Below are 144,179 nucleotides of genomic sequence, written 5' to 3'. Positions count from 1 at the left end.
CAGACCGCCACACAATTACACCATCCTAACTTTTAAATTTATGTCAGCAGAAATATCAACACGGCGCCATGGAAATTTATGAAATGAAAACAGAACTTCTATCATTCAGTGTAGGAACTGCAGTGTCTGCATTGTGATGCATAATTCAAATAGACACCATTTCTACTAAAGTAATCTATTTAAGGAAATGGAATGTTTTCAGTCTACTCCTATCACATTTTGTAGTCAGTACCCACTGAATTATTTGTTTTGGTCATCTATTATCTTTCATTATATGTGTATACCTACGTATAGGTAAAAAAGAAAACTTTTGTGGATTTATTTTTCTCACGAAAATATTACAACCTGAACGTTAATTCTCCTGAAGACTTTTCGTTACGATGCTCATAATTCCAAGGTTAGAGCGTTAATCTTTACCTCCTTGTCCCATGTACAATCTGAAGTCGTGGCTTTTAGGCTCATAGACAACTTTACATTTTATACCTTCCTTTAATATCAGAATATAGTTTTAAATGTTTAGTCTGACGGGCTTGTGAAAAACAAATGTTCCGATAGACAGAAAAGGGACAGTGACACCGAGTTATTACGGCGGAGAGACCATGTACATGGAAGCACAAACTACGTCACGAAAATACAAACTGTCGCCATCACTTAATAACAGGCCTATAAAATGCTGCTCCGGGGAAAAGTCTTTCCTCTTGATGTCATTATGGTACGGCAATATGAATTAAAATGAAAGACTTGTTACCGTGAAATAGAGTATGATGTGGGCCTATTTTATACGTAATGAGCTCCAGGGATATTTTCGAAGCCCGTTAGTGTCACAAGTATGAAAGCAAGCCGCAACTTCTCCTTATCATCCTACAATTCAAGGGGAAAGAAGACGTGTCGTGCGTAAGAGCTTTCAAATAAGTGCCAAAATTTTTACAAAACTTTCCAAAGAAGCTCGAACAAGTATCCCAACCTAAAGGAAGAGAGCCGATTGAAGGTGTTTGAAAACAGAATGCTGATGAGTAATCAGACTATGTATGGAGCCATGAAACAGGATGGTGGAAAATGGATCATCACAAGATTAATAATTAATTAATAACTCTTCACCAAATCGTCGTATTTTTCGGGTAGTGACATCAAGGAAGATAAAATGGGTGGGACATGTAGCACAAATGAGAAGATAAGTGCAAAAATAATTTTAGTGGGAAGAGTGAAGGGAAGAGGCCATTTATGAGATACAGACGAAGAAGAAAGTATAATATTTAAATGCATCCTAAAGGAAATTGGGAGAGGATGTCGACTGGATTCAACTGACTCACTTTAGGAACCAGTAGCGGGCTCCTGTGAATGTGGTACAGGTGGCAACTTTCTGGCTACCATAGACAACGAAGTGTCAAGACCAGCTGAACTACCTTTGAATTGGGACAGACGGCAGCAAATGAGGGTACGACATGAAGGGCAGTCATTAACAATGTAACAAAATCGGACTACAAGGAACAGGCCACCCTCCTTCCTCTCCCAGCCACCCGGCCTGTGGCGTCTTCACGGTAGGTCGATTGCACATATGCGTAATTGTAGTACCTTCCAACGCTTGGCGAGCCCCATTGTTCAAGTAATACAGGAGACAGCAACCAAGAAGTTGCGATGTCACTGGGGAGGTAACAGTTTTTTGTCAAGTGCTAACGACACTCATACATTGTGAAGTGCTCTGCAATATGACCTCGATCATAAACACGTGCGCTATGTTAGCTCTCAACAACGCCTTACTTCTTCATGATACACTTTAATATTATCCTTCATCTGTACCTTGATCCCACAGAGTAGTCTCTTACCTTCCGTTGTAGGCGCGTTCGCAACGCTACGAAGTGCCAATCACTCCATCCTCTGTACGAACGTGACAATTCGGCAACAACCTAAATAAGAGCCGTGATAGGCCGATATAATAGTTATGGCTTTCGACATGAACATCAGGCAATTTACACAGAGACTTACTTACATGCGTTTCTGCGAGTACAAATCAGTACGTGGGAATCTCCACGTGAGGAACACCAAGTCGGGGAATTACGTGTGGGAGATGCCCAGGCAGACTCCACGGACGCCACTAACCCCAGAAAACGTCATCACTGATGACATTCAAAAGTTTAACGGTCAAATCTTGGCACAATGCCAGAATTGATATCACCTGCGTTAGTTTCCTAACTTGTTAATTTACAAAATTAAATTTTATTGCGTAAGAATTCATTTCTGATATGCTACAGCTCAGGATACACTGAGTTTCATGATTTTGTCATTAAATCATGGCGGATTGCGGTACAGTATCTGTTACCCCTGCCACTTTTGCGGTATAAATCCGGACTTTCAACAAACCTGATCCTGCACAACCTCAGCAGTTGATACACACGTACGTAATAGCCAAAGGAAATGGTTTAAATAACTTCAATCATTGTATTGTTATTTTGGTGCAACCTGTACACTATGGCGCAATGAAGGAGATTTGAATGTGACGTGAGATGTGAACAAATGGAAGAAATTGGGATAGAAACTAATTCAGCTCCACGGCCTTACTGAGAACTGAGCACGCCATTTGTTTACAAATAATGTCAACGGAATGTTTAAACAGGGAAGGAAAACGAATTATTTAAGCCACTCGAGAAATCGGAAATGCGTAAAATATGACGCCCTGAGATGTGACAGCCAGAATATGAATATTAAGCAAACTTATTCAATATTTACGTACCAACGGCCTCATGATTTTCCTTCGCTTTCTACTTCTACAGTTAATTTGATGGTCTAAAATTTCCGGAACAAAACCACGTACCTCCTCTTGTTTATTCTGATGTGGGGTTCTGTCAGAAAGTTTAGCGAACAAACGTTTATGGACTCCAAAGATGCTTCGACACTGTTACCCCGGACATTAAAACATAACCTAATAATCATTGATTTCTTTAGTTCGCTTATAATGACACATTCATTACGAGTTTAAAAACAGGTTTCGACCTGCTGTCTCCACTTCACTGGGATCATAATATTGGAGAAATTCTCTAGACCATTTTAACCAAAATTTACAGAATGTGTAAGTGATTTAAATGCTTTTAATTGTTTACCATAACCCATAGACATATGGCAGATGCAAGAAATTCTGAGATCGGAAACAAATTAAATGTCAGGTTCTGAAATTTTGTAAGCATCATATATTCCACAGTTCGAAAAAAAATTACAACCAATTTTTCTTAATTTAAATAAATAACAAATCTAATTAATATATACATATGTTTATATGTATAATTAAAATAATTATAAATCTAATCAACACGCTCTACGTAACTGTCATAATATAAAAATACGGAAACATAATCTGTTGTTAAAATTACACCATTATCTTGAAACACCTACAACTGAGTGATTTCGGTACCAAGATAATAATCTGAACAAAACAAACAGTCGGTACAAAAATACAGCGTACTATGTGTGGTTGTGAAAATCAACATCGCCGTTTACGTTACATAAGTTGAAAGCTGCATAAAAATCTTGCGATAGCTGTACCATATTTATAACTATTTATGCAGGACCAAATGTAACTATAATGTAAAAACTAATAATCTCTTTGAAAATGTAGCCATGTTCAGAAACGATAATCGAAAATTAAGACGGCTGTGTTCTGGGTTCCTACGCCGTGTAGTCTGGTAACGTTGGTATAATTATATCGGCCTACAAGACAAAACAACCCAAAAGACAGCCATCTTCATACCCTCCGCAGGAAGAATCTGAAATCTCACGACAGTAACAAAAGTTTGATCCATATAGAATAGAAGAGCAAATTAAATTCGCTGAAGTTTACTACAATTCACTGCACAATAATTTATTTTTTTATCTTTTACCTAAACATCTGAAGGATAAAATATTCAAGGCTGTAATTTTGTTCGGTACCCAGTGTTGAATCTGATATCACGTATGGAGGGAAATATCACTGACTGAGGGTGCCAAGACTGAGGAAGTGACTAGAGCAGGACGACTGTATAATGAGGTGTTCCATAATTATACTTTTCACGAAACAGTAATTAGGAGGAATAAAATGGTGCATGAGGTGGGTTGTGTGATGGTGTGGACTGAATTCAACCGTCGTGAAATTTTGGGCTCTCACTGCTGCGAGTATAAAGATGACTGTCTTCTGTGATGTTGCGCCGTGTAGTCAGGCGGAAGTCTAGAGTCGTTAAGGATGTGCTTGCTGCGTCCACCATCAAGACAGCAAGCATCTCTGAACGTTTGTAAAAGTCTACCAGACGACACGGTGCATTATCCCAGAAGACAGTCATCAAAGATTCATCTGGTTCAGAGAAGGGCCTTCTGGCAGAATCTTGTAAAAACGGTAATGCGTATATGGCTGTCTTCTGGGTTGTAGTGACATACAGCCTGATAGAAGTTTACGGACGTTTCAGAGGTCCTTGTTGCCTCTATCATCAGAGTGATGAGTCACCGCTTTGCATCGCCTTTAAGATGGAGGCAGCAAGAACCTCAGGAACGTTGGTAAACTTCTATAAGACAACATGGCGCTACAACCCAGAAGACAGCCAACTTCGGACTCACCGCCATGTACACCTCAAATCGTACGGTAAGGCGTCTTCGGGTTTTAACTAGGCTACTCCCAACTCATAAAGAAGGACCACCATTCATTAGGTATTCCCACAAAGTTCAACTATCTTTCAGTTAACAGGAGTAATGAGGGAAGAAAATTAATCTACTAATTGTTTAAAGCTACTGTAAAGATAGTATCAGGTGCAGGCGTCTGCTGTATTTTCATGCGCCGAGATGCTGTATGTAATCTGTTGCCCGTATTCAGCAACACACCGTATTTTTGGTTAATAAACACCTGATAACGAAACCATAAAGTGATGTAACCGAACTTACAGACCAAGCGTAGCAATAAATAAACGTCGAGACAAATGCTGTACGAAATATGGCAAATAATGAATTTACAAATTACAGTATCATCTTATGCTAATGTTATTTACTGCATTAGCACACTCAAAAATATTGAAATAAGAAAAGTATAAATTTTAAGGGAATTAATATTAATAGAATAATAAATTAGCTCAAGGAGCTGATAAAACAGCTCAGAAAATCAAGAAACTCTCCATCTTTTATGGGACCGTAAGGTTCACCGATTTACGTATTCACAAAAGGCAATCACTGGATCCTATTCTAAATCCGTTAAATGCAGTCCACACACTCAAATCAAATTTAAGATCTTTACTTGAACCTAATAAGGTAATTTAATAGTATCCTCTGTCAAATTATCTCTTCCTTTCAGGTTTGCCAACTAAATCTTTGTAAGGGTTTCTCATCTCTCCAAGTCCGCTCATCTCATTCTACTTGATTACATGATTACAAAGCTTCTCATTACGTAATTTTTATTATCAGAAGATTGCTGTCTTCTGGGTTGTTACGCCGTGTAGTCTGGTAGATGTTTACCGACGTTTCAGAGGTCATGTTACGTCCGTTATCAGGACGATGATTCAGACTACACGGCACAACAACCCAGAAGACAGAAATCTTCAGACTCACAGCCGTGAAAACCTAAAATCTTACAATTTGTATTATCCTTTTGTTACTTCTCTCATAGAAACAAACAACCTGCTTATCACTCCTTCCTCACACATCCTCAATTTACGTTCCCTTAGGATGACGTATTCACACAAAGAAACATGTAAAATAACAACAGACGAGCATCAATGATCATTGTGACAACGCCTACGCTATGCAAGTGTGGACATCATAACAGTGTTTACACATAGATTCATTCATTTTAAAGTAAACAAAGAGACAAATTATTTAAATGAAACATTTTATATTTTGTTCTTGTACTGACTTAGTTAAGTATATTTAAATGCAAGTTCCTTTCTTGTAACAAAACTTTCAAAGGACTAATTTAATCTCTGCGGAGGCAACGGGGTTATTTTTACTATGCGATTTTCTATAGGTCGGCGTCTTACATGAATGCAACTATCGCGTAACAGCAGAGATGACTGTACACATCGATCACATGAAAGAATCGCAGTCAATCGTGGGGACCAATGAATTGCCGATTGTTTTTTCATCAATGGCGTAACAGCCCTCTGAGAGCCAAGGCCGACTAGCTAGCGTTCACATGCCTAAGCAGAGGTAAACGATCATCCAACCAGATATAGGGTGACGTGTGGTCAGCACGACGAACCCACAGCCATTGCTAGCTTTCCTGACCGGATTACGCTACTCATTGTAGCTCCCCAATTTCCTCACGACGCTGGGTTGGCACCGCTCCCATACACTGGTCGAAAACTCATGAGAAAATTTCTTCTCCCCCGAGACTCAAACCAGCGCGCATTCCGTATCGCCGGTCCGAAGCATGATGCCTCGGACCGCGCGGCTACGGCACGGGACATTGCATCCCCGGCGTAAATCGAGGGCTATCTGTAATGCATACACATTTTCGTATGACCATCTGAAGCGAAATTACCACCACTTCGAAGAATTAGAAACGTATGGTAGGATAATATTAAAAGGTAATATTTAAAATAAATGCCAAATAAAGTGAATAGCATGGTGTGAATGGTATTAATGTGGCACAGGAAAGGGACGGGTAGTGGGCTCTTGTGTATATTGTAATGAACTTTTGGGATCCACAAATGGAGAGAATATCTTGGCAAGCTGGACGATTATTAGCTTCTCATGAAGGACTCTGACACACGGAGTTATATATAAGTTTCACAGCTTTCAGTGTTTTAATCTGTATAAGAAATATACAGATTTTAGAGTTGGCCTATCTCTTCGGAACCCTAGTAGTAAGTCCTGTAACAACACAGCATATTTACAATACTTTAATTAACAGTATATATTTCATGTACGAAAATGAACACAAGACAAGGAAGGTTCGTTTGTGTAGACTTAATAATTGGTTACAACCTTCGCTAATATTCACGAGCGCATGAATAATGAAAGGGATCCTTGAAATAAAGCGGGACATGTAATACTTCGTGTCGGAAATTATAAATTTTTAGAATAATTAAAAGTAGCAATAACATTAATCACGTCTAAACATATATATAATTAAATTATTGTACTTGGTAACGATGGGTGAAGTAAAAGTAAAGTTTGTCCCACTATACGCCATGTAGGCGCTTGGGGGGAGAGGAGGTATAGCTCCTCTCTTCCTTGATCTCGGCACTAGATGGGGGGGTGAGTGGTCAGCATCACGCCCCGGCCAGCTTTACCCCTGGGAAAGGATCCCGGTACCCATTGTAGAGGAGGCTGGGTGGGCCCCAGAGCCGGTCTGGACGCAGAGGCTAGGGGAAAAAAATTCTCTGCCCCCGTCGGGGATCGAACCCCGGTCGTCCAGCACGTACCTAGTCACTATACTGACTGAGCTATCCTGGCTCATGGTAACGATGGGTTAACTAAGTAATTATATAAAAATTCACGAAACTGAGATTGTCTTAAACAAAATAAATAACATAAGTAACAAATAATATAAATTAAATGACAGATTCTTGGTAATTAATAATAATCAATAATTACACAATTGATTCCGAACATGTTAATATATATAACATAATAAAATATAATTATTTTAATAATATAAGAAGACGTAATATATTTTATATATTAAAGGAAGTCCCATGAGTCAGTCACAGAGATCAATATTGTAGACTCTTTATAACTGGCATTTGTTGTTGGAGATCACCCTACATAGGTACTTTTATTCTTTAGTCTACTTGTATTAAGAACTAAGTAAAAATATTTTGAACGGAGCTGTGTAAAAATCAGGACACGCTTGACATGAAAATGCATATGAAAATAAATACGTTATTTCCTTACGATTTCTTATTTAATTTAACTACTTCTCATGTCTGTCAAATATTTTTTACAGGTTCATACACAAATACTCTATTAATAAGAATTAAAAATGGCAGCTTTCGAGGGGTGACCAGTTTATCCTCACGCTTCCACCAGCTTGCATGATATCCTGTGTTAAAAGTCACGTGGAGAAATTTATGTAAACCAAGAGAAACACAAACAGTATAGCCACTAACTTGTTAAAAATTCGATGACATGTTCGTTACACAAATCGAGCGTTTTCTCTGCATAAGCGTGATACAACTAGCGGTCCGTGGGCCACATCCGGCCCGAGACCACTTGTAACAGAATAAATTTATTCACTCATTCATTACTTCGACATATTTCAATGGTAGGCCTAACGTACAAATTCTGCTGTTGAAATTACACGAATAATTAGCTTTAATTAATGACAGATGGCGAATGGGTTTTTCATTGATCGTATTTAACAACAAACACGTATAAATACATACCAGAGAAGTTAATATTGCCCTACTATCCAGAGTGCAGCACATACAGGGTTAAGAGCTAGATGTCATATGCGTTTACTCATTAATGATGATCAACACTTCATGCTCATTAATGCGGTGGTGTTACATATCAATGTTGAACAATAAAAACCACAATGAGATATTTCTGCAACCATTTAGATATGCCGAAGGCATCTTTAGTGGATGTAGGCTGTATTGTAATGTCGCTGAGTATAAGCACGTTTTATCATCAACGTCGCATCGCAAGCGCTTCATTTCATATTCTGATTCGATATGAGATAGCACAAAAGCACATTACATCAACTCTTCATACACTTCTTTATCTTAATACCACTCAACACACAGCAAGCAGAGTCTGAGGGGTCTAAGGCATAGGCACTATGCCTAGCTTATATCACAGTTAACAGCGATGTTTCTCATGCTTTTTAATTTCTTTAAAGGCGATCTCAAAAAAAACTGCACACATTATATAACGTCTCAAACCCTGAACTAGCTCCGGCTAAAGACCCCAAAAAAAATTGATAGGCAGTGTCGGACACTGCCGCAGTTATTTTCGTGAGAACGTCAATCGTGTATAGTATATTGAAATTAAACATTTTTGTAATTCTGGTTGTACTTTGCCCTCATATATCACGATATTTTAAGAAAATCGGGAAATTGTCAAACTTTTTTCAAATTCACAACCTCGTATCTTTTATGAGTTTTTGAGATACGCACTTGGAGGCCACGATGAGTTGTAACATATACACTCCTCTTCAAAACAACACTTGGTTCACTCGGATCGGATAATTAGTCTCTGAGATATGATCCCGTTTATGGACACGTGTCGAATCCGGAAAGTCGAAAATCGTGGGTTCAATTTGAGCGTGCGTAGTTCGCGACGTCCGGCCGCCACGAATGTCGGAGCGCTACTGGCACAAACTTTCATCCTTCCTCTTTAAAACGAGACGAAGATGGCGGCGCTATGTCTATTTTCAGCCGAGTTATTTAAGTTTGAAATTACTTCGACAGAAACGGTCGCTCATTTGGGCGCTACTGCCTCCCCACACCCGGCATCGATTTTAAAGACGTTTTCACGTCAAAAAGTAGAAATTTTATCGTATCTTCTGATGAGGGAAATAGAGTTACGTAATTTCCAGACAGATAATGGTTAAAAATCTGGAAAGAAGGACAAACTCTAAAAGATTAGTAATAAACACTATAAATATTGAAGCAATGAAACAAAATAATATTTTTATTTGCACGTGATGTGGCAAAACAACCTTCACCCTCGCTCACGTAACATTTCTGCATCTCGTCAAGTAGACTGAGCAAAGGCGTTAGGTCTACATTGAAATTAACCCCGTTATGTCGACGATCGCACGGAAGCGAAACGCGGACCGCGTAGCAAGAATGTCTGGTGTGATGGTATTTTGTTCGAAATGCGTCATTAAAGATAGAACTAAAATAAAAGAGGAAGCCACGGACAGAATGATGGCACCAAGCGTTGTAATTACTCCTATGAATCAGCACTGCAGCGGTGCCCTCAGTCATCCGTGATTCTCTAGTAGAGACTAATTATTTAAAATGTAGAGTTTCACAGTCCATAATGTTTTAGACAGGAACATAGAATGTGGAGTGTAAATTAGTCTACAGTGATTAGAGAATTTTATTTTCATTGTAACTGAACCGAACAATTATGAAGTTTAGATCTACAGCTAACAAAAGTAACAATTACTAACATGTTTATTAATTAAGTAACTTCCTAAGTATCTATGCTACTAAGCATCTAAATAAACGAGAAACAAATTACTAACTTATGAATTAAGAAACTATGTTACTAAGTTACTAACCAAATAATTAACTAAAATCATGACAGTTCTACCTTAACTAGTTGGTATTACAGCACTATGTTTAAAACTAACTAACTGAATAACAAAGTAAATAAGTAACTCAGTATTAAAGTCACCAGTGCATAGTTGTTTATATGATCAAGAAATTCTACGAGGCGCGTCCCAAAAGTAAGTTTCCCACTCGTCCCACAGCTAGCAAACCTTATATTGCGCGAAGCGACTGTGCGTACGTGATAGAGCAATGACGTAGCATGGCGCATGCACTAACGGTACTTCCCGCGTTCTCACAGTAGCATCGTTGCAGCTGTTGAAGATGGAGGTTCTTATTCCAGCTCCCGCTGACTGTGAAGTGCGGTCAGTGATAACGCTAGGCCGCACACGGCTCGACGGACAGCAAGTCTCCTGCAGGAGTTCAGCTGGGAGGTGTTTAATCATTCACCCTACAGCCCGGACCTCGCTCCCAGTGATTTCCATCTTTTCCTACACCTCAAGAAATTCCTGTCCGGTCAGCGTCAGCGTTTTGAGAATGACAGAGAGGCGGAGATGGTTGTCACACAGTGGTTCCAATCCCAGGCGGCAGACTTCTACGACACAGGTATTCAAAAGTTGGTCCCACGGTATGACAAATGTCTCAATTCCGGTGGCGAATATGTTGAAAAATAGCTGGACACTTGCTGTATCTGTTGCAATAAATATTTCCATGAAATTGTGTTTTGTTTCTGTAAACGGCCCCAGGGAAACTTACTTTCGGGACGCGCCTCGTATCTTGGCTTCTCTCAAAATATTAAGCTCTTCATCTCTCTTTCCTGTAGCCTCCCATTCCAAACCCCTCCTGCAGTTCCCTCGCCTCAAAAAAATACAGGGCGATCCGACAGAATTAGAGCTAAGGAGAATCAATAAACTCGAGGAACTCATGAACACTCGGAGGCTATGTTGCGCCCATGTTGATTTTATTCAATAGGTAATTATGAATAGTTAATTTTGCTCTGAGCGGTAAGTGATCCTGACTTTACAGGCTATTCAAAACACAGGTATGAAGCCGGAACCAGCTTCAGCCTACCCAGTTCGAGCAGGAGCAAATGTGAACGCATCGAGGACGTTACAGGCTACCACTCGACTAGCTGAGCTTCTAAAAAAAGTCTGTGCTCCATGGAGTCAGTTCGGTTCCGCCGAAACACCAGGAAAATTAAATTCTGGAAAATATTGATCAGGTATATTCGACGGCTCACGCTGTATAGCCCACCTAATGCTTCACGTCACAAAGCACGCCTCTCGTTCGAGATGCGAACTCTTGCCCGAAGCACAGGCGTGCGTAGATGAAGTCAGCGTACAAAGGCACAGAAGAAATGCACTGGGACCCGGGGTTAGTCCTACAATAAACAGACATCGAGGTCCACGTTGCGTAAACCTTCTTTTCTATTGAGACTTTTAAACGCCACACGTCAATCATATTAGCTTCTTCCTATATTTAAACTAACTATTCATCTGCACATTTCGTAGCGTGTGAGAGGTCCCCGCGTTTAACTGAAGCGTGTTTAAGATTCGGCTGCCTGGAAGCCGTCCTTGTCATCCGAGCCCGATAATGAATGGACATTGGCTATTCTGGTCCTTCATACTCTCGGCCGGCGAAATGAATCCCCCGCTACCAACGCCACATTAATCAGCATTCAAGATGTCTGCACAAAACTCCATAAGAACCTTCACCATATATATTATATTTTTCCAGGGCAAATGAAGAAATGAAGAAGGAGAACTTACTAAAAACCTCGACACACACAAAAAGACGCTACAGAAATATGATAAAGGAGGAGAAAAGAGGAGAGAGAAGTTAATGAAAAGAAAGACGCATTCTGCCACAGCAGAAGAACAGATATGTCATATAATGAGAGTGGGTGCCTCCACCTTACACTCCCAAAGGAGGAATCAGTCTCGTGCGACTCCATTTTCTTGGGATACCCAACAACCGCCACGGTGGTCTAGTGGTCAGATCACTAGCCTTGTAATCCTGGGGTCCCAGGTTCAATTCCCGGCGGTGCCCGAATTTATAACTTGTGTTGGGCAAGGCCGTGGTCTAGGCAACACGGAGTTTTCCTCCGTGGCATCCCAACAATTACTCCATTCACACACAGAAGAAGGCAATGGCAAACCACTTCTGGATCATCTGCCAAGAACGTATATGAACAGGTCCCAGTCCGAGAAAAGAAAAGGATAGAAGGATCCTGTTCATATGGACCTGTCGTCAGACAGAACACTAAATAATAATAAGATGAGGTGATCTAGCGGTTAGAACGCTGGCCTTGTAATCCTGGGGTCTCGGGTTCGAATTTATAACTTGTGTTGGGCAAGGCCGTGGTCTAGGCAACACGGAGTTTTCCTCCGTGGCATCCCAACAATTACTCCATTCACACACAGAAGAAGGCAATGGCAAACCACTTCTGGATCATCTGCCAAGAACGTATATGAACAGGTCCCAGTCCGAGAAGAGAAAAGGATGGAAGGATCCTGTTCATATGGACCTGTCGTCAGACAGAACACTAAATAATAATAAGATGAGGTGGTCTAGCGGTTAGAACGCTGGCCTTGTAATCCTGGGGTCTCGGGTTCGAATTTATAACTTGTGTTGGGCAAGGCTGTGGTCTAGGCAACACGGAGTTTTCCTCCGTGGCATCCCAACAATTACTCCACTCACACACAGAAGAAGGCAATGGCAAACCACTTCTGGATCATCTGCCAAGAACGTATATGAACAGGTCCCAGTCCGAGAAGAGAAAAGGATGGAAGGATCCTGTTCATATGGACCTGTCGTCAGACAGAACACTAAATAAATAAATACCCAACAACGGCTCCAACCTATCAAATTAAGTCACTCACATGACGTCACGGCCGAAATTCTTAGAATTCTTAGAAAAACTAAACAAATATTTCGCCACCTAAAAGGGAGAGACGCCTTGGTGAGCAAAATGAGTCTTAAAGAAATACAGTTGATGTGTCCTCAACTAAACCGACTCAAGATGAGGTCTGGTGACAGCATTTTGTGGACACGGTACGGAACCATCAGGTTCCAGAAAAGTCTGAAAATATCTTGACTAGCTGAGTGACTATCAGATCATCAAGAAGGACCTCATTTAAGTATAAATTCGAAGATCTGTTACTGACAGCGACGCCTGTCTCTATCTGTCCGCTGTGACACCCCTGAAGGCCTTGTCTTGCGTAAGGCGGGTTATCGACCAGGCACGGCGCAATTATATTTTTCGAGTCGGTAACTTAACTCTCATTCTTTTTGTATTGAGACTCGTTTTTTGTTACAATTTGTTTTTAAGTCGCCACCATGAAACTTGGTTTGTGTCGTTTGTCTGCAAGCATGTAACGAGTCCGGTATCCTTTATTCTTGCTCTGCGCAGAGGTCAGCTTCTCTCTGCCACGAAGCAGCCTCCTGCTTTATCCTGAAGTGACAAACAAAACGTCGACTGCATGTCCTCCGTCGTGGCAACTGCCAATCGGCCCTCAGTGTATTATTTAAACAGCAAATATAGAACTTCTGAGAAAGCTGGGTACATTTAGCGATAGGCTGACGCACATTGTCCTCCAGGGTAATTACTCTTTTAATTATTTCACCTTACCGGGTGGGCGATTGCAGACTTCAAAAAATATAAAACAACAACAGGTCTGCATAAGAAATTCACTTGTTCGTCTGTCAGGTAGATGAACCCACACTAAGAACGTAGTGGAGGCGTCTGAACGAAGTGTGCTCAGATTCGCATATTCCAAACTTGGACGTATTAAGCGACATTGGGATGGTAAAATGAACAGCACGAGAAACTTCGCAAGGCAAAGACCCGATCTGTGCGTAACTGATATGGAGGCACATTCACGTGGTCCCAGAGTCAAATCGTGGTCTAGAGACCGGATGCACTGATTGAGCATTTTCGAAGTCCTTTTTTAAGTTCTTCCACAAAAATGCTGGGACAGTACCTCGAATTCGGCCACGACGGGGTATGAGAGATGGAGTCCCAGACAGCCAAAGTCAATGCACACATTCAGCGTCAGAGTCTACATAATATATGTGCACCTGCGATCCTTAAGATAGCGACTTCCAAGAAGACGCACACCACGAGCTTTCTGTTTCCCAGAGCGCCGACAAATGTGTGTCTTCGGTCGGCATCGCATCGAGCGGACAAGGACTGTGACAAGCAGCACTGACATTCGATATCTTCGGGCCAGTGGATTAAGGTGGCATCGGCCTCAACAGAATTTCACGTTGGCTGTTGCTTACCGTGCTCGTGATGGGAAGACAGGGCGAGGCACGTCCCAGCAATGTCCTAACATCTGAAGGGACACAATAAGAGACATTTCTGGTCCGAAATTAGTATGGATCTCAATAAGATCGTCTCTGAAAATGCCGTGTTAGTTCATTGAACGTCGTCGATTCCCAACCAAGTGACACGGCTGATGGTCCGACAAGACTTTGTTTACGTCAGTCGCCGTAAAAGTTTTTTATGACATGACAAAAAGCAGAATGGATCTTGTTCTGAAAAGCGCGCACAAAACGTGTCTGCAGGCAGTTCGCTGACTAAGCCTGTGACTGTCCGTAGACATTTTTTCGCGTCCAGACAGCCCGCTGACCAGCGAGGTCCTGTGGCTGGAATTTGCGTTCGACATACGCACATTTCTGAAGGTGATGAAGAAATCGTAGACATTGATGGACTAAGTAAGTACTTTCTCGAAGAAGAAAAGAAGAGGAAAGATTTATTCCTATAATTGTTGTTGTTGTTATTATTGTTTCGAGTTTATTATTATTATTATTATTATTATTATCCAATCTATTCACCACTTTATGGGGTATGTACTCCCATGTACCCGAGACAGACCTTGTCCCTAAGGTACATAGGGCAGCAGCTATTTCCGGGATACATTTTGTTTTTAGTATGTATTACATGTATTATAAAATGTTTTACAATACATGTGACACCAAACTACTACCTTCATTTCTTCTCTTGTCCAAGCCACTCTTGTTTTTCTTGATTGATTTTCTCGTGAGTCTTGGCTTGTTGGCTGTGCGTGTCCATGGTTGGCCTGCGTTGCCGTAACCAACCTCAGCCCTTGGAGTACCTAGACGACCTGTACTCCAGATCTTTGTCTTTCCATTCTTCGGTAGTAACTGCACGGTTGTCCACACTTTGAACCAAGGGATTATTTATCGAGGTTTACTCCTCTAGATCCGCCGTGTTCTGTTATATAACAGGGTCACCTCTAGTCTTCACCACGCACCGACGGTCTTGAGCGAGGAGAGGCTCTTGGATCTGTATTGCGCTTCACTTACTCCTGGCTGGGTGAGGACCAGTGTCCAGCATAGTCAGACTATGATGGTGAAAGGTACTACCTCTCCCCATTACCTTAACCCCTTATTATTATTATTATTATTATTACAACTACAATCAGAGGTTAACAGATGTTGGTTCAGTTCACCAGTCGGACACAAAAGAAAATTCCGCTCTCCAGACAATTGTTCCACAAGACACCGCTCTTACAGACGCCACGGCAAAGAGTCAAAACATAACACCCCCCTCCCCACACCAAATGGCGCCACACGACTGACCCGCAAAGAGGAGAGGTGAGACACTAGCATCAACTGCTCTCAGCATCTTACAGGTGTCGAAACAGTCGGAACAGCTGGCAAATTCTAGTTCTAACTTAAGTGCGTCATTCAAGTGTCGTGTTAACAAACGTCCTCATACCAACGTAAGCTAAATTTTTGTCGTTCGACATCTACAAAATTATGGGGGTAGAAAATACGTCAAATATAATTTCCATCCCTAGCAAACGGACCGACGAGTGAGTTCGCAGAGTTCTGTATCATTAAAATAATCGATCAGTTACAGTGAATACGAGTGAGAAAATGTGAACCACTTCAGTCGGATTATCGCCGACTCGGGAGTTCCTTACGATGCCGACAGACAGAGCTACTTGCACACATTGCTTCGTTACAATTCTTGTTATTTGGCATAATCGCCTATTGGCATATTCGTAAACTACATAAAATTATTTAATATCGTTTAAGAAACATTTCTGTTTTGGCACAAGTTACTTTCCATAACATTATAATTATTTCACGAAAACGCTAGAGTAACTATAAATAACAACCAGAAGATACGACATTATAAAACAACAGAGTGCACGTAATAATACGTCCATTGTGAAGTTATACAATTTTCCATAACGCCGAACTTAATTCCCAGCCTCAGTTGTTACTGTCTTTGCTTCTTTTATTTTACGAAAGGCTTCGACGCAATAAATTGGCTTCAAATAGGTTCCACGTATAAAACAAGGAACAGTAAGTACACTGCCTTGAATATGTAATTATCTGCAGCGTGATGTATTATGAAGCAACGAGGCGTGCAAGGAGGCGCGCTACAAGGGACTAAGTACCACGTGCAGAAATGATTCCAGTGCAACCTAGCCGCATTTCGCGACACGTTCTTGGCATTTCTGCCTGGACCGTGGAGTTCCTCCATCGCAGAAACAGATCTGTTGCTTGCTACAGACATCGCCTTGCACGGACAAAGATACTATTTGCCCTTGTACTTAGTTTGTTTCTGACAGCGTCAAGTCATGTTTGAAATCAAAGTTGTACATCGTAATGAAATTTACATTTCATACAACGGAGACCCGCCTGTCTCCGAAAACACCGAGAACGCTCAGTAAATTTTGGGTTATACTGGACTAAAAGGAACCAAAATCAAGTTCGCGCAACAGTTTTCAGCGTAGACTCCCAACTCCTAATTCACCGAAATCTGTTCTGGAAGTCCGAAACGAAACATGGCGACCAAAGAACACCACTACAGCCTTCCGCTCATGCGATCGTTTGGATCGGGGAAGGATTTCCTGCTTTGCCCCTCGTTTAGGCTGCCTGCAAGCCAGGGCACTCACGCAATTCTCGTCCTCCGTGCTCATCTCTGATATTATTATTAATGTGGTGATTTGTTATTTTTGTTCCAGTGCTTGCCTGTGGCACGTTTCGGCTTCCAGAAGGCAGAGTCCCAGCGAAATGAAATTTTACGCCGCCTGACGGGGTTGGCAGCCAGAGTCCAACGCTGCCCATCACCTCATTACATGGCGGCATTTGAACCTGATGGAATGGTAAGTTGACATCTTCTTCAAGGTGTGTGCTGTTCCCGGAATCAAAGTTTCTGTAGCTCAACGCTGCAGTGTTTACCACCGTCAGTAAAATCTTACGACTGTCCGAGGATGGAAACGGTAAGTGTCTCAGAATCGTCGGTATCAAACTCCGCATCCAGAAGGATATCTTCAGCATCTTCCGACTCTTCTGTCCACGTACTTATTCGCAAAGACCGCAAACCCGAATACAGATAGCAGTTGTTTGCAGTAACCAGCGCTGATCGCCATTCCATACTCGTCATCTGTCACCGACCCACGAGGTGTGCGATAGCGGCACATCGGTCTTAGATCAGGGGCTTCGCCTCTGACCGACACTGGGCTGGTCTTCGAGCGAAGGCACTTTCGTTACTTTCACTCCGAGTAGACGGACATCCGACCGCTGGCTGATGGACGACACGCAGTGCTTCCTTGCTGTCGAGACTGACGCAGTTAGAATTACTCGTTAGTGCTGTCATACGTATCCACCAGAGGGCAACAAACTAGCGGCTGTGAAATAATGGCTAATTAAACAAGGATGACAATAAATAATGTCCTCCAATTAAGAATGGAATGTTTTTCATAACATGCAAAGATTCATCTTAATTGCAAAATATAGTGTTAAGAGAGTTGATTAAAAACTTTAATTATATTTAAACTTATTTCTGTTTTAAAACATTATTACTTCTTGGAATTCTAAGAAACGATTTTAAATTCAAAAGCGACTGCTGTAATTTATTTAAAACTGGAAGTGCCGAAGATAAATTTTTGTCAATTCCTGGCTTACATAAAATAACTCATTCCTGTCCTTTCGCCATTTTATATTTAGTTATCGACAGTTCATAATCACTGATCACTTGGTGCTACTTCCTTTCTTTTCCTTCGACTGAACTGCATTCTTCAGCATCCTGGTCTCAAACAGCCTCGACTTCCGTTCATAATTTCATTTATTGTTTACTTTAATATTTTCATTTCATATATTTGGGGGTGGGGGTGGGAGGCAAACTGAATGGCCGCAAACATTCCTTAAACTTAATCTGCTTTAACTTCTTTCTAACAAAATTAGCACAAAACTTTCCGCGTGAGAGTACAAAACGAAAATTTTCGTGATTATAACAGCATCAACTACGACCGTCTTTGCTTTGAACGCTAATCCTCTAAGCTTCCAAGAACAGACTCACGTGAACGAGTGTCAGTAGACAAGAAACCAAGACGAAGTAGAAATTAGGTGACCTCAACTTTTACGAAAACAAACATGGCGAATCAAATGTCATCTCGCTTTTATCGAAGTGAAAGTTATTTACAATTTACATGTAAGATAATTACACTAAATTAATTTCGGGGCAATTAAGGATGCAGATTACAGTCACATCTCATGGACTCATCGCTACCGTCGCTACTGGGGTCATTTCTAATTTGGTGTTAAAGACAACGAGATCTGGTCAGTACTTTTCAATGATAGTGCAAGAGTGCAACGGGTAAAGTACATATATATATATATATATATATATATATATATTTAAATTATCTCAGATACTCCTTTGAAACCACGCACGGATAACTTCAAGAAGCCTCACACAACCCCTACCTGGATGACAACTGCGCTCTCAAAGCAATGGCAACCCGAATAAGGAGGTCCATCAATCCTTAACGGTTCGAAGTGACGAAGGTTGCTGCGAGTTCGGAGCTCGGCCAGGGACAACGTAATGAAGGAACTGAAGGCAGATTCAGAGCATCGACATTTTCAGCAACAGAGAAGGAATATTGAACAAAAAGAAAGCTGCTTGAAGAAAATAAATACAGCGGAAAGACCTCAGAAGATATTTTAACACAGAAAATAAATGTTTTGGTTCAAATACAACATACACAAAACGTGTTGATATTTGTACGTCAGTCAACAACATTCGACTCGATTCACTGTGACAGACCTATTTACAAAGTTGGTAACAGCGGAGTCCTTGTGTCTGAAATAAGTGAACACCAACGCAAAGTCTACAACATTGCATAGACAAAACAAGCTAGTAAACGTACGCATTGCGTAACATCTCAGACACGTTCCCTCTGTGATTACTTCCAATCTTCATTTCATTAGTGCCAGCTTTCCATAGAGAATAAACACGGTCGTTGGCTTGGCGTTGTCTTATATGATTCGGTTCTTACCTCAAAGTAAACACAACATCGAGTAGTTGGTCTGACGTCACAGACGGACGGACCTTACGCAAAGGACAAGTCTCTCAGCCGATCCGATGTTATAGCGGTCCCAGGGCAGAGACACGCCGGAAACTTATCCAACTACGGTTAGCGTTGAACAAGTCCCGGGTTCGATCAAATCCGCTGCCACGTATTTCAAACTGGCGTCTGAACACGCAGGAGGACATGATAATGAGTCCAGGGGGATATCCTTAACTTCCTGATCTTGCTGTTAGCTCCTTATCCCTTTGAAGCCGAAGATCGTCTGAATATTATTTATGAATTCAGTCCGTACCGCGAAGAAAACACTACACCTCACCATTACGAAAATCAGCTGGTTAACCCTTTGAAGCCGAAGTTCGTCTTCATAATATTTACGAATCCAGACCGTACCGCGAAGAAAACACTTCACTTAACCATTAGAAGTCGAATCAGGCGGTACCACATAAGATTTAACAAAAGAACATCCCGGTCAAAGCCTTAAAATATTTTAACATTTAATAATAATAGTTTATTGTGATTTGACTGATAAAATTGAGCAAGTATCTTATCAATGTGATTAACAACGCACAGGGAAGTTTTATAGAAAATGGGGCAACATAACACAGCACCTTCCTATTAACAGGAATCTATGAACTCATTTAAATAATAAAGTTAGAAATTAACGTCTTCGTATGAAAGTCTGACAACGCTGAACTCAACCTCTTCAAGCACGCTGTTGTCTGAGCACAGACGTGGCTGTATTTGGTATCCAAGCCACTACGTAAAAACACTTATCGATGTAATTAGTATAAATTATGACTTACTTCTAGAATCTTCACTGGATCTCGGTTTCAGTAAACTGATCACTGCCAATGTTGATAAACTGCAGACGTAAAACAGTAAGAGAAACGCGAGGAAACACTTTCCCACACAAACTCTGTCAAGACGCCATTACGCACTGCAGACGCGTACCAACATGACAGTCCAAATGACGCGAGATTTATACATTCGCTTAGTAAACAGGTCACGTTATTTTACTCTATTTTCCTTAACACATATTTTAACGTTTATAAAATCGATATTTAAACGACAGACAGAATTTAGGTAGTTCATTCGATTCTCAATAAACCAGCTTTTTATTCCAATTTTTTGTGATATAAATAAGCTGAACATTCTTGGAGGCAGGAACCGAATTTTCTGTATTTTCGAACTCAAAAAAAAAAAAAAAAAATTCAAGTGCAATTTCAAAACTGATATTAGTGGTACTGGTGTTTCATTACAATTTAACTTTAAACACGACTGTTCACGATTCTTAGTCTCATAACAGATAAAATATATTTTCGTTAAATCCATCTTTGTTTTCATCAAATACTATGAGGGTGGTGGAATCGATAAATACTGAGATGGACAGGACTTGTAGCACGTATATAGAATTTTAGTCACAAAACCTGATGGAAATAGATCACTTGAGAGATATTGGTGTAGATGGGAGGACAATGCCACGAAAATGTTGGGGTGTACGTGTGTGAAATATTTTCATTACTATTGGATAACATCTGATGATAATAATATTTATATTGTGAGTAGCGTTTGGTCTTTACGTACTCCACACTCGTCAGAGGATCTCAGACGCTCTCCCTGTCAGCTACATAATCCATGTCGTACTAGCTGATGACAGTTTGTATTGCAGAATGTGGCAACACTTCGTAAACTTCCGTTCCCACAGACTGCTACGGACGCCTAGTGGTAGTTCGCGTTACTAATTTCAGTTTCTCACGGATCGAACAGCAGGTGGACTTGCGAAAACTGAAGAATGTTTTCCTTCGAATTTCTATGTCATTCTTAAACAATCTTTGAGAAGAGACGCACATTTTCTGGCATCGTACGAATCCAAGGCCCCTGTTGATGGGAATTAAACTCTTTTATGTTTAACTGTAATACAGTTTATCGCAGCATCAACTTTTAAAATCGCATTGAAAGTAAGAACTTCATAAGGAAGTTTTTTTTACAAAACTCGATTTAAACCTGGAAACATCCGTCGTCCTTTCGTGTGCGAAGAGCTTAAGGCTTTGACCGGGATGTTCTTTTGTTAAATCTTACGTGGTACCGCCTGATTCGACTTCTAATGGTTAAGTGAAGTGTTTTCTTCGCGGTACGGTCTGAATCCATAAATAATATTCAGACGATCTTCGTCTTCAAAGGGTTAACCAGCTGATTTTCGTAATGGTGAGGTGTAGTGTTTTCTTCGCGGTACGGACTGAATTCATAAATAATATTCAGACGAGCTTTATAAATGGAATAAATATAGTAAGAGCCACTTACAGACGAGTGCGTCTTTGTGAACACTAACGGAGGCATAAGACACAGCACGAAGTCTCAAAAGAAGGAAACGAGGAGGACTGGTTAGCATCCCTGATCCGTATTCGGGACGCTCCGGCTTTAAATCTCGACTCAAGGCCGGCAATCATAAAAACGTTTAAGCGTGTTTCCTCAGTTCCTCCAGGCACGGAGAAGCACTCAGTTAATCATATTTCCTTTCTAGTTCATTATTCATTAATAAACGTAACATTAGAAGATCTTAGCTACTAACAGCGTCATTTAATAAACCACAAATAGATAAACTGCTCACATAACCGACAAACCAGTCAAATTCGTTTATTTTCTTTTATGGAATTTTCAATGTTCATCGCCGTGCTCACAACAATAACGAGCCACATAAATCCGGTCCACCCACACAATCGCGTTCTATTTATTTAAGACGAACCCCCCCCCCCTTCTCAATCAACGCTAAAGACCGCCGAGTGGTCACTAGCTTTCAGGTTTCCTGAAGAAAATTTTGCAAGCATTTGTCACTTCCTCGTTCACGCGTGTCTTGTCCCTAGGCTCGAATACTTGAAATTACGACTGAGGCGACTGGATTTTGCTGGCTCGGGACAAGGACTGGCGAGGGCTTTGGTCAATTCGGTGATGAACATTCCGGTTCCCTAAGCCACGTGGTTAATTAATTATTTTAGAGTTTTCCGTTCTGCCTGACAGAGATCAAGTGTCACTCCGACACAAACTAGAAATTAATAAATAAGCTACGAATGTTTCACGACGACCTAATGCAATTAAGTATTTTCGGGAGATCCGTTATGTCGGTATGATTACTGACATTGAGGAGACTTCACCAGGTCTGACGCCAAGGACACACGTGAGCTAATGTAACAGGAGCTCTAGTTGTGTGACGTCACGTCATGTCGTCGCGTCCACACGTAAGTTCCTTGCATAAGAGTCGAAGATTAACTGGAACCATTATGGAAGGCGAGCGAATGCACCGGAATCAGCGAAAACTCCGGGTATCTGCAGCGTGAAACACCAGAATTCTGTCAAAAATGTAAAACTTTCTACGTAACACAGCGAATTATCACCCCGAAAGCACGTGGTGCGAGCTGTAATTATTCTTAACCGTGTCTTACGAGCAGAATTTGCGAAAATGTAAACAGAAGGAAAGAAAGAAAGACAATGAACAGAGACGGGAAAAGTGGAAAGGTGATGATGGGAGGATTTCTGTCCGGGAATTTGGCTGGAGGAACTGAGTAAGATCACGTCCGCAGATTCTGTTTTAATTAGCGATTCACAGGCAGGGAAGGCTTCAACGTCGATTATGTCCGATTAATTCGTATGAGAAAGACACGGAGAGTAGCAATCGATACGGGGAAATAATCGATCTATGCCCCCTAATCCCAGAGGATGTAATTGCACATAGCATCAAACATTTTGTAGTCCTTACCGCAAACAGTGTCCGAAGCTACTGCAATTACTTGATGGGGGTCCAAGACTCAACTTCAGAGGCACCGCGTCGACGTTTCGGGACACCGCAGTTTGGTGGCACGGTAGAGGCCTCGGTCTCTCCTTCTGGGTGTGACAGTACACACGGAAGCTGTAGAAACAGCAGACGTTTAGGTGAGGAATCTGCTGCCTCCCTCTTCAGGGATTCTTCTGGGTACAGCACAATTTCGAAATGATAGATTACCGACATTCCGGGGGATTCATTTATCTCTATTTCTGTGACCGAAGGTTTGAGATTAATACCGTTTCGAAAAACTTCATGTCTCGAACGTCAAAATTGCAGACTACAGAAATTTTCAATCCTGAAGAAGGAGGCAGCAACTTCCACCGAGACGCCAGCAAACCCTATAAACTACCATTTAGACACAGTGTTCCTAGAATACTATAAGGAAATATTTGATATTTCTCGCACCATTTAGTGATGACATTACAATATTCCTTCCTGGGAGTTGCTAATGAAGGGTTATCACAGCAAAGTAGGTAGCCTAAAACAGCATACTCTCCCACGTCTTCGCTGTAGACTGCGTTGTCATGATGTGCTGTTTGATTACGCACAAGAACCGTCCCCTGGTAGTCGACAACTCGTGATAATGAGAACGTACCTGAGCGGTAACCGCGAAGATTGTCGTTAGGCCGATCAATCGGCTTGCGTCTTCGGCACGTCTTGAATTACTTATCTTGTGGACGCAGGAATAACGAGAGTTTCAAAACAGAGCCAAAATCAGTTGCTTATGGAATGAGTACGACGTCACAGGAAATGAGAAAAACAATAGTTAATTTGACCTTCAATTAAATGGCCGTCGGAATCCTTCATAGACGCTACAAAAACTGAGATGAAATGAAAGATGCTCTTCGCAGCATCCGGGGCAGGGCTTAAACCAATAGAAAGCTCCATCACGTGATATGCAAAGTTGGCGGGCAGCGACTCATTCCGCATGCAAATCTTACGGTCGGCTCAGAAGGTGGAGACTCGAGTTTAGAGATCGATATTTCACGGAGCACAGATCCCCCCCCCGGTCACACCTGATCTGCGATCGGCCGGTGCTAAAGCCCACTGCACTCCCACCTATGTTGCCGCGAGCTCATGAAGCCTTCGTGCAAGATGCGTCTCGAAAAGACAAAGTTGCTCATCTTGTCACAGAATTGCCGTCTTTCATGAAACAAGGACGTTCATTACCACGTCCACAAAAGCCTTCATCCATTCCCGAACCTGCTGACTCCAGTTACCCGGTGTTATTCCATTATCCACCTTAATATTAGACTGACCGTCCGGCAACGCCAACTCGAATGTGGTCGTGGCCCTTGTCCGTGTCACCGACATCGACGTTTCTGCAACCTGGTCGCCGAAACAAACAACATGGCGTCGGCGTATCCCCTTTTCGACCCACGCACATGTAATTTGCATTAGCAAACCTGTGGTCCGCAAGACTAGCCGATTTCCAGCAATGTTACCGCGAGAGAGTTCGAGGAACTCAAACATTTTCTAGTGCCTGTCCTGATAATCGCTCGGCCTGCCAAGAAATTCCCCCACGAGGGTCGATACAGAGTTTGCTCCAGCTCGAAACTGCGCGCTGTCCTGAGGAAGAAGGATTCAGCCAATCGCCGTGGGGGCGAAGGGGGCTTGTTAGTAAAACAATCTGCAGATACAATTCTTGTACTTTTTTTTTAAAGTAAAATTTACGAATTCATTATTCAAAATTTCGTATGAACTGCTATTTGTCTGTATAAATGAAACTGTGACAAAGACCTACCAATTATTATTTCTCCCACAAAACCTTTTAATTTAAGGGAAGCCATGCTACATTGCATCAGTGAACAGAAGAAATAGTTCAGGTCTTACTAAGTTATAAAGGTCTAGCGGTTTGAACGCTGGCCTTGTAATCCTGGGGTCTCGGGTTCGAATTTATAACTTGTGTTGGGCAAGGCCGTGGTCTAGGCAACACGAAGTTTTCCTCCGTGGCATCCCAACAATTACTCCATTCACACACAGAAGAAGGCAATGGCAAACCACTTCTGGATCATCTGCCAAGAACGTATATGAACAGGTCCCAGTCCGAGAAAAGGATGGAAGGATCCTGTTCATATGGACCTGTCGTCAGACAGAACACTAAATAATAATAATAATTAAAAAAGTATCCACACTGTACGAATGAACAATCACGCAGAGGAAGTGAATTTCTGACTGGACCCGACTCACAAAAGCCACGCCATTTCTCGCCCTGATGTGAATCTGCTCTCGTTTACAGAATTGCCTCCCATCGCGTGAGTGATTTTTCAACAGAAATATATCGACCTGCCCACTTTCTCCTGTACCATATTTCGTTTTTAAAGATTCGCTGTATCAAAGGTCAGAAACCTAAGAGGTCATCGTGGGTTCGAATTCCAGGGATATATAGCAATATGTACTGATTGACTCCCTGACGTCACTGAATGTTGATTATGCTTGGCAGAAACTGGCTACCGATTTCTGGTGATGGCAGCTGTTAAGACAGGCGAATTCCCTTCACAAAGACTGCATTTCTTGTAAAATTGAGGCCAATAGTGGAAAATAAAAGTTTACGAGGAACAGAAATCTATGAGAGTTGCATTGAAGTTAAAATGTCAGAAAATTATCGTGGCCCATGTTCACAGTTCTGCCAACCTTCCAAAGAACGACGATAATAATAGGCAGTGTGGCTACATTTCATAACTCGTCTGTAAATCAATTAATCGCACAGAATACAACACGGAGCTTCGTTCAAAATCATCTTGAATATGAACAACGCCACGCCAAGAATTAAAATATTGTGGCGATGGCCGCGAGGGTAGAAATTTCTGTCATCGTCCAATCACAGCAGAATTAGTATCTTAAATGCTATTAATTACAGTGGAATCTCTATCAAGACTTTGCACTAGGCGATAAGTACCGAAGGGCTCAGATAACATCTGGCGACGATTATGCAGGTTTGATGAGCACAAATGATAATTATGGTGGAGACACTGAATTAGTAGCCATCCGAGAAAGAATGATAACTAACTGACTAACCAGATGGCTTACCGAACCCAAAGGTTCATCACCGAATTAACCAAAGCCCTCCACCGGACCCTGTCCTGGGCCAACAAAATCCAGTTTCCTTCAACTCCTATCTCCCATAGATCCCGCCTGAGATTATCCTCTCATCTACGTCTAGGTCTCCCCAGAGATCTCTTCCCCTCAGGCTTCCCAAATAGTGGACCCAACCAACCAGATGGCTTACCGAACCCGAAGGTTCATCACCGAACTAACCAAAGCCCTCCACCGGATCCTGTCCTGGGCCAACAAAATCCAGTCTCCTTCAACTCCTGTCTCCCATAGATCCCGCCTGAGATTATCCTCCCATCTACGTCTAGGTCTCCCCAGCGGTCTCTTTCCCTCAGGCTTCCCAAATAGTGGACCCAACCAACTAGATGGCTTATGAAACTCGAAGGTTCATCACCGAACTAACCAAAGCCCTCCACCGGACCAACAAAATCCAGTCTCCTTCAACTCCTATCTCCCATAGATCCCGCCTGAGATTATCCTCCCATCTACGTCTAGGTCTCCCCAGCGGTCTCTTCCCCTCAGGCTTCCCAAATAGTGGACCCAACCAACCAGATGGCTTACGGAACCCGAAGGTTCATCACCGAATTAACCAAAGCCCTCCACCGGACCCTGTCCTGGGCCAACAAAATCCAGTCTCCTTCAACTCCTGTCTCCCATAGATCCCGCCTGACATTATCCTCCCATCTACGTCTAGGTCTCCCCAGCGGTCTCTTCCCCTCAGGCTTCCCAAACAGTTGACCCAACCAACTAGATGGCTTATGAAACTCGAAGGTTCATCACCGAACTAACCAAAGCCCTCCACCGGACCAACAAAATCCAGTCTCCTTCAACTCCTGTCTCCCATAGATCCCGCCTGAGATTATCCTCCCATCTACGTCTAGGTCTCCCCAGCGGTCTCTTTCCCTCAGGCTTCCCAACCAGTACCCGGTGCACACCTCTTGTGAAAGAATGATTAACAGGAAGAATGTACTTGTACAGATTTCTCGATTTTCCCATTACTAAGAAGTTATAAGCAGATTAAATTCTACGAATGTTAGTTAACATCCAGCTCGGAATATCATCTCTTCCCTTTCGTTACAGACATTAGGCCTAGTGGCTTCATCAAAAGACGCCATTATCCTATCCTGACGAAGCAGAATCCAGTAGTTTTGATTTCATTCGCTCTCCTGTCTTCTGCGTTGTGTTGTACAGTACTCGCATTCTTATTCTTGAGGAGGCCTAGTCCAGTAGGCCTGCAAGCCTTACGTACCTCGTCGCTTGATTCTGTGTCCCTTGTCTTAATAGTTACGTCTGCTGCAAACCTTTTAGAATTCCTCGGGATATTCTAACCGAAAATTTTTGTGCAATTCTTACTTCCTCATGCGCGCTATTTAGACCACCTTAACAAGAGGCTACTTGGTGAGAAGGACAGACTACGAACAGAAACAGTTTTGCCAACGTCTACTTACGAAAGAAAACCCCAATGAGGAAGTGTACAGGCCTGTTAGGTGGGTACCGCCGCTTCGTAGGAACGTACTGCCTCCATCTACAGAATTTCTCAAAATATTCGGCGAACAATATAAATTATAAACTACCCCATTCTGTGCTTTATTCTCAGGAACAATGAAAAGATCTTCTCGCATTAGGCACAGGCTGTAATACCTGTGATCAGAGACTAATAAGATGTAAGACTTGAGGTTCTCACAGCGGTGAATATGAAGATTTCTGTCTTCTGGGTTATTGCGCTGTGTAGTCTGGTCGATGTTAACCAACGTTTCAGAGGTCATACTGCCTCCGTCATCAGGGCGATGAATATGCCAATAGGGTGTGAGGAGTTGGATTTTATAGGCAGGGAAGTGAAAGGTGTAGCCTGCCCCGAGCCAATGGGAGCAGGTATGGGAGTGGACCAATGGTAGCACGTGGGCGAGGGTGGGAGAGGGAGAGAAAGTAGAGAGAGAAAGGTGAGTGTAGTTGTATGGATAAAGGCCCTGAAAAGGGCCGAGTTAGTGGTCTGGTTGGTTCTGGCGGCGCACTCTTGCTCGTTCTCGGAGTCCTCGGAGTGTGTGGATCAGAGGCTTCCAGGACCGGCTCAGGTGAAGTCCATCTTCCCTGTTAAAGTTATCAGGATGAAGTTCGATCTCGATGGCTTCCCTGATTAACCGGTCCATGTAGCCGGTTTTTGAGGAGAGGATAGCAGTGTCCTCCCATACCTGCTCCCATTGGCTCGGGGCAGGCTACACCTTTCACTTCCCTGCCTATAAAATCCAACTCCTCACACCCTATTGGCATATTCATCGCCCTGATGACGGAGGCAGTATGACCTCTGAAACGTTGGTTAACATCGACCAGACTACACAGCGCAATAACCCAGAAGACAGAAATCTTCACTAATAAGATGCTTTCGTCGATGAATCTTGAAGGCATTTCCGCAACACTGTTCTGGAGACAGAACGTCCGGGAGGGGGGGCACACACACGCCCACTCATCACTGACAATTTACAGATTTTATGAACTGAGAGTTAAAAGTATATTTCCAGTTCCGTCTTCTACAACAAAATTCGTCTGTGAGTCGAAAGGGGCATTTCTGTCAATGAGAAAAGGAACAAGGATTGTATCGTTACGCTTTAATGATCACTCCAAACGCCATGTTTTATTCAGTGTCGTATCAAAACATAAATATTAATTCTCGAAAGTTTTGCACACAAAAAAACCTAACCGTATTTAAAATTAATCTGATTGTGGAAAAGACATAACGAGAGGATTCTGTCTACGATGACCTGAATGTAATTTATTTACGCGTTTTTTAAAATCCCCATAATTTGTCTTGTAGCTTATGGACAGGGTAATAAATATAAATATTCAAAATTGAACAGGTCTTAAGACACTTCTGCTTCAAACTACGGAGGTCCTGAGATCGAACCTGGGCCTACGTACTCTTCCGCATAAAAATCAATATTTCGTATTATTCTCACTGTTTATTACATATTTAAGCAGCGTTAACCAGCTGATCTACCTAATGGTGAAGTGTCGTGTTTTCTTCGCGGTACGGACTGACTTCCTAAATATTATTTATTTCAGCTGAAACGCATTCTAGATGCTTTAAGCTTGTGACTCTAAATGACCGTCGTTATACATCAGCGCGTCCGTTCTTTCAGTAGCTCACTTCTTGGCCAGCTGAGCAACTGACAGTTCTTCTAAACGGATCTGCTGCGTTTTACGGTAGACATGACCTTACTCGGTGGACGCTACGGGCTAGAAACAGCGAAGAAGAGCCCACGGCCTTCTGCTAGAGCAGGGGACATCACAAGTGGCGTACGCCCTCCTCCCCAGCCCTGAAGGTTTCTGCCCCTCATTTCAATCTGACTGATGGATCACCTAAGGACTTTCACTCTGCTAAAATATTGATCAGAGCGAGGAAACTATGATCGGCAGAATAACGCAGCGGTCTGCACCATCCATCAACCTGGCTCCATAGTTATTTCTGATAAGCTGCTAGTTGCTCAGATAATTACGAATCATATGCAAACGGAGGCTTCATTGCTGTGTTCGAAACGTCCATCTACTGGACTCTATCCTTAGCCGGATTCATCCAGTCCACGTCCTCATGCAGATTTCTTAAGATACATTTTAATATTATCCTCCTACCTACGCTCTACTAATCTCTTCCCTTCATAATAATACTATTCTTGTTACTTTTTGGAACCGTGTAGACTCTTCGATGGATAAAAACATTTCGGAGGAACATACTGTCTCCATCGTCAGGGCTCAAATTACACACTGCAGTGTACAGATTCAGAAATTAAAACTGCAGTCCAGTGAGTGGTTCTGGACGGACCTCCATATTAGGCATTCACTGCTGATTGTAGTGAGATTTTGGGAGATGAAACACGCGTGCGGCCTTCACATCTGAACGTGCCTTTGTGTTTTGGTTTCGCTTTGCGCCTCGGAACGTCGTAAAATATAAGACAGCAAGTCCGCACGTTGTCTCAGAAGCAGTCTGTGTTCTCTATGGCGAAACAAACACATTTAAATTCTCATGACCTAAGTTACGGCAGTGAATTCTGTCGATATTTTCAGTTCCAAACGCGGCCAAGCTCAACGCAACATGGCGGTACGTCTGAGAACTTTTCCATTGGCTGTTGGTGGCGTCTCTTCAGGCCTGACATCTTCCATAACCACAGAAACAGTACAATCCGTTCACAAGTAAACATTTCGTAATCTTTATCTGCAGTTATAATATTCTTCCGTCTCTCCGTCTCTGATACGGTTGCCTGGCAACCGCTAAACTCGTGACGTGGCCACAGAGCAAGGGAAAAGGCTCGTATCGATATTGCTCACTGAGCGTTTATGGCGCCTGGAATCTGTTATGGTCCTTCAGGATCCATAAAAGGCTGGAGATTCAGCTCAGCGGCTGTCAGCTTCTCAAGAACGACTCTGATCTGCGGAGCTGTTACTTCGAGAGTCCATTGGTTGATGGATGTTCTGTACAATATAAAACCAACATGGAAGGAATTTTAAAAAAAACAAAACAAATTTGTCTTCGAAGGCGAAAGATGAACTAGAAAATGGGAAAATTAATGTGCTTATTGCGACTAAAATACGTACGTCTGAATTCAGTTTAATTCAGGTGTACATGAAGTTTAACGAGCCACTAGTCCACTACGCCGAAGTATTCTATGCGCGATTCCCTTATGACGTCCGCGTTCACGAACTGAAAATCTAGAAGTAATATAACACCACAATTCTTCGCTGTGCTTACATTTCCAAAGATGTTGTATAATTCTATATTGAATCTTGGGTAGAAATTACAAGACTACACTCTGTTTCCACGCTGGTTGTACCACACATTCCATAACCAGACTCATGCATAGGAACGAACTACATCTCCTGCAATATAGGCATCCCTTTCTTACCACCCCTAAACAATGTACGTGACTGTAATGATCAATGGCGCCCGACGAATAAACCGCCTATATATATCACACCAGTCTTCCCTCCGCCACATACAAACAGACGTGACGGAATTTGTTAATTTTGGAAACCAGAAACGAAACAAGTTTAAATATTGCAGAGCCGAGTGAGAATTGCACATGTCAAAAGCGTTGCATGTCCCTTTGAAGCGAGAACTCGTCCGAATCGTATTTAAGAATTCGGTCCGTACCGCGAAGAAAACACTTCACTTCACCATTACAAATATCAACTGGGTAACGCTGTTTAAAGATTGACAGTGGAACCACGGTTTCCGGAGAATCTGACGTAAATAAGTCTTTGTATTTGAGTTATATTTAGGCAATAAATACAATGAAAGGAAGTTTATATATTGGCTTTATTCTAAATACTCCCTTTATACATGCTTTACAATTGAGTATCTCTGCATAGTATGACGCAATGCGCAGACGCAGAAGTAGCGTGCAGTGCGATGCGCCTTTGTTCGTATAAATAAATGTTTGTAGAATCTAAACCATTCGTGATATGTAAAATCTGAAAATAGATTTGGAAAGCGCAAGACGTAATACGTATTTCGTACGCAATATGTCCAGATCCATCTCTTACGGTTTTCGAGAGGCGGGAGCTTAACGCGCCAGATACTTCGAAAATTGTACGCGTTTGTTCATTAAATTTACAATAAATGTATAAACAATTATAATTACAACAAAATACATTACAGATTCTTAAAGGCCCTTATTTACTGATCATTTTACATATAAGTTACATCACCGTTATTCTTACGATTCCTGAGGAATGAAAGTTTAAATGTGTCTCGGCGCTGGATCTTACGCTGATTTGCCGAGTCACCCTTCCGTATAGACGAATTTACGTCATTAAAGTACACGTTCCTTCTCAACATGGCAACGCTGGAGACAGATGGCCCCAAGCAAAGTGGCGAAGCGATCCCCCCCCTTCCGGTCAGCTGACTTCGTGATTCATGTGCGCAGAGCAGTTTACCTTAACACGTGTTGCAACGTGGGATAAATCAGATGGAAGATTCCGAACTGCGGGTGTTCTCCGATTTTAAATGCCTTTAAAATTTTAAGGAATAATTTTATAAACACTGTCCTTCGTCAGATGCCTTTGATTTCGAAATATCTGTCGTCTCTTTGTGTGATAGTTTCCTCTGACAACAGGTTTTAAGAGTATTTAAGGTAAACGCATTCTCGTAACCTCATCGGATGTTCCTCGTTCCCAGGGTAACAGCTCCGATCGGGCGCCCACTATCGTGAACAGTGAACAAGGCAGAGCGTACGTACACTGAGTAGCAACCATAATGGGGCTTAATGTGGGGAAATTACCGTCAGTTGTACTCCTCTCCACACTTAAGGGATTTTAAATACTGTTAAGTTGGCTTAATCGTATTGATGGAGTCGCCTAAGACATGAACGTGGTTGCACGCGGTGTCTCAGATGGTCCGAATCACTGAAGCGAGAATCGAACCCAGGACAGGGACCTCAAGTCTAGCCCGAGATCCCAGGAACGTCATCGAACTTGCAAAAGCGATCGTGGAACAGTTTTTCGTTGTGGCAAGCGATAGATGGGCGAGCATCGAACTCAGGACAGTCTCAAGTAGTCGCAGATGGAAATACAAATTATAATTCGAATCTTTAGAATGCTTCAAGTTTAGATTAAATATTATAGTAAAAGGTAGACGTAATAAAATCATGTGGATGTGCGTTCGGAGTATTGGTGACACGCAGTCTGTGTCGGGGACAAGACTACCTGACAGGGGCGTGGCTTTCCTTCCTCTCTCGTGATTGGTCGGCTTCAGTTTGTAGTTGCTAGCCGCCATGATGGGTCGTCCTTGTGAAGCTCTAGTCTTTCTGATTGTGTGGTGGTGCTCGTGTGTTTAAACTGTGAAGAACTGTGCGTGATACATCGTAACAGAATACATTCATCGAGAGTCATATGTTTTAGTTTCTTTTAATTCTTGAAGATCAAGCGCGCTTGGTAGCAGAATGTAGTGCATTAGCATATTACATACAAGTGTTTCTTACTGTCTGACTGTACAGCATTAGAAACTAATTCTCTCGTTGTGGTTACGATTCCTTTCATAGTTCGTGCTTCTCGATTAAACGTGTAAAAGAGGTCTATAGATCTACGTGTTTGAATTAGCTGTAGATGAATCATAAAACGGATTTTCGTCCCTGCATTATTGTTCAGTCTTTGGATCCTTATCCGAGTAATTAAAACGGTGGTATTAAGTGGAAATTTTGTGGAAAGTGTCTGCTCAAACACGGCTGAAGCCCTTCATTTTAAAAGCCCAGTATATTGCTGGGTGATGTGTTTGAAGATTATCTTTTCGTGTTACCGCGTACGAAGTGTGTGTATGCCTCCTCGCCCCTATGATGGAAGGAGTAAACATATGTGAAATGTCTGTCATCTTCAGTGCAGGGGTGAACAAAGGCTCAGTTTCACAGACATTGACCGCCTCATTCCATCGCAAGTACCAAGAATGTGTCTGTAGTTTCCATATAAATCCTAACACACTTTAATAATTCTTGTTTCTTAAGTAAACAAAACTGAGATTTCGCAAGTCGTTCAAGAGGATCTGTTAACTTTCCAGTGGGTGCCGTGTAGCTGTTAAATATTACCGCTCGCCTGTACTTTTGTAATTATTACACACGATCAACTTCACTGGCGTAGGTTAGTAGAACGTAAATTATCGCATGAATAAATTCGTCTGAGCCACAGATGGATCGATATATTTATGATCCTTTTGCCAAACAAACTCATATTGGATTTATTTTTTTCTGAGTGCTTCCAAGCAAATACTAGGAATGTGCAATGGTGTACAACGATTTACTTAGAACGACATTTTAGATTAGTCTATCAGTTCTTCTAAATAATATTTAAATATACAGTTAGTACCTAAATAAAAACGTCTTTATAGCAACAATACATTTGTTAATGTTGTTTATTTTGAGCACATAAATTCATTGTGTGGGAAAAATGTAGATTTGTTTACCGTTAAAGTATATGGTGCAGGGAAATGATGACGGGTAGGCCACGATCTTGCTATTCATGGAAAATAATGTTAACAAATTGACCCTAGTGAGTTTTCAGTGAACCCTCTGAAACACGAAGTAGATTTATAGATATTTAAGAATCCAGATAATACTTCAAAGAAAATACCAAACATCACCACTAGTTCAAGCCTCCCCCCCCCCCCCCGAAAATAAATGCACAGATATAACAGCTACTTTAACGTTCTTGACGAATTCATACCTACAAATACAAAGCAAGAGAGAAAATAACCCAGGAGTGAACAGAATGTCTCCCATTTAATTACCCGTCAGGCTGCCTGTTAAAGGACGTGATGCAGCTACTAACCAGTGAAATGTAAATGGCTACTGATATAACTGTTATTGTCAGTTACCAGTTCCTGTTATTTAAATAACAGCAGGAAACTGGTTACTGGTAATTCAGCTGCCGACCTCAGCTACTGTACAGTGAAATGTGATCGGGATCTCCACTAACAGCGACATGACAGTTATCAGTTCCACTAATTCAAACAGTTGCTGCAAATAACCAGTTATTGGAAATTGCAGCTACTAACCAGTGAAATGTAAATGGCTACTGATATAACTATTATTGTCAGTTACCAGTTCCTGTTATTTAAATAACAGCAGCAAACTGGTTACTGGTAATTCAGCTGCCGACCTCAGCTACTGTTCAGTGAAATGTGATCGAGATCTCCACTAACAGCGACATGACAGTTATCAGTTCCACTAATTCAAACAGTTGCTGCAAATAACCAGTTATTGGAAAGTGCAGCTACTAACCAGTGAAATGTAAATGGCTACTGATATAACTATTATTGTCAGTTACCAGTTCCTGTTATTTAAATAACAGCAGCAAACTGGTTACTGGTAATTCAACTGCCGACCTCAGCTACTGTACAGTGAAATGTGATCGGGATCTCCACTAACAGCGACATGGCAGTTATCAGTTCCACTAATTCAAACAGTTGCTGCAAATAACCAGTTATTGGAAAGTGCAGCTACTAACCAGTGAAATGTAAATGGCTACTGATATAACTGTTATTGTCAGTTACCAGTTCCTGTTATTTAAATAACAGCAGGAAACTGGTTACTGGTAATTCAGCTGTGGCAGATACCAGTTCCACTAATTCAGAGAGTTGCTACAAATAACCATTTATTGGAAAGTGCAGCTACTAACCAGTGAAATGTAAATGGCTACTGATATAACTGTTATTGTCAGTTACCAGTTCCTGTTATTTAAATAACAGCAGCAAACTGGTTACTGGTAATTCAGCTGCCGATCTCAGCTACTGTACAGTGAAATGTGATCGGTATCTCCATTAACAGCTACATGGCAGATACCAGTTCCACTAATTCAAACAGTTGCTGCAAATAACCAGTTATTGGAAAGTGCAGCTACTAACCAGTGAAATGTAAATGGCTACTGATATAACTGTTAATATCAGTTACCAGTTCCTGTTATTTAAATAACAGCAGGAAACTGGTTACTGGTAATTCAGCTGCCGACCTCGGGTACTGTTCAGTGAAATCTGATCGGGATCTCCACCAACAGCGACATGACAGTTATCAGTTCCACTAACCTAAACTGAACCTAACCTAACGTAACGTAACGTAACCTAACCTAACTTAACCTAAACTAACCCAACCTAACCTATACTGAACTAACCTAACCTAACCCAACCTAACTAACCTAAACTAACTTAACCTAACCTAAACTAACTTAACCTAACCTAAACTAACCTAACCTAAACTGAACTAACCTAACCTAACCCAACCTAACCTAAACTAACTTAACCTAAACTAACCTAACCTAAAGTAACCTAAACTAAACTAACCTAACCCAACCCAACCTAACTAACCTAAACTAACTTAACCTAACCTAAACTAACCCAACCTAACCTATACTGAACTAACCTAACCTAACCCAACCTAACTAACCTAAACTAACTTAACCTAACCTAAACTGAACTAACCTAACCTAACGTAACCTAACCTAAACTAACTGAACCTAACCTAACTTAACCTAACTAACCTAACTTAACCTAACTTAACCTAACCTAACCCAACCCAACCCAACCTAACCTAATTATAGTTTCGAAGTATTCTAATAAAAGCGAGAAATGTAGTTATTTCTAGAACATTGTGCATTAATGTAACTTAGAATTTCGTTTCCTTACCCTTTTTAATGTTGCTTTTGTATTTCTCGTATACACTTAAGGAGATATCATTGTGCAGCGCACGGCATAGAGAACAAACTCAGATTTGTGCGTAGTCCAGAGAGTGCAATCTTTCCAGTCTTATTCCTTGTGTAAATTGTTGATCGGGGCAGTCAAGGCCTGTGATGATAACGACGGTAACTGCTGATTTAACCCAAGTTTTCGTAACAGGCAAGAGTGACGCTGCCTCGATGGGGAAGGCAAGAAGCACGTAGCGAGGATTCCTAATGCATACAGTAATTACCATTCAATATGATATTATCGACTTACTACAAACATTATAGCTACTTTTATTACAATTATATATTTTCACGTATAAATGTTTATGTGGACATCCACCCAAATGTTCATGCAGGGTGAATATAAGAAATTATTGTTTATTTGTTTAGAAAGAAACTCATTTCTAAACTTTATTATGTAATAAAGCGCATCCATGATACTCACTGTGAGATCCTCAATCATGACTTCCGGAACCACATTCTCGTCTCGCAACCACAGTTCGTGACACGTTCGAATGAAAATGTTGATCGCTCGAAGCCTAAGAACAAAAATGTAAAATGAGTTTAAAATATTAGTGAATATTACTGTTAAAATCTTCAAATTATTATCTTACATATGTAAACAAACTTTCAGGGGTACGTAATATGAGAGTGAGATTCATAAAGCTGATATCAAGTGACTCACATAAATACTAACTAAAATCTAAGATATTGTAGATGCGTCATATTGTGATTTATTTAAATAGTATTAAAAATATATATTAAAATTAGCCGATTTTTACAACGAATGAAGAAACAATATAAAGGACAAGAACATCATAGAAAAATGAAAAATAAAAATCATTAAAAATCAGTAAAAAAATCAGTAATTCAGTGAAAAGTTTATAACATAACACCAGATGATGGCTATATATAGCCGAAACATGTCGTGTATGTTCCACATGTAAATTGAGTACTCGATAGGGAACGTAAAATGATATTTTAATCTTTTAATTATATTATATTGTGATTGACGGCTAATTTTAATATATATTTTTAATACTATTTAACTAAAATCTGTTAACGATTCTCTCAAGCATCCATCTATTATGGACGGTTCCATTCACTGGAATGAGGACAATTCAGAAAGAGGAAAAATGCTTAACAATTTTGAAATTAATAACCCTATCGTTCAATACATTTGTTTTCAAAAGCCCCCCCCCAAAAAATTTCCTAATTTGCTCTCAATACTTTTGCGGCATTAAGCCACCTTTGCACTGCTCCTCTCTTTATCTACTTCTTAAATTCAACACGTGTTGGAGTCTACGACCATCCAGAAAGGACAATATTCCCTCTTTGAAATCTTCCGCCTATCCTTAAACTTTCTCCTGACTAATACACCATTACGAAAATACTGAACTGCAATTCTTTAACAAATTTTACTAGTTTTCGATACTCGGAGACAAAAAATTGTCCATCTATGGAGCAGACACGTTAAATATGACACAGTATTAGCACGACTCAAAATGCAAATGGAAAACCTAATCTGTGTGTAAACTGGAGAATATTTTTCCAGAGATACCAGCATCGCTTGTATATTTCACGTCTTTGTACACTCACGTGTACGTAAACATTAAAACCTTAGATTTGAAGCCATCTTAAAATGGCCTTAATAAAATTGTGTCTGCCTTACAATATATATTACATTTCGTAGAAGAAAAAGTCACCTCTATACTAAATACATGCAAGACGTTATAGAGCATGAATGTTAGAATAGAGGACAGACTCACGCACGCAAAGTCAAAGGTAATTTTGTTACATTTTTAGTTCTCAGTACAAAGCAATTAGTGCTTAATTTGTGACAGCCGAGAGACACATCACTCTCTCTTATGCACTATTTATCTTCTACAGAATCAATAAAATATATACATAGAGGAAGAAGATTCTTATGAATTGCTCTAAAAAAAGTGGAGAGATTGTTTTCCGTAACCTACAATTATAGCCGCGGTGGTCTAGCGGTTAGAACGCTGGCCTTGTAATCCTGGGGTCAGGGTGCCCGAATTTATAACTTGTGTTGGGCAAGGCCGTGGTCTAGGCAACACGGAGTTTTCCTCCGTGGCATCCCAACAATTACTCCATTCACACACAGAAGAAGGCAATGGCAAACCACTTCTGGATCATCTGCCAAGAACGTATATGAACAGGTCCCAGTCCGAGAAAAGGATCGAAGGATCCAGTTCATATGGACCTGACCTGTCGTCAGACAGAACTTTGAACCGATGTGGCCATCGTTAAATTCAATTCCCTGCTTCTATGTCTCTGCAATAAGGATCTAATCCACAACGACCACAAATGCCTTGTCAGTTACAAGTAAAAATGCCAATTTTAAATGCTTTGTATCACAGCCTCCTCTGAGACGCGCGTGTTGTAGTGCAACATTACAGAATATTCTTTAATTCAGAGAATAAAAATAATCAATTTGAAACCACAGAAATGCATGTCCATTGTAGTCTTGTGGGTGGTGATGCCACGAGGCCTTGAAGAAGATTATCGGTGTCCGAGAGGAATGTATTGCTTACAAATGGAGGTGATACACCAAACCCTGACCATGGAGGCAAATTAATTCCTGTTAAATATTGGTTATCAACAACAAGACTACAAAGCATTACAACGCAGAAGGCAACTGTCATGAGAACCTCAGATCTCGTATACCAAATACATACATTTCTCTCATTTAAAGCATTAATTTAATGTTCATGTTTCAACGTTGCAGTCGCGCAGTTAGCATTCTCACTTTTTATGTTGCAGGTAACAAGCTCAAAACTGAGCCTGGAGGCTGGTCGTCCTGAACGAGCATTTGTATGCTTCCTACACTTAAAGAAAGGTCGGAATCTTAAAACAGGTCGTGACCACAGATCCTTCACAATTGGTATAAATTGTTGTTGTATTGCCAGCAGGTGATTTTCCGTACGTAGCGTAAAAAGTGTTTCAAATCTTAGCAGGAGAAGTTGTCAAACCCGCGAATTACAGAAAGCATCCCAAATGTACGACGTTTTCAAAGTATAAATATTTATTATCTTATCATAATCAAACCTATATTCATGTTAGTAAATGCTGTCACAAATTAAGCTGTAAACATTCCAATAAACTAGAGTAATATAAGATATTGTAGGTGCGTCATATTGTGATTTATTTAAATAGTATTAAAAATATATTAAAATTGGCCGTCAATCACAATATAAGATAATTAAAAGATTAAAATATCATTTTACGTTCCGTATCGAGTACTCGATTTAAAATGAAAACTAAAAATCATTAAAAATCAGTAATTCAGTTAAAAAGTTTATAACATAACACCTGATGACGGCTATATGATAGCCGAAACATGTCGTAAATGTTCCACATGTAAATCGAGTACTCGATACGGAACGTAAAATGATATTTTAATCTTTTAATTATCTTATATTGTGATTGACGGCCAATTTTAATATATTTTTAATACTATTTAGAGTAATATATTCATAATGGGTACCATAATGAGATGCAATGAAAATACATCACGTAAAAGTAACATTATAATAACATCTTCCCTTCACACACACACACACACACATATATATATATATATATATATATAGAATCTATGAACATTTGTGTGAAAATTATATTTCATATCTTGAGATTTAAACTAGATGTAGCGAGTTTAAATCTCATTGCAACAGGCATAAAATATTCTAAAATTCCACGATCCTAAACACGTATTTCACCGATTGAAATCTACTTGGACTGATATCTTACGTCTATCGAGTGTCTGTCTGCAAACAAAATAAAAAAAAAAAAAGTTTTTTTTGGGACATTTTTGTTATAAGTCTGATAATAAAATGTACATATTAATATATTCATCTGGTATAACACCTATAATATAACTACGGCTTTTTTAATTAAAATATTTCACAAAAACTGTCGGTCTTCCCTAACCTCAAACTTCAGCTGAAATTCTATACTATATATATATATATATATATATATATATATATATATATTGTATACCAATTGTATAATGTCTAAAAATTTAATTCATAATTATATAAGGAGTATGGGTGTATCTGAAACTGAATGTAATGTTTTAATACGCTATCGTTACACATCCTGATGTATTCTACTGTTGATATATTATCTTATAACTGAATAATGAAGTTCATTTAATTTAATATAACATCAAGTGTAATGACAAAGAATATATCAGAGCAAGGATTATCAGTCATTTGGAGGTCTGTGGCCACGATAACCATTTCTTATCAACCCACCGACATGTACGTATAGAAATTATGACATTTATTGAAAAGCCATACGAAATCCATAAACATTTATAAAATGTACTGAATATAGAGGGTGTGCGTGGTTTAAGCATTAGTTAACAAGTGGTTATTAATACAGAACACAACTGCAATCACAAACTCCTTTCTGGCTTCCGCTAGAACCTATGTGACTAACATACGCAGCGATCATTCAAGCCTGAGGTTAGATTAGGTACCAATCTCATTATTTTGATGCTGGATATAATAATTACTGCAAACATCTGTAAAAATATTAGATTTAAAGTAAACGAGAAATAACGTAATCAAAATGAACGCAGGAGAGCGAGAGGCAATGTACAGAAAGTTCAAACGAAAGCTTATGCATTATGAAATGGATTACTGACGAGAGAAAGGAACTACATCTGAAATAGCAGATATAATACCTCAATCAACTTGTTACTATTTAAAGTAGACGCAACGTAGAATGGGACATTCACACTGGAAAACTTGACGTACTTCCTTAAATCTTAGCAGCCCAGGAATTATATTCCAGATATCAGCGTGTCTAAAACTATCCGACAAAGATTATTCATGCCCATAGAATGATATAAATTTTCATACAGAGATAATGGTCGTATAGAATACTTAGGGCCACAATTACGAAACTTCATTCGAACCATCTTGATTTTTTTTTTTTAAAATTCCGGACTGCACATACGATTTTAGAAATACTAATCTCTGAACTAGAATGATTATATCAAATGTGTTGTCCTGCCCTAATACAGCGTCGACCTCCTACTTGAGACTTCCATAGACGTTAGGTCATTCACAGAATACATAAATTTTTTAGTTTAAATGAAGTGTTCCAAATAAGAATTTTTATATTTTCACATAGCATTTGTTGTCCCTGGAGAACTACAGCGAAAATGGAATTTAAGCCCTGAGATTGTAAATTACTGCAAATGATTTAATAAACCAATGATAAAAATGCTCCCTGTGTACTATTTTATTTCTAATGAGTCGTAGTTCCAAGCGGTTATGAAAACATTCGAAACGATGACTAACGGAGTTCAGAAAATCACCCTTTACGCAAAATAAGGTATGAAAACAGGGGAAAACAATTTATCGGCCAAACTATTTTAATTTTACAGCGCTCGTAAACTGATCCAGTGTTTTCGTCGTATTTAAACATTTCACATTTTGCGATTACTCTAAGAGATTAATTTCTTACTAAGATCATAGTTTACGTCACTGTGTACGTTAACTGTTGAGATTTTTTAAAAAAAATAACCTATGGATGGGGAGAAGGGGACAAAATATTCTTATAAATAGAAATAAATGATAAGGCGTGTCATTCCTACGAAAAGGTAAAAATATAACAAATTATAAGAATCAAAATTATACAGAAATGAAAGATTTAAGGGAACTGAAAAATTTTTTTACTCAAAATTGTATCACCCAGAACTATAATAAAACAAATATTTTTTAAGTACAAAAAAAGATTTTGATTTTGAACTTATAAATATATTCCTATATACAAAATTCTGTAAGCAATTATTATGTGAGAGGTTGAAACCACGTAGACGTTTTCAAGTGGGCGCCCCGAAACGGTCCCAGACATACCAAATATTACATATCAAAGACGATCAATAATTTTTATGAAAAAATTAATCAATTATAACTTACATCATGCAGATTCTGTATAGTACGTCCCAAATCTTCTGCCGTGTTGTTGAAGGATGTCGACGTCGAGGTTCGAATAAATTCGGGAGTGTTCTTCACCAGTGATCTGGGTAAAAAAGAATTGTTCAATAAATGATCACAAAATCTGTGAGGGAGTTAAGGAGAACACCCATAAAAATGTTGACCACTGAAGAGATCGGAGGGACCAGTTCGACTAATCCTGGGATCAGAATGGACCCCAAAGGCCCAACCCCCGAAGACAAATTACTATTAGCCATTCTCGAGTTATCGTACAGAAGAACGTGTGGTTTGTGAGGACATAGATAGATGGCAGCACGTTCTAAGCTGAAATCTGCGACAGATAACAACAAACTGAATACTGGTGGCAACCCTGTATGGGCCAAGATCATTGGATAAAGTCTGCTATACAAGGTCTGGGGAAATATTTCATGCTAAAACCCCAGGGGTGTCAAACCTAGTGGGAAAGCTCAAGAAGTTCAAGGCTTGGAGGTGGCCTAGCAGTGCGAGTGGCATGCCCAGGGTGGTCTAACGACCCAGGATGACGGAAGCGCTCCGGTTTCAAAGCCACGGATTTTGAATGTTCGGAGGGGAGGAGGGCATTCACTCATCTACATTGATATGAGTCACGAGAATAAAGCTGTTAAATAAACGTAATAATTATAACTATGACGAAATCTTTCAAAGACTTAAATTCACACGAAACTATTCACTTTTAGATTACAACCATTCAAATTCCTGAGGTCATATACAAAATTACAATCTATATTAAGATATTCACTAATTACTGTTATTATACACACTGAAACAAAATTAAAATTTCTGTTTTAAAGTCATTTTTTTAACAGGGACCAAAACTAGAATAATAAAACAAATCTCAGCTCATCTGAGACCTCCTTTCTTAACATTTTATTTATTATATATTAAATCTTGTCCGTCTAATCACAATAAATTCTTATTAAATATTAAAATATTTAAAATATATCAAATGATGTTCTTTATCGAAATATTCGATTTACATTAGACCATCATTTTTTCCACGACATGTTTCAGTTCCTAAAAGAACTATCTTCAGGTGAATATAATTATATAAAGATTCAAATTAATAATAACTTAAATACAATTTCTATATATTATTTTAGCGTACATTTTTATCAGACATCGTTTGATATGTGATACAAATGTACGCTAAAATAATATATAGAAATTGTATTTAAGTTATTATTAATTTGAATCTTTATATAATTATATTCACCTGAAGACTGTTCTTTTAGGAACTGAAACATGTCGTGGAAAAAATGATGGTCTAATGTAAATCGAATATTTCGATAAAGAACATCATTTGATATATTTTAAATGTTAATTATTGTAATATTTTAATATTTAATAAGAATTTATTGTGATTAGACGGGACAAGTTTTAAAATATAAATTTATATTTAAATTACACATACAAATGATGTACAGTTACCAAGATAATGAACAGAATGAAAAACATTTAGTTACATAAATTTTATTTTTCAACTGAAATTGAATTAATCATATCAGATATCAGTTTTGCTGACATACATTTATGTCAGATATTTAATTAAATGGATATATAAAAGTCACATGCACGAGTATATAACGATACGCACATAAAATGATAATTTTAATTAAACTTTATAGCCCGGAATAGATTCTAATATTCTCCGTCAAATCTTTACTACCTCTTTGTTTAGTAACCTCGCTGCATGCGTTAGAGTACGACATTGACTGGACACTGTAGCGCGGTGCTTCATGGTTAATAAATCCTGCATTTCAATTTCAGCCCCGAATTTCAAAATATTAAAGACAGATGACTGCCTCCTCCCACGTCGTACGTAATTCACAATAACCACACCATTTACGCTACGAAACAAATAACTGAGAAGACACTTTTTACCGTAACATTATAGAAACAAGGCAGTACAGAACCTCATGACTTACGCGGATTAGTTAGGGCACGTACCGAATGTGATATCCACGATTAATATCAATGCAAAGAGCAAAACATTGTTATAGACATACAATTGATTTTCCTAAAAATATTCTTCATATTAAAATCCACTGTGCCAGTCATTTATCATCAGCTGGCTGAATTTTCTTGCTAAAACTTTGTGTAACCCTGGAACTGGGACATTTAAGGCTATTAGAAACCAATGTCTGCCGCTGTGAAAGAGAACTGTTTCGCTGTGTAGTCGAATCCTCTCGTTAGATACTATATAATCGAAGCTATTGAAAATATTAATAATTTGTAGGTACAAGTATCTTTTATACGATTATTAAGTACCTTTGAGAAAAATTTAATGTCTCTAGTGGACGTTTTGAAGCTGTGTCCAGGTACTGAATAAGTTTCTACAGAAGCAGCAGCCTGCTCTGGATTCAGTTCCACCACCAACGGATTGGCCTCAACAGAAGAATCATTTGAGATATTAACGTCATATAATTTTTTTTACAAGATATAAACAGAATTTAAGAATTTATTTTTAAAAAACGACGACGACTGTTTGTGTAATATCATATTCGTTTCGAGGAACGAAATAACTCAAAGTCTCTCTTACTATTACAGTTTAAATGATTAAGAAAAGTCCTCACGAAACGCTGTTTTCTTTCGGACAACATTTCAATGTGAGATTGAAAAAAAAGTATTTCCAATTTGATATCTGAGATTTTGGATGTCATAAGAATATGGAACGCGATCTTCTGGATTACATTACAGCGCAGTCTACGTTAGGTTACCAATGTTCAGAGATAGAAGGCAATCGTCGTGCTAACGTAGCTTTATTACATTTATTGAAACGAATTTATCAATAACGTCGTAATCATTTTTCTATGCATTGCCAACAAAACAGCGCATGACAATTTTCATGTGTTTTTAGGATTTATGTGGTGGTACACTGGTAAAGAGAATTACTGTGGAATGACATTTCTTCCGACACGTCGTGCCACGTTCCACCCAAAGGAGACTGAGTGGTGTTGGCGATTTATAAACCTTAGTGACATTCTTATTTTCTCGGACCCTTATAAATGATTGGTGACTAGAAACAGAAATTTTAAAGAAAAAGGAAAACAGACAGGGAATTTCTTTATTAGTTCAGAAAACTGTTAGCTTCTCAAGAAGCCCTTTGCTCCGTAGCAGTGAGACGTGCGTCATCTTCGCAAGTGGATAATTACATGAAAGTTTCTGTTACGAAAGTAACTTGCTGGTAATGGAGCATCAAGATGATAAACTCCACGTCCATAAGTCACCTTCTAATTCAGTTATTTTTAATAGTTTCACGCACGTTATACAAAAATATTCCTCTTATATACACAAAAAATACTTGGGAGAGGTTAATTTCAGTCTCACACAATAATGCTAAGTAATAAATACCTAATTCTATGCAAGCCTGAAAGTAAGGTGGAGAAAGGTGGTAATATTCCAGATTAAGTTCAGTGAATTACTTACGTATGTAACTTACAGCCTTGGTACTTCAGAAATTCCTGTGAACGCTCTGTCCTTTTCCTTCTCCTTGTCAGTCAGTAAATCATATGGCCCCTCCTATTATTATTATTCAGTGTTCTGTCTTACGACTGGTCCATTGCTCCGCCCAAAAAGAGCTCTCCAGTTTTCCCTATTCTCAGCTTCTCGTTTAAATTCCTGGAACTTCATCTCCTGTACGGCAGCAAAATTATTTATTTAGTTCATTCATTCATTTCATTAGGATTTAAAAGCTGAGACTAGATATAATAAAAAATGATATATTTTTTCTGTCCGTGTAGCAAATGAATATCTTGAATTTAGGTTTATTCTACGGTGATAAATATATTTGCAGAACAGGTTGAACAAAGATCTTGAATCTCTCGCATAACGCCTAAAATTGTATTTTAAAGTCTTTTATTTCGAGACTTGTCGGAACAAAAGTTTCAAGGCTAATTTACACTAGTGGCTTTACGTGCAAGTTGCATCCTCAAAATTATAATTTGGATAGTAATTTTGAAAACAGAGTCACAGTGCATTCCTGTTGGATATTTCTGATTCTCAGTTTATTTCTCAGCTGTACAGGTTATGGGATAATGAGTACCTATAACGAGTTGAGGAGGAGGAGGATATGGAAGAAAGCGAATGTGGCCGATTTTAAGGCAACTGTCACAGGATTCAACTGGAAGGACTACGGAACTTCAAGAAAATATAAATACGTAAGAACAGTCTGACCTCAGGCAATTAAACCCAGAATCTTCAAACACAAATATAGAATAAAAGTACCAAATACTTAACAGTATTTGATTTATGATTTACGGAGTAAGATATTAAATATATAACATTTAATACTGCGACAGTTAGTAAGTAAAACAGTTATAGTAAGAGACAACTACAGTTCTAAGTTTGAAAAAAAAGTTAATGAAATACTAAGATTTCCATGTATCTGTGTCAATTCAGAAAAAATAATATCAAGTTATGGTAGGCGACATACAGAAAAATTACATTCTTTTATGTCCAAGAAGAACAAATTTTTAATAAGATGATAATGTTGCGTCATATTGTGTTGAGATATATACTTGTTCAATTTTATCAGTCTAAACACAATAAAATATTATTATTAAATATTAAAATATTATTACAATTAACATTTAAATATTTAAAATATATTAAAATGATGCTCTCAATCTAAATCAAGCATTTCGATGGAGAGCATCATTTTAATATATTTTAAATATTTAAATGTTAATTGTAATAATATTTTAATATTTAATAATAATATTTTATTGTGTTTAGACTGATAAAATTGAACAAGTAAAAATAAGGAACTCAAGTTTATCAATGTTTCAAGCCACTACTTTACTGTCCACATCTTTCTCCGACACACTGGTATCTCAAATTATTACATCTTCGTAAACCGCCTGTGAGTACGATGGCTATTGGTGGTCGGGAGTTTAAATTCATGAAGCCTCGTGGACCAAATTCAAATTTATTCTGGCATCACAGAAAAGATTTCTGCTGCACTGAGGATAACAATATCCAGGCAGATAAGACGTAAAATATTACCAAGCTTATTATCCCAGATTGAGAAGAAACATAGGAGCAATATTCCTATTAATCAGATATTAACAAACCTTAAATGGAACCTAACGAGGTGAATATATATTTAGAGACAGAATTATTTCACAGTAGAGTAAGAGTGTGATGATGAATCGTAAGTATATTGTTTACCATATGCGTGCAAGCTGTCAACCTTCATTATTTTCCCATCAGACTGCGCCCTGTCTTCCGTTGTTTTCTTAATTAAATTTTTGAGATGATAAACTTGCGTCATATTGTCATAAATATATATTTGTTTAAATCTTGTCCGTCTAATAATAATAAATTCTTATGAAATATTAAAATATTACAATAATTAACATTGAAAAATGATGGTCTAATGTAAATCGAATATTTCAATAAAGAACATCATTTGATATATTTTAAATATTTTAAATGTTAATTATTGTAATATATTAATATTTAATAAGAATTTATTGTGATTAGACGGACAAGATTTAAAATATATATTTATTATATCACAATATGACGCAACTTTACCATCTCATTTTATTTATTGTTATGGTTTGATGCTAACAAAATTGAAGAAAGTGTTTTCAATTTATTGATCTGTCGTGATAAGATTACAATACAAAATATTTTATTCTCTTGTAAAATGCGGTCATTAAAATAGTCTGACTTAAATGGAAACTGATATGGCACAACAATTTATTACGAAATCATGAAACGTCAAACTCGATAAAACTTCGTTCGTCCATTATCGAGCTATTTCATGTGGAAGGAATAACGCACGGCTTAGACGCACATAACACCACATAATTTGCCAAGAAAGATTAAAAGAAACCCCATGAACCTGGTCTCCAGGCTCAGATTTGAATGTAGGATCTCCCAAACATGAAGCAGGAATCATATTTGGCTGTGATACTTAATAATTCCTTGTTACGTCATCTCTCTCAGGTTTACATAATCCCCTCAGAACTTCATTTTTGGTATGTTCTTCCTTCACTGATATAAAGCAACAGTTAAGTAATGTGTAGGTAAAATATTTTAAGTACCAGTAGAGTTGACCGCACGTAAAGTTAATAAATGAAGGTGCCGAAAGCTCGTAACACCTTAAATGCTCGTCAGTCAAACTCTTTGCATACCTGAACCTCAACTAATTTTCTCGAAACACCTTATTTACCTGGCCACCATTTCTTTCTCCTTCAAAGATGCGGCCCCTACGTTGCTGGCAGCAGTTGCCGCAGAGACGAAGTAATTTCTGTGAGTGCCGAAATATTTTTCCATCGATGGGAGCACTACCTGTAAAAGAAGATGAACAATTTATATTTATGAGATGGTAAAGTTGAGTCATATCGTGATATAATAAATATATATTTTAAATCTTCTTATTAAATATTAAAATATTTAAAATTTATCAAATGATGTTCTTTATCGAAATATTCGATTTACATTAGACCATCATTTTTTCCACGACATGTTTCAGTTCCTAAAAGAACTATCTTCAGGTGAATATAATTATATAAAGATTCAAATTAATAATAACTTAAATACAATTTCTATATATTATTTTAGCGTACATTTTTATCAGACATTTTTCTGTCCGTGTAGCACCTGAATATCTTGAATTTAGGTTTATTCTACGGTGATAAATATATTTGCAGAACAGGTTGAACAAAGATCTTGAATCTCTCGCATAACGCCTAAAATTGTATTTTAAAGTCTTTTATTTCGAGACTTGTCGGAACAAAAGTTTCAAGGCTAATTTACACTAGTGGCTTTACGTGCAAGTTGCATCCTCAAAATTATAATTTGGATAGTAATTTTGAAAACACAGTCACAGTGCATTCCTGTTGGATATTTCTGATTCTCAGTTTATTTCTCAGCTGTACAGGTTATGGGATAATGAGTACCTATAACGAGTCGAGGAGGAGGAGGATATGGAAGAAAGCGAATGTGGCCGATTTTAAGGCAACTGTCACAGGATTCAACTGGATGGACTACGGAACTTCAAGAAAATATAAATACGTAAGAACAGTCTGACCTCAGGCAATTAAACCCAGAATCTTCAAACACAAATATAGAATAAAAGTACCAAATACTTAACAGTATTTGATTTATGATTTACGGAGTAAGATATTAAATATATAACATTTAATACTGCGACAGTTAGTAAATAAAACAGTTATAGTAAGAGACAACTACAGTTCTAAGTTTGAAAAAAAAGTTAATGAAATACCAAGATTCCCATGTATCTGTGTCAATTCAGAAAAAATAATATCAAGTTATGGTAGGCGACATACAGAAAAATTACATTCTTTTATGTCCAAGAAGAACAAATTTTTAATAAAAATAATGAAATGAGATGATAATGTTGCGTCATATTGTGTTGAGATATATACTTGTTCAATTTTATCAGTCTAAACACAATAAAATATTATTATTAAATATTAAAATATTATTACAATTAACATTTAAATATTTAAAATATATTAAAATGATGCTCTCAATCTAAATCGAGCATTTCGATGGAGAGCATCATTTTAATATATTTTAAATATTTAAATGTTAATTGTAATAATATTTTAATATTTAATAATAATATTTTATTGTGTTTAGACTGATAAAATTGAACAAGTAAAAATAAGGAACTCAAGTTTATCAATGTTTCAAGCCACTACTTTACTGTCCACATCTTTCTCCGACACACTGGTATCTCAAATTATTACATCTTCGTAAACCGCCTGTGAGTACGATGGCTATTGGTGGTCGGGAGTTTAAATTCATGAAGCCTCGTGGACCAAATTCAAATTTATTCTGGCATCACAGAAAAGATTTCTGCTGCACTGAGGATAACAATATCCAGGCAGATAAGACGTAAAATATTACCAAGCTTATTATCCCAGATTGAGAAGAAACATAGGAGCAATATTCCTATTAATCAGATATTAACAAACCTTAAATGGAACCTAACGAGGTGAATATATATTTAGAGACAGAATTATTTCACAGTAGAGTAAGAGTGTGATGATGAATCGTAAGTATATTGTTTACCATATGCGTGCAAGCTGTCAACCTTCATTATTTTCCCATCAGACTGCGCCCTGTCTTCCGTTGTTTTCCTAATTAAATTTTTGAGATGATAAACTTGCGTCATATTGTGATAAATATATATTTGTTTAAATCTTGTCCGTCTAATAACAATAAATTCTTATGAAATATTAAAATATTACAATAATTAACATTGAAAAATGATGGTCTAATGTAAATCGAATATTTCAATAAAGAACATCATTTGATATATTTTAAATATTTTAAATGTTAATTATTGTAATATATTAATATTTAATAAGAATTTATTGTGATTAGACGGACAAGATTTAAAATATATATTTATTATATCACAATATGACGCAACTTTACCATCTCATTTTATTTATTGTTATGGTTTGATGCTAACAAAATTGAAGAAAGCGTTTTCAATTTATTGATCTGTCGTGATAAGATTACAATACAAAATATTTTATTCTCTTGTAAAATGCGGTCATTAAAATGGTCTGACTTAAATGGAAACTGCTATGGCACAACAATTTATTACGAAATCATGAAACGTCAAACTCGATAAAACTTCGTTCGTCCATTATCGAGCTATTTCATGTGGAAGGAATAACGCACGGCTTAGACGCACATAACACCACATAATTTGCCAAGAAAGATTAAAAGAAACCCCATGAACCTCGTCTCCAGGCTCAGATTTGAATGTAGGATCTCCCAAACATGAAGCAGGAATCATATTTGGCTGTGATACTTAATAATTCCTTGTTACGTCATCTCTCTCAGGTTTACATAATCCCCTCAGAACTTCATTTTTGGTATGTTCTTCCTTCACTGATATAAAGCAACAGTTAAGTAATGTGTAGGTAAAATATTTTAAGTACCAGTAGAGTTGACCGCACGTAAAGTTAATAAATGAAGGTGCCGAAAGCTCGTAAGACCTTAAATGCTCGTCAGTCAAACTCTTTGCATACCTGAACCTCAACTAATTTTCTCGAAACACCTTATTTACCTGGCCACCATTTCTTTCTCCTTCAAAGATGCGGCCCCTACATTGCTGGCAGCAGTTGCCGCAGAGACGAAGTAATTTCTGTGAGTGCCAAAATATTTTTCCATCGATGGGAGCACTACCTGTAAAAGAAGATGAACAATTTATATTTATGAGATGGTAAAGTTGCGTCATATTGTGATATAATAAATATATATTTTAAATCTTGTCCTGTCTAATCACAATAAATTCTTATTAAATATTAAAATATTTAAAATATATCAAATGATGTTCTTTATCGAAATATTCGATTTACATTAGACCATCATTTTTTCCACGACATGTTTCAGTTCCTAAAAGAACTATCTTCAGGTGAATATAATTATATAAAGATTCAAATCAATAATAACTTAAATACAATTTCTATATATTATTTTAGCGTACATTTTTATCAGATTTTTATCAGACATCGAAAGATGTTCTTTTCCAGATTTATTCCATTTTAATAATATACTCGATGTTGTTCTGTGTATGTACATCATGTTCGATATGACTTTATTCACCTGAAGATAGTTCCTTTAGGAACTGAAACATGTCGTGGAAAAAATGATGGTCTAATGTAAATCGAATATTTCGATAAAGAACATCATTTGATATATTTTGAATGTTAATTATTGTAATATTTTAATATTTAATAAGAATTTATTGTGATTAGACGGGACAAGTTTTAAAATATAAATTTATATTTAAATTACACATACAAATGATGTACAGTTACCAAGATAATGAACAGAATGAAAAACATTTAGTTACATAAATTTTATTTTTCAACTGAAATTGAATTAATCATATCAGATATCAGTTTTGCTGACATACATTTATGTCAGATATTTAATTAAATGGATATATAAAAGTCACATGCACGAGTATATAACGATACGCACATAAAATGATAATTTTAATTAAACTTTATAGCCCGGAATAGATTCTAATATTCTCCGTCAAATCTTTACTACCTCTTTGTTTAGTAACCTCGCTGCATGCGTTAGAGTACGACATTGACTGGACACTGTAGCGCGGTGCTTCATGGTTAATAAATCCTGCATTTCAATTTCAGCCCCGAATTTCAAAATATTAAAGACAGATGACTGCCTCCTCCCACGTCGTACGTAATTCACAATAACCACACCATTTACGCTACGAAACAAATAACTGAGAAGACACTTTTTACCGTAACATTATAGAAACAAGGCAGTACAGAACCTCATGACTTACGCGGATTAGTTAGGGCACGTACCGAATGTGATATCCACGATTAATATCAATGCAAAGAGCAAAACATTGTTATAGACATACAATTGATTTTCCTAAAAATATTCTTCATATTAAAATCCACTGTGCCAGTCATTTACCATCAGCTGGCTGAATTTTCTTGCTAAAACTTTGTGTAACCCTGGAACTGGGACATTTAAGGCTATTAGAAACCAATGTCTGCCGCTGTGAAAGAGAACTGTTTCGCTGTGTAGTCGAATCCTCTCGTTAGATACTATATAATCGAAGCTATTGAAAATATTAATAATTTGTAGGTACAAGTATCTTTTATACGATTATTAAGTACCTTTGAGAAAAATTTAATGTCTCTAGTGGACGTTTTGAAGCTGTGTCCAGGTACTGAATAAGTTTCTACAGAAGCAGCAGCCTGCTCTGGATTCAGTTCCACCACCAACGGATTGGCCTCAACAGAAGAATCATTTGAGATATTAACGTCATATAATTTTTTTTACAAGATATAAACAGAATTTAAGAATTTATTTTTAAAAAACGACGACGACTGTTTGTGTAATATCATATTCGTTTCGAGGAACGAAATAACTCAAAGTCTCTCTTACTATTACAGTTTAAATGATTAAGAAAAGTCCTCACGAAACGCTGTTTTCTTTCGGACAACATTTCAATGTGAGATTGAAAAAAAAGTATTTCCAATTTGATATCTGAGATTTTGGATGTCATAAGAATATGGAACGCGATCTTCTGGATTACATTACAGCGCAGTCTACGTTAGGTTACCAATGTTCAGAGATAGAAGGCAATCGTCGTGCTAACGTAGCTTTATTACATTTATTGAAACGAATTTATCAATAACGTCGTAATCATTTTTCTATGCATTGCCAACAAAACAGCGCATGACAATTTTCATGTGTTTTTAGGATTTATGTGGTGGTACACTGGTAAAGAGAATTACTGTGGAATGACATTTCTTCCGACACGTCGTGCCACGTTCCACCCAAAGGAGACTGAGTGGTGTTGGCGATTTATAAACCTTAGTGACATTCTTATTTTCTCGGACCCTTATAAATGATTGGTGACTAGAAACAGAAATTTTAAAGAAAAAGGAAAACAGACAGGGAATTTCTTTATTAGTTCAGAAAACTGTTAGCTTCTCAAGAAGCCCTTTGCTCCGTAGCAGTGAGACGTGCGTCATCTTCGCAAGTGGATAATTACATGAAAGTTTCTGTTACGAAAGTAACTTGCTGGTAATGGAGCATCAAGATGATAAACTCCACGTCCATAAGTCACCTTCTAATTCAGTTATTTTTAATAGTTTCACGCACGTTATACAAAAATATTCCTCTTATATACACAAAAAATACTTGGGAGAGGTTAATTTCAGTCTCACACAATAATGCTAAGTAATAAATACCTAATTCTATGCAAGCCTGAAAGTAAGGTGGAGAAAGGTGGTAATATTCCAGATTAAGTTCAGTGAATTACTTACGTATGTAACTTACAGCCTTGGTACTTCAGAAATTCCTGTGAACGCTCTGTCCTTTTCCTTCTCCTTGTCAGTCAGTAAATCATATGGCCCCTCCTATTATTATTATTCAGTGTTCTGTCTTACGACTGGTCCATTGCTCCGCCCAAAAAGAGCTCTCCAGTTTTCCCTATTCTCAGCTTCTCGTTTAAATTCCTGGAACTTCATCTCCTGTACGGCAGCAAAATTATTTATTTAGTTCATTCATTCATTTCATTAGGATTTAAAAGCTGAGACTAGATATAATAAAAAATGATATATTTTTTCTGTCCGTGTAGCAAATGAATATCTTGAATTTAGGTTTATTCTACGGTGATAAATATATTTGCAGAACAGGTTGAACAAAGATCTTGAATCTCTCGCATAACGCCTAAAATTGTATTTTAAAGTCTTTTATTTCGAGACTTGTCGGAACAAAAGTTTCAAGGCTAATTTACACTAGTGGCTTTACGTGCAAGTTGCATCCTCAAAATTATAATTTGGATAGTAATTTTGAAAACAGAGTCACAGTGCATTCCTGTTGGATATTTCTGATTCTCAGTTTATTTCTCAGCTGTACAGGTTATGGGATAATGAGTACCTATAACGAGTTGAGGAGGAGGAGGATATGGAAGAAAGCGAATGTGGCCGATTTTAAGGCAACTGTCACAGGATTCAACTGGAAGGACTACGGAACTTCAAGAAAATATAAATACGTAAGAACAGTCTGACCTCAGGCAATTAAACCCAGAATCTTCAAACACAAATATAGAATAAAAGTACCAAATACTTAACAGTATTTGATTTATGATTTACGGAGTAAGATATTAAATATATAACATTTAATACTGCGACAGTTAGTAAGTAAAACAGTTATAGTAAGAGACAACTACAGTTCTAAGTTTGAAAAAAAAGTTAATGAAATACTAAGATTTCCATGTATCTGTGTCAATTCAGAAAAAATAATATCAAGTTATGGTAGGCGACATACAGAAAAATTACATTCTTTTATGTCCAAGAAGAACAAATTTTTAATAAGATGATAATGTTGCGTCATATTGTGTTGAGATATATACTTGTTCAATTTTATCAGTCTAAACACAATAAAATATTATTATTAAATATTAAAATATTATTACAATTAACATTTAAATATTTAAAATATATTAAAATGATGCTCTCAATCTAAATCAAGCATTTCGATGGAGAGCATCATTTTAATATATTTTAAATATTTAAATGTTAATTGTAATAATATTTTAATATTTAATAATAATATTTTATTGTGTTTAGACTGATAAAATTGAACAAGTAAAAATAAGGAACTCAAGTTTATCAATGTTTCAAGCCACTACTTTACTGTCCACATCTTTCTCCGACACACTGGTATCTCAAATTATTACATCTTCGTAAACCGCCTGTGAGTACGATGGCTATTGGTGGTCGGGAGTTTAAATTCATGAAGCCTCGTGGACCAAATTCAAATTTATTCTGGCATCACAGAAAAGATTTCTGCTGCACTGAGGATAACAATATCCAGGCAGATAAGACGTAAAATATTACCAAGCTTATTATCCCAGATTGAGAAGAAACATAGGAGCAATATTCCTATTAATCAGATATTAACAAACCTTAAATGGAACCTAACGAGGTGAATATATATTTAGAGACAGAATTATTTCACAGTAGAGTAAGAGTGTGATGATGAATCGTAAGTATATTGTTTACCATATGCGTGCAAGCTGTCAACCTTCATTATTTTCCCATCAGACTGCGCCCTGTCTTCCGTTGTTTTCTTAATTAAATTTTTGAGATGATAAACTTGCGTCATATTGTGATAAATATATATTTGTTTAAATCTTGTCCGTCTAATAATAATAAATTCTTATGAAATATTAAAATATTACAATAATTAACATTGAAAAATGATGGTCTAATGTAAATCGAATATTTCAATAAAGAACATCATTTGATATATTTTAAATATTTTAAATGTTAATTATTGTAATATATTAATATTTAATAAGAATTTATTGTGATTAGACGGACAAGATTTAAAATATATATTTATTATATCACAATATGACGCAACTTTACCATCTCATTTTATTTATTGTTATGGTTTGATGCTAACAAAATTGAAGAAAGTGTTTTCAATTTATTGATCTGTCGTGATAAGATTACAATACAAAATATTTTATTCTCTTGTAAAATGCGGTCATTAAAATAGTCTGACTTAAATGGAAACTGATATGGCACAACAATTTATTACGAAATCATGAAACGTCAAACTCGATAAAACTTCGTTCGTCCATTATCGAGCTATTTCATGTGGAAGGAATAACGCACGGCTTAGACGCACATAACACCACATAATTTGCCAAGAAAGATTAAAAGAAACCCCATGAACCTGGTCTCCAGGCTCAGATTTGAATGTAGGATCTCCCAAACATGAAGCAGGAATCATATTTGGCTGTGATACTTAATAATTCCTTGTTACGTCATCTCTCTCAGGTTTACATAATCCCCTCAGAACTTCATTTTTGGTATGTTCTTCCTTCACTGATATAAAGCAACAGTTAAGTAATGTGTAGGTAAAATATTTTAAGTACCAGTAGAGTTGACCGCACGTAAAGTTAATAAATGAAGGTGCCGAAAGCTCGTAACACCTTAAATGCTCGTCAGTCAAACTCTTTGCATACCTGAACCTCAACTAATTTTCTCGAAACACCTTATTTACCTGGCCACCATTTCTTTCTCCTTCAAAGATGCGGCCCCTACGTTGCTGGCAGCAGTTGCCGCAGAGACGAAGTAATTTCTGTGAGTGCCGAAATATTTTTCCATCGATGGGAGCACTACCTGTAAAAGAAGATGAACAATTTATATTTATGAGATGGTAAAGTTGAGTCATATCGTGATATAATAAATATATATTTTAAATCTTCTTATTAAATATTAAAATATTTAAAATTTATCAAATGATGTTCTTTATCGAAATATTCGATTTACATTAGACCATCATTTTTTCCACGACATGTTTCAGTTCCTAAAAGAACTATCTTCAGGTGAATATAATTATATAAAGATTCAAATTAATAATAACTTAAATACAATTTCTATATATTATTTTAGCGTACATTTTTATCAGACATTTTTCTGTCCGTGTAGCACCTGAATATCTTGAATTTAGGTTTATTCTACGGTGATAAATATATTTGCAGAACAGGTTGAACAAAGATCTTGAATCTCTCGCATAACGCCTAAAATTGTATTTTAAAGTCTTTTATTTCGAGACTTGTCGGAACAAAAGTTTCAAGGCTAATTTACACTAGTGGCTTTACGTGCAAGTTGCATCCTCAAAATTATAATTTGGATAGTAATTTTGAAAACACAGTCACAGTGCATTCCTGTTGGATATTTCTGATTCTCAGTTTATTTCTCAGCTGTACAGGTTATGGGATAATGAGTACCTATAACGAGTCGAGGAGGAGGAGGATATGGAAGAAAGCGAATGTGGCCGATTTTAAGGCAACTGTCACAGGATTCAACTGGATGGACTACGGAACTTCAAGAAAATATAAATACGTAAGAACAGTCTGACCTCAGGCAATTAAACCCAGAATCTTCAAACACAAATATAGAATAAAAGTACCAAATACTTAACAGTATTTGATTTATGATTTACGGAGTAAGATATTAAATATATAACATTTAATACTGCGACAGTTAGTAAATAAAACAGTTATAGTAAGAGACAACTACAGTTCTAAGTTTGAAAAAAAAGTTAATGAAATACTAAGATTTCCATGTATCTGTGTCAATTCAGAAAAAATAATATCAAGTTATGGTAGGCGACATACAGAAAAATTACATTCTTTTATGTCCAAGAAGAACAAATTTTTAATAAAAATAATGAAATGAGATGATAATGTTGCGTCATATTGTGTTGAGATATATACTTGTTCAATTTTATCAGTCTAAACACAATAAAATATTATTATTAAATATTAAAATATTATTACAATTAACATTTAAATATTTAAAATATATTAAAATGATGCTCTCAATCTAAATCGAGCATTTCGATGGAGAGCATCATTTTAATATATTTTAAATATTTAAATGTTAATTGTAATAATATTTTAATATTTAATAATAATATTTTATTGTGTTTAGACTGATAAAATTGAACAAGTAAAAATAAGGAACTCAAGTTTATCAATGTTTCAAGCCACTACTTTACTGTCCACATCTTTCTCCGACACACTGGTATCTCAAATTATTACATCTTCGTAAACCGCCTGTGAGTACGATGGCTATTGGTGGTCGGGAGTTTAAATTCATGAAGCCTCGTGGACCAAATTCAAATTTATTCTGGCATCACAGAAAAGATTTCTGCTGCACTGAGGATAACAATATCCAGGCAGATAAGACGTAAAATATTACCAAGCTTATTATCCCAGATTGAGAAGAAACATAGGAGCAATATTCCTATTAATCAGATATTAACAAACCTTAAATGGAACCTAACGAGGTGAATATATATTTAGAGACAGAATTATTTCACAGTAGAGTAAGAGTGTGATGATGAATCGTAAGTATATTGTTTACCATATGCGTGCAAGCTGTCAACCTTCATTATTTTCCCATCAGACTGCGCCCTGTCTTCCGTTGTTTTCTTAATTAAATTTTTGAGATGATAAACTTGCGTCATATTGTGATAAATATATATTTGTTTAAATCTTGTCCGTCTAATAACAATAAATTCTTATGAAATATTAAAATATTACAATAATTAACATTGAAAAATGATGGTCTAATGTAAATCGAATATTTCAATAAAGAACATCATTTGATATATTTTAAATATTTTAAATGTTAATTATTGTAATATATTAATATTTAATAAGAATTTATTGTGATTAGACGGACAAGATTTAAAATATATATTTATTATATCACAATATGACGCAACTTTACCATCTCATTTTATTTATTGTTATGGTTTGATGCTAACAAAATTGAAGAAAGCGTTTTCAATTTATTGATCTGTCGTGATAAGATTACAATACAAAATATTTTATTCTCTTGTAAAATGCGGTCATTAAAATGGTCTGACTTAAATGGAAACTGCTATGGCACAACAATTTATTACGAAATCATGAAACGTCAAACTCGATAAAACTTCGTTCGTCCATTATCGAGCTATTTCATGTGGAAGGAATAACGCACGGCTTAGACGCACATAACACCACATAATTTGCCAAGAAAGATTAAAAGAAACCCCATGAACCTCGTCTCCAGGCTCAGATTTGAATGTAGGATCTCCCAAACATGAAGCAGGAATCATATTTGGCTGTGATACTTAATAATTCCTTGTTACGTCATCTCTCTCAGGTTTACATAATCCCCTCAGAACTTCATTTTTGGTATGTTCTTCCTTCACTGATATAAAGCAACAGTTAAGTAATGTGTAGGTAAAATATTTTAAGTACCAGTAGAGTTGACCGCACGTAAAGTTAATAAATGAAGGTGCCGAAAGCTCGTAAGACCTTAAATGCTCGTCAGTCAAACTCTTTGCATACCTGAACCTCAACTAATTTTCTCGAAACACCTTATTTACCTGGCCACCATTTCTTTCTCCTTCAAAGATGCGGCCCCTACATTGCTGGCAGCAGTTGCCGCAGAGACGAAGTAATTTCTGTGAGTGCCAAAATATTTTTCCATCGATGGGAGCACTACCTGTAAAAGAAGATGAACAATTTATATTTATGAGATGGTAAAGTTGCGTCATATTGTGATATAATAAATATATATTTTAAATCTTGTCCTGTCTAATCACAATAAATTCTTATTAAATATTAAAATATTTAAAATATATCAAATGATGTTCTTTATCGAAATATTCGATTTACATTAGACCATCATTTTTTCCACGACATGTTTCAGTTCCTAAAAGAACTATCTTCAGGTGAATATAATTATATAAAGATTCAAATCAATAATAACTTAAATACAATTTCTATATATTATTTTAGCGTACATTTTTATCAGATTTTTATCAGACATCGAAAGATGTTCTTTTCCAGATTTATTCCATTTTAATAATATACTCGATGTTGTTCTGTGTATGTACATCATGTTCGATATGACTTTATTCACCTGAAGATAGTTCCTTTAGGAACTGAAACATGTCGTGGAAAAAATGATGGTCTAATGTAAATCGAATATTTCGATAAAGAACATCATTTGATATATTTTGAATGTTAATTATTGTAATATTTTAATATTTAATAAGAATTTATTGTGATTAGACGGGACAAGTTTTAAAATATAAATTTATATTTAAATTACACATACAAATGATGTACAGTTACCAAGATAATGAACAGAATGAAAAACATTTAGTTACATAAATTTTATTTTTCAACTGAAATTGAATTAATCATATCAGATATCAGTTTTGCTGACATACATTTATGTCAGATATTTAATTAAATGGATATATAAAAGTCACATGCACGAGTATATAACGATACGCACATAAAATGATAATTTTAATTAAACTTTATAGCCCGGAATAGATTCTAATATTCTCCGTCAAATCTTTACTACCTCTTTGTTTAGTAACCTCGCTGCATGCGTTAGAGTACGACATTTACTGGACACTGTAGCGCGGTGCTTCATGGTTAATAAATCCTGCATTTCAATTTCAGCCCCGAATTTCAAAATATTAAAGACAGATGACTGCCTCCTCCCACGTCGTACGTAATTCACAATAACCACACCATTTACGCTACGAAACAAATAACTGAGAAGACACTTTTTACCGTAACATTATAGAAACAAGGCAGTACAGAACCTCATGACTTACGCGGATTAGTTAGGGCACGTACCGAATGTGATATCCACGATTAATATCAATGCAAAGAGCAAAACATTGTTATAGACATACAATTGATTTTCCTAAAAATATTCTTCATATTAAAATCCACTGTGCCAGTCATTTACCATCAGCTGGCTGAATTTTCTTGCTAAAACTTTGTGTAACCCTGGAACTGGGACATTTAAGGCTATTAGAAACCAATGTCTGCCGCTGTGAAAGAGAACTGTTTCGCTGTGTAGTCGAATCCTCTCGTTAGATACTATATAATCGAAGCTATTGAAAATATTAATAATTTGTAGGTACAAGTATCTTTTATACGATTATTAAGTACCTTTGAGAAAAATTTAATGTCTCTAGTGGACGTTTTGAAGCTGTGTCCAGGTACTGAATAAGTTTCTACAGAAGCAGCAGCCTGCTCTGGATTCAGTTCCACCACCAACGGATTGGCCTCAACAGAAGAATCATTTGAGATATTAACGTCATATAATTTTTTTTACAAGATATAAACAGAATTTAAGAATTTATTTTTAAAAAACGACGACGACTGTTTGTGTAATATCATATTCGTTTCGAGGAACGAAATAACTCAAAGTCTCTCTTACTATTACAGTTTAAATGATTAAGAAAAGTCCTCACGAAACGCTGTTTTCTTTCGGACAACATTTCAATGTGAGATTGAAAAAAAAGTATTTCCAATTTGATATCTGAGATTTTGGATGTCATAAGAATATGGAACGCGATCTTCTGGATTACATTACAGCGCAGTCTACGTTAGGTTACCAATGTTCAGAGATAGAAGGCAATCGTCGTGCTAACGTAGCTTTATTACATTTATTGAAACGAATTTATCAATAACGTCGTAATCATTTTTCTATGCATTGCCAACAAAACAGCGCATGACAATTTTCATGTGTTTTTAGGATTTATGTGGTGGTACACTGGTAAAGAGAATTACTGTGGAATGACATTTCTTCCGACACGTCGTGCCACGTTCCACCCAAAGGAGACTGAGTGGTGTTGGCGATTTATAAACCTTAGTGACATTCTTATTTTCTCGGACCCTTATAAATGATTGGTGACTAGAAACAGAAATTTTAAAGAAAAAGGAAAACAGACAGGGAATTTCTTTATTAGTTCAGAAAACTGTTAGCTTCTCAAGAAGCCCTTTGCTCCGTAGCAGTGAGACGTGCGTCATCTTCGCAAGTGGATAATTACATGAAAGTTTCTGTTACGAAAGTAACTTGCTGGTAATGGAGCATCAAGATGATAAACTCCACGTCCATAAGTCACCTTCTAATTCAGTTATTTTTAATAGTTTCACGCACGTTATACAAAAATATTCCTCTTATATACACAAAAAATACTTGGGAGAGGTTAATTTCAGTCTCACACAATAATGCTAAGTAATAAATACCTAATTCTATGCAAGCCTGAAAGTAAGGTGGAGAAAGGTGGTAATATTCCAGATTAAGTTCAGTGAATTACTTACGTATGTAACTTACAGCCTTGGTACTTCAGAAATTCCTGTGAACGCTCTGTCCTTTTCCTTCTCCTTGTCAGTCAGTAAATCATATGGCCCCTCCTATTATTATTATTCAGTGTTCTGTCTTACGACTGGTCCATTGCTCCGCCCAAAAAGAGCTCTCCAGTTTTCCCTATTCTCAGCTTCTCGTTTAAATTCCTGGAACTTCATCTCCTGTACGGCAGCAAAATTATTTATTTAGTTCATTCATTCATTTCATTAGGATTTAAAAGCTGAGACTAGATATAATAAAAAATGATATATTTTTTCTGTCCGTGTAGCAAATGAATATCTTGAATTTAGGTTTATTCTACGGTGATAAATATATTTGCAGAACAGGTTGAACAAAGATCTTGAATCTCTCGCATAACGCCTAAAATTGTATTTTAAAGTCTTTTATTTCGAGACTTGTCGGAACAAAAGTTTCAAGGCTAATTTACACTAGTGGCTTTACGTGCAAGTTGCATCCTCAAAATTATAATTTGGATAGTAATTTTGAAAACAGAGTCACAGTGCATTCCTGTTGGATATTTCTGATTCTCAGTTTATTTCTCAGCTGTACAGGTTATGGGATAATGAGTACCTATAACGAGTTGAGGAGGAGGAGGATATGGAAGAAAGCGAATGTGGCCGATTTTAAGGCAACTGTCACAGGATTCAACTGGAAGGACTACGGAACTTCAAGAAAATATAAATACGTAAGAACAGTCTGACCTCAGGCAATTAAACCCAGAATCTTCAAACACAAATATAGAATAAAAGTACCAAATACTTAACAGTATTTGATTTATGATTTACGGAGTAAGATATTAAATATATAACATTTAATACTGCGACAGTTAGTAAGTAAAACAGTTATAGTAAGAGACAACTACAGTTCTAAGTTTGAAAAAAAAGTTAATGAAATACTAAGATTTCCATGTATCTGTGTCAATTCAGAAAAAATAATATCAAGTTATGGTAGGCGACATACAGAAAAATTACATTCTTTTATGTCCAAGAAGAACAAATTTTTAATAAGATGATAATGTTGCGTCATATTGTGTTGAGATATATACTTGTTCAATTTTATCAGTCTAAACACAATAAAATATTATTATTAAATATTAAAATATTATTACAATTAACATTTAAATATTTAAAATATATTAAAATGATGCTCTCAATCTAAATCAAGCATTTCGATGGAGAGCATCATTTTAATATATTTTAAATATTTAAATGTTAATTGTAATAATATTTTAATATTTAATAATAATATTTTATTGTGTTTAGACTGATAAAATTGAACAAGTAAAAATAAGGAACTCAAGTTTATCAATGTTTCAAGCCACTACTTTACTGTCCACATCTTTCTCCGACACACTGGTATCTCAAATTATTACATCTTCGTAAACCGCCTGTGAGTACGATGGCTATTGGTGGTCGGGAGTTTAAATTCATGAAGCCTCGTGGACCAAATTCAAATTTATTCTGGCATCACAGAAAAGATTTCTGCTGCACTGAGGATAACAATATCCAGGCAGATAAGACGTAAAATATTACCAAGCTTATTATCCCAGATTGAGAAGAAACATAGGAGCAATATTCCTATTAATCAGATATTAACAAACCTTAAATGGAACCTAACGAGGTGAATATATATTTAGAGACAGAATTATTTCACAGTAGAGTAAGAGTGTGATGATGAATCGTAAGTATATTGTTTACCATATGCGTGCAAGCTGTCAACCTTCATTATTTTCCCATCAGACTGCGCCCTGTCTTCCGTTGTTTTCTTAATTAAATTTTTGAGATGATAAACTTGCGTCATATTGTGATAAATATATATTTGTTTAAATCTTGTCCGTCTAATAATAATAAATTCTTATGAAATATTAAAATATTACAATAATTAACATTGAAAAATGATGGTCTAATGTAAATCGAATATTTCAATAAAGAACATCATTTGATATATTTTAAATATTTTAAATGTTAATTATTGTAATATATTAATATTTAATAAGAATTTATTGTGATTAGACGGACAAGATTTAAAATATATATTTATTATATCACAATATGACGCAACTTTACCATCTCATTTTATTTATTGTTATGGTTTGATGCTAACAAAATTGAAGAAAGTGTTTTCAATTTATTGATCTGTCGTGATAAGATTACAATACAAAATATTTTATTCTCTTGTAAAATGCGGTCATTAAAATAGTCTGACTTAAATGGAAACTGATATGGCACAACAATTTATTACGAAATCATGAAACGTCAAACTCGATAAAACTTCGTTCGTCCATTATCGAGCTATTTCATGTGGAAGGAATAACGCACGGCTTAGACGCACATAACACCACATAATTTGCCAAGAAAGATTAAAAGAAACCCCATGAACCTGGTCTCCAGGCTCAGATTTGAATGTAGGATCTCCCAAACATGAAGCAGGAATCATATTTGGCTGTGATACTTAATAATTCCTTGTTACGTCATCTCTCTCAGGTTTACATAATCCCCTCAGAACTTCATTTTTGGTATGTTCTTCCTTCACTGATATAAAGCAACAGTTAAGTAATGTGTAGGTAAAATATTTTAAGTACCAGTAGAGTTGACCGCACGTAAAGTTAATAAATGAAGGTGCCGAAAGCTCGTAACACCTTAAATGCTCGTCAGTCAAACTCTTTGCATACCTGAACCTCAACTAATTTTCTCGAAACACCTTATTTACCTGGCCACCATTTCTTTCTCCTTCAAAGATGCGGCCCCTACGTTGCTGGCAGCAGTTGCCGCAGAGACGAAGTAATTTCTGTGAGTGCCAAAATATTTTTCCATCGATGGGAGCACTACCTGTAAAAGAAGATGAACAATTTATATTTATGAGATGGTAAAGTTGCGTCATATCGTGATATAATAAATATATATTTTAAATCTTCTTATTAAATATTAAAATATTTAAAATTTATCAAATGATGTTCTTTATCGAAATATTTGATTTACATTAGACCATCATTTTTTCCACGACATGTTTCAGTTCCTAAAAGAACTATCTTCAGGTGAATATAATTATATAAAGATTCAAATTAATAATAACTTAAATACAATTTCTATATATTATTTTAGGGAACATTTTTATCAGACATTTTTCTGTCCGTGTAGCACCTGAATATCTTGAATTTAGGTTTATTCTATGGTGATAAATATATTTGCAGAACAGGTTGAACAAAGATCTTGAATCTCTCGCATAACGCCTAAAATTGTATTTTAAAGTCTTTTATTTCGAGACTTGTCGGAACAAAAGTTTCAAGGCTAATTTACACTAGTGGCTTTACGTGCAAGTTGCATCCTCAAAATTATAATTTGGATAGTAATTTTGAAAACACAGTCACAGTGCATTCCTGTTGGATATTTCTGATTCTCAGTTTATTTCTCAGCTGTACAGGTTATGGGATAATGAGTACCTATAACGAGTCGAGGAGGAGGAGGATATGGAAGAAAGCGAATGTGGCCGATTTTAAGGCAACTGTCACAGGATTCAACTGGATGGACTACGGAACTTCAAGAAAATATAAATACGTAAGAACAGTCTGACCTCAGGCAATTAAACCCAGAATCTTCAAACACAAATATAGAATAAAAGTACCAAATACTTAACAGTATTTGATTTATGATTTACGGAGTAAGATATTAAATATATAACATTTAATACTGCGACAGTTAGTAAATAAAACAGTTATAGTAAGAGACAACTACAGTTCTAAGTTTGAAAAAAAAGTTAATGAAATACCAAGATTCCCATGTATCTGTGTCAATTCAGAAAAAATAATATCAAGTTATGGTAGGCGACATACAGAAAAATTACATTCTTTTATGTCCAAGAAGAACAAATTTTTAATAAAAATAATGAAATGAGATGATAATGTTGCGTCATATTGTGTTGAGATATATACTTGTTCAATTTTATCAGTCTAAACACAATAAAATATTATTATTAAATATTAAAATATTATTACAATTAACATTTAAATATTTAAAATATATTAAAATGATGCTCTCAATCTAAATCGAGCATTTCGATGGAGAGCATCATTTTAATATATTTTAAATATTTAAATGTTAATTGTAATAATATTTTAATATTTAATAATAATATTTTATTGTGTTTAGACTGATAAAATTGAACAAGTAAAAATAAGGAACTCAAGTTTATCAATGTTTCAAGCCACTACTTTACTGTCCACATCTTTCTCCGACACACTGGTATCTCAAATTATTACATCTTCGTAAACCGCCTGTGAGTACGATGGCTATTGGTGGTCGGGAGTTTAAATTCATGAAGCCTCGTGGACCAAATTCAAATTTATTCTGGCATCACAGAAAAGATTTCTGCTGCACTGAGGATAACAATATCCAGGCAGATAAGACGTAAAATATTACCAAGCTTATTATCCCAGATTGAGAAGAAACATAGGAGTAATATTCCTATTAATCAGATATTAACAAACCTTAAATGGAACCTAACGAGGTGAATATATATTTAGAGACAGAATTATTTCACAGTAGAGTAAGAGTGTGATGATGAATCGTAAGTATATTGTTTACCATATGCGTGCAAGCTGTCAACCTTCATTATTTTCCCATCAGACTGCGCCCTGTCTTCCGTTGTTTTCTTAATTAAATTTTTGAGATGATAAACTTGCGTCATATTGTGATAAATATATATTTGTTTAAATCTTGTCCGTCTAATAACAATAAATTCTTATGAAATATTAAAATATTACAATAATTAACATTGAAAAATGATGGTCTAATGTAAATCGAATATTTCAATAAAGAACATCATTTGATATATTTTAAATATTTTAAATGTTAATTATTGTAATATATTAATATTTAATAAGAATTTATTGTGATTAGACGGACAAGACTTAAAATATATATTTATTATATCACAATATGACGCAACTTTACCATCTCATTTTATTTATTGTTATGGTTTGATGCTAACAAAATTGAAGAAAGCGTTTTCAATTTATTGATCTGTCGTGATAAGATTACAATACAAAATATTTTATTCTCTTGTAAAATGCGGTCATTAAAATGGTCTGACTTAAATGGAAACTGCTATGGCACAACAATTTATTACGAAATCATGAAACGTCAAACTCGATAAAACTTCGTTCGTCCATTATCGAGCTATTTCATGTGGAAGGAATAACGCACGGCTTAGACGCACATAACACCACATAATTTGCCAAGAAAGATTAAAAGAAACCCCATGAACCTCGTCTCCAGGCTCAGATTTGAATGTAGGATCTCCCAAACATGAAGCAGGAATCATATTTGGCTGTGATACTTAATAATTCCTTGTTACGTCATCTCTCTCAGGTTTACATAATCCCCTCAGAACTTCATTTTTGGTATGTTCTTCCTTCACTGATATAAAGCAACAGTTAAGTAATGTGTAGGTAAAATATTTTAAGTACCAGTAGAGTTGACCGCACGTAAAGTTAATAAATGAAGGTGCCGAAAGCTCGTAAGACCTTAAATGCTCGTCAGTCAAACTCTTTGCATACCTGAACCTCAACTAATTTTCTCGAAACACCTTATTTACCTGGCCACCATTTCTTTCTCCTTCAAAGATGCGGCCCCTACATTGCTGGCAGCAGTTGCCGCAGAGACGAAGTAATTTCTGTGAGTGCCAAAATATTTTTCCATCGATGGGAGCACTACCTGTAAAAGAAGATGAACAATTTATATTTATGAGATGGTAAAGTTGCGTCATATTGTGATATAATAAATATATATTTTAAATCTTGTCCTGTCTAATCACAATAAATTCTTATTAAATATTAAAATATTTAAAATATATCAAATGATGTTCTTTATCGAAATATTCGATTTACATTAGACCATCATTTTTTCCACGACATGTTTCAGTTCCTAAAAGAACTATCTTCAGGTGAATATAATTATATAAAGATTCAAATCAATAATAACTTAAATACAATTTCTATATATTATTTTAGCGTACATTTTTATCAGATTTTTATCAGACATCGAAAGATGTTCTTTTCCAGATTTATTCCATTTTAATAATATACTCGATGTTGTTCTGTGTATGTACATCATGTTCGATATGACTTTATTCACCTGAAGATAGTTCCTTTAGGAACTGAAACATGTCGTGGAAAAAATGATGGTCTAATGTAAATCGAATATTTCGATAAAGAACATCATTTGATATATTTTGAATGTTAATTATTGTAATATTTTAATATTTAATAAGAATTTATTGTGATTAGACGGGACAAGTTTTAAAATATAAATTTATATTTAAATTACACATACAAATGATGTACAGTTACCAAGATAATGAACAGAATGAAAAACATTTAGTTACATAAATTTTATTTTTCAACTGAAATTGAATTAATCATATCAGATATCAGTTTTGCTGACATACATTTATGTCAGATATTTAATTAAATGGATATATAAAAGTCACATGCACGAGTATATAACGATACGCACATAAAATGATAATTTTAATTAAACTTTATAGCCCGGAATAGATTCTAATATTCTCCGTCAAATCTTTACTACCTCTTTGTTTAGTAACCTCGCTGCATGCGTTAGAGTACGACATTTACTGGACACTGTAGCGCGGTGCTTCATGGTTAATAAATCCTGCATTTCAATTTCAGCCCCGAATTTCAAAATATTAAAGACAGATGACTGCCTCCTCCCACGTCGTACGTAATTCACAATAACCACACCATTTACGCTACGAAACAAATAACTGAGAAGACACTTTTTACCGTAACATTATAGAAACAAGGCAGTACAGAACCTCATGACTTACGCGGATTAGTTAGGGCACGTACCGAATGTGATATCCACGATTAATATCAATGCAAAGAGCAAAACATTGTTATAGACATACAATTGATTTTCCTAAAAATATTCTTCATATTAAAATCCACTGTGCCAGTCATTTACCATCAGCTGGCTGAATTTTCTTGCTAAAACTTTGTGTAACCCTGGAACTGGGACATTTAAGGCTATTAGAAACCAATGTCTGCCGCTGTGAAAGAGAACTGTTTCGCTGTGTAGTCGAATCCTCTCGTTAGATACTATATAATCGAAGCTATTGAAAATATTAATAATTTGTAGGTACAAGTATCTTTTATACGATTATTAAGTACCTTTGAGAAAAATTTAATGTCTCTAGTGGACGTTTTGAAGCTGTGTCCAGGTACTGAATAAGTTTCTACAGAAGCAGCAGCCTGCTCTGGATTCAGTTCCACCACCAACGGATTGGCCTCAACAGAAGAATCATTTGAGATATTAACGTCATATAATTTTTTTTACAAGATATAAACAGAATTTAAGAATTTATTTTTAAAAAACGACGACGACTGTTTGTGTAATATCATATTCGTTTCGAGGAACGAAATAACTCAAAGTCTCTCTTACTATTACAGTTTAAATGATTAAGAAAAGTCCTCACGAAACGCTGTTTTCTTTCGGACAACATTTCAATGTGAGATTGAAAAAAAAGTATTTCCAATTTGATATCTGAGATTTTGGATGTCATAAGAATATGGAACGCGATCTTCTGGATTACATTACAGCGCAGTCTACGTTAGGTTACCAATGTTCAGAGATAGAAGGCAATCGTCGTGCTAACGTAGCTTTATTACATTTATTGAAACGAATTTATCAATAACGTCGTAATCATTTTTCTATGCATTGCCAACAAAACAGCGCATGACAATTTTCATGTGTTTTTAGGATTTATGTGGTGGTACACTGGTAAAGAGAATTACTGTGGAATGACATTTCTTCCGACACGTCGTGCCACGTTCCACCCAAAGGAGACTGAGTGGTGTTGGCGATTTATAAACCTTAGTGACATTCTTATTTTCTCGGACCCTTATAAATGATTGGTGACTAGAAACAGAAATTTTAAAGAAAAAGGAAAACAGACAGGGAATTTCTTTATTAGTTCAGAAAACTGTTAGCTTCTCAAGAAGCCCTTTGCTCCGTAGCAGTGAGACGTGCGTCATCTTCGCAAGTGGATAATTACATGAAAGTTTCTGTTACGAAAGTAACTTGCTGGTAATGGAGCATCAAGATGATAAACTCCACGTCCATAAGTCACCTTCTAATTCAGTTATTTTTAATAGTTTCACGCACGTTATACAAAAATATTAATTTTCGACAAAAATATTCCTCTTATATACACAAAAAATACTTGGGAGAGGTTAATTTCAGTCTCACACAATAATTCTAAGTAATAAATACCTAATTCTATGCAAGCCTGAAAGTAAGGTGGAGAAAGGTGGTAATATTCCAGATTAAGTTCAGTGAATTACTTACGTATGTAACTTACAGCCTTGGTACTTCAGAAATTCCTGTGAACGCTCTGTCCTTTTCCTTCTCCTTGTCAGTCAGTAAATCATACGGCCCCTCCTATTATTATTATTCAGTGTTCTGTCTTACGACTGGTCCATTGCTCCGCCCAAAAAGAGCTCTCCAGTTTTCCCTATTCTCAGCTTCTCGTTTAAATTCCTGGAACTTCATCTCCTGTACGGCAGCAAAATTATTTATTTAGTTCATGCATTCATTTCATTAGGATTTAAAAGCTGAGACTAGATATAATAAAAAATGATATATTTTTTCTGTCCGTGTAGCAAATGAATATCTTGAATTTAGGTTTATTCTACGGTGATAAATATATTTGCAGAACAGGTTGAACAAAGATCTTGAATCTCTCGCATAATGCCTAAAATTTTATTTAAAGTCTTTTATTTCGAGACTTGTCGGAACAAAAGTTTCAAGGCTAATTTACACTAGTGGCTTTACGTGCAAGTTGCATCCTCAAAATTATAATTTGGATAGTAATTTTGAAAATAGAGTCACAGTGCATTCCTGTTGGATATTTCTGATTCTCAGTTTATTTCTCAGCTGTAAAGGTTATGGGATAATGAGTACCTATAACGAGTTGAGGAGGAGGAGGATATGGAAGAAAGCGAATGTGGCCGATTTTAAGGCAACTGTCACAGGATTCAACTGGAAGGATTACGGAACTTCAAGAAAATATAAATACGTAAGAACAGTCTGACCTCAGGCAATTAAACCCAGAAGTACCAAATACTTAACAGTATTTGATTCATGATTTACGGAGTAAGATATTAAATATATAACATTTAATACTGCGACAGTTAGTAAATAAAACAGTTATAGTAAGAGACAACTACAGTTCTAAGTTTGAAAAAAAAGTTAATGAAATACTAAGATTTCCATGTATCTGTGTCAATTCAGAAAAAATAATATCAAGTTATGGTAGGCGACATACAGAAAAATTACATTCTTTTATGTCCAAGAAGAACAAATTTTTAATAAAAATAATGAAATGAGATGATAATGTTGCGTCATATTGTGTTGAGATATATACTTGTTCAATTTTATCAGTCTAAACACAATAAAATATTATTATTAAATATTAAAATATTATTACAATTAACATTTAAATATTTAAAATATATTAAAATGATGCTCTCAATCTAAATCAAGCATTTCGATGGAGAGCATCATTTTAATATATTTTAAATATTTAAATGTTAATTGTAATAATATTTTAATATTTAATAATAATATTTTATTGTGTTTAGACTGATAAAATTGAACAAGTAAAAATAAGGAACTCAAGTTTATCAATGTTTCAAGCCACTACTTTACTGTCCACATCTTTCTCCGACACACTGGTATCTCAAATTATTATATCTTCGTAAACCGCCTGTGAGTACGATGGCTATTGGTGGTCGGGAGTTTAAATTCATGAAGCCTCGTGGACCAAATTCAAATTTATTCTGGCATCACAGAAAAGAATTCTGCTGCACTGAGGATAACAATATCCAGGCAGATAAGACGTAAAATATTACCAAGCTTATTATCCCAGATTGAGAAGAAACATAGGAGTAATATTCCTATTAATCAGATATTAACAAACCTTAAATGGAACCTAACGAGGTGAATATATATTTAGAGACAGAATTATTTCACAGTAGAGTAAGAGTGTGATGATGAATCGTAAGTATATTGTTTACCATATGCGTGCAAGCTGTCAACCTTCATTATTTTCCCATCAGACTGCGCCCTGTCTTCCGTTGTTTTCTTAATTAAATTTTTGAGATGATAAACTTGCGTCATATTGTGATAAATATATATTTGTTTAAATCTTGTCCGTCTAATAACAATAAATTCTTATGAAATATTAAAATATTACAATAATTAACATTGAAGAATGATGGTCTAATGTAAATCGAATATTTCAATAAAGAACATCATTTGATATATTTTAAATATTTTAAATGTTAATTATTGTAATATATTAATATTTAATAAGAATTTATTGTGATTAGACGGACAAGATTTAAAATATATATTTATTATATCACAATATGACGCAACTTTACCATCTCATTTTATTTATTGTTATGGTTTGATGCTAACAAAATTGAAGAAAGTGTTTTCAATTTATTGATCTGTCGTGATAAGATTACAATACAAAATATTTTATTCTCTTGTAAAATGCGGTCATTAAAATGGTCTGACTTAAATGGAAACTGATATGGCACAACAATTTATTACGAAATCATGAAACGTCAAACTCGATAAAACTTTGTTCGTCCATTATCGAGCTATTTCATGTGGAAGGAATAACGCACGGCTTAGACGCACATAACACCACATAATTTGCCAAGAAAGATTAAAAGAAACCCCATGAACCTGGTCTCTAGGCTCAGATTTGAATGTAGGATCTCCCAAACATGAAGCAGGAATCATACTTGGCTGTGATACTTAATAATTCCTTGTTACGTCATCTCTCTCAGGTTTACATAATCCCCTCAGAACTTCATTTTTGGTATGTTCTTCCTTCACTGATATAAAGCAACAGTTAAGTAATGTGTAGGTAAAATATTTTAAGTACCAGTAGAGTTGACCGCACGTAAAGTTAATAAATGAAGGTGCCGAAAGCTCGTAAGACCTTAAATGCTCGTCAGTCAAACTCTTTGCATACCTGAACCTCAACTAATTTTCTCGAAACACCTTATTTACCTGGCCACCATTTCTTTCTCCTTCAAAGATGCGGCCCCTACGTTGCTGGCAGCAGTTGCCGCAGAGACGAAGTAATTTCTGTGAGTGCCGAAATATTTTTCCATCGATGGGAGCACTACCTGTAAAAGAAGATGAACAATTTATATTTATGAGATGGTAAAGTTGAGTCATATCGTGATATAATAAATATATATTTTAAATCTTCTTATTAAATATTAAAATATTTAAAATTTATCAAATGATGTTCTTTATCGAAATATTCGATTTACATTAGACCATCATTTTTTCCACGACATGTTTCAGTTCCTAAAAGAACTATCTTCAGGTGAATATAATTATATAAAGATTCAAATTAATAATAACTTAAATACAATTTCTATATATTATTTTAGCGTACATTTTTATCAGACATTTTTCTGTCTGTGTAGCACCTGAATATCTTGAATTTAGGTTTATTCTACGGTGATAAATATATTTGCAGAACAGGTTGAACAAAGATCTTGAATCTCTCGCATAACGCCTAAAATTGTATTTTAAAGTCTTTTATTTCGAGACTTGTCGGAACAAAAGTTTCAAGGCTAATTTACACTAGTGGCTTTACGTGCAAGTTGCATCCTCAAAATTATAATTTGGATAGTAATTTTGAAAACACAGTCACAGTGCATTCCTGTTGGATATTTCTGATTCTCAGTTTATTTCTCAGCTGTACAGGTTATGGGATAATGAGTACCTATAACGAGTCGAGGAGGAGGAGGATATGGAAGAAAGCGAATGTGGCCGATTTTAAGGCAACTGTCACAGGATTCAACTGGATGGACTACGGAACTTCAAGAAAATATAAATACGTAAGAACAGTCTGACCTCAGGCAATTAAACCCAGAATCTTCAAACACAAATATAGAATAAAAGTACCAAATACTTAACAGTATTTGATTTATGATTTACGGAGTAAGATATTAAATATATAACATTTAATACTGCGACAGTTAGTAAATAAAACAGTTATAGTAAGAGACAACTACAGTTCTAAGTTTGAAAAAAAAGTTAATGAAATACTAAGATTCCCATGTATCTGTGTCAATTCAGAAAAAATAATATCAAGTTATGGTAGGCGACATACAGAAAAATTACATTCTTTTATGTCCAAGAAGAACAAATTTTTAATAAAAATAATGAAATGAGATGATAATGTTGCGTCATATTGTGTTGAGATATATACTTGTTCAATTTTATCAGTCTAAACACAATAAAATATTATTATTAAATATTAAAATATTATTACAATTAACATTTAAATATTTAAAATATATTAAAATGATGCTCTCAATCTAAATCGAGCATTTCGATGGAGAGCATCATTTTAATATATTTTAAATATTTAAATGTTAATTGTAATAATATTTTAATATTTAATAATAATATTTTATTGTGTTTAGACTGATAAAATTGAACAAGTAAAAATAAGGAACTCAAGTTTATCAATGTTTCAAGCCACTACTTTACTGTCCACATCTTTCTCCGACACACTGGTATCTCAAATTATTACATCTTCGTAAACCGCCTGTGAGTACGATGGCTATTGGTGGTCGGGAGTTTAAATTCATGAAGCCTCGTGGACCAAATTCAAATTTATTCTGGCATCACAGAAAAGATTTCTGCTGCACTGAGGATAACAATATCCAGGCAGAAAGACGTAAAATATTACCAAGCTTATTATCCCAGATTGAGAAGAAACATAGGAGCAATATTCCTATTAATCAGATATTAACAGACCTTAAATGGAACCTAACGAGGTGAATATATATTTAGAGACAGAATTATTTCACAGTAGAGTAAGATTGTGATGATGAATCGTAAGTATATTGTTTACCATATGCGTGCAAGCTGTCAACCTTCATTATTTTCCCATCAGACTGCGCCCTGTCTTCCGTTGTTTTCTTAATTAAATTTTTGAGATGATAAACTTGCGTCATATTGTGATAAATATATATTTGTTTAAATCTTGTCCGTCTAATAACAATAAATTCTTATGAAATATTAAAATATTACAATAATTAACATTGAAAAATGATGGTCTAATGTAAATCGAATATTTCAATAAAGAACATCATTTGATATATTTTAAATATTTTAAATGTTAATTATTGTAATATATTAATATTTAATAAGAATTTATTGTGATTAGACGGACAAGATTTAAAATATATATTTATTATATCACAATATGACGCAACTTTACCATCTCATTTTATTTATTGTTATGGTTTGATGCTAACAAAATTGAAAAAAGTGTTTTCAATTTATTGATCTGTCGTGATAAGATTACAATACAAAATATTTTATTCTCTTGTAAAATGCGGTCATTAAAATAGTCTGACTTAAATGGAAACTGATATGGCACAACAATTTATTACGAAATCATGAAACGTCAAACTCGATAAAACTTCGTTCGTCCATTATCGAGCTATTTCATGTGGAAGGAATAACGCACGGCTTAGACGCACATAACACCACATAATTTGCCAAGAAAGATTAAAAGAAACCCCATGAACCTGGTCTCCAGGCTCAGATTTGAATGTAGGATCTCCCAAACATGAAGCAGGAATCATACTTGGCTGTGATACTTAATAATTCCTTGTTACGTCATCTCTCTCAGGTTTACATAATCCCCTCAGAACTTCATTTTTGGTATGTTCTTCCTTCACTGATATAAAGCAACAGTTAAGTAATGTGTAGGTAAAATATTTTAAGTACCAGTAGAGTTGACAGCACGTAAAGTTAATAAATGAAGGTGCCGAAAGCTCGTAAGACCTTAAATGCTCGTCAGTCAAACTCTTTGCATACCTGAACCTCAACTAATTTTCTCGAAACACCTTATTTACCTGGCCACCATTTCTTTCTCCTTCAAAGATGCGGCCCCTACGTTGCTGGCAGCAGTTGCCGCAGAGACAAAGTAATTTCTGTGAGTGCCGAAATATTTTTCCATCGATGGGAGCACTACCTGTAAAAGAAGATGAACAATTTATATTTATGAGATGGTAAAGTTGAGTCATATCGTGATATAATAAATATATATTTTAAATCTTCTTATTAAATATTAAAATATTTAAAATTTATCAAATGATGTTCTTTATCGAAATATTCGATTTACATTAGACCATCATTTTTTCCACGACATGTTTCAGTTCCTAAAAGAACTATCTTCAGGTGAATATAATTATATAAAGATTCAAATTAATAATAACTTAAATACAATTTCTATATATTATTTTAGCGTACATTTTTATCAGACATTTTTCTGTCCGTGTAGCACCTGAATATCTTGAATTTAGGTTTATTCTACGGTGATAAATATATTTGCAGAACAGGTTGAACAAAGATCTTGAATCTCTCGCATAACGCCTAAAATTGTATTTTAAAGTCTTTTATTTCGAGACTTGTCGGAACAAAAGTTTCAAGGCTAATTTACACTAGTGGCTTTACGTGCAAGTTGCATCCTCAAAATTATAATTTGGATAGTAATTTTGAAAACACAGTCACAGTGCATTCCTGTTGGATATTTCTGATTCTCAGTTTATTTCTCAGCTGTACAGGTTATGGGATAATGAGTACCTATAACGAGTCGAGGAGGAGGAGGATATGGAAGAAAGCGAATGTGGCCGATTTTAAGGCAACTGTCACAGGATTCAACTGGATGGACTACGGAACTTCAAGAAAATATAAATACGTAAGAACAGTCTGACCTCAGGCATTTAAACCCAGAATCTTCAAACACAAATATAGAATAAAAGTACCAAATACTTAACAGTATTTGATTTATGATTTACGGAGTAAGATATTAAATATATAACATTTAATACTGCGACAGTTAGTAAATAAAACAGTTATAGTAAGAGACAACTACAGTTCTAAGTTTGAAAAAAAAGTTAATGAAATACCAAGATTCCCATGTATCTGTGTCAATTCAGAAAAAATAATATCAAGTTATGGTAGGCGACATACAGAAAAATTACATTCTTTTATGTCCAAGAAGAACAAATTTTTAATAAAAATAATGAAATGAGATGATAATGTTGCGTCATATTGTGTTGAGATATATACTTGTTCAATTTTATCAGTCTAAACACAATAAAATATTATTATTAAATATTAAAATATTATTACAATTAACATTTAAATATTTAAAATATATTAAAATGATGCTCTCAATCTAAATCAAGCATTTCGATGGAGAGCATCATTTTAATATATTTTAAATATTTAAATGTTAATTGTAATAATATTTTAATATTTAATAATAATATTTTATTGTGTTTAGACTGATAAAATTGAACAAGTAAAAATAAGGAACTCAAGTTTATCAATGTTTCAAGCCACTACTTTACTGTCCACATCTTTCTCCGACACACTGGTATCTCAAATTATTACATCTTCGTAAACCGCCTGTGAGTACGATGGCTATTGGTGGTCGGGAGTTTAAATTCATGAAGCCTCGTGGACCAAATTCAAATTTATTCTGGCATCACAGAAAAGATTTCTGCTGCACTGAGGATAACAATATCCAGGCAGATAAGACGTAAAATATTACCAAGCTTATTATCCCAGATTGAGAAGAAACATAGGAGCAATATTCCTATTAATCAGATATTAACAAACCTTAAATGGAACCTAACGAGGTGAATATATATTTAGAGACAGAATTATTTCACAGTAGAGTAAGAGTGTGATGATGAATCGTAAGTATATTGTTTACCATATGCGTGCAAGCTGTCAACCTTCATTATTTTCCCATCAGACTGCGCCCTGTCTTCCGTTGTTTTCTTAATTAAATTTTTGAGATGATAAACTTGCGTCATATTGTGATAAATATATATTTGTTTAAATCTTGTCCGTCTAATAACAATAAATTCTTATGAAATATTAAAATATTACAATAATTAACATTGAAAAATGATGGTCTAATGTAAATCGAATATTTCAATAAAGAACATCATTTGATATATTTTAAATATTTTAAATGTTAATTATTGTAATATATTAATATTTAATAAGAATTTATTGTGATTAGACGGACAAGATTTAAAATATATATTTATTATATCACAATATGACGCAACTTTACCATCTCATTTTATTTATTGTTATGGTTTGATGCTAACAAAATTGAAGAAAGCGTTTTCAATTTATTGATCTGTCGTGATAAGATTAGAATACAAAATATTTTATTCTCTTGTAAAATGCGGTCATTAAAATGGTCTGACTTAAATGGAAACTGCTATGGCACAACAATTTATTACGAAATCATGAAACGTCAAACTCGATAAAACTTCGTTCGTCCATTATCGAGCTATTTCATGTGGAAGGAATAACGCACGGCTTAGACGCACATAACACCACATAATTTGCCAAGAAAGATTAAAAGAAACCCCATGAACCTCGTCTCCAGGCTCAGATTTGAATGTAGGATCTCCCAAACATGAAGCAGGAATCATATTTGGCTGTGATACTTAATAATTCCTTGTTACGTCATCTCTCTCAGGTTTACATAATCCCCTCAGAACTTCATTTTTGGTATGTTCTTCCTTCACTGATATAAAGCAACAGTTAAGTAATGTGTAGGTAAAATATTTTAAGTACCAGTAGAGTTGACCGCACGTAAAGTTAATAAATGAAGGTGCCGAAAGCTCGTAAGACCTTAAATGCTCGTCAGTCAAACTCTTTGCATACCTGAACCTCAACTAATTTTCTCGAAACACCTTATTTACCTGGCCACCATTTCTTTCTCCTTCAAAGATGCGGCCCCTACATTGCTGGCAGCAGTTGCCGCAGAGACGAAGTAATTTCTGTGAGTGCCAAAATATTTTTCCATCGATGGGAGCACTACCTGTAAAAGAAGATGAACAATTTATATTTATGAGATGGTAAAGTTGCGTCATATTGTGATATAATAAATATATATTTTAAATCTTGTCCTGTCTAATCACAATAAATTCTTATTAAATATTAAAATATTTAAAATATATCAAATGATGTTCTTTATCGAAATATTCGATTTACATTAGACCATCATTTTTTCCACGACATGTTTCAGTTCCTAAAAGAACTATCTTCAGGTGAATATAATTATATAAAGATTCAAATCAATAATAACTTAAATACAATTTCTATATATTATTTTAGCGTACATTTTTATCAGATTTTTATCAGACATCGAAAGATGTTCTTTTCCAGATTTATTCCATTTTAATAATATACTCGATGTTGTTCTGTGTATGTACATCATGTTCGATATGACTTTATTCACCTGAAGATAGTTCCTTTAGGAACTGAAACATGTCGTGGAAAAAATGATGGTCTAATGTAAATCGAATATTTCGATAAAGAACATCATTTGATATATTTTGAATGTTAATTATTGTAATATTTTAATATTTAATAAGAATTTATTGTGATTAGACGGGACAAGTTTTAAAATATAAATTTATATTTAAATTACACATACAAATGATGTACAGTTACCAAGATAATGAACAGAATGAAAAACATTTAGTTACATAAATTTTATTTTTCAACTGAAATTGAATTAATCATATCAGATATCAGTTTTGCTGACATACATTTATGTCAGATATTTAATTAAATGGATATATAAAAGTCACATGCACGAGTATATAACGATACGCACATAAAATGATAATTTTAATTAAACTTTATAGCCCGGAATAGATTCTAATATTCTCCGTCAAATCTTTACTACCTCTTTGTTTAGTAACCTCGCTGCATGCGTTAGAGTACGACATTTACTGGACACTGTAGCGCGGTGCTTCATGGTTAATAAATCCTGCATTTCAATTTCAGCCCCGAATTTCAAAATATTAAAGACAGATGACTGCCTCCTCCCACGTCGTACGTAATTCACAATAACCACACCATTTACGCTACGAAACAAATAACTGAGAAGACACTTTTTACCGTAACATTATAGAAACAAGGCAGTACAGAACCTCATGACTTACGCGGATTAGTTAGGGCACGTACCGAATGTGATATCCACGATTAATATCAATGCAAAGAGCAAAACATTGTTATAGACATACAATTGATTTTCCTAAAAATATTCTTCATATTAAAATCCACTGTGCCAGTCATTTACCATCAGCTGGCTGAATTTTCTTGCTAAAACTTTGTGTAACCCTGGAACTGGGACATTTAAGGCTATTAGAAACCAATGTCTGCCGCTGTGAAAGAGAACTGTTTCGCTGTGTAGTCGAATCCTCTCGTTAGATACTATATAATCGAAGCTATTGAAAATATTAATAATTTGTAGGTACAAGTATCTTTTATACGATTATTAAGTACCTTTGAGAAAAATTTAATGTCTCTAGTGGACGTTTTGAAGCTGTGTCCAGGTACTGAATAAGTTTCTACAGAAGCAGCAGCCTGCTCTGGATTCAGTTCCACCACCAACGGATTGGCCTCAACAGAAGAATCATTTGAGATATTAACGTCATATAATTTTTTTTACAAGATATAAACAGAATTTAAGAATTTATTTTTAAAAAACGACGACGACTGTTTGTGTAATATCATATTCGTTTCGAGGAACGAAATAACTCAAAGTCTCTCTTACTATTACAGTTTAAATGATTAAGAAAAGTCCTCACGAAACGCTGTTTTCTTTCGGACAACATTTCAATGTGAGATTGAAAAAAAAGTATTTCCAATTTGATATCTGAGATTTTGGATGTCATAAGAATATGGAACGCGATCTTCTGGATTACATTACAGCGCAGTCTACGTTAGGTTACCAATGTTCAGAGATAGAAGGCAATCGTCGTGCTAACGTAGCTTTATTACATTTATTGAAACGAATTTATCAATAACGTCGTAATCATTTTTCTATGCATTGCCAACAAAACAGCGCATGACAATTTTCATGTGTTTTTAGGATTTATGTGGTGGTACACTGGTAAAGAGAATTACTGTGGAATGACATTTCTTCCGACACGTCGTGCCACGTTCCACCCAAAGGAGACTGAGTGGTGTTGGCGATTTATAAACCTTAGTGACATTCTTATTTTCTCGGACCCTTATAAATGATTGGTGACTAGAAACAGAAATTTTAAAGAAAAAGGAAAACAGACAGGGAATTTCTTTATTAGTTCAGAAAACTGTTAGCTTCTCAAGAAGCCCTTTCTCCGTAGCAGTGAGACGTGCGTCATCTTCGCAAGTGGATAATTACATGAAAGTTTCTGTTACGAAAGTAACTTGCTGGTAATGGAGCATCAAGATGATAAACTCCACGTCCATAAGTCACCTTCTAATTCAGTTATTTTTAATAGTTTCACGCACGTTATACAAAAATATTAATTTTCGACAAAAATATTCCTCTTATATACACAAAAAATACTTGGGAGAGGTTAATTTCAGTCTCACACAATAATTCTAAGTAATAAATACCTAATTCTATGCAAGCCTGAAAGTAAGGTGGAGAAAGGTGGTAATATTCCAGATTAAGTTCAGTGAATTACTTACGTATGTAACTTACAGCCTTGGTACTTCAGAAATTCCTGTGAACGCTCTGTCCTTTTCCTTCTCCTTGTCAGTCAGTAAATCATACGGCCCCTCCTATTATTATTATTCAGTGTTCTGTCTTACGACTGGTCCATTGCTCCGCCCAAAAAGAGCTCTCCAGTTTTCCCTATTCTCAGCTTCTCGTTTAAATTCCTGGAACTTCATCTCCTGTACGGCAGCAAAATTATTTATTTAGTTCATGCATTCATTTCATTAGGATTTAAAAGCTGAGACTAGATATAATAAAAAATGATATATTTTTTCTGTCCGTGTAGCAAATGAATATCTTGAATTTAGGTTTATTCTACGGTGATAAATATATTTGCAGAACAGGTTGAACAAAGATCTTGAATCTCTCGCATAATGCCTAAAATTTTATTTAAAGTCTTTTATTTCGAGACTTGTCGGAACAAAAGTTTCAAGGCTAATTTACACTAGTGGCTTTACGTGCAAGTTGCATCCTCAAAATTATAATTTGGATAGTAATTTTGAAAATAGAGTCACAGTGCATTCATGTTGGATATTTCTGATTCTCAGTTTATTTCTCAGCTGTAAAGGTTATGGGATAATGAGTACCTATAACGAGTTGAGGAGGAGGAGGATATGGAAGAAAGCGAATGTGGCCGATTTTAAGGCAACTGTCACAGGATTCAACTGGAAGGATTACGGAACTTCAAGAAAATATAAATACGTAAGAACAGTCTGACCTCAGGCAATTAAACCCAGAAGTACCAAATACTTAACAGTATTTGATTCATGATTTACGGAGTAAGATATTAAATATATAACATTTAATACTGCGACAGTTAGTAAATAAAACAGTTATAGTAAGAGACAACTACAGTTCTAAGTTTGAAAAAAAAGTTAATGAAATACTAAGATTTCCATGTATCTGTGTCAATTCAGAAAAAATAATATCAAGTTATGGTAGGCGACATACAGAAAAATTACATTCTTTTATGTCCAAGAAGAACAAATTTTTAATAAAAATAATGAAATGAGATGATAATGTTGCGTCATATTGTGTTGAGATATATACTTGTTCAATTTTATCAGTCTAAACACAATAAAATATTATTATTAAATATTAAAATATTATTACAATTAACATTTAAATATTTAAAATATATTAAAATGATGCTCTCAATCTAAATCGAGCATTTCGATGGAGAGCATCATTTTAATATATTTTAAATATTTAAATGTTAATTGTAATAATATTTTAATATTTAATAATAATATTTTATTGTGTTTAGACTGATAAAATTGAACAAGTAAAAATAAGGAACTCAAGTTTATCAATGTTTCAAGCCACTACTTTACTGTCCACATCTTTCTCCGACACACTGGTATCTCAAATTATTATATCTTCGTAAACCGCCTGTGAGTACGATGGCTATTGGTGGTCGGGAGTTTAAATTCATGAAGCCTCGTGGACCAAATTCAAATTTATTCTGGCATCACAGAAAAGAATTCTGCTGCACTGAGGATAACAATATCCAGGCAGATAAGACGTAAAATATTACCAAGCTTATTATCCCAGATTGAGAAGAAACATAGGAGTAATATTCCTATTAATCAGATATTAACAAACCTTAAATGGAACCTAACGAGGTGAATATATATTTAGAGACAGAATTATTTCACAGTAGAGTAAGAGTGTGATGATGAATCGTAAGTATATTGTTTACCATATGCGTGCAAGCTGTCAACCTTCATTATTTTCCCATCAGACTGCGCCCTGTCTTCCGTTGTTTTCTTAATTAAATTTTTGAGATGATAAACTTGCGTCATATTGTGATAAATATATATTTGTTTAAATCTTGTCCGTCTAATAACAATAAATTCTTATGAAATATTAAAATATTACAATAATTAACATTGAAGAATGATGGTCTAATGTAAATCGAATATTTCAATAAAGAACATCATTTGATATATTTTAAATATTTTAAATGTTAATTATTGTAATATATTAATATTTAATAAGAATTTATTGTGATTAGACGGACAAGATTTAAAATATATATTTATTATATCACAATATGACGCAACTTTACCATCTCATTTTATTTATTGTTATGGTTTGATGCTAACAAAATTGAAGAAAGTGTTTTCAATTTATTGATCTGTCGTGATAAGATTACAATACAAAATATTTTATTCTCTTGTAAAATGCGGTCATTAAAATGGTCTGACTTAAATGGAAACTGATATGGCACAACAATTTATTACGAAATCATGAAACGTCAAACTCGATAAAACTTTGTTCGTCCATTATCGAGCTATTTCATGTGGAAGGAATAACGCACGGCTTAGACGCACATAACACCACATAATTTGCCAAGAAAGATTAAAAGAAACCCCATGAACCTGGTCTCTAGGCTCAGATTTGAATGTAGGATCTCCCAAACATGAAGCAGGAATCATACTTGGCTGTGATACTTAATAATTCCTTGTTACGTCATCTCTCTCAGGTTTACATAATCCCCTCAGAACTTCATTTTTGGTATGTTCTTCCTTCACTGATATAAAGCAACAGTTAAGTAATGTGTAGGTAAAATATTTTAAGTACCAGTAGAGTTGACCGCACGTAAAGTTAATAAATGAAGGTGCCGAAAGCTCGTAAGACCTTAAATGCTCGTCAGTCAAACTCTTTGCATACCTGAACCTCAACTAATTTTCTCGAAACACCTTATTTACCTGGCCACCATTTCTTTCTCCTTCAAAGATGCGGCCCCTACGTTGCTGGCAGCAGTTGCCGCAGAGACGAAGTAATTTCTGTGAGTGCCGAAATATTTTTCCATCGATGGGAGCACTACCTGTAAAAGAAGATGAACAATTTATATTTATGAGATGGTAAAGTTGCGTCATATCGTGATATAATAAATATATATTTTAAATCTTCTTATTAAATATTAAAATATTTAAAATTTATCAAATGATGTTCTTTATCGAAATATTAGATTTACATTAGACCATCATTTTTTCCACGACATGTTTCAGTTCCTAAAAGAACTATCTTCAGGTGAATATAATTATATAAAGATTCAAATTAATAATAACTTAAATACAATTTCTATATATTATTTTAGCGTACATTTTTATCAGACATTTTTCTGTCCGTGTAGCACCTGAATATCTTGAATTTAGGTTTATTCTACGGTGATAAATATATTTGCAGAACAGGTTGAACAAAGATCTTGAATCTCTCGCATAACGCCTAAAATTGTATTTTAAAGTCTTTTATTTCGAGACTTGTCGGAACAAAAGTTTCAAGGCTAATTTACACTAGTGGCTTTACGTGCAAGTTGCATCCTCAAAATTATAATTTGGATAGTAATTTTGAAAACAGAGTCACAGTGCATTCCTGTTGGATATTTCTGATTCTCAGTTTATTTCTCAGCTGTACAGGTTATGGGATAATGAGTACCTATAACGAGTTGAGGAGGAGGAGGATATGGAAGAAAGCGAATGTGTCCGATTTTAAGGCAACTGTCACAGGATTCAACTGGAAGGACTACGGAACTTCAAGAAAATATAAATACGTAAGAACAGTCTGACCTCAGGCATTTAAACCCAGAATCTTCAAACACAAATATAGAATAAAAGTACCAAATACTTAACAGTATTTGATTTATGATTTACGGAAATTAGAGGGGAAATTAGAGGGTATAAAGTTGATATGGCTTCTAATTGCATGAGAGACATACCAAATTTAGTGATAACACAAAATGAATCTAAAATAATTGGTGGGATGTACACATGTGAACTAAAACCGTGTAATAATAACATAAGACCACCTTTCCTTACAAAAAAGAAAAGCATTCCAATGTTTCTAAATTCAAAAGACTATAAACTTAATTACGTATGCGTAACAGCTCAGTTTTAATTGGAATAAACTTAAATAGTTACTTGTAACGTTACGTAAGCCATCGCTATTGCAGAACGTGGCAAGAAAATTAGAACACAGAGGATTATGTTGTCACCTTTCAATAATTCTGTCATCGTCATCCACAATCATAACAGAAGCCTTGCGGACACTACTCTGATTGAAATCCTTGCTGAAGAAGTGATACTGCGTTGTTACCCAGCCCACGTACACATGAGTCGGGTCCTGTCCAGGGAAGATCCTTACACCACAGAAGTACTCGTTGATGAGTCGAATATCTCGTTGCCAATAGATTCCGCTCCTGAGACAGCTGGGACAGACATTACTTTTGGACTTCTGTCTGGGATGGTAGGTGGAATAATTCTCGAGTCCGTCCGAAAGCAATCTGTTTACTCGTTAATTCATTTATATTTATTACTGAAATAAAATTAGCAGAATATGAAGTAACGCACAACTGAATAAGAGGGCAGCTTAGCCCCCCAACTGCAGAATACCAAAAGAATTAGAGACAGTACATGAGAAATTTTATACACAGAGGAACAAAAGTCATATCAAAATTAAACACCGTCTGTAACAAGCCCTGAAGATGGATAAGGAAGCCAAAACATAACCTTTTATTAAATAGAAGTCGAATGGATATTTCATGTACCTCTTATTACAACCTTATTGTATAGAAGCTCACCTGCGAGACCCTCGCTCGTGGTGTCCGCACATGTAGTCTACTAGTGCGGCCCATGCCAACTGGTTTTCTCTCAGGACTGACATCTCCATCCATCCATCCATCTGGAGTTCTTCCCTTCTTCAGACGACCATTGCTTGAATCACGTTTACGAGAGAAGAATCTATGATAAAATTTATATTTTAAAATAATTCGACAGTTCCAATTACATGTCAATTCTACTTTCAGCTCTTATGTCCATGACTTTGTCCTTCCTATCGAAAAGCAACGACAAGATTCAGAAATATTGGTGGCCGAGAAATAGACATCCTGAACCGAATAAACTTGTCAATGTTGCTCTTGAAGTACCTGCTACATAGGTCACAGTCAAGACAGGTTATTCTACGAGATGTTCTAACTGTGAGATGTTGCAAAATGTGCGACAGAAAGCAGTAGACAGACACGGATCGAGGACGAGTCCGGCAGAGACATAGTGAGGCATTCGCCGAGGTTGGCATGCATCCCTTGGTGAGAGTTTTGAAAAAAAAATTCAAAATTTTTCGAAAAATCAAAAAACGATGGAAATTGTCTGAAAAGCTCACAACACCCAAAAATTTTGAAATTTTTGAAAGTGGAATTTTTCAAAATTTCTTGGTTTTGTGCGCTTTTTGGACAATTTCCAGCGTTTTTTGATTTTTTACATTTTTTTTCAAAATTTTTCGAAAAATCAAAAATGTTTCAAGCCATTAAATTCCAGCCACTACTTTACTGTCCACATCTTTCTCCGACATACTGGTATCTCAAATTATTATATCTTCGTAAACCGCCTGTGAGTACGATGGCTATTGGTGGTCGGGAGTTTAAATTCATGAAGCCTCGTGGGCAAAATTCAAATTTATTCTGGCATCACAGAAAAGATTTCTGCTGCACTGAGGATAACAATATCCAGGCAGATAAGACGTAAAATATTACCAAGCTTATTATCCCAGATTGAGAAGAAACATAGGAGTAATATTCCTATTAATCAGATATTAACAAACCTTAAATGGAACCTTACGAGGTGAATATATATTTAGAGACAGAATTATTTCACAGTAGAGTAAGAGTGTGATGATGAATCGTAAGTATATTGTTTACCATATGCGTGCAAGCTGTCAACCTTCATTATTTTCCCATCAGACTGCGCCCTGTCTTCCGTTGTTTTCTTAATTAAATTTTTGAGATGATAAACTTGCGTCATATTGTGATAAATATATATTTGTTTAAATCTCGTCCGTCTAATCACAATTTAAAATTTAAACACGGCAATACTTCCAGATAGTTGGAACTCTCAATTCTGGCTGATACAAAAACATTCACCCACACAAAAAGTCATATTAAACACGACGTACATATATAGAACAACTTCGAATATGTTATTAAAATGGAATCTGGAAGAGAACATCATTGATATATGATAAACATCTGACTAAAATACAATAATATATAAAAAAAGTTGCATTTTTAGAAATTATGTTCAAGTTTATATAATTTTAATTTTATACACCTGAAGATAATTCATCTAAGAACTGAAACACGTCGTGAGAAAAAAATGATGTTCTAGTGTAAATCGAATGTTTCGATAGAGAACATCATATGGTATTTTAAATATTTTAAATTTTAAATTGCGATTAGACGGACAAGATTTAAACAAATATAATTAAATTTTGTCAAAATTCTTACAAGAAATCCATCCAGATAAATTCTGGCCTAGTGTACCACTGAAATAGGTTTCTTTTATTTATTTAAGACCATATTAAACACTCCAATGTGATAAGAGTTCATTTCAGATATCAAATCATCATGGAAAATGTGGGCATTTCTGTATCGTGAATTGACAGGAAAAGATCAAAAGTTATTCATACAGCTAACTCAGTCTAGAAATAACTTCACAGACCCTGCGTCGAGGCACGAACAGTCAGGTCGTACAACACGACTACAAAACTGAGGGTTCGGGGCTAAAGAAACCTGAAATAACTGAAAATAAATGTAAAGTAGTTACGTATATAAAGACAGATTTTTACAAAAACTCTACGTTCAGGTAAATGGGTTCATTCTCAAGAACAGAGCTTTCATTTGACATTCTAAGCTTAAAAATGCAATAAATACACTGTATTTTGTAACAAGGATCACTTTATATACACGCGCGTAGACCACGGGAATTTAGATGTCGTACCTAAAACATTAATGGTTTAGTTGTATGCTAGTGGCCAGCTCGAACGCACATAAGCCATAATGCAAGGCCAAGAAAGGTTAATATTTAAATGCTCTCTCTTCCCAGCTTTTATCTCAAATTATTATACACATACAAAAATTACCTTTCTGAAACGATTCATCCCAAGTCCCTGGATCAATCGTGATCAGCGACTTAACAACATCCTCAACCAGCAACGAACGGTCCACCAGTTTCAGCGAGGGCCTGAAATAACATCGAACATTTTCATCAGTACACGCACGGCTCTTTATAAAGAATAAATCGAACCAGACCATTCAACAAATGCCCAAGTTTATACAATTTATACGCAGTAGTCTCTTGTAACTGGTCCCACAAAAACTATCCTTAATCGCCCTGATGACGGAGGCAGTATGACCTCCGAAACGTTGGTTAACATCGACCAGACTACACGGCGCAACAACCCAGAAGACAGAAATCTTTATCTTTAATTGAATTTATTGAATACGTAAATATTCGACTTAGAAGCAATCTGATTGGCCATATGATACAAACATATCATTTATTAAAATTTTTATCATTAATATAAAAATGGGACCCTGTGGAACCAAGGGATCACTGTACTTGTATTCAAACATGCAGTTTAAGAAATATTTTATCCAATTTGTTGCTTTAATCCAAACAGGATTCAACTGTAACTGCGAGAATAAGAACCAATCACATCACAGACTTCAATAAATTCGAATCCCAATATCAAAAAAAATGTAATCCTGATTCAGCATTATAAAGTTTTTACGTGCACGTGTGTGTACGTATTTTCTCTTTTTTCACAGAGTACAACAAGTTTAACAACATTTTATTAGCAAAACAGAATTCTAATAATATTTTCTATTCTTCTTACAATAATTTAAAAATGTACGTCTGTCATATTCATCTGTGGTCTTAACTGATTCTGTTTTTAGGCAGCGCAGATTATGGTCCATTGCAGGATCTTCATATAATTCCTTTAACTCTGGACCCAACGGGACGATATATTCATTTTTACAAACCTCCCCGAAAGACAAAATCATTACTTGAGGTGATTACCTAAAACTCAAAATTTAATTAACATATACTACAGTAACTTATGAATATACAATCAAATTAGGCCAAACAGATGAACACAAAATTTTTAAGACTCGACACTGACAAAATAAGAATCGTATGGAAAAACACAAGACTAGTAAAAGATTAGCAAAGTTATGTTTTATAATTATGCGCTGTGCTGCTTCCAATTCCTATTTGCACACTTAACACAACGAAATGTCTACAAAGTCAAACTACAGAAGTAAGATTCTACTGCTGTGGGGTCTGTGAATTCTCTTCCATCTTGTGTTCGGATTTCTCGTCGTAAATATCTGAAGAAGATTTGTAGGTCTGAAGTACGTAAAAATACGTAAGGAGGATAAAGCACCATGTCAGAACTGATATAAAATTTACAGATGAGAATTAAAATTCATTTTAATTACAGCAGAATGGGATTCAATGAATTTAAGACAAGCACGCAAAAAACATTACGCAACACTTAAAAATGGATAATCTGAATAACGACGAGAAGAATCTGTTTACGTAAACTATTATAAAATACAGTTTAAAATTATAAATTTAATTATGGCACTAATATCGTATAAGTATTAGGATGAGCAAAGCAGCAAGAACTACTCGCATCGCCGTAGCATGTGATTCCAAGTGAAGCAGATCATAGAAACCCTGTCGCAAGGGCCCTGACATATAATAGTTGTTTCTGGTCCACATGGAGACAGAGGGCGTGAGCTGCACGATAATTGGACTGGTAGCGGAGCGCGGCGTACAAAGTGAGAGTGTGGGCGTGAGAACCGTAAGACAAAAGCCTCTTAGGAAATTCTATTATATTCCAGTGGTATTAATCAGCCGAGGCAAATATTTCGGAAACGCGTACACTACAATATTTATACTCAGATTCTCTACATACGAAACTGTAATCCTGTCACCTTTGAAATGAAACTGCAATGAGCTCTCTAGCCAAATAAGACTCTTATTTGCTACAGATTTCTGGGTTACGCTGGGCGAACTATTACGTTTTTCCTCGAGGTACAGGTTATAATTTGAAAGGCGATCATCCCATAATCAATTATGCTGCAAGGGGCTTTAGTATTTCATCCATTCTGTTAACCTGCCAGAATATCATCTCCAGTGCGTAAGTTCCTTCAACCGCAGTAACAGGCTCTAAAATTAATGACACCAGATTCACTTACTAAATTGTGGGTTGTGAAAGATAAAGCAGTCTTTTTTTTTAAATTCGACGTCTTTCAGATTGTCATTTCTTGAGAGACAAATTTAGAAAATGTTTTCTTTGGGGTATTTTCAAACTATTAGACTAAACATTTTGTAAAACTAAAAGTAAAGCTAAACTGCTACGGGCCACGTAGGTGCTTGGGGGGGAGAGGAGGTGTAGCTCCCACTCGTTCTCAACTCAGGCACTAGACGGAGGCAAGTAGTCAGTTTCACGACCTGGCCGCGCCTTACTCCTGGGGAAAGGACCCCTGGTACCCATTATCTGTCATAGTATCGAATGTGAACAGAAAGGAAGATCGTGTGTGTCCTGCATCATGAATATTTATCGTCCGTCACGAGGTGTTCACATTTACCTCAGCATTCGTTCCGTCTCAATTAATTCCAAAATATCGATGCGTCTGTCTTCTTCTGGAATGTGAAGTGCCGACACGGACACAGCGTCTTCACACAGCGTACTCCAACCACGAATGTCTGACAGCTTCGGGGCGTGCACTTGCAGAGATTGATTGGGTACTCGTGCCCACTGATGAGGTTTTAAGTCTTGGTGGAAACTTAAAAAAAGAGAGAAACAATGATTTATTAAAAATAAGCATGTGGTCACAAAAGTTCTGGCCGACGGACACATGTTCTGAAGGAACTGTATAAAAATAAGACCTGAAAGTGACTGATTACATTCATTATTTTGCTTTGGTAAATAATAATGTTTTGCAGACTTTTATGTCAGAATATAGAAAATTAAAATAATTTAACGCATTTAGCCAGGTTTAAAAAAATATTGGATGACGTATCTGTTAAATATCACATTTGTAGTTACAGAAAATCCTGTCCATCTCCTCAGTATGTATTAAAGTAACAACACACAAAACATATAATAATAATGAAGGAATCTGAAAAATGCCCTACAATCTAGATTATATAAATAAATTATGCAAATGTTAGTGCAAAATTCTGTACTTGGTTTTGTTCTGTAACTAAATTTCTGTCTGCATCTCTTTACAGTGCCGACTCATTTTATGCAGCATATCACTTGAAATAGAAGACTAATCGAAAACCTGTACATGCAGCAAAAAGTCAAAGTGAGACTGGACTCAGGAGACACCAACAGCATTGAGATAGGTAGAGGTGTAAGACAGGGATGCTGCTTTTTAACCTGTACGGGGAATGACTTGCCAAGGAAGCTCTGGAGGGAACAGGAGACTTCAAAATTGGAGGAAGAGTGATAAAGACTGTAAAGTATACAGACGAATTAGTAGTATTGGCAAAGGAAGAGGAGGAATTACAGAACATGATGGACAAGTTAGTGGAGACAGGTAGAGAGTATGGAATGGAAATCAACATTGAAAAATCAAAGGTAATGAGGATAGCACCGAGAGCAGAACCATTGAACGTTGTAATTGGAAACCAACAGATGGAGAATGTGGAGCATTTCAAGTACTTCGGAAGCATAGTCACGACGGACGCCCTATGCACCAAGGAAGTAAAAGCAAGGATAGCCATGGCCAAGGCAGCTTTCGTCAAGAAGAGGATACTTCTCACTAGCAAGTTGGGCTCGGAGATGAAGAAGAAACTAGTGAAGTGTTACGTATGGAGCAGAGACTTGGACACTCAGGAAGAAGGAACGGAAATACCTGGAGAGTTTTGAAATGTGGTGTTGGAGAAGAATAGAGAAGATCAGGTGGACGGATCGAGTGACCAACGAAGAAGTATTGAGGAGAGTCAACGAGCAAAGAAACATTCTGCAGGCGATTACACGAAGGAAAGCTAACTGGCTGGGACATATTATGAGAAGGAATGGGTTACTGAGTGACATCATCGAAGGCCAGGTTGAAGGAAAGCGAGGGCTGGGAAGAAGACTGATACAGCCAACCGACGACCTTAAACAAGGAAAGAAGATGACGTTCCAGGAATTAAAGCGAGAAGCCGAGAATAGGGACAACTGGAGAGCTCTGTTTGGGCAGAGCAATGGACCTGTCGTAAGACAGAACACTGAATAATAATAATAATCACTTGAAATTGGTAATGTGACTTAAAACTTGATACCTCTTAAAAGCAACTAGTGTATATAGACCTAACCTAACCTAACCTAACCTGTGGTATAACATGCCTCTCAGAGTTCTGAAGCAGTGCAGCTGAAAGTGGCAGGGTGGTTGATGTCCTACCCAACTCTATCTGCAACACTTCCTTGCTCGTTGCTGCCACAAAGATGTTTCAGGTACCATCTATCAAAACAACGTAGGAGAAGAGAAGTTTACACAGTACGTTCACATTTCCCACTAAACACATCAATAAATTCACAATATCTTTCAGAATATGAATCTAATATACGCGTAACATTCCTTCCAATTATAAGAATTCTTGTGAACAATATCTTGAGAAACTTTCGAAGTTACAAAGTACAATTTCCTGATCAATGCGTATTTTACTTCAGCGTCCTGTATGGGTTTTTAAGAGACGTACGCTGTTTTATCAAAACACATGCACATCATAGCATAACACTGTCGGTTTTAAATTGGTCCAGTTGGAGATACACAGATTTATTAAATATTTCAATTTCCCTCAAAAAAACATAATTTATTTCTGCTGCAATCTTGGCAACCTCACCGGGACACCATTTTGTTTGTGGACGTCTCACCCCAAACCACATAATAAGGGAGAAAAATACTGTAAAGGGACCAACATTTTATAATTTTTATACTACGCTAGAAAACACTACACGTCGGAACATTAAAGAAGTATCATACGCCAAACAATTTCATTACCAAGAGAAATAAAATCCTTCTTTCTCTACATAAAGCTAGATTTTGATAATTTCAGATTAGATTATGAGAATGAGCAATTTCCAATCATAATTTTAAAAATACTTATACTTTGCCCAAATTTTCTTAAAATAAACTCTACTGAAATAATAAATGTCCTTATTCGTTATGGAAATGAAGGGAAATCGTAAGCGTGAAACTGTAATAAGTCAAGGATCTATTTTGTTGTTATTAATCGTTAAAAACAAACTTTCTGTTAATACTGTCACATTCCCTGTGATGCCCCTTTGCCTGATGAATCATGAGTCACTTCATCGTAGAGTTCGTCAGCACGGACCACGTAGCAACTCTGACGATCGATGCTATCGTAACAAAACTTAATAGTTTGCTTTCAAATTTCATAATTTCAAAGCTAAAAAGTATTAATACCAGTGAACAACGAGGAGGAGTCTTGTGAACGAGGTAACGAATCCCACCTCATACGTTTGTAACGCAGCCAAGATGGCATTACTGGTTGTGGGGAAATTAGAGGGTATAAAGTTGGTATGGCTTCTAATTGCATGAGAGACATACCAAATTTAGTGATAACACAAAATGAATCTAAAATAATTAGTGGGATGTACACATGTGAACTAAAACCGTGTAATAATAACATAAGACCACCTTTCCTTACAAAAAAGAAAAGCATTCCAATGTTTCTAAATTCAAAAGACTATAAACTTAATTACGTATACGTAACAGCTCAGTTTCAATTGGAATAAACTTAAATAGTTTCTTGTAACGTTACGTAAGCCATCGCTATTGCAGAACGTGGCAAGAAAATTAGAACACAGAGGATTACGTTGTCACCTTTCAATAATTCTGTCATCGTCATCCACAATCATAACAGAAGCCTTGCGGACACTACTCTGATTGAAATCCTTGCTGAAGAAGTGATACTGCGTTGTTACCCAGCCCACGTACACATGAGTCGGGTCCTGTCCAGGGAAGATCCTTACACCATAGAAGTACTCGTTGATGAGTTGAATATCTCGTTGCCAATAGATTCCGCTCCTGAGACAGCTGGGACAGACATTACCTTTGGACTTCTGTCTGGGATGGTAGGTGGAATAATTTTCGAGTCCGTCCGAAAGCAATGTGTTTACTCGTTAATTAATTTATATTTATTACTGAAATAAAATTAGCAGAATATGAAGTAACGCACAACTGAATAAAGAGGGCAGCTTAGCCCCCAACTGCAGAATGCCAAAAGAATTAGAGACAGTACATGAGAAATTTTATACACAGAGGAACAAAAGTCATATCAAAATTAAACACCGTCTGTAACAAGCCCTGAAGATGGATAAGGAAGCCAAAACATAACCTTTTCTTAAATAGAAGTCGAATGGATATTTCATGTACCTCTTATTACAACCTTATTGTATAGAAGCTCACCTGCGAGACCCTCGCTCGTGGTGTCCGCACATGTAGTCTACTAGTGCGGCCCATGCCAACTGGTTTTCTCTCAGGACTGACATCTCCATCCACAGCTGGTTCGGGAGTTCCTCCCTTCTTCAGACGACCATTGCTTGAATCACGTTCACGAGAGAAGAATCTATGATAAAATTTATATTTTAAAATAATTTGACAGTTCCAATTACATGCCAATTCTACTTTCAGCTCTTATTTCCATGACTTTGTCCTTCCTATCGAAAAGCAACGACAAGATTCAGAAATATTGGTGGCCGAGAAATAGACATCCTGAACCGAATAAACTTGTCAATGTTGCTCTCGAAGTACCTGCTACATAGGTCACAGTCAAGACAGGTTATTCTACGAGATGTTCTAACTGTGAGATGTTGCAAAATGTGCGACAGAAAGCAGTAGAGAGACACGGATCGAGGACGAGTCCGGCAGAGACATAGTGAGGCATTCGCCGAGGTTGGCATGCATCCCTTGGTGAGAGTTTTGAAAAAAAAATTCAAAATTTTTCGAAAAATCAAAAAACGATGGAAATTGTCTGAAAAGCTCACAACACCCAAAAATTTTGAAATTTTTGAAAGTGGAATTTTTCAAAATTTCTTGGTTTTGTGCGCTTTTTGGACAATTTCCAGCGTTTTTTGATTTCTTACATTTTTTTTCAAAATTTTTCGAAAAATCAAAAATGTTTCAAGCCATTAAATTCCAGCCACTACTTTACTGTCCACATCTTTCTCCGACATACTGGTATCTCAAATTATTATATCTTCGTAAACCGCCTGTGAGTACGATGGCTATTGGTGGTCGGGAGTTTAAATTCATGAAGCCTCGTGGGCCAAATTCAAATTTATTCTGGCATCACAGAAAAGATTTCTGCTGCACTGAGGATAACAATATCCAGGCAGATAAGACGTAAAATATTACCAAGCTTATTATCCCAGATTGAGAAGAAACATAGGAGTAATATTCCTATTAATCAGATATTAACAAACCTTAAATGGAACCTTACGAGGTGAATATATATTTAGAGACAGAATTATTTCACAGTAGAGTAAGAGTGTGATGATGAATCGTAAGTATATTGTTTACCATATGCGTGCAAGCTGTCAACCTTCATTATTTTCCCATCAGACTGCGCCCTGTCTTCCGTTGTTTTCTTAATTAAATTTTTGAGATGATAAACTTGCGTCATATTGTGATAAATATATATTTGTTTAAATCTCGTCCGTCTAATCACAATTTAAAATTTAAACACGGCAATACTTCCAGATAGTTGGAACTCTCAATTCTGGCTGATACAAAAACATTCACCCACACAAAAAGTCATATTAAACACGACGTACATATATAGAACAACTTCGAATATGTTATTAAAATGGAATCTGGAAGAGAACATCATTGATATATGATAAACATCTGACTAAAATACAATAATATATAAAAAAAGTTGCATTTTTAGAAATTATGTTCAAGTTTATATAATTTTAATTTTATACACCTGAAGATAATTCATCTAAGAACTGAAACACGTCGTGAGAAAAAAATGATGTTCTAGTGTAAATCGAATGTTTCGATAGAGAACATCATATGGTATTTTAAATATTTTAAATTTTAAATTGCGATTAGACGGACAAGATTTAAACAAATATAATTAAATTTTGTCAAAATTCTTACAAGAAATCCATCCAGATAAATTCTGGCCTAGTGTACCACTGAAATAGGTTTCTTTTATTTATTTAAGACCATATTAAACACTCCAATGTGATAAGAGTTCATTTCAGATATCAAATCATCATGGAAAATGTGGGCATTTCTGTATCGTGAATTGACAGGAAAAGATCAAAAGTTATTCATACAGCTAACTCAGTCTAGAAATAACTTCACAGACCCTGCGTCGAGGCACGAACAGTCAGGTCGTACAACACGACTACAAAACTGAGGGTTCGGGGCTAAAGAAACCTGAAATAACTGAAAATAAATGTAAAGTAGTTACGTATATAAAGACAGATTTTTACAAAAACTCTACGTTCAGGTAAATGGGTTCATTCTCAAGAACAGAGCTTTCATTTGACATTCTAAGCTTAAAAATGCAATAAATACACTGTATTTTGTAACAAGGATCACTTTATATACACGCGCGTAGACCACGGGAATTTAGATGTCGTACCTAAAACATTAATGGTTTAGTTGTATGCTAGTGGCCAGCTCGAACGCACATAAGCCATAATGCAAGGCCAAGAAAGGTTAATATTTAAATGCTCTCTCTTCCCAGCTTTTATCTCAAATTATTATACACATACAAAAATTACCTTTCTGAAACGATTCATCCCAAGTCCCTGGATCAATCGTGATCAGCGACTTAACAACATCCTCAACCAGCAACGAACGGTCCACCAGTTTCAGCGAGGGCCTGAAATAACATCGAACATTTTCATCAGTACACGCACGGCTCTTTATAAAGAATAAATCGAACCAAACCATTCAACAAATGCCCAAGTTTATACAATTTATACGCAGTAGTCTCTTGTAACTGGTCCCACAAAAACTATCCTTAATCGCCCTGATGACGGAGGCAGTATGACCTCCGAAACGTTGGTTAACATCGACCAGACTACACGGCGCAACAACCCAGAAGACAGAAATCTTTATCTTTAATTGAATTTATTGAATACGTAAATATTCGACTTAGAAGCAATCTGATTGGCCATATGATACAAACATATCATTTATTAAAATTTTTATCATTAATATAAAAATGGGACCCTGTGGAACCAAGGGATCACTGTACTTGTATTCAAACATGCAGTTTAAGAAATATTTTATCCAATTTGTTGCTTTAATCCAAACAGGATTCAACTGTAACTGCGAGAATAAGAACCAATCACATCACAGACTTCAATAAATTCGAATCCCAATATCAAAAAAAATGTAATCCTGATTCAGCATTATAAAGTTTTTACGTGCACGTGTGTGTACGTATTTTCTCTTTTTTCACAGAGTACAACAAGTTTAACAACATTTTATTAGCAAAACAGAATTCTAATAATATTTTCTATTCTTCTTACAATAATTTAAAAATGTACGTCTGTCATATTCATCTGTGGTCTTAACTGATTCTGTTTTTAGGCAGCGCAGATTATGGTCCATTGCAGGATCTTCATATAATTCCTTTAACTCTGGACCCAACGGGACGATATATTCATTTTTACAAACCTCCCCGAAAGACAAAATCATTACTTGAGGTGATTACCTAAAACTCAAAATTTAATTAACATATACTACAGTAACTTATGAATATACAATCAAATTAGGCCAAACAGATGAACACAAAATTTTTAAGACTCGACACTGACAAAATAAGAATCGTATGGAAAAACACAAGACTAGTAAAAGATTAGCAAAGTTATGTTTTATAATTATGCGCTGTGCTGCTTCCAATTCCTATTTGCACACTTAACACAACGAAATGTCTACAAAGTCAAACTACAGAAGTAAGATTCTACTGCTGTGGGGTCTGTGAATTCTCTTCCATCTTGTGTTCGGATTTCTCGTCGTAAATATCTGAAGAAGATTTGTAGGTCTGAAGTACGTAAAAATACGTAAGGAGGATAAAGCACCATGTCAGAACTGATATAAAATTTACAGATGAGAATTAAAATTCATTTTAATTACAGCAGAATGGGATTCAATGAATTTAAGACAAGCACGCAAAAAACATTACGCAACACTTAAAAATGGATAATCTGAATAACGACGAGAAGAATCTGTTTACGTAAACTATTATAAAATACAGTTTAAAATTATAAATTTAATTATGGCACTAATATCGTATAAGTATTAGGATGAGCAAAGCAGCAAGAACTACTCGCATCGCCGTAGCATGTGATTCCAAGTGAAGCAGATCATAGAAACCCTGTCGCAAGGGCCCTGACATATAATAGTTGTTTCTGGTCCACATGGAGACAGAGGGCGTGAGCTGCACGATAATTGGACTGGTAGCGGAGCGCGGCGTACAAAGTGAGAGTGTGGGCGTGAGAACCGTAAGACAAAAGCCTCTTAGGAAATTCTATTATATTCCAGTGGTATTAATCAGCCGAGGCAAATATTTCGGAAACGCGTACACTACAATATTTATACTCAGATTCTCTACATACGAAACTGTAATCCTGTCACCTTTGAAATGAAACTGCAATGAGCTCTCTAGCCAAATAAGACTCTTATTTGCTACAGATTTCTGGGTTACGCTGGGCGAACTATTACGTTTTTCCTCGAGGTACAGGTTATAATTTGAAAGGCGATCATCCCATAATCAATTATGCTGCAAGGGGCTTTAGTATTTCATCCATTCTGTTAACCTGCCAGAATATCATCTCCAGTGCGTAAGTTCCTTCAACCGCAGTAACAGGCTCTAAAATTAATGACACCAGATTCACTTACTAAATTGTGGGTTGTGAAAGATAAAGCAGTCTTTTTTTTTAAATTCGACGTCTTTCAGATTGTCATTTCTTGAGAGACAAATTTAGAAAATGTTTTCTTTGGGGTATTTTCAAACTATTAGACTAAACATTTTGTAAAACTAAAAGTAAAGCTAAACTGCTACGGGCCACGTAGGTGCTTGGGGGGGAGAGGAGGTGTAGCTCCCACTCGTTCTCAACTCAGGCACTAGACGGAGGCAAGTAGTCAGTTTCACGACCTGGCCGCGCCTTACTCCTGGGGAAAGGACCCCTGGTACCCATTATCTGTCATAGTATCGAATGTGAACAGAAAGGAAGATCGTGTGTGTCCTGCATCATGAATATTTATCGTCCGTCACGAGGTGTTCACATTTACCTCAGCATTCGTTCCGTCTCAATTAATTCCAAAATATCGATGCGTCTGTCTTCTTCTGGAATGTGAAGTGCCGACACGGACACAGCGTCTTCACACAGCGTACTCCAACCACGAATGTCTGACAGCTTCGGGGCGTGCACTTGCAGAGATTGATTGGGTACTCGTGCCCACTGATGAGGTTTTAAGTCTTGGTGGAAACTTAAAAAAAGAGAGAAACAATGATTTATTAAAAATAAGCATGTGGTCACAAAAGTTCTGGCCGACGGACACATGTTCTGAAGGAACTGTATAAAAATAAGACCTGAAAGTGACTGATTACATTCATTATTTTGCTTTGGTAAATAATAATGTTTTGCAGACTTTTATGTCAGAATATAGAAAATTAAAATAATTTAACGCATTTAGCCAGGTTTAAAAAAATATTGGATGACGTATCTGTTAAATATCACATTTGTAGTTACAGAAAATCCTGTCCATCTCCTCAGTATGTATTAAAGTAACAACACACAATACATATAATAATAATGAAGGAATCTGAAAAATGCCCTACAATCTAGATTATATAAATAAATTATGCAAATGTTAGTGCAAAATTCTGTACTTGGTTTTGTTCTGTAACTAAATTTCTGTCTGCATCTCTTTACAGTGCCGACTCATTTTATGCAGCATATCACTTGAAATAGAAGACTAATCGAAAACCTGTACATGCAGCAAAAAGTCAAAGTGAGACTGGACTCAGGAGACACCAACAGCATTGAGATAGGTAGAGGTGTAAGACAGGGATGCTGCTTTTTAACCTGTACGGGGAATGACTTGCCAAGGAAGCTCTGGAGGGAACAGGAGACTTCAAAATTGGAGGAAGAGTGATAAAGACTGTAAAGTATACAGACGAATTAGTAGTATTGGCAAAGGAAGAGGAGGAATTACAGAACATGATGGACAAGTTAGTGGAGACAGGTAGAGAGTATGGAATGGAAATCAACATTGAAAAATCAAAGGTAATGAGGATAGCACCGAGAGCAGAACCATTGAACGTTGTAATTGGAAACCAACAGATGGAGAATGTGGAGCATTTCAAGTACTTCGGAAGCATAGTCACGACGGACGCCCTATGCACCAAGGAAGTAAAAGCAAGGATAGCCATGGCCAAGGCAGCTTTCGTCAAGAAGAGAATACTTCTCACTAGCAAGTTGGGCTTGGAGATGAAGAAGAAACTAGTGAAGTGTTACGTATGGAGCAGAGACTTGGACACTCAGGAAGAAGGAACAGAAATACCTGGAGAGTTTTGAAATGTGGTGTTGGAGAAGAATAGAGAAGATCAGGTGGACGGATCGAGTGACCAACGAAGAAGTATTGAGGAGAGTCAACGAGCAAAGATTACACGAAGGAAAGCCAACTGGCTGGGACATATTATGAGAAGGAATGGGTTACTGAGTGACATCATCGAAGGCCAGGTTGAAGGAAAGCGAGGGCTGGGAAGAAGACTGATACAGCCAACCGACGACCTTAAACAAGGAAAAAAGATGACGTTCCAGGAATTAAAGCGAGAAGCCGAGAATAGGGACAACTGGAGAGCTCTGTTTGGGCAGAGCAATGGACCTGTCGTAAGACAGAACACTGAATAATAATAATAATCACTTGAAATTGGTAATGTGACTTAAAACTTGATACCTCTTAAAAGCAACTAGTGTATATAGACCTAACCTAACCTAACCTAACCTGTGGTATAACATGCCTCTCAGAGTTCTGAAGCAGTGCAGCTGAAAGTGGCAGGGTGGTTGATGTCCTACCCAACTCTATCTGCAACACTTCCTTGCTCGTTGCTGCCACAAAGATGTTTCAGGTACCATCTATCAAAACAACGTAGGAGAAGAGAAGTTTACACAGTACGTTCACATTTCCCACTAAACACATCAATAAATTCACAATATCTTTCAGAATATGAATCTAATAATAGCATAACATACGCGTAACATTCCTTCCAATTATAAGAATTCTTGTGAACAATATCTTGAGAAACGTTCGAAGTTACAAAGTACAATTTCCTGATCAATGCGTATTTTACTTCAGCGTCCTGTATGGGTTTTTAAGAGACGTACGCTGTTTTATCAAAACACATGCACATCATAGCATAACACTGTCGGTTTTAAATTGGTCCAGTTGGAGATACACAGATTTATTAAATATTTCAATTTCCCTCAAAAAAACATAATTTATTTCTGCTGCAATCTTGGCAACCTCACCGGGACACCATTTTGTTTGTGGACGTCTCACCCCAAACCGCATAATAAGGGAGAAAAATACTGTAAAGGGACCAACATTTTATAATTTTTATACTACGCTAGAAAACACTACACGTCGGAACATTAAAGAAGTATCATACGCCAAACAATTTCATTACCAAGAGAAATAAAATCCTTCTTTCTCTACATAAAGCTAGATTTTGATAATTTCAGATTAGATTATGAGAATGAGCAATTTCCAATCATAATTTTAAAAATACTTATACTTTGCCCAAATTTTCTTAAAATAAACTCTACTGAAATAATAAATGTCCTTATTCGTTATGGAAATGAAGGGAAATCGTAAGCGTGAAACTGTAATACGTCAAGGATCTATTTTGTTGTTATTAATCGTTAAAAACAAACTTTCTGTTAATACTGTCACATTCCCCGTGATGCCCCTTTGCCTGATGAATCATGAGTCACTTCATCGTAGAGTTCGTCAGCACGGACCACGTAGCAACTCTGACGATCGATGCTATCGTAACAAAACTTAATAGTTTGCTTTCAAATTTCATAATTTCAAAGCTAAAAAGTATTAATACCAGTGAACAACGAGGAGGAGTCTTGTGAACGAGGTAACGAATCCCACCTCATACGTTTGTAACGCAGCCAAGATGGCATTACTGGTTGTGGGGAAATTAGAGGGTATAAAGTTGGTATGGCTTCTAATTGCATGAGAGACATACCAAATTTAGTGATAACACAAAATGAATCTAAAATAATTAGTGGGATGTACACATGTGAACTAAAACCGTGTAATAATAACATAAGACCACCTTTCCTTACAAAAAAGAAAAGCATTCCAATGTTTCTAAATTCAAAAGACTATAAACTTAATTACGTATACGTAACAGCTCAGTTTCAATTGGAATAAACTTAAATAGTTTCTTGTAACGTTACGTAAGCCATCGCTATTGCAGAACGTGGCAAGAAAATTAGAACACAGAGGATTACGTTGTCACCTTTCAATAATTCTGTCATCGTCATCCACAATCATAACAGAAGCCTTGCAGACACTACTCTGATTGAAATCCTTGCTGAAGAAGTGATACTGCGTTGTTACCCAGCCCACGTACACATGAGTCGGGTCCTGTCCAGGGAAGATCCTTACACCACAGAAGTACTCGTTGATGAGTCGAATATCTCGTTGCCAATAGATTCCGCTCCTGAGACAGCTGGGACAGACATTACTTTTGGACTTCTGTCTGGGATGGCAGGTGGAATAATTCTCGAGTCCATCCGAAAGCAATCTGTTTACTCGTTAATTAATTTATATTTATTACTGAAATAAAATTAGCAGAATATGAAGTAACGCACAACTGAATAAGAGGGCAGCTTAGCCCCCCAACTGCAGAATACCAAAAGAATTAAAGACAGTACATGAGAAATTTTATACACAGAGGAACAAAAGTCATATCAAAATTAAACACCGTCTGTAACAAGCCCTGAAGATGGATAAGGAAGCCAAAACATAACCTTTTATTAAATAGAAGTCGAATGGATATTTCATGTACCTCTTATTACAACCTTATTGTATAGAAGCTCACCTGCGAGACCCTCGCTCGTGGTGTCCGCACATGTAGTCTACTAGTGCGGCCCATGCCAACTGGTTTTCTCTCAGGACTGACATCTCCATCCATCCATCCATCTGGAGTTCTTCCCTTCTTCAGACGACCATTGCTTGAATCACGTTTACGAGAGAAGAATCTATGATAAAATTTATATTTTAAAATAATTCGACAGTTCCAATTACATGTCAATTCTACTTTCAGCTCTTATGTCCATGACTTTGTCCTTCCTATCGAAAAGCAACGACAAGATTCAGAAATATTGGTGGCCGAGAAATAGACATCCTGAACCGAATAAACTTGTCAATGTTGCTCTTGAAGTACCTGCTACATAGGTCACAGTCAAGACAGGTTATTCTACGAGATGTTCTAACTGTGAGATGTTGCAAAATGTGCGACAGAAAGCAGTAGACAGACACGGATCGAGGACGAGTCCGGCAGAGACATAGTGAGGCATTCGCCGAGGTTGGCATGCATCCCTTGGTGAGAGTTTTGAAAAAAAAATTCAAAATTTTTCGAAAAATCAAAAAACGATGGAAATTGTCTGAAAAGCTCACAACACCCAAAAATTTTGAAATTTTTGAAAGTGGAATTTTTCAAAATTTCTTGGTTTTGTGCGCTTTTTGGACAATTTCCAGCGTTTTTTGATTTTTTACATTTTTTTTCAAAATTTTTCGAAAAATCAAAAATGTTTCAAGCCATTAAATTCCAGCCACTACTTTACTGTCCACATCTTTCTCCGACATACTGGTATCTCAAATTATTATATCTTCGTAAACCGCCTGTGAGTACGATGGCTATTGGTGGTCGGGAGTTTAAATTCATGAAGCCTCGTGGGCCAAATTCAAATTTATTCTGGCATCACAGAAAAGATTTCTGCTGCACTGAGGATAACAATATCCAGGCAGATAAGACGTAAAATATTACCAAGCTTATTATCCCAGATTGAGAAGAAACATAGGAGTAATATTCCTATTAATCAGATATTAACAAACCTTAAATGGAACCTTACGAGGTGAATATATATTTAGAGACAGAATTATTTCACAGTAGAGTAAGAGTGTGATGATGAATCGTAAGTATATTGTTTACCATATGCGTGCAAGCTGTCAACCTTCATTATTTTCCCATCAGACTGCGCCCTGTCTTCCGTTGTTTTCTTAATTAAATTTTTGAGATGATAAACTTGCGTCATATTGTGATAAATATATATTTGTTTAAATCTCGTCCGTCTAATCACAATTTAAAATTTAAACACGGCAATACTTCCAGATAGTTGGAACTCTCAATTCTGGCTGATACAAAAACATTCACCCACACAAAAAGTCATATTAAACACGACGTACATATATAGAACAACTTCGAATATGTTATTAAAATGGAATCTGGAAGAGAACATCATTGATATATGATAAACATCTGACTAAAATACAATAATATATAAAAAAAGTTGCATTTTTAGAAATTATGTTCAAGTTTATATAATTTTAATTTTATACACCTGAAGATAATTCATCTAAGAACTGAAACACGTCGTGAGAAAAAAATGATGTTCTAGTGTAAATCGAATGTTTCGATAGAGAACATCATATGGTATTTTAAATATTTTAAATTTTAAATTGCGATTAGACGGACAAGATTTAAACAAATATAATTAAATTTTGTCAAAATTCTTACAAGAAATCCATCCAGATAAATTCTGGCCTAGTGTACCACTGAAATAGGTTTCTTTTATTTATTTAAGACCATATTAAACACTCCAATGTGATAAGAGTTCATTTCAGATATCAAATCATCATGGAAAATGTGGGCATTTCTGTATCGTGAATTGACAGGAAAAGATCAAAAGTTATTCATACAGCTAACTCAGTCTAGAAATAACTTCACAGACCCTGCGTCGAGGCACGAACAGTCAGGTCGTACAACACGACTACAAAACTGAGGGTTCGGGGCTAAAGAAACCTGAAATAACTGAAAATAAATGTAAAGTAGTTACGTATATAAAGACAGATTTTTACAAAAACTCTACGTTCAGGTAAATGGGTTCATTCTCAAGAACAGAGCTTTCATTTGACATTCTAAGCTTAAAAATGCAATAAATACACTGTATTTTGTAACAAGGATCACTTTATATACACGCGCGTAGACCACGGGAATTTAGATGTCGTACCTAAAACATTAATGGTTTAGTTGTATGCTAGTGGCCAGCTCGAACGCACATAAGCCATAATGCAAGGCCAAGAAAGGTTAATATTTAAATGCTCTCTCTTCCCAGCTTTTATCTCAAATTATTATACACATACAAAAATTACCTTTCTGAAACGATTCATCCCAAGTCCCTGGATCAATCGTGATCAGCGACTTAACAACATCCTCAACCAGCAACGAACGGTCCACCAGTTTCAGCGAGGGCCTGAAATAACATCGAACATTTTCATCAGTACACGCACGGCTCTTTATAAAGAATAAATCGAACCAAACCATTCAACAAATGCCCAAGTTTATACAATTTATACGCAGTAGTCTCTTGTAACTGGTCCCACAAAAACTATCCTTAATCGCCCTGATGACGGAGGCAGTATGACCTCCGAAACGTTGGTTAACATCGACCAGACTACACGGCGCAACAACCCAGAAGACGGAAATCTTTATCTTTAATTGAATTTATTGAATACGTAAATATTCGACTTAGAAGCAATCTGATTGGCCATATGATACAAACATATCATTTATTAAAATTTTTATCATTAATATAAAAATGGGACCCTGTGGAACCAAGGGATCACTGTACTTGTATTCAAACATGCAGTTTAAGAAATATTTTATCCAATTTGTTGCTTTAATCCAAACAGGATTCAACTGTAACTGCGAGAATAAGAACCAATCACATCACAGACTTCAATAAATTCGAATCCCAATATCAAAAAAAATGTAATCCTGATTCAGCATTATAAAGTTTTTACGTGCACGTGTGTGTACGTATTTTCTCTTTTTTCACAGAGTACAACAAGTTTAACAACATTTTATTAGCAAAACAGAATTCTAATAATATTTTCTATTCTTCTTACAATAATTTAAAAATGTACGTCTGTCATATTCATCTGTGGTCTTAACTGATTCTGTTTTTAGGCAGCGCAGATTATGGTCCATTGCAGGATCTTCATATAATTCCTTTAACTCTGGACCCAACGGGACGATATATTCATTTTTACAAACCTCCCCGAAAGACAAAATCATTACTTGAGGTGATTACCTAAAACTCAAAATTTAATTAACATATACTACAGTAACTTATGAATATACAATCAAATTAGGCCAAACAGATGAACACAAAATTTTTAAGACTCGACACTGACAAAATAAGAATCGTATGGAAAAACACAAGACTAGTAAAAGATTAGCAAAGTTATGTTTTATAATTATGCGCTGTGCTGCTTCCAATTCCTATTTGCACACTTAACACAACGAAATGTCTACAAAGTCAAACTACAGAAGTAAGATTCTACTGCTGTGGGGTCTGTGAATTCTCTTCCATCTTGTGTTCGGATTTCTCGTCGTAAATATCTGAAGAAGATTTGTAGGTCTGAAGTACGTAAAAATACGTAAGGAGGATAAAGCACCATGTCAGAACTGATATAAAATTTACAGATGAGAATTAAAATTCATTTTAATTACAGCAGAATGGGATTCAATGAATTTAAGACAAGCACGCAAAAAACATTACGCAACACTTAAAAATGGATAATCTGAATAACGACGAGAAGAATCTGTTTACGTAAACTATTATAAAATACAGTTTAAAATTATAAATTTAATTATGGCACTAATATCGTATAAGTATTAGGATGAGCAAAGCAGCAAGAACTACTCGCATCGCCGTAGCATGTGATTCCAAGTGAAGCAGATCATAGAAACCCTGTCGCAAGGGCCCTGACATATAATAGTTGTTTCTGGTCCACATGGAGACAGAGGGCGTGAGCTGCACGATAATTGGACTGGTAGCGGAGCGCGGCGTACAAAGTGAGAGTGTGGGCGTGAGAACCGTAAGACAAAAGCCTCTTAGGAAATTCTATTATATTCCAGTGGTATTAATCAGCCGAGGCAAATATTTCGGAAACGCGTACACTACAATATTTATACTCAGATTCTCTACATACGAAACTGTAATCCTGTCACCTTTGAAATGAAACTGCAATGAGCTCTCTAGCCAAATAAGACTCTTATTTGCTACAGATTTCTGGGTTACGCTGGGCGAACTATTACGTTTTTCCTCGAGGTACAGGTTATAATTTGAAAGGCGATCATCCCATAATCAATTATGCTGCAAGGGGCTTTAGTATTTCATCCATTCTGTTAACCTGCCAGAATATCATCTCCAGTGCGTAAGTTCCTTCAACCGCAGTAACAGGCTCTAAAATTAATGACACCAGATTCACTTACTAAATTGTGGGTTGCGAAAGATAAAGCAGTCTTTTTTTTTAAATTCGACGTCTTTCAGATTGTCATTTCTTGAGAGACAAATTTAGAAAATGTTTTCTTTGGGGTATTTTCAAACTATTAGACTAAACATTTTGTAAAACTAAAAGTAAAGCTAAACTGCTACGGGCCACGTAGGTGCTTGGGGGGGAGAGGAGGTGTAGCTCCCACTCGTTCTCAACTCAGGCACTAGACGGAGGCAAGTAGTCAGTGTCACGACCTGGCCGCGCCTTACTCCTGGGGAAAGGACCCCTGGTACCCATTATCTGTCATAGTATCGAATGTGAACAGAAAGGAAGATCGTGTGTGTCCTGCATCATGAATATTTATCGTCCGTCACGAGGTGTTCACATTTACCTCAGCATTCGTTCCGTCTCAATTAATTCCAAAATATCGATGCGTCTGTCTTCTTCTGGAATGTGAAGTGCCGACACGGACACAGCGTCTTCACACAGCGTACTCCAACCACGAATGTCTGACAGCTTCGGGGCGTGCACTTGCAGAGATTGATTGGGTACTCGTGCCCACTGATGAGGTTTTAAGTCTTGGTGGAAACTTAAAAAAAGAGAGAAACAATGATTTATTAAAAATAAGCATGTGGTCACAAAAGTTCTGGCCGACGGACACATGTTCTGAAGGAACTGTATAAAAATAAGACCTGAAAGTGACTGATTACATTCATTATTTTGCTTTGGTAAATAATAATGTTTTGCAGACTTTTATGTCAGAATATAGAAAATTAAAATAATTTAACGCATTTAGCCAGGTTTAAAAAAATATTGGATGACGTATCTGTTAAATATCACATTTGTAGTTACAGAAAATCCTGTCCATCTCCTCAGTATGTATTAAAGTAACAACACACAAAACATATAATAATAATGAAGGAATCTGAAAAATGCCCTACAATCTAGATTATATAAATAAATTATGCAAATGTTAGTGCAAAATTCTGTACTTGGTTTTGTTCTGTAACTAAATTTCTGTCTGCATCTCTTTACAGTGCCGACTCATTTTATGCAGCATATCACTTGAAATAGAAGACTAATCGAAAACCTGTACATGCAGCAAAAAGTCAAAGTGAGACTGGACTCAGGAGACACCAACAGCATTGAGATAGGTAGAGGTGTAAGACAGGGATGCTGCTTTTTAACCTGTACGGGGAATGACTTGCCAAGGAAGCTCTGGAGGGAACAGGAGACTTCAAAATTGGAGGAAGAGTGATAAAGACTGTAAAGTATACAGACGAATTAGTAGTATTGGCAAAGGAAGAGGAGGAATTACAGAACATGATGGACAAGTTAGTGGAGACAGGTAGAGAGTATGGAATGGAAATCAACATTGAAAAATCAAAGGTAATGAGGATAGCACCGAGAGCAAAACCATTGAACGTTGTAATTGGAAACCAACAGATGGAGAATGTGGAGCATTTCAAGTACTTGGGAAGCATAGTCACGACGGACGCCCTATGCCCCAAAAGCAAGGATAGCCATGGCCAAGGCAGCTTTCGTCACGAAGAGGATACTTCTCACTAGCAAGTTGGGCTTGGAGATGAAGAAGAAACTAGTGAAGTGTTACGTATGGAGCAGAGACTTGGACACTCAGGAAGAAGGAACAGAAATACCTGGAGAGTTTTGAAATGTGGTGTTGGAGAAGAATAGAGAAGATCAGGTGGACGGATCGAATGACCAACGAAGAAGTATTGAGGAGATTCAACGAGCAAAGAAGCATTCTGCAGGCGATTACACGAAGGAAAGCTAACTGGCTGGGACATATTATGAGAAGGAATGGGTTACTGAGTGACATCATCGAAGGCCAGGTTGAAGGAAAGCGAGGGCTGGGAAGAAGACTGATACAGCCAACCGACGACCTTAAACAAGGAAAGAAGATGACGTTCCAGGAATTAAAGCGAGAAGCCGAGAATAGGGACAACTGGAGAGCTCTGTTTGGGCAGAGCAATGGACCTGTCGTAAGACAGAACACTGAATAATAATAATAATCACTTGAAATTGGTAATGTGACTTAAAACTTGATACCTCTTAAAAGCAACTAGTGTATATAGACCTAACCTAACCTAACCTAACCTGTGGTATAACATGCCTCTCAGAGTTCTGAAGCAGTGCAGCTGAAAGTGGCAGGGTGGTTGATGTCCTACCCAACTCTATCTGCAACACTTCCTTGCTCGTTGCTGCCACAAAGATGTTTCAGGTTCCATCTATCAAAACAACGTAGGAGAAGAGAAGTTTACACAGTACGTTCACATTTCCCACTAAACACATCAATAAATTCACAATATCTTTCAGAATATGAATCTAATATACGCGTAACATTCCTTCCAATTATAAGAATTCTTGTGAACAATATCTTGAGAAACTTTCGAAGTTACAAAGTACAATTTCCTGATCAATGCGTATTTTACTTCAGCGTCCTGTATGGGTTTTTAAGAGACGTACGCTGTTTTATCAAAACACATGCACATCATAGCATAACACTGTCGGTTTTAAATTGGTCCAGTTGGAGATACACAGATTTATTAAATATTTCAATTTCCCTCAAAAAAACATAATTTATTTCTGCTGCAATCTTGGCAACCTCACCGGGACACCATTTTGTTTGTGGACGTCTCACCCCAAACCACATAATAAGGGAGAAAAATACTGTAAAGGGACCAACATTTTATAATTTTTATACTACGCTAGAAAACACTACACGTCGGAACATTAAAGAAGTATCATACGCCAAACAATTTCATTACCAAGAGAAATAAAATCCTTCTTTCTCTACATAAAGCTAGATTTTGATAATTTCAGATTAGATTATGAGAATGAGCAATTTCCAATCATAATTTTAAAAATACTTATACTTTGCCCAAATTTTCTTAAAATAAACTCTACTGAAATAATAAATGTCCTTATTCGTTATGGAAATGAAGGGAAATCGTAAGCGTGAAACTGTAATAAGTCAAGGATCTATTTTGTTGTTATTAATCGTTAAAAACAAACTTTCTGTTAATACTGTCACATTCCCTGTGATGCCCCTTTGCCTGATGAATCATGAGTCACTTCATCGTAGAGTTCGTCAGCACGGACCACGTAGCAACTCTGACGATCGATGCTATCGTAACAAAACTTAATAGTTTGCTTTCAAATTTCATAATTTCAAAGCTAAAAAGTATTAATACCAGTGAACAACGAGGAGGAGTCTTGTGAACGAGGTAACGAATCCCACCTCATACGTTTGTAACGCAGCCAAGATGGCATTACTGGTTGTGGGGAAATTAGAGGGTATAAAGTTGGTATGGCTTCTAATTGCATGAGAGACATACCAAATTTAGTGATAACACAAAATGAATCTAAAATAATTAGTGGGATGTACACATGTGAACTAAAACCGTGTAATAATAACATAAGACCACCTTTCCTTACAAAAAAGAAAAGCATTCCAATGTTTCTAAATTCAAAAGACTATAAACTTAATTACGTATACGTAACAGCTCAGTTTCAATTGGAATAAACTTAAATAGTTTCTTGTAACGTTACGTAAGCCATCGCTATTGCAGAACGTGGCAAGAAAATTAGAACACAGAGGATTACGTTGTCACCTTTCAATAATTCTGTCATCGTCATCCACAATCATAACAGAAGCCTTGCGGACACTACTCTGATTGAAATCCTTGCTGAAGAAGTGATACTGCGTTGTTACCCAGCCCACGTACACATGAGTCGGGTCCTGTCCAGGGAAGATCCTTACACCATAGAAGTACTCGTTGATGAGTTGAATATCTCGTTGCCAATAGATTCCGCTCCTGAGACAGCTGGGACAGACATTACCTTTGGACTTCTGTCTGGGATGGTAGGTGGAATAATTTTCGAGTCCGTCCGAAAGCAATGTGTTTACTCGTTAATTAATTTATATTTATTACTGAAATAAAATTAGCAGAATATGAAGTAACGCACAACTGAATAAAGAGGGCAGCTTAGCCCCCAACTGCAGAATGCCAAAAGAATTAGAGACAGTACATGAGAAATTTTATACACAGAGGAACAAAAGTCATATCAAAATTAAACACCGTCTGTAACAAGCCCTGAAGATGGATAAGGAAGCCAAAACATAACCTTTTCTTAAATAGAAGTCGAATGGATATTTCATGTACCTCTTATTACAACCTTATTGTATAGAAGCTCACCTGCGAGACCCTCGCTCGTGGTGTCCGCACATGTAGTCTACTAGTGCGGCCCATGCCAACTGGTTTTCTCTCAGGACTGACATCTCCATCCACAGCTGGTTCGGGAGTTCCTCCCTTCTTCAGACGACCATTGCTTGAATCACGTTCACGAGAGAAGAATCTATGATAAAATTTATATTTTAAAATAATTTGACAGTTCCAATTACATGCCAATTCTACTTTCAGCTCTTATTTCCATGACTTTGTCCTTCCTATCGAAAAGCAACGACAAGATTCAGAAATATTGGTGGCCGAGAAATAGACATCCTGAACCGAATAAACTTGTCAATGTTGCTCTCGAAGTACCTGCTACATAGGTCACAGTCAAGACAGGTTATTCTACGAGATGTTCTAACTGTGAGATGTTGCAAAATGTGCGACAGAAAGCAGTAGAGAGACACGGATCGAGGACGAGTCCGGCAGAGACATAGTGAGGCATTCGCCGAGGTTGGCATGCATCCCTTGGTGAGAGTTTTGAAAAAAAAATTCAAAATTTTTCGAAAAATCAAAAAACGATGGAAATTGTCTGAAAAGCTCACAACACCCAAAAATTTTGAAATTTTTGAAAGTGGAATTTTTCAAAATTTCTTGGTTTTGTGCGCTTTTTGGACAATTTCCAGCGTTTTTTGATTTCTTACATTTTTTTTCAAAATTTTTCGAAAAATCAAAAATGTTTCAAGCCATTAAATTCCAGCCACTACTTTACTGTCCACATCTTTCTCCGACATACTGGTATCTCAAATTATTATATCTTCGTAAACCGCCTGTGAGTACGATGGCTATTGGTGGTCGGGAGTTTAAATTCATGAAGCCTCGTGGGCCAAATTCAAATTTATTCTGGCATCACAGAAAAGATTTCTGCTGCACTGAGGATAACAATATCCAGGCAGATAAGACGTAAAATATTACCAAGCTTATTATCCCAGATTGAGAAGAAACATAGGAGTAATATTCCTATTAATCAGATATTAACAAACCTTAAATGGAACCTTACGAGGTGAATATATATTTAGAGACAGAATTATTTCACAGTAGAGTAAGAGTGTGATGATGAATCGTAAGTATATTGTTTACCATATGCGTGCAAGCTGTCAACCTTCATTATTTTCCCATCAGACTGCGCCCTGTCTTCCGTTGTTTTCTTAATTAAATTTTTGAGATGATAAACTTGCGTCATATTGTGATAAATATATATTTGTTTAAATCTCGTCCGTCTAATCACAATTTAAAATTTAAACACGGCAATACTTCCAGATAGTTGGAACTCTCAATTCTGGCTGATACAAAAACATTCACCCACACAAAAAGTCATATTAAACACGACGTACATATATAGAACAACTTCGAATATGTTATTAAAATGGAATCTGGAAGAGAACATCATTGATATATGATAAACATCTGACTAAAATACAATAATATATAAAAAAAGTTGCATTTTTAGAAATTATGTTCAAGTTTATATAATTTTAATTTTATACACCTGAAGATAATTCATCTAAGAACTGAAACACGTCGTGAGAAAAAAATGATGTTCTAGTGTAAATCGAATGTTTCGATAGAGAACATCATATGGTATTTTAAATATTTTAAATTTTAAATTGCGATTAGACGGACAAGATTTAAACAAATATAATTAAATTTTGTCAAAATTCTTACAAGAAATCCATCCAGATAAATTCTGGCCTAGTGTACCACTGAAATAGGTTTCTTTTATTTATTTAAGACCATATTAAACACTCCAATGTGATAAGAGTTCATTTCAGATATCAAATCATCATGGAAAATGTGGGCATTTCTGTATCGTGAATTGACAGGAAAAGATCAAAAGTTATTCATACAGCTAACTCAGTCTAGAAATAACTTCACAGACCCTGCGTCGAGGCACGAACAGTCAGGTCGTACAACACGACTACAAAACTGAGGGTTCGGGGCTAAAGAAACCTGAAATAACTGAAAATAAATGTAAAGTAGTTACGTATATAAAGACAGATTTTTACAAAAACTCTACGTTCAGGTAAATGGGTTCATTCTCAAGAACAGAGCTTTCATTTGACATTCTAAGCTTAAAAATGCAATAAATACACTGTATTTTGTAACAAGGATCACTTTATATACACGCGCGTAGACCACGGGAATTTAGATGTCGTACCTAAAACATTAATGGTTTAGTTGTATGCTAGTGGCCAGCTCGAACGCACATAAGCCATAATGCAAGGCCAAGAAAGGTTAATATTTAAATGCTCTCTCTTCCCAGCTTTTATCTCAAATTATTATACACATACAAAAATTACCTTTCTGAAACGATTCATCCCAAGTCCCTGGATCAATCGTGATCAGCGACTTAACAACATCCTCAACCAGCAACGAACGGTCCACCAGTTTCAGCGAGGGCCTGAAATAACATCGAACATTTTCATCAGTACACGCACGGCTCTTTATAAAGAATAAATCGAACCAAACCATTCAACAAATGCCCAAGTTTATACAATTTATACGCAGTAGTCTCTTGTAACTGGTCCCACAAAAACTATCCTTAATCGCCCTGATGACGGAGGCAGTATGACCTCCGAAACGTTGGTTAACATCGACCAGACTACACGGCGCAACAACCCAGAAGACAGAAATCTTTATCTTTAATTGAATTTATTGAATACGTAAATATTCGACTTAGAAGCAATCTGATTGGCCATATGATACAAACATATCATTTATTAAAATTTTTATCATTAATATAAAAATGGGACCCTGTGGAACCAAGGGATCACTGTACTTGTATTCAAACATGCAGTTTAAGAAATATTTTATCCAATTTGTTGCTTTAATCCAAACAGGATTCAACTGTAACTGCGAGAATAAGAACCAATCACATCACAGACTTCAATAAATTCGAATCCCAATATCAAAAAAAATGTAATCCTGATTCAGCATTATAAAGTTTTTACGTGCACGTGTGTGTACGTATTTTCTCTTTTTTCACAGAGTACAACAAGTTTAACAACATTTTATTAGCAAAACAGAATTCTAATAATATTTTCTATTCTTCTTACAATAATTTAAAAATGTATGTCTGTCATATTCATCTGTGGTCTTAACTGATTCTGTTTTTAGGCAGCGCAGATTATGGTCCATTGCAGGATCTTCATATAATTCCTTTAACTCTGGACCCAACGGGACGATATATTCATTTTTACAAACCTCCCCGAAAGACAAAATCATTACTTGAGGTGATTACCTAAAACTCAAAATTTAATTAACATATACTACAGTAACTTATGAATATACAATCAAATTAGGCCAAACAGATGAACACAAAATTTTTAAGACTCGACACTGACAAAATAAGAATCGTATGGAAAAACACAAGACTAGTAAAAGATTAGCAAAGTTATGTTTTATAATTATGCGCTGTGCTGCTTCCAATTCCTATTTGCACACTTAACACAACGAAATGTCTACAAAGTCAAACTACAGAAGTAAGATTCTACTGCTGTGGGGTCTGTGAATTCTCTTCCATCTTGTGTTCGGATTTCTCGTCGTAAATATCTGAAGAAGATTTGTAGGTCTGAAGTACGTAAAAATACGTAAGGAGGATAAAGCACCATGTCAGAACTGATATAAAATTTACAGATGAGAATTAAAATTCATTTTAATTACAGCAGAATGGGATTCAATGAATTTAAGACAAGCACGCAAAAAACATTACGCAACACTTAAAAATGGATAATCTGAATAACGACGAGAAGAATCTGTTTACGTAAACTATTATAAAATACAGTTTAAAATTATAAATTTAATTATGGCACTAATATCGTATAAGTATTAGGATGAGCAAAGCAGCAAGAACTACTCGCATCGCCGTAGCATGTGATTCCAAGTGAAGCAGATCATAGAAACCCTGTCGCAAGGGCCCTGACATATAATAGTTGTTTCTGGTCCACATGGAGACAGAGGGCGTGAGCTGCACGATAATTGGACTGGTAGCGGAGCGCGGCGTACAAAGTGAGAGTGTGGGCGTGAGAACCGTAAGACAAAAGCCTCTTAGGAAATTCTATTATATTCCAGTGGTATTAATCAGCCGAGGCAAATATTTCGGAAACGCGTACACTACAATATTTATACTCAGATTCTCTACATACGAAACTGTAATCCTGTCACCTTTGAAATGAAACTGCAATGAGCTCTCTAGCCAAATAAGACTCTTATTTGCTACAGATTTCTGGGTTACGCTGGGCGAACTATTACGTTTTTCCTCGAGGTACAGGTTATAATTTGAAAGGCGATCATCCCATAATCAATTATGCTGCAAGGGGCTTTAGTATTTCATCCATTCTGTTAACCTGCCAGAATATCATCTCCAGTGCGTAAGTTCCTTCAACCGCAGTAACAGGCTCTAAAATTAATGACACCAGATTCACTTACTAAATTGTGGGTTGTGAAAGATAAAGCAGTCTTTTTTTTTAAATTCGACGTCTTTCAGATTGTCATTTCTTGAGAGACAAATTTAGAAAATGTTTTCTTTGGGGTATTTTCAAACTATTAGACTAAACATTTTGTAAAACTAAAAGTAAAGCTAAACTGCTACGGGCCACGTAGGTGCTTGGGGGGGAGAGGAGGTGTAGCTCCCACTCGTTCTCAACTCAGGCACTAGACGGAGGCAAGTAGTCAGTGTCACGACCTGGCCGCGCCTTACTCCTGGGGAAAGGACCCCTGGTACCCATTATCTGTCATAGTATCGAATGTGAACAGAAAGGAAGATCGTGTGTGTCCTGCATCATGAATATTTATCGTCCGTCACGAGGTGTTCACATTTACCTCAGCATTCGTTCCGTCTCAATTAATTCCAAAATATCGATGCGTCTGTCTTCTTCTGGAATGTGAAGTGCCGACACGGACACAGCGTCTTCACACAGCGTACTCCAACCACGAATGTCTGACAGCTTCGGGGCGTGCACTTGCAGAGATTGATTGGGTACTCGTGCCCACTGATGAGGTTTTAAGTCTTGGTGGAAACTTAAAAAAAGAGAGAAACAATGATTTATTAAAAATAAGCATGTGGTCACAAAAGTTCTGGCCGACGGACACATGTTCTGAAGGAACTGTATAAAAATAAGACCTGAAAGTGACTGATTACATTCATTATTTTGCTTTGGTAAATAATAATGTTTTGCAGACTTTTATGTCAGAATATAGAAAATTAAAATAATTTAACGCATTTAGCCAGGTTTAAAAAAATATTGGATGACGTATCTGTTAAATATCACATTTGTAGTTACAGAAAATCCTGTCCATCTCCTCAGTATGTATTAAAGTAACAACACACAAAACATATAATAATAATGAAGGAATCTGAAAAATGCCCTACAATCTAGATTATATAAATAAATTATGCAAATGTTAGTGCAAAATTCTGTACTTGGTTTTGTTCTGTAACTAAATTTCTGTCTGCATCTCTTTACAGTGCCGACTCATTTTATGCAGCATATCACTTGAAATAGAAGACTAATCGAAAACCTGTACATGCAGCAAAAAGTCAAAGTGAGACTGGACTCAGGAGACACCAACAGCATTGAGATAGGTAGAGGTGTAAGACAGGGATGCTGCTTTTTAACCTGTACGGGGAATGACTTGCCAAGGAAGCTCTGGAGGGAACAGGAGACTTCAAAATTGGAGGAAGAGTGATAAAGACTGTAAAGTATACAGACGAATTAGTAGTATTGGCAAAGGAAGAGGAGGAATTACAGAACATGATGGACAAGTTAGTGGAGACAGGTAGAGAGTATGGAATGGAAATCAACATTGAAAAATCAAAGGTAATGAGGATAGCACCGAGAGCAGAACCATTGAACGTTGTAATTGGAAACCAACAGATGGAGAATGTGGAGCATTTCAAGTACTTCGGAAGCATAGTCACGACGGACGCCCTATGCACCAAGGAAGTAAAAGCAAGGATAGCCATGGCCAAGGCAGCTTTCGTCAAGAAGAGGATACTTCTCACTAGCAAGTTGGGCTTGGAGATGAAGAAGAAACTAGTGAAGTGTTACGTATGGAGCAGAGACTTGGACACTCAGGAAGAAGGAACAGAAATACCTGGAGAGTTTTGAAATGTGGTGTTGGAGAAGAATAGAGAAGATCAGGTGGACGGATCGAGTGACCAACGAAGAAGTATTGAGGAGAGTCAACGAGCAAAGAAACATTCTGCAGGCGATTACACGAAGGAAAGCTAACTGGCTGGGACATATTATGAGAAGGAATGGGTTACTGAGTGACATCATCGAAGGCCAGGTTGAAGGAAAGCGAGGGCTGGGAAGAAGACTGATACAGCCAACCGACGACCTTAAACAAGGAAAGAAGATGACGTTCCAGGAATTAAAGCGAGAAGCCGAGAATAGGGACAACTGGAGAGCTCTGTTTGGGCAGAGCAATGGACCTGTCGTAAGACAGAACACTGAATAATAATAATAATCACTTGAAATTGGTAATGTGACTTAAAACTTGATACCTCTTAAAAGCAACTAGTGTATATAGACCTAACCTAACCTAACCTAACCTGTGGTATAACATGCCTCTCAGAGTTCTGAAGCAGTGCAGCTGAAAGTGGCAGGGTGGTTGATGTCCTACCCAACTCTATCTGCAACACTTCCTTGCTCGTTGCTGCCACAAAGATGTTTCAGGTACCATCTATCAAAACAACGTAGGAGAAGAGAAGTTTACACAGTACGTTCACATTTCCCACTAAACACATCAATAAATTCACAATATCTTTCAGAATATGAATCTAATAATAGCATAACATACGCGTAACATTCCTTCCAATTATAAGAATTCTTGTGAACAATATCTTGAGAAACGTTCGAAGTTACAAAGTACAATTTCCTGATCAATGCGTATTTTACTTCAGCGTCCTGTATGGGTTTTTAAGAGACGTACCCTGTTTTATCAAAACACATGCACATCATAGCATAACACTGTCGGTTTTAAATTGGTCCAGTTGGAGATACACAGATTTATTAAATATTTCAATTTCCCTCAAAAAAACATAATTTATTTCTGCTGCAATCTTGGCAACCTCACCGGGACACCATTTTGTTTGTGGACGTCTCACCCCAAACCGCATAATAAGGGAGAAAAATACTGTAAAGGGACCAACATTTTATAATTTTTATACTACGCTAGAAAACACTACACGTCGGAACATTAAAGAAGTATCATACGCCAAACAATTTCATTACCAAGAGAAATAAAATCCTTCTTTCTCTACATAAAGCTAGATTTTGATAATTTCAGATTAGATTATGAGAATGAGCAATTTCCAATCATAATTTTAAAAATACTTATACTTTGCCCAAATTTTCTTAAAATAAACTCTACTGAAATAATAAATGTCCTTATTCGTTATAGAAATGAAGGGAAATCGTAAGCGTGAAACTGTAATACGTCAAGGATCTATTTTGTTGTTATTAATCGTTAAAAACAAACTTTCTGTTAATACTGTCACATTCCCTGTGATGCCCCTTTGCCTGATGAATCATGAGTCACTTCATCGTAGAGTTCGTCAGCACGGACCACGTAGCAACTCTGACGATCGATGCTATCGTAACAAAACTTAATAGTTTGCTTTCAAATTTCATAATTTCAAAGCTAAAAAGTATTAATACCAGTGAACAACGAGGAGGAGTCTTGTGAACGAGGTAACGAATCCCACCTCATACGTTTGTAACGCAGCCAAGATGGCATTACTGGTTGTGGGGAAATTAGAGGGTATAAAGTTGGTATGGCTTCTAATTGCATGAGAGACATACCAAATTTCGTGATAACACAAAATGAATCTAAAATAATTGGTGGGATGTACACATGTGAACTAAAACCGTGTAATAATAACATAAGACCACCTTTCCTTACAAAAAAGAAAAGCATTCCAATGTTTCTAAATTCAAAAGACTATAAACTTAATTACGTATGCGTAACAGCTCAGTTTTAATTGGAATAAACTTAAATAGTTACTTGTAACGTTACGTAAGCCATCGCTATTGCAGAACGTGGCAAGAAAATTAGAACACAGAGGATTATGTTGTCACCTTTCAATAATTCTGTCATCGTCATCCACAATCATAACAGAAGCCTTGCGGACACTACTCTGATTGAAATCCTTGCTGAAGAAGTGATACTGCGTTGTTACCCAGCCCACGTACACATGAGTCGGGTCCTGTCCAGGGAAGATCCTTACACCACAGAAGTACTCGTTGATGAGTCGAATATCTCGTTGCCAATAGATTCCGCTCCTGAGACAGCTGGGACAGACATTACTTTTGGACTTCTGTCTGGGATGGTAGGTGGAATAATTCTCGAGTCCGTCCGAAAGCAATCTGTTTACTCGTTAATTCATTTATATTTATTACTGAAATAAAATTAGCAGAATATGAAGTAACGCACAACTGAATAAGAGGGCAGCTTAGCCCCCCAACTGCAGAATACCAAAAGAATTAGAGACAGTACATGAGAAATTTTATACACAGAGGAACAAAAGTCATATCAAAATTAAACACCGTCTGTAACAAGCCCTGAAGATGGATAAGGAAGCCAAAACATAACCTTTTATTAAATAGAAGTCGAATGGATATTTCATGTACCTCTTATTACAACCTTATTGTATAGAAGCTCACCTGCGAGACCCTCGCTCGTGGTGTCCGCACATGTAGTCTACTAGTGCGGCCCATGCCAACTGGTTTTCTCTCAGGACTGACATCTCCATCCACAGCTGGTTCGGGAGTTCCTCCCTTCTTCAGACGACCATTGCTTGAATCACGTTCACGAGAGAAGAATCTATGATAAAATTTATATTTTAAAATAATTTGACAGTTCCAATTACATGCCAATTCTACTTTCAGCTCTTATTTCCATGACTTTGTCCTTCCTATCGAAAAGCAATGACAAGATTCAGAAATATTGGTGGACAAGAAATAGACATCCTGAACCGAATAAACTTGTCAATGTTGCTCTCGAAGTACCTGCTACATAGGTCACAGTCAAGACAGGTTATTCTACGAGATGTTCTAACTGTGAGATGTTGCAAAATGTGCGACAGAAAGCAGTAGAGAGACACGGATCGAGGACGAGTCCGGCAGAGACATAGTGAGGCATTCGCCGAGGTTGGCATGCATCCCTTGGTGAGAGTTCTGAAAAAAATTTCAAAATTTTCGAAAAATCAAGAAACGATGGTAATTGTCTGAAAAGCGCAAAAAACCCAAAATTTTTGAAAAAAATTTGAAAGTGGAATTTTTCAAAAAATTTTGGTTTTGTGCGTTTTTTGATTTTTTTAAAAAATTTAAAATTTTTAAAAATTTTCGAAAAATCAAAAAACGATGGAAATTGTCTGAAAAGCGCACAAAACCCAAAAATTTTGAAATTTTTGAAAAAATTTTGAAAGTGGAATTTTTCAAAAATTTTCGGTTTTGTGCGCTCTTTGGACAATTTCCAGCGTTTTTTGATTTTTCGAAAATTTTGAAGAAATTTCAATTTTTTTTTCAAATTTCACCCCACCTGATGCCATGCAGGACAGATCGCCGTCGGACTGTGTCTGATGTACTGTGACTCTAACAAACGCGGTCTGTGCCTCACACGGTCTCTATAAGCCGAGATGCTGGATGCAACACGTAAGGCAGAAACCGAGACGGGCATGGCAGGGCACAGGTGATAATTCACTGACTTCTCACCAGTGAAGCTCACGGTCATGCCCAGGGCAGCCTATATGGGATTTGTGGGGGACAAATTTGCATTCGGACTTGTTTTTCCCTGAGTTTTCCAGTTTTTACCTGCAAATATAATTTCACTGACGCTCCATTTTCATTCATGTATCATCTGGGGGTGGCCAATGGTCCAGTTAATAGCCACAGTCCCACAGAGAGACAGTCATGTCATTGTACAATATTCCCAGCTATCATATAAACAATGTTTAATGTGAACCAAATTATTTCTCTGAGAATATTTTAAGCATTCTCTTAATGTTTAATAGCACGTTTTAGTAACAATATAACATTTAATTATTGTGGGCTTCTAACACACTTTCATGCAAATTATGACAATGACTGCCATCTTCATTGCCATGAAAAACTCAAATCTCAGGCACAAATTATTATTATTCTCTATAAAATAAGCAATGTATTGTGTTGTAGGTATAGCATACTTGAAAACATGCATAATCTATGGCAGCAAAATTCACGTGTTCCATTAACGAATTACGTTGCTTTTGTGCACCCATTAGACCATACGTGTCAATGACATTCAGTACTAAAACATGTTTCAAATAAACAAAATATAATTACATAATTACTTTTCTAACAATTTAGGTCCCCTTTCTGGACAATGTAACTGCATGGATGCAGGGAGCATCGATAGTATTTTGGAAATTCTTAACATCTCCAACTCCAAACTAAAGCTTCTTCTTCAAGACGCTCGTTGATACAGCACAGCCTAGATTTCAGATTCTCATGGTATTAAAGATGTGGAATGCAGTCATCTGGTTATAAAATCATATAGCCTTACAGGGGTTCAGAGGAACATAGCACCTCCACCTTCTGAGCAGAAATGTGTATGAATTCCATCTTTAACAAGTGATATGCTCCCCTGGGACATTATTAATTACTTATAAGACTACACGGTGTCACAACCCAGAAGACTTACATTACAAGTACATCCAACAGTGGAAACCGGTCTGTTCAATTCAAACCGTAAGCAGTTACTTTGTCTTAAAGACGTTACATCACCACAAAAAAAGATCGGATTAAGAACGAACTGCCACGAGAGCTTGAACCCACTTCCCTACTTTCAAAACAGTCAAACCTCGTACACCGTTGTAAAACCCAGATGAAAAAGGACAAAACACATTTGTTTAACAAAGAACAGAAACCTATTATGGTAAATAAGTAACAATTTCGCATATGAAATATCACCAAAATTTGAACAGTTCTTATTAAGAGCCAAATAACAATAAAAGATTTGAAAAACAGGAATCAACAAAAGTAAATTCCTTCCAGCTGGTGAAGCTTTACTATCACAGCACATGGTTAAGTATGTTCTTTGATTACTGCAGCCTAATAATCTTGATTTCAATCACCAATGTCTCCCCACATTCTTCTCATGGTTAAGTCAGTGTACGTCAATTCTTGTAATCTAGTGATTTGCCTTAAACCAGCGTTACTTACACAAAGCAATAATATCAATGGTTAAATTTTTTTAAAATTCATCAGTCAAATACTATTAATTTATGTTGTGTGCAGTAACCACGTAAATAAAAACAAATTTTTAAAATAAATTCAATTAGTTACCAATATTTTTTATATAAAATGACCACATGAGTTCTCTTAACATCATAAAGCATATAAATTTAAATTTTCAATCTTTCGGCCTATGACCGTGCCATACTGGAAATATGTTTGATATTAAACGTGCGACAAAAGGCAGTTCCACATTCTTCAAATTAAAACATGTCTTTATGTGCTCGTACTGTTCTGAGACATCACATCATCAAAGTAATATAATATAATTTCATTTTGTGTTAAAACAAATACTTTTCAATCAGATAATATATGCAGTAAGTGTGAAATTCAGTCAACTTCCTTTGCAAAACCACATGTAATTTAACCATGTTTAATAACCAATTCTTAATTATTTTCAGAAGAACCACGAATACCTACCTCGTTCTAATGTACCATTCATTTGTGCATTTTCCAGTTTGTCGTATGTGACAGCGAGCCTCTCCTCGGACGTCTGGATGGTTTATGCTTCAGTTTGCTTGCAGAAGGTTCTGGTGATGCTCCATTCATTATAAGTTCATCTGCTTCAACAGCATCTTCTGAATAACCACGCTGGAGGCCTAATAGAAACAGACTTGAAGTAAGCCAAGACTCTCTTAACTACAGGGTTATTACACAAGACCATATGGCTAGTTCTGAAGCCACGAGTGCGTCATTAAACTCGTTACAAAGAAAGGAAGGTCTTATTAATGGACAAACAGATACCATAAATGGACAAGGCAAGTGCTGCAACCTGTAACTACTGACAAGTGTGAAGACAGTTTCTTATTCCCAGCACCAATGTTAGTTCATGTGTTGCAAATCACTTCTTGAATTGTATTTATAAAATGATTTAATTTATGACTTCTCAGCTCTATAAAGAAACAAGTGTTGATGAGATTTCACTCCTTGGTTTTCCTTCTTTGTCACTTTTCACACACTCAGTTCAATGTAATTTCTCTAGAACAGCATTTTCAGCCCAATGTGGCCATCATCAGGTTCAATTCCCTGCATTGGGGATCATATCCATCGATTAATGTGATTCGTAGTGTATAAATCACATTCTGTATCAGTTATTTCAAAAGGCAGTTTGATTATTAGTCATCAAAATACAACAGAAATGGTCACAGAAGATCTACTGTAAAATAACTTACGAGACATCGCTCTGTAGCTACAGAAATCAAAATAAGGTCATCGCCGACTCTCACTTTCTCACCCAAACTTGAAATTAGCTTATTATTAGTATTCATATGCTGACATAACACAATTTGATTCATCAAATGATCTACTAAATCATTACAGCATTTCCTTAGTCTTCATTTGAAACAATTAAGAATAACTCCAGCAGCTACTGTGACATGATATATAACCAAGTTTTATTATACAATAAAATCCTCTCGAACTATCCACAAGCGTGGAGATGACTAAAGGAAGAACAAGAAAATGTAACTGACTCCTAGGTTGCTTTTATGGTACAGGTATAACATTGTAAAAATGTTAAAATATTGAAAAGAACAGAACTGGCAAGACTGTATAATGTATATTTCTACTATGGTAAATACAACTATATTTCTCAATATTTTCCTTATGCTTCCATAATCAGGGCAATGAGTGATCATCAGTTATGGATCACAACACTTAAACATTTATTTAATTTATAAATTCTATTACCTTTATCATTCGTAACTGAACCCCTTCATCTGTTTGTGGGCCACCGAAACATACACATAAGATATTTTCCTGGAGTAGCTGAGACAGGAATATTTCCAGCTTAATGTCCATAAGCTATGAGTTTCTGAAATGAATAAGTTTGATTTACAAATGTATGTAGCATGAGAATAAAATCTGTACTTTGCAAAACACGCAAGTTACGTACCTGAAGACAATCTGCTCTGACATGCCAATTCAAATGGAAGAAAGTATTTCTCTGCTGTAATGATATTGGCTTCATCATTCTTTGGTAATGGCAAGGCAGATGATGGATTAGGGGCATCCTGACCTGCACCTTTCAGTTCGTTTCGTATCTACAATGTAAGGTTATGACAATTAATCAGGAAAATTAACCAAGATTAAGAGCTACTACAATTAATGAAAACTTGACATAAAGATATCAACTATTCAATTACATGCAATGCAAAACTACTTACAGTATAACCGCCACTTACTGTGTTCAATCAAAGTATTTTTAAATAAATTTTGTTAATATAATTCGAAACAGAACGAGCAACTTACCAAGCACGTTTCAACCGGGAGTGGTGCTACCACTTTATATCTTGGTCGCTGAGTATCGTCTCTAGAGCCCTCACAATAAACATTTCTTTGGTTTAAAAGTCCTTTGCATCGTTACCTAAAAGAATAACAATAACATTCTTCAAATGTAACGTACTAAATAATATGAATCACTTTACGACGACATTATTCTAATCAATAAAGACAGGCAGCCATTTTGAACGGAACTAATATCGTAGTGAAATTTGAAACTATTGTTCCTTAATTCGGCAACTATTCTCAATATCACACTGATAGAATTTAAGTTCTATAACATGTATGTTTTTCATAATGTGAAAACATATGTCTTAATAACACGCTTTATTATACGGTCAGATTGTCGATTTACTTTCATTACCAACATTCAAGCATGGAAGTTCCTTTTATTTTAACTAATGTTTCAATGCAACTCTTTCACAAACTAAACATTTTCTAGCAGTTATAGGCAAAGTGGAATATCTGAAATTCATATAACTCAATATGTTGTCTTGCGATATTTCACTTAGTGAGACATTATCCCTAAAGTATACATGCCTTCGTTTACCACGTTGGTCACAGTGGATGGTGACCTTACGTACGAAATAAACATTGATGTTTTAAGTGTTAATTCTAAAATGATTATACATATCATTGTATAATATATAGTTACTTATAGTATTTAATACGTATGTACAGGATGAATTACATCTTGTGTGAGGTACACGAAATCCGTCCTGGAACTGGAATTTTTTGTAACAGAATTGGCAGTACTACATTAAGTTTGCATGTGTTGACAAAATATGTCTTATAATATTACAATGAAATTTATTGTATTATAGTTTGAATTTAAAACACAGAACGTATTGGTTATTGTAGGTTGTACTGGAGACATGAACATTGCATAGGTCAGGAACAGAGGTGAAGGAAAAGCTTTCACCTTTTCAACTTAAGTTATGCTAGTTGTGGTTTGTTACCTTCCCCTTAAAGTTATTATGACAATTTCCAGTGTTATGAAACCTTACTTCGAAGCTTTTATGACCAAATTCTGCCTTAAGTGAACTGTCTTTCTGTTGGGTTTTATTCTAAATAAATCAAGTTATTTATTTGCTACCTTGTGACTGAATTCCCTACTGACTCATTTAGAATTGTAAACTGTGAATACTACAAATAAATTTGTCGTCCTTAATTTTACAAGAAGCCCAGAGGAGAAAGCTGTTCCAGTTGTGAAAGTTATTGCAACTCCAGAGATAAAATCAACCGAAGAGTCTGGGATTGTCCCAGAAAATGTATCCAAATCAAAGACGACGAATGAAGTCAAGGGGGAAGGTAAGTTCTCTTCCTTTAAATTATTTAAATTTGTTCTGTAGCATAAGAATTTAATATTTCGTTACTGCCTCAGGGTATTTATATGCTAAGTCTGTAGCAGAAGCTGTGTGACTTCAATATAGAGATAGAATTTTCATTGTGGGTTTATTTGAGTCGCTATTACAAGTACATTGTTTGGTCATGCAAGGGGCCACTCATTTAAAGTTACAGTGCCATAATTTTATGTTGAAAGTAGAATATTTCAAGGCTTTAATGACAATTCAGTACTAATGAATAATGAATTGGACAGATGGATGAGGTATGCAAGTCTCAGTTAGGATAACCAGTCTCAGACCAAGATCTGGACCTTGGACCTCCCAAATTTGAAGCACGATTGCTAATCACTTGGCTTGCAATTTTTGTATCCATTATATATGGGATTTAAATAAGAGAGATTTGAAGGAAGTGGTTTTCAAAAGATCAGATATTGTAATAAATAAAATGTCTTTATTTTAGAACTCTGAAACTATTTGGGGAGACAGAATAAACTGTGTTAATTGTGCCCTCATCTTCTGTTAAAAGTTATTGTAATTTAAAAGTGTGCAAGGACTTATGAAGTATTACCTGGCCTATATTTCATGTTATGAGTTGACACATTTTAGTCTAGAATTTTGTTTTTGACAGTAATCTTTCTTCTGGTGTCAGTTTACATAAACTCTTGATTGACACATTTCAGAATTTTAAAAAAAAAAAAAAATATACAGACTTTTAATTCCATAATTATAATTTCTAATGTCAATTTATAATACATAACCCTAAAATATGAGGAGAGATGGAGACTTCCAGTTTCCCCAGAAATGATAAACACAAGCCTTAACAAGGTGAAAGCCTTCAAACTTCAATTTAGTTCAGTGTTTTGTACAGGAGTTAACTCTATTTAGATTTGATATGGGAGTTTACTGTTAAAATATATTGTTGTTGGTAACCTTTGGTTTCCAAACTGAAAGATGCCATTGGCTGATGAGCTGAGTCACTTATTCTCTCTGGAAATGAAAAAAAACGACAAATGACTGTCTGGATCAAATCAGGAGCCAGGTGGTTCCATCAATTTCCAGTGTACAGCATGTGGAAATATTTACAAATACAGGCGAAGTCTTTTGAGACACGTAAGACTGGAATGTGGAAAGGAACCTCTGTTTCAGTGTCCAGGCTGCCGCCCTGCGGTTTAAACATAGAAATCATTTAACTACTACAAAACATAGCAAATTAAATTCATAATTGTGTGCAACAACCAAGACTTAGTATATTTTGAATGTAAATTTAAATCATGTGAAGATATATATTTCTGTTTTTTTGTGATGTATGCTTGTATTGTTCTGATGACAGTGTGTTCCTGTTATAAATGTTTTTGATTCGTCATATTTTAAACTCTCTTATTGCCAAGCTGCATATTTTTTAAAAAAAACAACTGAGATGCTTTTTTAAAATTTCATAACGATCACAAGAGACCTTTATGATTTATGAAACAGAACATCGCACACCAAAAAATATATTGTGTGATAGTGTAATTTATTAAACGAAACACACACATATTTTTTTAAAATTAAATAATAAATAACAGAAAAGTAATTTTTAAGCATTAGTCATATAGGAGGCTTACAGAATCTGTCACACTGGTAGGAAAATGGGAGAATACATTGTATAAACTTAATTGTACGTGGACCGTCATCTTATCATTTACAAAGATTATCGATGGTATTAAACTTGTGTGTTACAAATGTTGTACCTTTGAAAGAAATTCTCATTATTCTTACACGAAATAATTTTATTTTCCAGTTACTCATCCATAAATCCATCGAGACGCTGTGATTACCAGGTTATAGAAATATGCGTAAGAAGACTTTGGTATATGTTACGTAGTCATCGCAGATGTTTAATCGTGTCTCACCGTAACACGAAGGCAACTATCCCATTGTGAAAGAAATCACTGACCAGTCATTTGCGCTCCTTTAGTTATCCGATGAGACGGAAATAACTTTGGTGGTTCAGAAGCTTCGACTCCGAGACACCCTCACACATTATCACTGGAAGCCTTTTGTTATATATAGTTATTATTTCTGTCAAGTAGAATGCTGTTTTCTTACGCATATTGATGGTTATAAGAGTTAATGTAGTGTATTATGTTGTAGACGTCTGGTCGTATTACAAAAAGGATAACGTTCACAAATGGTTTATTTTTATGTTGGATACAAGATTTTTTTTTAAAAAATATGTACCTTCAGTTACGCCATGATCGCTTCCATGGACGTCTCGTCAAATTCTTTGTTCATTAATAATTTTATCATTTGGTGTTATAGTCTGAGATTCTGACAGTGTTTTAAGTAAGTGAGAAAATATGGAAATGCCTTCAGTTTTCTCTGTTCTCAGTGGCTTCCTTCACTAAGTTATTTAATATTTTTTTTGTTTATTTAATGATTCTTTGTCAGTTGTGAAGATTATATTGACAATGTTTAGTGAGAATTGGCAGAATGATTAAGAGGAATGAAATAAGTTTACATAATTGTATTTGTTATGTGTACTGAAACACCATTTTGCAAGGAACTTGCAGTTTTTCTGAAGAACTTACTGCCTTCCTCTCCAGACTGGAATACATTTTCACTAGTGTGCTTTAGGTGTACTCCCAATACACCAGATGAGTTTTCTAATAATACTTTAATTTCGGTGTTAACAAATTATTTCCTTAAAGTAAATTTAATCATAGTATTGAAGTGAGATATATATTTCTTGTAGATATATTGAAGAGGAGATTTTTACTTCCCAAGAATTACAGAACGTCTGCTGGAAGGCTAATAGTATGAGACGTATGAACTACGGACGAAATGTGGGTGAAGATTTGCTTTATCTGGCTTTCTCACTAATTTTTTTTCATTCTTAAGAGTTATTTTATCGTGCGAACAGACGACGGAAGTTTCACCACTTATCGGAATACAAAAATAGAACATTTTGCTGACAGAACTATTCCATTGTGTGTTACAGAATTGAAAGAAAGCAAACTTCAGCAGTTGTAGTAATCAGAATTCTGACAGAGAGTACCTCAGGGCTGCTGATGGTCAGGAGGTGATATATCATGGCAGACGAGGCATTTCGGCGTATGACGTGGCGAGAGTTACCGATACGAGAAGAACATGGTGAGGCATATTCTCAGTTCCAGTGTCCGCATCGCCCACATCAAACTAAACACAAAAGCAGCATCCAAATGTCTCCGATTAAAGCCCATTAGAAGAGATACAGGTAAGTTGATGCGTACAAACACATACTCATGCATGGATGCATGAGTATGTTCTGTTACTTATTGAAGAATTGAGTTAGCTTCCTCTTGAGTATATGTCATACGGAGACAGATAATATGAAAGGTATATAGAGAGTTACTATTGGGAACAATAATTTATGTAGGATCAGTTCATGGTACGCCTGCATCATATTTTGTCAGTCAGTTTTGGCATTGGGTTTCATTTAAGGTTCTTATGGTGATGGCTGTCTTCTGGGATATTGTGTGGTAGATATTGATCAAAATATCAGAAGAGTTTACTGCCTCCATAACAAAAGCCCTGTTGAAGGAGGCTCTAAGCCCTTCTGTCAGTTTCTACTCAACTCAGAAGACAGCCATATCAAATTTTGATATTTGCAGAGTTTGGTTCATTTAGGCGTTTCTTTATTCAAGGCCTTGAATTAATATATTTAAGTCCTTAGATTCAGTTTAATAAAACTTTGAAAAAAAATGCCACTTCTGTTATAGGTGTCCTGAAAACTCACAATATTTTCATAAGCTCTGATTTTAAGAAACTCGTCGTTAACCTTTGTCAGACACACATCATGGCTTTTGCAGTAGTATATTGTTAAACCATGAACTGCGTAGCTCAACTCTGACTGGCAGCCTCAAATTATTGACGTTTAAATCCCCTGTTACTATATCGAAAAAGATTGCGTGCGCTACCAGAGGTGTTGTCCGAGCCTAACTGATGCATTCCTAAATTTATGTAGTGAATATGCTATATGTAAAGGAATAACAGTTTTGTGATTGTGATTTCGTTCCATTTCTTGTCTTACCCAAGTTTTCTATTAAAGCGTGATTTTAATTAATTTGAATAATTTGTAAATATTATAAATGTATTGTGTGTGATGTTTTATTGTAGCTGGTGGGTTGCATTGAGATTTTTGCTGGGCTCGTGTTGCACATAACTGTACTAGTTTTTTTATAGGTTAATTTGATCTGCGTCATTTCATTCATCTTAATGTTGATCCTTTTTCTTTGGAAATACAGCCTTCATCTACGTAATACAACCACTCAGAATCAGGAACTGCAGTTAACTTGAGAATATTAGAAATGGTTACTGAATTTCTAAAAAAAACTGTCATATGTCCTAAGTCTACTTACTAAATTACCAGTTGCTGATGTAAGGAGTTTGTTAGCAAGGGAAAGGTTAATTTTCTACATCAGTAAAATAACTGATGACTTTTTGAGAAGACTTCTTCTCCACAGTTACTGAGTAGAGTTTTAGTTCCATCCAGATGTGTCCAGTACGTAAAAGTGCACATAACTCAAAAAAAAACACCGTGAAACTGAACACTCATTTTGGCTTAGTGTTATATAAATACCGCATTTAATTCCAAACAATTAAATGGTAAATCCTGTAAGAACTATAATGGTCTTTTAATTTTATTTATTTGATTATTTTCAGCAGAGACTAGAGCAGAAACCGTCACGAATAAAATATTCAGCAATCCCGTTGCTGCTGATGGCTTTACAATTTGTGGAGTGGTATTTCAGGTAGCATTTCAAACAACAGTGCAATGGAGTGTGCTTCGACGTAGATCTACTTCAGACCCGTGATCGGTAGATGGCAGCAGAGTCTGTTACAGTACGCAAAGAATGATCATCAAATATCCCTCATTCTCCCGCGATCCCGGGATTTGTTCGCTGCTTTTCAGATGTTGCCATCCCTGCGTACGAGATAATGGCGTAAGTATTGTGTATATCTTCTGTCCACTGCATTTCTTCTGTCATATATTGCGAGAGCGTGCAAGTTAATGTTATGTTATTTGAGCGTGTGATGAATTTATGTGTGTCATCTTTCCCTTGTGTGGAGGACGTAAAGTAAGAACTAATTCGATTGCGTTGAAGGTCGGCTTAGTTGGCCAATTGATAATGATGTAGAGTGCCTCTATAGGAAAAATTACGTCTGTGACTTGCTTGTGGAAATGCTGTAGCTGATAATTTGTAGTTGTGTAAGAACTTGCTGCAATGAACAAAGTAAAAGTAAGTAGGTAGAGTGACAGGATGCAATAATGGTGATGTGGCACACTTCATTCTTACTGGGATTCTTAGTGACAAGGTATCTGGTGTTCATAAGATGCCTCATAAGGCCATTAGGAAGACCTCAGTCCCTCGTGCGTCTAGTTGCTCTCCGAGGATGTGTACAGTTATAATTTTGGTGTGAATGCCTTGTCTGTATCAAAGAGGAGTTTGAGATCAGAGGATTAATACTGAAGAGGATGTGCTTAATGGCAACTGCCTTGTGAACTGTATCTCCCCTCTTTTATGCATATATCGTGGAGTAATATTACCAAGAGATGGCAGACAAAGTTATCTGAATATTAGTGTTTCAGAAGAGCAGTTGTGTGTGTGATGGGGAACCAGCTTAGGTGGAGTTGGAGATGTGAAGAACCAGACAGAATGAAGCACCTGGAATGTTTGTGACTTGGATAAGGAAATGCAATATTCAGGTATGTTAGAGAGTAGAGTTTATTTACATTCCATAGATCCTTATTAGGACTAAACTAAAGGATGTTGTTAATTGATGAACTTGCAGGCACTGTAAAGCAACAGACTGGAGATGCTGATGTTGCAGCTGTAACTAAAGGAATTGAGACATTAAAGATCCCAAATAGGACAGGTTGTGGGACTAAAGGAAGAAAAACTGGACTTGTCAACGCTTCGGAACAAAATTGCCATTCATTATGATGTGGAATTTAAACCTTCACCATTTCCAAAGAGGCTTTTGAGGTGTGTATAGCCCCATTATATTTTGCATACGATATGTACAGGTAAACTTTGTATGATTTTTTTATGGGATAAAGAATAATAATTATGTTAACATTAGTTTCAAAATGGTTTTATTTGGTTTTACAATAATTCACTCTGATTTGCATTTTTTGGTAACTGGTAAGATTTTAATTGTAAATATTTCAGTGTACTGTTGTCTTTTTCAATTATTTTACCCACAAATCTAAGAACTAAATCAGTTTTGAAGATACGTTGCATGTGAAAATGTGTGCGCTATAATACTAATACGTTTGAATCCAGCAAATACTGAACTTTTCTGCCTTCGTAGACTTTGGACGTCCATGGATATTTGTGTAGCTAGCAGCAAAAATGAATTTCTTACCTGTTGTCTATCTTCTTTAGGTCAGTCTGAATAATATTAAAACTTTTAATGACTTCCGTGTAAAAAGACCTTTTGCTACTCTGATAACTCAGAATAATGTGATGTTAATTTTCTCACATTAATTTGTATGTCGTTGTTAATAAGTAGGAGGCTAAATGTTTATGTTTTGTGTTTATACAATTTGGTAAAATCAATGCATTGCTTATATACTTACAGGTAGATTTTGATTAATCGGGTGTTGAGGAGGATATTTGGGCCTAGGAGAGAAGACAATGGGGCGTGGAGAAAACTGCACAATGACGAGCTTAAAAATCTGTACTGCTCCCCCAGTATTGTCAGGGTGATTAAGTCGAGAAGATTGAGATGGGCGGGGCATGTAGCGCGCATGGATGGGACAAGGTGTGCACCGGGTATTGGTTGGGAAACCTGAAGGAAAGAGACCGCTGGGGAGACCTAGACATAGATGGGAGGATAATCTCAGGCAGGATCTATGGGAGATAGGAGTTGAAGGAGAATGGATTTTGTTGGCCCAGGACAGGGTCCAGTGGAAGGCTTTGGTTAATTCGGTGATGAACCTTCGGGTTCGGTAAGCCATCTAGTTAGTTAGTTAGTTAGATTTTGATTACAGTTTGTTATTGTCAGTGTTGGTAAAATTCAATACAATTTTAAGAGCTAGCCGAGATTTTAGGGACCAAACGTAATGTGGTTGCCATGTGTTGCTGCATTTAACAGTACATTGCAATCAGGTCTTTTCTCATTGTGATTATGAATTAATGACTGCTGCCTCCATTATAGCATTATTTGTAGATGAATGTTGACATCGAGGATGTATTAATTGGTACAGCTCTTCTCTGGTTTAAGAGTATTACTGAATGTAATTGCACATTATGTATGAAGCTTCATTCTTTAGGTTTCAAAATCCTAAATTTTTGTTTCTGTAACAATACATGCTCTGGTCCAGTGGTTTTGAAATTGCGGGTCAGAATGAATTGTGAGGGTGCCTTGAAAGGGTCGCAAGCTTAACCTTTTCCTCACTGATTGTTGCATTTGTAACCACACTTGGAGGATACAATCAGGATCTTTGGTTAGCGTATGAACTGTAGTGATCTGATAAGAACAGTTCCATTATTTAATAAAACTATTAATAAGGTAGTATATTTGCGTCATATTGTGAATTAGGTTAATATTTTCTGTCAAATCACAATTTTAATAAGATAATAAAATATAAGATATTTAAAATATCATTTCACGTTCCGCATCGAATGATCGATTTACAAATTGGAACGTCTCTTACGACATGTTTCGGTTATATTTAACCGTCCTCAGGTATAAATTAGATTGGTAAATCTAAAACTCGAATTACAATCATTTACAATGTTATGCAGTTTATTGAAAATGTTATTATCAGATTACTCTTATATATTAGAACGAAGGTATTGTTTTTTATATGGCGTGGTTCATCTGATGTTCAATATTAGTCGGTGATGAGTTGATAGAGACATGACGTGTCTAGCGGAAGACATCTAGAAGTATTACTGTGTCGGGTCGAGGTTTAATACTGAATAGGATGTGCTGAATGGCAACTGCCTTGTGAACTGTATCTCCCCTCTTTTATGCATATATCGTGGAGTAATATTACCAAGAGATGGCAGACCAAGTTATCTGAATATTAGTGTTTCAGAAGAGCAGTTGTGTGTGTGATGGGGAACCAGCTTAGGTGGAGTTGGAGATGTGAAGAACCAGACAGAATGAAGCACCTGGAATGTTTGTGACTTGGATAAGGAAATGCATTATTCAGGTATGTTAGGGAGTAGAGTTTATTTACATTCCATAGATCCTTATTAGGACTAAACTAAAGGATGTTGTTCATTGATGAACTTGCAGGCACTGTAAAGCAACAGACTGGAGACGCTGATGTTGCAGCTGTAACTAAAGGAATTCAGACATTAAAGATCCCAAATAGGACAGGTTGTGGGACTAAAGGAATGAAAACTGTAGTAGAAACCAACTATTTATCAATTTTTCCTGTAGTGATGTTGCTTGGAACACAATTGAAGGTGTGATAGCGCATGTAATATAAACAAAAGTTTTGTTCTCACTGTAGACAGTTTTCCACTCTAAAATGAAAAAGATGTTTCTATCAGAAAGATTCTGATGTGTTTTTATGTTCAGTAAGACAAATATAATAGGAAGCATACTGGCAGTTTTAGTTATGTAATGTGATATCATCGAAGGCCAAGTTGAAGGAAAGCGAGGACCGGGAAGAAGACTGATACAGCTAACCGACGATCTGAAAGAAGGAAAGAAGATGAAGTTCCAGGAATTAAAACGAGAAGCTGAGAATAGGGAAAACTGGAGAGCTCTTTTTGGGCAGAGCAATGGACCTGTCGTAAGACAGAACACTGAATAATAATAATAATAATAATAATAATATAGTAAAAATTTGTGTCATGGTATTAAGCTTTAGTAAGAATCCTTTACTTAAGATTGAATGAAAATACACTTGTTCTAGTCACGCACAACAGAATAGTATTGCGTGCCCACTAAGCAGTGTTATAAATTTGTGTGTAACTAATTTAAAATTGAAATTCATTAGTAAACCACTGTCAGCATAAGGAATAGCTTTCTGTTTCTGTCCATGATAATGTCACGGAGGATATTTACTGACAGACTACCGACGTCCATCTTCTGGCATTCGAAAGAACAGCTTCATTATTGCTTTTCAGGTGATGTCATAGTTATCTTTAGTAATCTTCCACCTTGTCCATAAATTTGTTGGCTCTCCGGTCTGTATTCGGTCCGTGGCCTCCTCGATTCTCCTCTTCCATTCGGTCCTCTGTTAGGTCCATCTGTCCGAGGCTTTGATTGAGGTGTAGTATCTTAATTTGTAAGTATTCCTTTGAGATGGCCTCCGACATGTGTCTAGCAAATCTCGTGTGAGCTGCTTTTAGTCATATTTCTTAATATCCACTTCAGTATTATATCTCATTCTTGTTCTAACCAGGAAGTCTAAGTAATTACCTAGTTGGTGGGCGTGTGCTAGCATTAACAGAGTGACTGTGACTGGTTGTGCTTCAACTGGATATTTCTTGTTATGTTCCAGACAGGCGTTGTTACATCAATGGACAACATTGTTCCTTTTAAGTACCTGCAGTTGCCACAGACAGAGCAAGACAATACAATGGCCTTCCAACTAAGTATTCAACTATTTTCAATTGCCAGGTAATACACAGAATCTGTTACATGCAATATTGTATTCATATTGAATCAGTATATATTCATACGAAACAATCTCTACCAAAACGTACAGGGAAGAAACTACTGCTGAGCATACGGACCGAGCTTTAACACGACTTGTGTTCATGGTTCATCAATTTGATGCGTGCTCAAGGTTCTACTAGAAGGACGGTAGATTTATCACCTCCCTAAGCACTGCAGCTTACCTTATGTGATAGAGGAGTCTCAATGAGCTGTCCTCTTGCTTCTAAGCAAGCCTCGCTCCTCTTCTATGGCTCTCCGGTCCATATTCCGTCCATGGCCTCCTCAATCCTCCTCTTCCATTTGGTCCTATCCTCTGTTAGGTCTGTCTGTCCGAGGCTTTGATTGAGGTTTAACATCATCTTCCTTTTTAAAGTGCAACCCCCAACCTGGAGGACCTGAGTACCTGTCTTAGTCTGACCTCTCCCCCCTCGACCAATCTGGCTAGGGAGGCCCTACCAGCAGCTATGCTACCGCCAACATACCAAGCAAGCCTTGCGCCTTCTAAAATTATTTCTTCACACGTGATGGAGTTGCTATCTTGAAATATTAGCAGTCTCCCTTGGAATATTGCTAGTTTTCGCAAAGAACGCAAAGTACCATCTGCACAACAGACAGAACATCGCAGTCTCAAAATTTGAATGTAAGAATTTAAGAATTTTTGTAACATAATTTTGTGAGACAACAAAAACAGTCTCATGTCTTGGTAAATAGCGATACATAAAATACCAAAGGTGTTTCACACGACGTTAAGAAGAATAATGTAGTTGAATGCGTGTGTCGAGATAACGGACGACACTGCATTCAGCGTTAATAATTGTATAAATATTTATAATTCAGGCTCTGAATATCCAGGTGTGCATTCTAAGCAATAAATTTGAGACAAATAATTGCAAATATAATATAAATAGATTATGGACGGATACCAGTTAATATGACACTGTTGTGAGACAGTGGTGATGATGGAAGCCTGTTTGTCCTGTATACAAGGTGTATACTGTCCTGAAAAATGTAATAGAAGCTAGTTGGTTAAATTTGTGGCTCAATTCACAATCATCACAGCTATGCAATTCTTAGAGCATTGTTACATAAAATAAGACAAGCCTTTGCAATTTTCAATTGCCTCTGGAATGTGAGTAAAATTAATTGTTTACCCACACTCCGAGACACTTCATATTACAAAGTGAGAAAATGTCAGTGGCCTGAAGTATATTTTACTTTGTGTCCATATGCAAATTTTTATTTTCATTACAAAAATTCTGATATCGTGCTCAGGAAGGCGGTTGATCGATAACTTTGAAATTAAATTTTTGTGTTGGAAATTTAATTTTAAAATAATTTTTTAACTTAACTGTACTTTTCCAGATCAAATAATAAGTCACAAAATGGTTTGAAATGATCTCAGTTCTTATTTTCTTGAATAAAGAATATTTATGAATTTAAAATGTATTTTGTTGTTCATTGATGAAATCGCAGGCACCGTAAGGCAACAGACTGGAGACGCTGATGTTGCAGCTGTAACTAAAGGAATTGAGACATTAAAGATCCCAAATAGGACAGGTTGTGGGACTAAAGGAAGAAAAACTGGACTTGTCAACGCTTCGGAACAAAATTGCCATTCATTATGATGTGGAATTTAAACCTTCACCATTTCCAAAGAGGCTTTTGAGGTGTGTTTAGCCCCATTATATTTTGCATACGATATGTACAGGTAAACTTTGTATGATTTTTTTATGGGATAAAGAATAATAATTATGTTAACATTAGTTTCAAAATGGTTTTATTTGGTTTTACAATAATTCACTCTGATTTGCATTTTTTGGTAACTGGTAAGATTTTAATTGTACATATTTCAGTGTACTGTTGTATTTTTAAATTATTTTACCCACAAATCTAAGAACTAAATCAGTTTTGAAGATACGTTGCATGTGAAAATGTGTGCGCTATAATACTAATACGTTTGAATCCAGCAAATACTGAACTTTTCTGCCTTCGTAGACTTTGGACGTCCATGGATATTTGTGTAGCTAGCAGCAAAAATGAATTTCTTACCTGTTGTCTATCTTCTTTAGGTCAGTCTGAATAATATTAAAACTTTTAATGACTTCCGTGTAAAAAGACCTTTTGCTACTCTGATAACTCAGAATAATATGATGTTAATTTTCTCACATTAATTTGTATGTCGTTGTTAATAAGTAGGAGGCTAAATGTTATGTTTTGTGTTTATACAATTTGGTAAAATCAATGCATTGCTTATATACTTACAGGTAGATTTTGATTAATCGGGTGTTGAGGAGGATATTTGGGCCTAGGAGAGAAGACAATGGGGCGTGGAGAAAACTGCACAATGACGAGCTTAAAAATCTGTACTGCTCCCCCAGTATTGTCAGGGTGATTAAGTCGAGAAGATTGAGATGGGCGGGGCATGTAGCGCGCATGGATGGGACAAGGTGTGCACCGGGTATTGGTTGGGAAACCTGAAGGAAAGAGACCGCTGGGGAGACCTAGACATAGATGGGAGGATAATCTCAGGCAGGATCTATGGGAGATAGGAGTTGAAGGAGAATGGATTTTGTTGGCCCAGGACAGGGTCCAGTGGAAGGCTTTGGTTAATTCGGTGATGAACCTTCGGGTTCGGTAAGCCATCTAGTTAGTTAGTTAGTTAGATTTTGATTACAGTTTGTTATTGTCAGTGTTGGTAAAATTCAATACAATTTTAAGAGCTAGCCGAGATTTTAGGGACCAAACGTAATGTGGTTGCCATGTGTTGCTGCATTTAACAGTACATTGCAATCAGGTCTTTTCTCATTGTGATTATGAATTAATGACTGCTGCCTCCATTATAGCATTATTTGTAGATGAATGTTGACATCGAGGATGTATTAATTGGTACAGCTCTTCTCTGGTTTAAGAGTATTACTGAATGTAATTGCACATTATGTATGAAGCTTCATTCTTTAGGTTTCAAAATCCTAAATTTTTGTTTCTGTAACAATACATGCTCTGGTCCAGTGGTTTTGAAATTGCGGGTCAGAATGAATTGTGAGGGTGCCTTGAAAGGGTCGCAAGCTTAACCTTTTCCTCACTGATTGTTGCATTTGTAACCACACTTGGAGGATACAATCAGGATCTTTGGTTAGCGTATGAACTGTAGTGATCTGATATGAACAGTTACATTATTTAATAAAAGTATTAATAAGGTAGTATATTTGCGTCATATTGTGAATTAGGTTAATATTTTCTGTCAAATCACAATTTTTAATAAGATAATAAAATATTTAAAATATCATTTCACGTTCCGCATCGAATGATCGATTTACAAATTGGAACGTCTCTTACGACATGTTTCGGTTATATTTAACCGTCCTCAGGTATAAATTAGATTGGTAAATCTAAAACTCGAATTACAATCATTTACAATGTTATGCAGTTTATTGAAAATGTTATTATCAGATTACTCTTATATATTAGAACGAAGGTATTGTTTTTTATATGGCGTGGTTCATCTGATGTTCAATATTAGTCGGTGATGAGTTGATAGAGACATGACGTGTCTAGCGGAAGACATCTAGAAGTATTACTGTGTCGGGTCGAGGTTTAATACTGAATAGGATGTGCTGAATGGCAACTGCCTTGTGAACTGTATCTCCCCTCTTTTATGCATATATCGTGGAGTAATATTACCAAGAGATGGCAGACCAAGTTATCTGAATATTAGTGTTTCAGAAGAGCAGTTGTGTGTGTGATGGGGAACCAGCTTAGGTGGAGTTGGAGATGTGAAGAACCAGACAGAATGAAGCACCTGGAATGTTTGTGACTTGGATAAGGAAATGCATTATTCAGGTATGTTAGGGAGTAGAGTTTATTTACATTCCATAGATCCTTATTAGGACTAAACTAAAGGATGTTGTTCATTGATGAACTTGCAGGCACTGTAAAGCAACAGACTGGAGACGCTGATGTTGCAGCTGTAACTAAAGGAATTCAGACATTAAAGATCCCAAATAGGACAGGTTGTGGGACTAAAGGAATGAAAACTGTAGTAGAAACCAACTATTTATCAATTTTTCCTGTAGTGATGTTGCTTGGAACACAATTGAAGGTGTGATAGCGCATGTAATATAAACAAAAGTTTTGTTCTCACTGTAGACAGTTTTCCACTCTAAAATGAAAAAGATGTTTCTATCAGAAAGATTCTGATGTGTTTTTATGTTCAGTAAGACAAATATAATAGGAAGCATACTGGCAGTTTTAGTTATGTAATGTGATATCATCGAAGGCCAAGTTGAAGGAAAGCGAGGACTGGGAAGAAGACTGATACAGCTAACCGACGATCTGAAAGAAGGAAAGAAGATGAAGTTCCAGGAATTAAAACGAGAAGCTGAGAATAGGGAAAACTGGAGAGCTCTTTTTGGGCAGAGCAATGGACCTGTCGTAAGACAGAACACTGAATAATAATAATAATAATAATAATAATATAGTAAAAATTTGTGTCATGGTATTAAGCTTTAGTAAGAATCCTTTACATAAGATTGAATGAAAATACACTTGTTCTAGTCACGCACAACAGAATAGTATTGCGTGCCCACTAAGCAGTGTTATAAATTTGTGTGTAACTAATTTAAAATTGAAATTCATTAGTAAACCACTGTCAGCATAAGGAATAGCTTTCTGTTTCTGTCCATGATAATGTCACGGAGGATATTTACTGACAGACTACCGACGTCCATCTTCTGGCATTCGAAAGAACAGCTTCATTATTGCTTTTCAGGTGATGTCATAGTTATCTTTAGTAATCTTCCACCTTGTCCATAAATTTGTTGGCTCTCCGGTCTGTATTCGGTCCGTGGCCTCCTCGATTCTCCTCTTCCATTCGGTCCTCTGTTAGGTCCATCTGTCCGAGGCTTTGATTGAGGTGTAGTAAGTGATCAGTATCTTAATTTGTAAGTATTCCTTTGAGATGGCCTCCAACATGTGTCTAGCAAATCTCGTGTGAGCTGCTTTTAGTCATATTTCTTAATATCCACTTCAGTATTATATCTCATTCTTGTTCTAACCAGGAAGTCTAAGTAATTACCTAGTTGGTGGGCGTGTGCTAGCATTAACAGAGTGACTGTGACTGGTTGTGCTTCAACTGGATATTTCTTGTTATGTTCCAGACAGGCGTTGTTACATCAATGGACAACATTGTTCCTTTTAAGTACCTGCAGTTGCCACAGACAGAGCAAGACAATACAATGGCCTTCCAACTAAGTATTCAACTATTTTCAATTGCCAGGTAATACACAGAATCTGTTACATGCAATATTGTATTCATATTGAATCAATATATATTCATACGAAACAATCTCTACCAAAACGTACACGGAAGAAACTACTGCTGAGCAGACGGACCGAGCTTTAACACGACTTGTGTTCATGGTTCATCAATTTGATGCGTGCTCAAGGTTCTACTAGAAGGACGGTAGATTTATCACCTCCCTAAGCACTGCAGCTTACCTTATGTGATAGAGGAGTCTCAATGAGCTGTCCTCTTGCTTCTAAGCAAGCCTCGCTCCTCTTCTATGGCTGTCCGGTCCATATTCCGTCCATGGCCTCCTCAATCCTCCTCTTTCATTTGGTCCTATCCTCTGTTAGGTCCGTCTGTCCGAGGCTTTGATTGAGGTTTAAAATCATCTTCCTTTTTAAAGTGCAACCCCCAACCTGGAGGACCTGAGTACCTGTCTTAGTCTGACCTCTCCCCCCTCGACCAATCTGGGTAGGGAGGCCCTACCAGCAGCTATGCTACCGCCAACATACCAAGCAAGCCTTGCGCCTTCTAAAATTATTTCTTCACATGTGATGGAGTTGCTATCTTGAAATATTAGCAGTCTCCCTTGGAATATTGCTAGTTTTTGCAAAGAACGCAAAGTACCATCTGCACAACAGACAGAACATCGCAGTCTCAAAATTTGGATGTAAGAATTTAAGAATTTGTGTAACATAATTTTGTGAGACAACAAAAACAGTCTCATGTCTTGGTAAATAGCGATACATAAAATACCAAAGGTGTTTCACACGACGTTAAGAAGAATAATGTAGTTGAATGCGTGTGTCGAGATAACGGACGACACTGCATTCAGCGTTAAAAATTGTATAAATATTTATAATTCAGGCTCTGAATATCCAGGTGTGCATTCTAAGCAATAAATTTGAGACAAATAATTACAAATATAATATAAATAGATTATGGATGGATACCAGGTAATATGACACTGTTGTGAGACAGTGGTGATGATGGAAGCCTGTTTGTCCTGTATACAAGGTGTATACTGTCCTGAAAAATGTAATAGAAGCTAGTTGGTTAAATTTGTGGCTCAATTCACAATCATCACAGCTATGCAATTCTTAGAGCATTGTTACATAAAATAAGACAAGC

At 36.2% G+C, this 144,179-nt stretch overlaps 4 protein-coding genes and 3 long non-coding RNA genes across 22 annotated transcripts; 2 read left to right on the top strand and 5 right to left on the bottom strand.

Annotated features, from left to right (window-relative positions):
- The first annotated feature begins 32,758 nt into the window (after window positions 1–32,758).
- LOC147871017 (uncharacterized) lies at window positions 32,759–50,009 on the top strand. The gene is made up of 3 exons (XR_015532889.1): window positions 32,759–34,016; window positions 46,626–46,767; window positions 49,495–50,009. It is a non-coding gene; the product is annotated as an uncharacterized LOC147871017 (long non-coding RNA).
- LOC147871015 (ryanodine receptor-like) lies at window positions 36,539–74,086 on the bottom strand. Its single transcript, XM_087341462.1, has 13 exons — window positions 73,968–74,086; window positions 71,226–71,432; window positions 68,455–68,573; window positions 65,572–65,690; window positions 62,817–63,023; window positions 60,065–60,183; window positions 57,182–57,300; window positions 54,427–54,633; window positions 51,675–51,793; window positions 48,792–48,910; window positions 42,554–42,656; window positions 37,036–37,129; window positions 36,539–36,815 (listed from the first exon to the last, which is right to left on the bottom strand). Exons 10-12 carry the CDS (start codon window positions 48,893–48,895, stop codon window positions 37,046–37,048), a joined length of 291 nt encoding a protein of 96 aa, XP_087197588.1. The 5' UTR covers window positions 48,896–48,910; window positions 51,675–51,793; window positions 54,427–54,633; window positions 57,182–57,300; window positions 60,065–60,183; window positions 62,817–63,023; window positions 65,572–65,690; window positions 68,455–68,573; window positions 71,226–71,432; window positions 73,968–74,086; the 3' UTR covers window positions 36,539–36,815; window positions 37,036–37,045.
- On the top strand, window positions 57,210–58,362 carry LOC147871016 (uncharacterized). The gene is made up of 2 exons (XR_015532890.1): window positions 57,210–57,337; window positions 57,885–58,362. It is a non-coding gene; the product is annotated as an uncharacterized LOC147871016 (long non-coding RNA).
- A 2,776-nt stretch (window positions 74,087–76,862) lies between the features above and the next one.
- On the bottom strand, window positions 76,863–95,367 carry LOC147871014 (uncharacterized). 6 transcript variants are annotated; one of them, XM_087341454.1, is made up of 7 exons: window positions 95,222–95,367; window positions 93,705–93,835; window positions 91,970–92,167; window positions 89,449–89,549; window positions 85,245–85,363; window positions 79,733–79,851; window positions 76,863–76,968 (listed from the first exon to the last, which is right to left on the bottom strand). In XM_087341454.1, exons 2-7 carry the CDS (start codon window positions 93,716–93,718, stop codon window positions 76,965–76,967), a joined length of 555 nt encoding a protein of 184 aa, XP_087197580.1. In that variant the 5' UTR covers window positions 93,719–93,835; window positions 95,222–95,367; the 3' UTR covers window positions 76,863–76,964. The 6 variants fall into 6 exon arrangements, 2 of the variants coding, with proteins under 2 accessions (XP_087197580.1, XP_087197581.1); XR_015532876.1 differs by lacking the exon at window positions 76,863–76,968 and adding an exon at window positions 82,503–82,709 and having other exon boundaries at window positions 79,730–79,851; window positions 95,222–95,362; XR_015532878.1 differs by lacking the exon at window positions 76,863–76,968 and adding an exon at window positions 82,516–82,709 and having other exon boundaries at window positions 79,735–79,851; window positions 95,222–95,363.
- A 46-nt stretch (window positions 95,368–95,413) lies between these two features.
- LOC147871013 (ryanodine receptor-like) lies at window positions 95,414–112,747 on the bottom strand. Of its 8 annotated transcripts, none has more exons than XR_015532882.1 (11): window positions 112,591–112,747; window positions 111,074–111,204; window positions 109,347–109,544; window positions 106,826–106,926; window positions 104,493–104,652; window positions 103,908–104,120; window positions 102,396–102,510; window positions 100,661–100,858; window positions 98,140–98,240; window positions 95,807–95,966; window positions 95,414–95,434 (listed from the first exon to the last, which is right to left on the bottom strand). XR_015532882.1 is itself a non-coding variant. In XM_087341459.1 (10 exons), exons 7-10 carry the CDS (start codon window positions 102,391–102,393, stop codon window positions 95,926–95,928), a joined length of 327 nt encoding a protein of 108 aa, XP_087197585.1. In that variant the 5' UTR covers window positions 102,394–102,510; window positions 103,908–104,227; window positions 104,493–104,652; window positions 106,826–106,926; window positions 109,347–109,544; window positions 111,074–111,204; window positions 112,591–112,730; the 3' UTR covers window positions 95,807–95,925. The 8 variants fall into 8 exon arrangements, 2 of the variants coding, with proteins under 2 accessions (XP_087197585.1, XP_087197583.1); XR_015532881.1 differs by having other exon boundaries at window positions 95,417–95,434; window positions 102,380–102,510; window positions 104,493–104,625; window positions 112,591–112,746; XR_015532880.1 differs by having other exon boundaries at window positions 95,417–95,434; window positions 102,380–102,510; window positions 112,591–112,743.
- Window positions 112,748–113,175: 428 nt separating this feature from the next.
- On the bottom strand, window positions 113,176–126,988 carry LOC147871012 (ryanodine receptor-like). 3 transcript variants are annotated; one of them, XM_087341461.1, is made up of 7 exons: window positions 124,908–125,048; window positions 121,878–122,037; window positions 121,293–121,612; window positions 119,765–119,895; window positions 118,030–118,227; window positions 115,509–115,609; window positions 113,176–113,308 (listed from the first exon to the last, which is right to left on the bottom strand). In XM_087341461.1, the coding sequence occupies exons 4-7, from the start codon at window positions 119,776–119,778 to the stop codon at window positions 113,295–113,297; spliced, it is 327 nt and encodes a 108-aa protein (XP_087197587.1). In that variant the 5' UTR covers window positions 119,779–119,895; window positions 121,293–121,612; window positions 121,878–122,037; window positions 124,908–125,048; the 3' UTR covers window positions 113,176–113,294. The 3 variants fall into 3 exon arrangements, 2 of the variants coding, with proteins under 2 accessions (XP_087197587.1, XP_087197586.1); XM_087341460.1 differs by lacking the exon at window positions 121,293–121,612 and having other exon boundaries at window positions 113,176–113,335; XR_015532886.1 differs by lacking the exons at window positions 113,176–113,308; window positions 115,509–115,609; window positions 118,030–118,227; window positions 119,765–119,895; window positions 121,293–121,612 and adding exons at window positions 126,177–126,254; window positions 126,382–126,529; window positions 126,738–126,988 and having other exon boundaries at window positions 121,877–122,037; window positions 124,908–125,086.
- Window positions 126,989–128,544: 1,556 nt separating this feature from the next.
- On the bottom strand, window positions 128,545–132,802 carry LOC147871011 (uncharacterized). Of its 2 annotated transcripts, XR_015532888.1 has the most exons (3): window positions 132,493–132,802; window positions 131,151–131,290; window positions 128,545–129,100 (listed from the first exon to the last, which is right to left on the bottom strand). It is a non-coding gene; the product is annotated as an uncharacterized LOC147871011 (long non-coding RNA). The 2 variants fall into 2 exon arrangements; XR_015532887.1 differs by lacking the exon at window positions 128,545–129,100 and having other exon boundaries at window positions 129,610–131,290; window positions 132,493–132,800.
- Window positions 132,803–144,179: the final 11,377 nt, after the last annotated feature.

Source organism: Zootermopsis nevadensis, unplaced genomic scaffold (assembly GCF_977971745.1).
Source record: "Zootermopsis nevadensis isolate Lab colony 2312 unplaced genomic scaffold, Znev_1.0 Znev_ptg000075l, whole genome shotgun sequence".
In the NCBI taxonomy this organism is placed as follows: domain Eukaryota; kingdom Metazoa; phylum Arthropoda; class Insecta; order Blattodea; family Termopsidae; genus Zootermopsis; species Zootermopsis nevadensis.
This window is presented reverse-complemented; position numbering and strand designations above follow the sequence as displayed.

What these genes read in the sequence shown, in the direction of transcription:
- LOC147871013 (XM_087341457.1), bottom strand. An exon ending in GAGACGGAACGAATGCTGAG is followed by an intron (nt 98,241 to 100,660) that starts GTAAATGTGAAC and finishes ATGTTATTTCAG; the next exon opens with GCCCTCGCTGAAACTGGTGG. An exon ending in GGATGAATCGTTTCAGAAAG is followed by an intron (nt 95,967 to 98,139) that starts GTAATTTTTGTA and finishes ATTTTATCATAG; the next exon opens with ATTCTTCTCTCGTGAACGTG.
- LOC147871014 (XM_087341454.1), bottom strand. An exon ending in GGATGAATCGTTTCAGAAAG is followed by an intron (nt 85,364 to 89,448) that starts GTAATTTTTGTA and finishes CTTCTTTTACAG; the next exon opens with GTAGTGCTCCCATCGATGGA. An exon ending in GAGAAAGAAATGGTGGCCAG is followed by an intron (nt 79,852 to 85,244) that starts GTAAATAAGGTG and finishes CTTCTTTTACAG; the next exon opens with GTAGTGCTCCCATCGATGGA.
- LOC147871012 (XM_087341460.1), bottom strand. An exon ending in GAGACGGAACGAATGCTGAG is followed by an intron (nt 115,610 to 118,029) that starts GTAAATGTGAAC and finishes ATGTTATTTCAG; the next exon opens with GCCCTCGCTGAAACTGGTGG. An exon ending in GGATGAATCGTTTCAGAAAG is followed by an intron (nt 113,336 to 115,508) that starts GTAATTTTTGTA and finishes ATTTTATCATAG; the next exon opens with ATTCTTCTCTCGTGAACGTG.
- LOC147871015 (XM_087341462.1), bottom strand. Translation starts at nt 48,895, where the DNA reads ATGGAAAAATATTTCGGCACTCACAGAAATTACTTCGTCTCTGCGGCA. An exon ending in GAGAAAGAAATGGTGGCCAG is followed by an intron (nt 42,657 to 48,791) that starts GTAAATAAGGTG and finishes TTTTTTACCCAG; the next exon opens with ATCACTGGTGAAGAACACTC. An exon ending in CTATACAGAATCTGCATGAT is followed by an intron (nt 37,130 to 42,553) that starts GTAAGTTATAAT and finishes TTTTGTTCTTAG; the next exon opens with GCTTCGAGCGATCAACATTT.